This window comes from Tetrao urogallus (genome assembly GCF_951394365.1).
Source record: "Tetrao urogallus genome assembly, chromosome: 3".
Lineage (NCBI taxonomy): Eukaryota > Metazoa > Chordata > Aves > Galliformes > Phasianidae > Tetrao > Tetrao urogallus.
Window position 1 is genome coordinate 81,059,466 of NC_136815.1, and position 130,440 is coordinate 81,189,905.

Sequence of the window (130,440 nt, forward strand, 5' to 3'; positions counted from 1 at the left end):
AATTTTTCCTCCACAGTTCATCACTACTATTTCTCTTTCTCCATCACATGGGACAATTTTCATTTTAGACTGTATTGGTATTTTAAATAAACTGATTTCATAAAACAGTGAACTACCAAGAAAAAAACCCCAACCTTTCATAAATTTTAACACAATTTAGACTGGATATTTTCAAGCTGCCTATGCTCTTAGCTTTGTTACTAACAAAAACTGTCTCAATTCAGCTAAATTGCTTGAGGATATCCATGGTGTAGTTTCCTGAAATGTATCTCTGTGATATCATGACTCTGAAGGCTTGCTTTATAAGCAAGAACATAAGCCAATTCTAAAAGTAGAGATGTGGTGGGGCTGGGGTTGGGTGGGAATTAGCAAGATAATAATAATAATAATCAGCAATAAGCCTTTAGTATTGCTGTTAGTAACAGCTTGTTTCTGGTAACCACCTGTTATCTGCCATATCCAAAAAGAAGGTCTATAGCCATCATTCCTATCTATCCCCTTTTCTAATTTACAGAGAAGGCATGTCTTTTTTTTTTTTTTTTTTTTTTTTTTTTTTGCCTGCATGTACACTGAAATGTCTTAAACATGCATTTGAAGTTTTTACAGATCTTTAATGTAAAGAAACAAAACCTCCAAACCTAAAATAAGCTTTTCTCCCCAATACTTTAACTAACTGTAATACTATAATACAATGGAAAGAACGGCAATAATAGCAGTGACACAATCCAAGGCTGCAGCAAATGAGAACAAACACAAACACAGCAGCTACAAAAGCAATGAATTTATTAAAAAAAAAAAAAAAAAAAAAAAAAAAAAAAAAAAGCTGCTTACCTTTGGAAAGCCTCAGACAGGAATCTCAAGTGAGATACCCCCACCTCCGCTGCCAACCCTTAAATGAGGTCTGGGAAAGGGTGCATCCTGGCTCCACCCCTTTCAGTCACTCAGTGCATTGCTCGCACCTGAGCTCCCCTGGGTTGATCCTGCCTTCCTACCAGGTGTGCAATCACTGGTCACTTAGCATTTCTGCTACACAACCCCTTCATGGTGTGAACCAAAGATTGAGCAGGTTGAAGGTAACCCCCTTCCACTACAGTGATCCAGTATACCACAATGCTTTGTACAATTTGCCCATCACAGTGTAGACTGACAAAATATAAGATGATAGACGATTGGTTCTTGGTTGAGGTTCATGTTCCTTCGTGGGCCGGTAGTCAGTGGCTCTCTGGTGGCACATAGTTGCTATAGGGAAGGTTCAGCTTGAATTCTATCAGCCCCATATAGTGCACCACTGAGTGTCATGCTGAACTTATATTGACAGTAGAGCATCTCGATGTCATGTTGCTCCTCCTGGTGACCCTGTGGACTCAAAGTGACTCACAGGAAATAGCATAGATGTTTCAGAGGTACCAGAACAAGTAGGTCTGCCCTCCACAACAAGATTCCTTTCTTCACCAAATCTGAGACCAGAACCTAACTAGGTAACTAGGCTTTAAACAAAATTTTGACACTGCCATAGGCCCCAGCCAAACCCATCCTGAGTTACAGAGACGTCTAGTTCAGCTGGAAAGGTGCAATCGAATATACCCAGTGCCTGGGCCTGTTTATAGCAGCTAGCTTTGCTTGCTGGAAGGCCTCCTGTTCTGTTCTCACCCAGTCCCATTTTTGGCCTTTTTTTTTTGTGAGTCAAACGAAGACTTCAGCAGCTGTGCTAACTGGGGTATAAAGGAAGGCCAGTATCCCAATATACCCCAAACTTCTTGCAGATGCCTTGGCGTGGTAGGGACTGGGGAGAAGACTCTTAAGAGTCTTCTCAGCAAGCCCAGGACAAGGGTAAGCTTTCCATCCATTCTTCTTTAGTGTGATAACTTGTTTAGCCTAACTTTCTTTTGTATTTCTTAATTATAACATCCGTGTATTCATTGGTTGTACAACTGTATGTTCTTTTGGGACCAAAAAATAGTCAGCTTAACATAAGACCTCTGGTCCCATCTGGGGGCTGTAGATGCAGAAGGGCTGGCATTCCCTGTCATGCAAGCAACCTGAGCAATTGCTAATTCTTTTTTCTCAGGTAGCTAAGGTATAGTGACTGGGATCACTTGAAGAAGCTTTCTACTTTTATTGGGAACTAGGATATCTTTCAGGTTCCATGTTCTTGTTGGCATTTTTTTTTTTTCTTCAATAATTCTCACCCCTGCTTTTTTTTAGGGGTATTTTAAAACTTTTGCTTGTTCTCCCACTGTCTCCACATCTAGAGGAAGACATGATTGGGCTAGCAATCAATTTTATCAAATTGAATCCCATCTTAGATTAAATCATTCAGCATCTGCTTTTAGGATACCTGTATGGGTCCCAACTGAGGAGTGCATGGGGCAGGACTTCCCCCTCTTAATTAAGGGATGACCTCAGTCCCTTCCAATGTCAGGATACTGCACCTGTTCCAAAGGTGGTCTGTCTCCCCCAGCTCAGCCACCCATTGGGGGATTTGTTGGATGATGGCCTCCAAGGCCACTAAAGGGTTCAGTATGGACACTAGTGCCCCATACTTGTGGGTTAGAGTTTGCTGTAGTATGAGGTCCCTCATTCCTGCTGGAAACTTAACCAGGTCAGGACTCAAATGCATCATCATTAATGGCCTCCTTCATCCCTAGTTCTCTGATATAATTTTGGAGCTCTTCCGTTGAGGTCCATGAACCGGTATTTATCAGCATATCACTTGTTTAGCCATGTAATTCTACATGCTGCCATTATCTACTGAATTAAAGAATGGTTTTCTTCATTATGTATTACTATCACATTACAGCCTCTGTCTGAGGGCCAGATGTGGTAATGGATGCAGGTTTGAAAATCTTGGGCCAATTAACTACCATGCTTTCAGCCCTCACATCCCATAATCTCAAAAGCCAGGCTTGTATGCTCTCTTCAGGTCTTTGTTTAAATCTTTGCAACAAATCCAGAAGTTCAGCAGCTGTGCATGGGCATGCTGTTACATGTAGTGCATTGTGGGCAGGGTGCCACTCTTCAGGTGCCAACCCTGTTGGTCTTTTGAATTATTACTGGCCTTAATTCTAGAGGATCTGAGGTTTCCAGACCCTCTAGTTGGATGTTAGTCTGCTTGGCCTTCTTTTTGTTTTTGTATTCAGCTAGGATCCAAGGATCTTACTGATCCAAATCCTTTTCCCCTCCTAATAACGTGGATCTTAATTTCAAAGGGGAAGTTCCATTTGAGGGTGGAGAAGTTTGCCCTGTCCAAGATGCAACTTCATTTTCCAGTTGCCTAATATAGGCTTTTTTAAAAGCTCATTTTCATCTTTTAATTCTTCCTAGAAGGAATGATACGCATTAATAGTGAGTAGCAGTGGCCATGCCACAGCAGATACTGCTACCACTCTTTCCTCAGCTGTCAAAAGATTTTATCCTAGTTTATCCAAAAATTATCCAGCCACTTTTGAAGGGGATTTAATAATGGGAAATTGCCCCTTATAAGACCCCATTCTTCAATAATCAATGGAGAACTTAGCCAGGGGAACACAGGAATCCTGGAGTTTCCCCCAGGAGTTTCTCTTTCAGTGTATTAGCAGTCCTGGTGACCATCCAATGCACTTTTTATTTTTTAGATAATCCATCCTAAATAAGCACCTGGCTGGCTCACTCAAATGCAACAGCTGTGGACACAGAAATAAAGGAAAGAATCTGCTTACCTTCAGAAGGCCTCAGGTAGGCAGGGATCTCCAGCAAGATACCCTTGGCCTCCACTGCCAACCCTTAAATGAGGTCTGGGAAAGGGTGCATCCTGGCTCCACCCCTTCCAGTCACTCAGGTTCATTGCTTGCATCTGAGCTCCCCCAGGTTGGCTCTGCCTTCTCACCAGGTGCTCAATCACTGGTTCAGGCCATGACTTAGCATTTCTGCTATACTAACAATCCTTAAAAATACTTTCAAATGATGCTAGGATAAAAAGAAACAACCTGCAGTCAATGCCTGAGAACTCACACACACACAAAGTATTTTTCTTAAATACAGAATTTTGAAGTCTTCCAGAACTGAAGCCACTATATGGCAGTGAAGAAACAAAAATCCATTCTTTCCACTTTAGGTCATGCTTCAAGGAAAACACTACAGAAAAACACAAAGCCTCTTAAGATTTAACTTATTATCTGATTATTTTTGTAAAAACTATATTTTTATACAGTATCTTGGGATTATCAGAATGCTTTTTCTGTAGACAGAGCATTACGGAGGACAATCATCATTAGTTCCTAAAGCCATCTGAAGCCAGTAGTCCAGATTTCTAAAAATAACAAAGTTGTACAAGTTCTCTCCTCCTTTGTGAAAACCATGTTCATTCTCTCTCCATGAAACAGGGCTGTCTGCAAAGCCATGCACAGTTAAGGTCAGCCACTGTGCCAGCTTTGGTTCACCAAAATAGCAACTGCAAGAAAGAAAACAAGTTTATCAGTAATTACAATGGAATGAACAGGAAGTTCAAGTATACAAGGTCAAAAATTTAAGACAAGCATCTTAATGAACATTAGTAATTAACAGAGTTTAGAACACCCTGCTTTAGTACATATGTAAATCTGAAAATATTCTACCAGAATGACATTAGGAATTGAAATATGTTTGATTCTTGATTATTCCTACCATACTTGTAAACATGACCAAAAAAAAGTTACAGTTCTAAAATCAAAATTAGTTGTTCGGAACTTCCTACAGAATGCATTGCCTTTCAGAAAGTATTACATTAACTAAGAACAGACATCATTGGTGGGGGGGGAAAAAAAAGGCATAGGAGGAAGAAACAGGCTGTGCTTGACACAAATATTTTTACCATCAGAAAGGAAGTGGATTACAAATAATCAAAGCCAGGCATTATATACTGCTCCTAAGCAGAGGCCAAGGGTATTCATATGCTAACTCTGTAAGACTAGTAAGGCTTTTTGCTTCAGATCTGAAAATGCAAAAAGAGTAATGATAACCTCCCAGACAAACCAACAGCAATATTGTCTTGAGCCAGTGCTACAACCATCAGTAGCCATGCCCTTCAAAAATTTTCTTACACACAGCAAGGAAGCTCCAGAACTCGCTGTCAGTAGAGCTAATGTACATTACAGGCAGATGTTGCACTGATCCAAGATACACCAGTATCAGGTAGACTGGTAGTGCATTAGAAGCACAGCTACCCTGTTCATCACTACCCACATCATGTGAATCATGTCATAGCATAATTAAAAAAAAAAAAATCTTAATTTACTGTAATGTCATAATAACCTTGAAGTGCCTTGTGTTGCTCTTTTTGGTTTTATAAAGGGATTTCATTACTCTTTTCTATCAATAGTTAAAAATGCTAAGTCAGACATATTTCAGGGTACTTGATGTTCGCAGACATGAAATATGAAAAATACATGAGCTCAGCAGAGCCACTGTGCTTTAGAAATTAAGACATAAAAACAAAGTTGTTACTAGAATGCAGGGCAGGCATTCACATACTTGTATAGAGCAGGAAAGTATCCAAAAACAATTACTGCTTTTTCATACCAACATTAAACTTCTGCTCATTTCCCAATTGAAGTCTTCGTTTTGTATTTTATTTTCTTTCAACAGCACTACTGAATACAAGTGTTTAATTTTTGAAGTCACTTTGAGAAAGTACCAAAAAAAACCCAGTGAACTCTAAGAATGTCCTCCTGTAAGTCCTTACCACAGCTGCTCCAGTAACTGAATTATCTTCTCAGGAATTATGAAGCCTGTGATTGTGCACAAAAATGCCTGGTCCACTATTGTGTTGGGCTGAGGACAGCAATAGGTTGATAAAAAACTAGAAGATACATTATCTCTGGAAAAAATAAAAAGAATAAATAAAAGAAAAGTACTTAAAATCTTCCAAATAAAGCTTTAGTAATCAAAACTTGTACCAAAGAAGTATCTATGTATATCATCTAAATTGATACCCAAACAATTAGTTGACAACTGACACCCAAGTTGTCATGGGTATCCTCAAAATCACAGGTAAGTTAATCAGGACTTTAAACAGGAACTTAAGTGCAAAATGCACAATAGACATTCCATTGGCAGAAACGTCCTTCTTAATCATATCCTTCTTAATCCTTACTTAGCTGTTCCTTAAATAAATTGTGGCTTTTCCTACTTAAAATGTATTTTAAGATCAAACAAAATCAAATACTTACAGATTAACTTGATTCAAGACAGCACCTAGCCATTCAAACAGTTCCTCTGTACTGCAGGACTCTTCTGGCTTTCCTTCAAGTTCATTGCTTTGTAACACTGGACACTGCAAATCTCTTAATGTGCTGAATGTTACTTTTGGCTTTAGGGTCTGTATTTGGTTTTTTGGAAAGTATGACATCAGTGTTGATCCCTCTGCACCTTAACAACACAACACCACAAAGGGCTGTTACAAAGCTATTACACACAAGGCACACTGAAGTCATGAAACATTTGTATGCGCATTTAAAGGGATGCAGTGTGGTGCTGAACTACAACTAGAACGGCTCCTGCTCTCTTCTTTTGCAAAAGGCATAGAATTTTCAGTTTCCTTCTTTGAATTGAGAATTAGTGCAAAATCCAGCAACTCACTACAGGTCAGTAACATTAGTGGAAGGAAGGGCAACGGATGTCAGATACCTGGGCTTCTGCAAGGCCTCTGACACAGTCCCTAACCACATCCTTCTCTCTAAACTGGAGAGGTGTGGATTTGAAGGATGGGCTGTTCAATGGATTAGGAATTGGCTGGCTGATCACAGCCAAAGGATTTGTGATCAATGGTTCTGTGTCAGGGTGGAGGTCGGTCACAAGCGGTGTCCCTAAGGGGTTGGTCTTGGGACCAGTGCTCTTCAACATCTTTATCAATGACATCAACGATGGCATCAAGTGCACCCTCAGCAAGTTCATGGATGACACCAAGCTGAGTGGTGTGGTCAACACAGGGGAAGGCAGGGAAGCCATCCAGAGGGTACTGGAGAGGCTGGAGAAGCATGAAAGCATGAAAACCTAATGAGGGGTTCAATAAGCCCAAGTGCAGGGTGCTGCACTTGAGTAGGGGCAATCCCAGGTATTTATACAAACTGGGGGAAGAGCTCTTGGAGAGCAGCCCTGCAGAGAAGGACCTGGGGGTCCTGGCAGATGAGAAGCTGGACATGAGCCAGCAGTGTGTGCTTGCAGCCCAGAAGGCCAACCGTGTTCTGGGCTGCATTAAAAAAGGGTGGCCAGCAGGGAGAGGGAGGTGATTGTCCCTCTGTACTCAGCTCTTATGAGGCCCCATCTGCAGTATTGCATCCAGGCCTGGGGCCCCCAGTACAGGAAGGATGTGAAGCTCTTGGAGCAGGTCCAGAGAAGGGCACTAAGATAGGGCTGGAGCACCTCTCCTGTGAGGAAAGGTTGAGGGAACTGGGCTTGTTTAGCTTGGAGAAGAGAAGGCTCCAGGGAGACCTCATTGTGGCCTTTCAGTATTTGAAGGGAGCTTATAAACAGGAGGGGAAACAACTGTTTACGAGGGTGGATAGTGACAGGACAAGGGGGAATGGTTTTAAACCAGGGAGGGGAGGTTTAGGTTAGATATTAGGAGGAAGTTTTTCACTCAGAGAGTGGTGAAGCACTGGAACAGGTTGCCCAAGGAGGTTGTGGATGCCCCATCCCTGGAGGCATTCAAGGCCAGGCTGGATGTGGCTCTGGGCAGCCTGGTCTGGTGGTTGGTGACCCATGCACTGTGTCATTAGGTCACTTCCAGCTCAGCATCTCTAGAAATTTTTCAAGTATTTAAGCGTAAAGGAGAGCATACATAAGGTAAATGTAAATGGAGATACTGCATCTCTAAAGTCATTTAAGTGAAATTAAGCTCAAAAGAATTTAGGCAGTATTTCTTCCAAGAGCACAGAGCATCCAGAGAGATCCCAGAACCACTGGTTCAGCAAGAGCTGCCTCCTAGAAACAGCATGGAATCTGGAAGCAAAACCAACTCTAATGGAATGAACTCCTGCAGTTCTCAGGAACGCTTTACAAAAAGTTATAGTCTCATAAATTCTCCTGGAACACAACCTCTAAGCACCAAAAGTGTCCCTTCTCAGCTTCCTAAAAGGCACTCACGTCTTTTACTCAGCATGCCCAGGTAGTGAGGCTTTTAGTTTTCTCAGTGGAGGTCAACAAATAAGAATCATTCCAGGAGATTCGATCCCATCATTAAAGACTATATACTTGATGTTCTCAGTGTGATGGGAAACTTCATCTAGGAGCCAGGGGAGTTCAAGCGAAAAATCACTGATTCACAGCAAATTGAGAAATCATCTTCATATACAGTATACATTGAACTTAAGATCAGCCCAGTAAAAGAACAGAATTAGCCACAGTGGCAAGCAACTCTCCCATCTACTTAGCTCCATTCCAGCACACCACTTCCCCAAACAGTGAAAAAATGAGCAGCTGACTACAGGTTTGAGAACAGATTTATCAATCGTGTCAGGAGAAATCCTAGGATAGTCTGAGGGACAAACACCTTGAAGTGAGAAAGAACAGATGAAACTCAGGAATGGGACATAATTAACTGCAGAATACAATATCTGTGGCCCACTGCCAAAAATCCTGGACTGCTTAAGCTTCATCAGCCATGTCTATCCCACCGAAGGCAATCGCTTGGAGGAGGAGGGCTAAACCGACCCTTTTTAACCATCCTGCACAAAAAGCTGTCCAAGTGCAGAAGGGCCCACATGACAGATACTGAACTTCTGTTAGTTTGTATATTTACATAAATATGTGTGTATTTATGTTTGAAGTGCATTAGGACAATCCTCCTTCAGTCCATTCCTCCCTTAAGTACTTGTTACACTAACAGCCTCAAAGAACACATAATATTGCCTGAGAATTCTTGATCAAACAAAAATTGATACATTTTAAATCTCCCCTCTAAATAGAAACTTCAGCTGTAGTCCTAACTTTAGGAAATCTCCAAGGCTACAGCCAGTACTCTAACAGAGCAGCTCCTCTAGCTACAGCATAGTTTTCCATGCCCACAACAACCAGCTACATTGTTAAAGTTCTCTCGGAGTCCAGTGAATTTCAGCCAATAAATATTTAAAATTGCCATAGAAATTACAGCAGTAAAACAGAGAAGAAAAGATGGCTTTGATTCTGTCATTAAAGACATGAGACACTCCATATTCCTTCTTTCTGTTCCTCTGAGCACCAGAACGAGGAAATAGGGGGGAAAAAAAAGAAAAAAGAAAAAAAAAAAAAAAATCAGTATGAAAACTGAAAACCCCACTTTTGGAAAGCGATAGGAATGTTTACAGGCCTTCAGCAGTGCTGGCCATGGCAAGAAGCACTAGGGTTCAGCAGGAAGGCTGCAAACACAATGCTCATGGAGGACAAGGACGTCTCAAGAAAATACAGCCCTCTTTTCCCCTTCCAGCAGAATCCACACAATGCCTCAGTGCCTATAAGTAAAAATCTATGAGGGTTTTATTTTTGTCAGTACAAAGGAAGAGTCTTCCTATGTTACAAACTTGATTCTTGCACAGAACGACATTCTAATTTAACTCTGTATTTAGGAGATGATTAACCTGACTGTAGTATTTTGGCCATTAGAAGCTGAAGAAAAGGGACTGTTCTTCCTGAATGCTGCTACGCAGGCAGCAATAAATGTAAAAAGCATACTGGCCCTAACACTATTTTGCTTTCTGCCCAGAGTCAATAAATAAAGCTGAGCCTGAGGATCTGCCACCTGAGCTGGATGTATGTCACCATTTATGGTAGCAGGAGTCTTCACTGTGACTCTTTCCTGAAGATGACAAGGGAAGAAACTACAAGCCTTAAACAACTTCTGTAATAACAAACAGGGACAAATCCATGTAACACAGTTTGTATTATAAAAGGTGGGGAAACCTGAAGGACCATTAAGTGAAACACAGTGTAGAGCTGAAGGAACTTGAAAGCAGCTTTAATTTCTCACATCAGTAACACTCAGACTAGAAACAGTCCAGAATCACTAAGAATGTAAAGAGCAGATGGGAAAGCACACTCAAGAACCTCCCTGACATCTCACTAGTGTGAGACTTCTTAGTGACTTCAAGCAGCACACAAAGCTCCAGTTCTGATAAGGCATGGCTCCTGTGTTTTTTGTCAATGCAAATGCTGCAAACATTTGGACATCACGTCAGTTCCATTTTAGTTTTACATTCAGTTCTTATTACCTGAATTATACCAAGCCAGTAAGAAGTCAAATTCTAAAGGTTTCTTTTCTTTCAAGGCCCAAAGCACCCTCTTATGTTTCTTGCCATCAGGGTGAAAGTTGGAATCGGTCAAGTCAATAGTTATAACTGCAAAAATGTACAACAGCTATTTTAATTCAATAGACTAAATTTAATATCAAAGTTAAGAATTAAAACAATACAAAAAAAACCCAAAGAGCATTAAAATAGCTTTTCACATGTATAGCATGTTTACAAAGTATTTGACTATGCAAATATGACTCCCCATTACGTAAATAACCTCTTCCTGTCATCTTTATTTTGATGTAACAGGGAACTGTTTCCTAGTGATGGTAACAACAAAGTCCCAATACAGGGCTCCCTGTGTTCCAGTTTCTGACCAGTACCCCTTGTTCTATTGCTGCACACCACCAAAAAGAGTTTGCCCCCACCAACTTAACTCTCATGCTTTAGGTATTTATAAACAGCAGTAAGATGCCCTCTCAGCCTTTTCTTCCCCAGACTGAAGTGTCCCAGGACTCAGCCTTTCCTCTTACATCAGAAGGCACAGATACCTCACAAACCAAAAAATTCTACAGTTCTACATCACCCCAATATAAGCACTTAATCAAAACACCAAAAATTAGAGACTTTATAGAATACCCCTGAGAATGTTTATCTCCTTACAGTTATTTTTTCATTTCAAAAATTCAGTTTTTCTCTTCACGCAAGCTTCTTTATCTACATCTGGAAAAATACCACCTAGACAATAATAATTTTTAAGGAAAGGTAAGTTTCAGAGTTGCTGTTTTAACATCCTAACAAGGCATTTCACAAACAGATCTGAAGTAAGCACTGATAATATTAATTACACTTACTGTATCTCATTGGTTTTTTACCAGAATACCGAGAAGGGCGGCCTTGCAGTCCGAGTTCCTCATAAGTATCTTTATCTACTGACAGAATTAGTTTTCCTATAAACAAAACAAACTTTAATGTAAATAATTTTTCAATTTAGTTCCCTTGAAGTCTCCTGAGAACCACATACTTTATACGATGTTAACTTTGGATCACTTGGTATTGCTAATGTAATCCAGACTCCTTAGTTTCAGTTAAGCTGATTACCAGATCTGCTCCTGGTATTCAAATTCAATTGTTCTTTATTATCCTACAGGCCTTATGAATTTGAATGAGAAAAGTGCAAAGTTGTTACTGATTTAGACACAGGTTTTTTCGTTTGTTTTACTGTACTATGGGAGTATTTCACTCAATTCTTCCTCTGCTTGACCCCTACATTTGCTGTGTCAGTGGCTGAACACAGAGCTACACTTGGGACCTGATTCTGTAAACATTCCTTCATGCTCTGCTCAATTAAACATACAAAAGCATTACCTCCTGCTCCTATGGGACTGCTCTCACTGAGTGAAACACACTTATTAGCAATGAGCAGATAATGCTCAGAAGCATCTCCACTCCCCAGCTCACAGGTCAAATCTGGCAGCTGCCACTTGGTACACAATCGTACACAAAAGATTGCTACCACAGTATTTCAATTCTACTACAATATATTTAACAGTATAATACAGAATACAAACAAATATACTTGTGCTGAAGGTTTCAGACATTGATGTCACCAGAAACAGTAATGCTGTTCCTGCATCAATGCTGCATAGCTGGAAATAACTGCACCACACAAACTCAGTCACTACCAAGTACCTGTTTTGCTAGGACTGTGCTAATGGAGTACACAAAATAATTCCTCCTCTGAAAAATTTGAATCTTCTTATGCCCTGATAGGCACCTGCTCTGTTTTAACACATTGAGCTAGAGGGCAGATAACCCAGTTTGTGTTTCCATTACATCTGATACACTATTAAACATGAAAATATATTTGAATGTCAGAACAGTTCCATTATTTTCTTTGCATGCAAAATTCCGTAATGCTTTGTCATAAAATAATGATGGGAATGCAGGAGAGGTTTTTCACGTTAAACATTTCTCAAATAATTAACACTCACTATTTCAAAAGGTATTCCCAAACAATGTTTATTATTTCTTTTTTGGTACAAATTGTATCCTTAAGAGCACTATGAAACAAGAAGTTGGAAGGCAGCGTATTGAGAAAAATAATCATGTGTAGCTATTTCTGCCAGGTGAAGCACTGACAGCTAATACTATCAATAAGCAACATTGATTTTTTATTTTACTTTCCTTTAGATAAAATTTAACAGCGTGAATCACAGCTGAATTATTTTAGCATACTTCTAATGAAGTAGGCAAGTACAGTAGGCCCACCCCACCAGTTTATATAATTCCACATTAAAAACAAACAAACAAACAAACAAAAGAACACAAAACAACCAACAATCAATGTATGCATCTTAAAAATCAAAAGAACATACCAGTTGGTAGTAAAGCTGCTGTATTATCTTGATCAATTCTGGTGTTATAGGTAAGTGCATAGCAGGAACCTTTAATAGTAAAGCAGAAAATTCTGAGATTATACAGCCTCTGGAGAAAGACATAACAAACAGGAAACATTCACTTCAAGATAATCAAGCACGCACCAAATCTTTTGAATTATTCTTAATTCTTCTGTTTTCACTAGGTAACTTTCTTGAACAAAACACCTGTTATTAGTTTTATAAAGTCTACAATGGTACTATTGCAAAGGACTTGTAATACAGGTAACATTACCAACATGCCTTAATCCAGACACACGTTGCTTCCATGTGCAGACACAGCAAATGGAAGGAGCTGTACACAGAACTGAGTTGGAAAGGACCTTTAATGGTCACCTAGTCCAACTCCCACACAATGAACAGGGACACCTACAGCTACATAGGTTGCTCAGAGCTCTGTCCAGCCTGACCTTGAGTGTCTTCAGGGACACTGCATCCACCACCTCTCTGGGCAGCCTGTTCCAGTGCCTAACCACCCTCATTCTTCCTACGTCCAATCTAAATCTCCCCTCTTTCAGTATGAAACCATTTCCTGTTGTCCTATCAAAACAGACTCTGTTAAAGAGTCTGTACCCTTCTTTCTTATAGCCCCATTTTAGATACTGGAAGGCCACTATCAGGTCTCCCCAGAACCTTCTCTTCTCCAGGCTGAACAGCCCCAGATCTCTCAGCCTGTCATTATAGGAGAGGTGTTCCAACTGAATAATTTTTTCTGGCACTCCTCTGGAGCCAGCAGGTCCACATCTCTCCTAAACTGAGGACTTCACATCTGGATGCAGTGCTCCAGGTGAGGGCTCACAAGCACACAGTAGAGGGGCAGGATCACCTCCCTTGCCCTGCTGGTCATGCTTCTTTTGATACAGCCCAGGATACGGTTGGCTTTCTGGACAGTGAGGGCACATTGCTGGCTCATGTCCAGCTTGCCATCCACCATTACCCCCAGGTCCTTTTCAGCAGGTCCTTTCCATCCTTTCATCCCTCAGCTCGTACTGAAAGCAGGAGTTGCCATGAACCAGGAGCAGGACCTTGCACTTGAATGTGTTGAACCTCATGAGGATCTGGTCTCCCAGGCTCACTGCTCAAACCTGCCCAGATCTCTCTGGATGGCAACCCATCTCTCAGATGTGTTGATCACACCATATAGCTGCTTGTCATCTGCAAACTTGCCACTCTTAATGCCATTGATGAAGATGTTAGAGAGCACTGGTTCCAGTACTGACCACTGAAGGACACCACTCATCACTGATCTCCATCTGGACACTGAGCCATTGACCATCACCCTCCGGATACGATCTTGCAACCAGTTTCTCATCTGTTGAACAGTCCACCCATCAAATCCAGATAAAGATGTTACAGGGAGCCATACCAAAGGCCTTACAGATGAAAGCAGCATCTCTTCCTTTGTCCACTGTCAGTTACACCATAATAAAAAGTGACAAGGTCGGTCAGGAAAGACCTGCCCTTGGTGAAGGCATGCTGGTTGTCCCATATCACCTCCCTCTCTTCCTTGTGTCCCTCAGCATTGCTTCCAGGAGGATCCACTCCATGATCTTCCTCAGCGCAGAGATTAGACTGACAGGTTGATAGAAAGCATGACCCAATGAACTATGTCTTAAAGAAGAGCGTGACATTGTCTTTTTTCCAGTCAACAGGGACTTCACCTAACATCCATGGCTTTTCAAATACCTTCTGAACCATCCACTCGAGGGCTGTGTGAAGAGCAGTTGTCAGTGAAGACGGAGGCAAAAAAGTTGTCAAGTACCTCAGCCTCTTCTTTCTCCATTGTTACCAGTCTGCTTGTACTGCACCCTCTTGGATTATATACCCGTAGAAGTCTTTCTTGTTCTTCTTTTCCCCCTTGCCAATTCCAGCTCCAGCTAGGCCTTGGCCTTCCTGACCCCACCCACAGCCTAGCAGCATCCCCATACTGTTACCAGAGCTATCTCCCCCTGCTTCTTCTGCCTATGCAGTGAAATATGTTTTTTTCCTGAAATATATGGGTTACTAATTCACATAAAAGCAAGGCGGAAAATGCTGACATTATCAATATATTTTGTGGCAGATACTTTCAGAAAGTGTTTCTGTTCTTGATACGTTATTAGAAACACAAGAGCCAGATTGTGTGAACTTCTGATGATATGGACTTCTTTTCTGATATGGAAGTGGTATTACATTTTGTATATCAAGAAACTGATTTCTTACTTCCCTGTTTCTCTGACATGTTGTTTTTTCTCCTCTGTTTTGCCTTTAAAGCTTGCTTTGCTCCCTGAAAATCATCCAAAAGATGCAACATTCATCAGGAGCCAAACAAGCGGGCCCCGCTAGATGGAAACAACATACTTTGAATACACAAAACAGGTTTGCTAGGCAGAGGTAGCATCTTTCTGATCTTTCTCTGCAACTTCTCTCTTCTTACCATGTAAGGATGGGCCACAACTTCACCACCCGAAGGAAAAAAAAGCCAACAAAAAAAGCAGCAAGTCTTCTTTGCACCTAGGAAAATAGGCACAGGCTGCACTGTGTCGAAATATGAAGGGATCGGAGAGGAGAATCACAGAATTGCTCAGGTTGGAAGAGACCTTAAAGATCATCAAGTCCAACCACAACCTGAACATACTGCCCTAACTCTAACAACCCTCTATTCAGTCATGTCCTTGAGAAGGGAGGTGATATCTGCATAAGATAAGAGGTAAGAGAAGAGGTGAGACTACACATAGAAGTCCTCCTGTCAATGGCTTGCAGAATTTAGATGGAACAGGGAAAAAACAAAGAGGGATCAAGTGTAACTTTTGGCCCCATTGGTAAATGCTGGTATCACAAAGCAGGAAAATAAAAAAAACATAAAGAAACACATAAATTTTATTATCACAGCTTCTTCCCTTTCTTTACAACAGAATAAACAGCTGCAAGTTAACGTTGCTGCTTATGGAAGAAAAGTCGACCTTAGTGTGCGTGATACACCCTTACCTTTCCTCACGAAACACTCGATGAATTCGGGGGCGAGCAGCTGATGGACGGGCAAGCTCCTCACCACGTAGTACTCCCCAAGGTCTGCAACAGCGCTTTTCAGCACTTGGGGCAGCATGCCGCACTCGGGGATCAGCACAGACACCTGCCGGGAACAGATCCGTAACGCAAATCGTGCCTGAAACACGTGAGGGATGAAAGCCGAGAAACGCAGAACATGAAAGGAACGAGCAAGTCACTTCAGGCTATAGCCTTCAAAACGCCGCCATTGGAGCACGCACACACCTTTGGCTTTGTGCACACGCCGTGCAAAAAAGATGACTCCCCGCGGCCAGACTTAGCCAGCAGCTGACTGGAGAAGCGAGGTTCAAGGCAGACCCGAAGCTAACGTCCGTCCCGCTCGCTGCCTCCCGTCCCGCCCCCCCAGCTCCAGGACGCGCCTCCATTCCCCTCGCGGCGCTGCCGCCGCCCGCACTCACGCGGCAGTTGTAGGCGTGGTCCCGCACGTGCGCCGCGTGGCGGGAGCGCGCGTGCCGCGCGTGGCCCTTCTCGCACACCAGCAGGTGCCGAGGCGCTTGCTGCAGGCGCCGCAGCGGCGCCGACATTCTCCACCGCGACCTCCAACGGAACAACCACCGCAGCGCGCGCCACCCGCCGCCCGGCGGAGATGCGAGGCGTGGAGAACCCCTTGCATGACGTCACTTCCTCCTGTCCGGATTCAGCGCCGCTTTCGTGTAGAGCCGGGTCCCCGGCGCGATGTGCGCATGTGCTGCGGCGGCCCTCGGTGCGGTGGGCTGGGAGCTGCGCTTCTTCCAGCGGTGCCAGCGCACCTTCGTGTGGATTCGTGGACATACAGCAGGACCCCTCACAGACGCACTGAGTGCCTGAACACCCACTGAGCGTGTCGTGTCCCTTAGATGCTGAGCGTATTCGCAACAACAGCAATACTTCTATCAGATATAATGCAGTGTCTGCTCAGAATGCCCCCTGCGTTGAAAAGGACCACAATGATCGTTTAGTTTCAACCCCCCTGCTATGCGCAGGGTCTCCAAGCACCAGACCATGCTGCCCAGGTTAGCCAGCACCACGCTGAGTGGGGTTGGGTCTGCCCATTGCATGTCCTCTCACAGATCATTCTGAACATCACATATGTTGTATAAAGAAATTTCAAAAACTTTACAGCTCCATGCAGTTTTTTCTCTTCCTTGTCCCTGAACTTTTTACCCCCATATTTACTTTAAGATGGTAACTACTAACTTTCCTAGTATTTGTTTTGCTGCTTCTATATGCTGTACAAGGTTGCATTTCAGTCTAGGTCACTAAAATCTGGTCAGTACACATTGTAGAATCATAGAATATCCCAAGCTGGAAGGGACTCATAAGGATTATAGACTCACAGAATGGTTTGGGTTGGAAGGGACCTGTAAGATCACCTCATTTCAACCTCCTGCTACAGGCAGGGACACCTCCCTCTAGACCAGGTTGCTCACAGCCCCATCCAGCCTGGCCTTGAATGCTTCCAGGGAGGGGGCATCCACAGCCTCACTGGACAACCTGTTCCAGTGTCTCACCACCCTCACAGTAAAGAATTTCTTCCTGATATCTAGTCTAAATCTACTCTCTTCCAGTTTAAAGTCCTTTTCCTTTATGCTGTCTCTACATGCCCTTACAAAAAGTCCCTCCCCAGTTTCCAGTAGGCCCCTTCAGGTACTGGAAGGCTGCTATGAGGTCTCCTTGGAGCTTTCTCTTCTCCAGGCTGAAGAGCCCCAGCTCTCAGCCTGTCCTTGTAGGGGAGTTTCTTCAGCCCTTTGATCATCTTCATGGCCCTCCTCTGGACCTGCTCCAACAGCTCCATGTCCTTCTTGTCTTGGGAGCCCCAGATCTGGACACAGTACTCCAGGTGGAGTCTCACAGAATCACAGAATCACAGAATCACAGAATTGTAGGGGTTGGAAGGGACTTCCAGAGATCATCAAGTCCAACCCCCCTGCCAAAGCAGGCCCCCTACACCAGGTTGCACAGGTAGGCATCCAGGCAGGTCTTGAACATCTCCAGAGAAGGAGACTCCACCACCTCCCTGGGCAGCCTGTTCCAGTGCTCTGTCACCCTCACTGTAAAGAAGTTCTTGCGCATGTTTGTGCGGAACTTCCTATGCTGCAGTTTCCGGCCGTTTCCCCTTGTCCTGTCTCCACTCACCACTGAAAACAGTCTGGCCTCGCCATTCTGCCCCCCACACCTTAGATATTTATAGACCTGGATCAGGTCCCCTCTCAGTCTTCTCTTCCCAAGGCTGAACAGACCCAGTTCACTCAGCCTTTCCTCATAGGAGAGATGCTCCAGGCCCTTCACCATCTTCGTGGCCCTCCGCTGGACTCTTTCCAAGAGATCCTTGTCTTTTTTGTACTGGGGAGCCCAGAACTGGACGCAGTACTCCAGATGAGGTCTTACCAGGGCAGAGTAGAGGGGGAGGATCACCTCCCTCGACCTGCTGGACATGCTCTTTTTAATGCACCCCAGTAAGCCATTGGCCTTTTTGGCTACGAGGGCACACTGCTGGCTCATGGCCAACCTGTCATCCACCAGGACACCCAGGTCCCTTTCCGCAGAGCTCCCCTCCAGCAGGTCATCCCCCAACCTGTACCGGTGCATGCAATTATTCTTCCCCAGATGCAAGACTCTACACTTGCTTTTGTTAAACCTCATCCGGTTTTTTTCTGTCCAGCTCTCCAGCCTATCCAGGTCTTGCTGAATGGCAACACAGCCTTCAGGCGTGTCAGCCAATCCTCCCAACTTCGTATCATCAGCAAACTTGCTGAGGGTGGCCATTATCCCCTCATCAAGGTCATTGATGAAGATGTTGAACAAGACCAGACCCAGCACAGACCCCTGAGGAACACCGCTAGTTACAGGCCTCCAACCGGACTCTGCACCACCAACAACGACCCTCTGCGCTCTGCCAGTCAGCCAGTTCTCAACCCACCTCACTGTCCACTCATCTATCCCACACTTCCTCAGCTTTGTTATAAGGATGTCGTGGGGGACAGTATCAAATGCCTTGCTGAAATCAAGGTAGACTACATCCACTGCTCTCCCCCCATCCACCCAGCCAGAGACAACATCATAGAAGGCTACCAGGTTGGTCAAGCACGACCTCCCCCTTGTGAACCCGTGCTGACTACTCCTGATAACAACTGATAGTCAACTCCTGAGCTGACTCACGAGAGCAGAGTGGCAAAATCATCTCCCTCGACCTGCTGGTCAAGTTTCTCTTTCAACAACCCAGGATACAACCCAGGCCTTCTGGGTTGCAAGTGCACATTGCCAGCTCACATTGAATCTTTTATCAACCAACACCCCCCAAGTCCTTCTCCTCAGAGCTGCTCTCAAGCCATTCTCTGCCCACTCTGTATCTGTGCTTGGGATTGTCCCAGCCCAAGTGCAAGACCTTGCACTTGGCCTTCTTGAGGTTGGCATGGGCCCACCTCTCAAGTCTATCCAAATCCCTCTGGGTAGCATCTCTTCCCTCCAGCATGTCAACTGCACCACTCAGCTTAGTGTCATCTGCAAATTTGCTGAGAATGCACTTGATCCCACTGTCCATGTCACCTACAAAGATGTTGAATAACACCTGTCCCAACACCAATCCCCTGAGGAACACCACTTGTCACCGGTCTCCACTTGGACACTGAGCCATTGACCACAACTCTCTGAGTGTGACTATCTAGACAATTCCTTATCCAGCAAGTGGTCTATCCATCAAATTTATTTTTCTCCCACTTGGTGACCAGGATGTCATGCAAGATAGCATCAAACACATTGCAAAAGTTCAGGTAGACAAAATCAGTTGTTCTTCCTTTATCACTGATGCTGTAACTCCACCATAGAAGGCCACCAAGTTTGTCAGGCATGACTTGCCCTAGGTGAAGCCACGTTAGCCACTGTGCTTGAAATGGCTGGACGCCAAGAGGACAAGTTTGTTTCAGTTGTTAATGTATAGATTATGGTAAGGTCATTTGTTAACAGCCACATGGTTGCACATACATGAATCATCAAACTCCTATAATTTTACTAGTTCACTAGTTCAGCTAAACATCTTGGTAGTTTGATATCAGAATTCAAGCACTCTCATTCTCAACCTTGTCAGTTCATTGGCAGAGATAAACAGCACTTCAATATTCTAGATCTGTCTATTATGCCTGACACACAGCTCACTGAAGCTTCAGTGTTCTGCTTCGAATGGAGACTGCACTTTTCTGGTGTTCTGTCTCCATTTAGGTGTCTGTGATATTGCTGACTGTAAACAGCAGTACTGTGAGAAGGCTGACCTTTGCACAGCCTGCATTAAAAGAACTGCATTTGGCTAATGGTAAGTGGGATGCTTCTGAGAAGCTACCAGTTCAGTGCATCTGATTTGTTAGGCTGGCTCAGACCCACTTGTTTCTGGGTGCATGCCTTCCGGGTGCTTGCTAATATAGTAACTTCAGGACAGCTGCTCTGAACTCAGTGGCTTGTACACTATTATGAGGTCCCTGTCTCATTAACATTGGTTGAGGAGGTCTGAAATCTGCACTTACATTGCCTGTGTAAATTGGTTTGTTAGGAATCAAGAATGGCTATGTAATCATAGTAGTCTTCTAATTTAAAGTGTGCAAAAACTAATGGGAAAAGCAGTACCTGATGGATGTCAGTTATTACCATACCCGCAGGCAGAAGCCTCTATGAGCAGACAAGCATTACTCTCTGATGATCAGGAAGCCTGTTCTGCTAATGGGGTGAAAAGTTCAAGCCTCTGATCAATAAGCCCAGACAGCCAGAGAGGAAATTCAGCTATATTCAAGGCAGCCTGTGGAGCTGGGTTTGTTTTGATGGTTTGTTGGTTGTTTTTTTTTCTTTTTTCTTTTTTTTTGTGAGCTTCTCTCACAAAAGTAATTTATGTTTTCTGCTAGGGATACAAATGGATGAGAAAAGAAATGTGGAAAAAATACGCTGTGGAAAGAGCAAGAGAATCAAGATTCATGGCTACATATTCAAGGGAGTTCAGTCAGTATTTGGGGGATTTTGGCAGGCATGTACTTCACCGCAGTTCAGTAGGGCATCGAAGGGTTTACATCACTGTTCAATTAATTTGGTTCATATGTCAGACAATTAATTTGAACCTACGTTTACTCTTTTATGTCAGCTGTCCTGCTATAGCGCATGTCTGCTTTAGAGAACCACAAGAAGACACTGAACTACATTAAAAAAAACACATTTAGCAGTCCAGTAGTCTGTGCTGTAACATGCAGAAATTCCCTCCTTAAATACTGAGCTAGATATCTGTATGCTAATTGTTGGTAAACGCTGACATTTTTATAGTGATTATTACAGTTTTGTGAGTAATTAGGTGTATGGTTACTGCATATTGTTTTTTAAGAAAAGATATTCTAAACTTTGAATAGCTTAAATTATTTGGCCCCAGTGAAGCTACCACTGTTCTCCTAGGGATTTAAACCTGTACTGAGGTAATGCAGTTTTACTGCAATCCAGCTTCATCGTGCTCACAGAGACTAACAGCCTGTAGTCAGGAGGAGGAAAGAAGTGCCTCGGGCAACCTCTTGTAACAGCCTCGAGTAGGGAAGGGTCTCTAAGACACTTCCTGGGACTAGTGAAAAATTGATTCAATTTCTGTACGAAACAACTGAGATCAGAAAGGAAAGCCCAATAAACATTATGTACAGTATCTCTAATTGTGAAGCCCAGGTATTTCTTTCCTGTATCTTTTCAATACTGAAGGGCAGCCTTAGCTCATTCTTTCAGGTGGATATTCTGTGATTATCATGACTAAAGGACCTAGACTTTCAAAAATCGAATCTTAACAAGTATTTGTCACATTTGTATTTTTAATTTGGTTTGTGTCTTTAAGATGAATGAAGTTGTTTTTTCTTTTGAGATACTATTTTTTTTCTTTCTTAAATATTGTTGACTGCCAGAAAGAAGGAAGGAAGCTGCCTAAACCTTTTAACCTTGGCTATCATAATTAGTAATTTGTAAAACAGAAGCAATTATCTCTAGTGCCTTGTTTATCTGAAATTATGATAACGTGTGTAAGGCTGAAAATGGCACTTCACTTGACCCATGTCAGCTGCTTTTTTCATTGAGGAAAGTGGAAAGATGGTGAAGAGCTTGATAGTTAGCTTTATATCCTGTTTTTACATGCTGTGGTCCAAATGCTCAGAGCAGCGATGGGTTGTAAAAACGATCCCACTCAGCCTTGTTTTTCTAGGAGATTACAAACAAAGCTTCTGCCAAGCTACTCCCCAAAGCTGCTTTTCAAGCCAGGAAGAATAGCAAGTGCTGGCTGTGGACAGAGCTGCAGGTTTTGGTTTAAATGAAGTTAAAACAAACCAAAACAAGATACAAGCAAACAAACTCCACACAAGGGATCTGTTTCTTTTATAGTTTAAAAAAAAAAAAAATCCTCTATAATCTGGGAAACTCACTCATTCTTGTGATGCAAGGGAGGGAGAAGAAAAGAGAAGGATCATTCAACTGACAGGGCTCCAGGGATCAGGAGTGGTCTGGTCTTCAAGCAGTCACCTCTGCTTGCCTTTTAAGGGCCAGAATTTGGCTGAGCCCTGCATGGTCATGGGGAATTTTCTTGACTTTGTGTCTTCCTTTAAACAGATTCAGTACTGGTTGCATGGTGGCTATTTAGAGGCACCCTTGCAGGATGCCCTTTGTGGCAAGCTACTCCATGGTGGTCAATGAGGAATAGGAGCGTGTTTTTCTATTCACATTTCCAGCAGAGGATAATATGGCCACATTCACCCAATTGCTCAGAAATGCCCTGGAGAGTCCTTCCACACTCAGGTAAATCCTCAACCTTTCACAAGCAATAAATAGGTGTTCCTTTTCCTGTCCAGCAACAAGATAAGAAAACACCCCCGCCTTTTCCATTGCTGTTTTCCTTCCCCAACTCTATAGATAAACAGACACATTTTCCCTCAAACTGTCAACACCATCACATTAAACTCAGAGCACTTAGCCAATAATAGTAATTTTTTTCCAGTTATATCAATGGGTGTGGTAAAAGATCTTACCTGTCTTTGCAAAATTTGCCTTCATAATATCTTTAGAGCACTGTATTTCTGGTAACACTGGTACCGCTCCTGGGATTCCAGCAGATCTCTCTTTAATTCACCTTCAAACCAAAAAGAAAACAAAACCAAACATTTTTCTCCTGTACACAGTTGTGTTGTTGTTGTTTTTTTTTTAAGGCCCTGTTGAAGTTTAATTTTCAAAGCACAGTATATTTTCTGTTAGGATCAGTGCAGAGTAATTCCTTCCTGCCACAGCCAATGAAGCTTCCAGTCTGCTTCAAGGGGAGGATTTGCCATTCCCACCAAACAATCCTTATTTGCTAAGCCTGTTACTGTGCACTCCTTTGTATGTTGATGCATGCTGTTAACAAATGTTCTGATTGCGAGACCATTGGAATTTCTGCCCACTGAACTGTTTCTCTTGCATTCCCAACTCACAGAGGTCCCATGCTGCACTTCTTAGTGCTGCATGTTTGTGCAGCTCTCTGTGTTTTCACCAAGGATGGATGGGCAGCAGAGCTCAACCCTCAAAGCTTAGCATAGTAACTTCAATCATGGTTGTTTTTTTTAAAGCAACACCAAAATTATGTGGCTGCCTATTTCAAGCAAAGGGAAGCTGAAAATGGTGCCAGCAGAGGAAGAAAGCTATAGAGAGAAGAGACTGCCTTCTAGCTAGCTGGAGAGCTCTTTCTCCAAGGCTGGAAGGTGAGCTTTCCTGAGCAATCCAGCCTGTGCACAGGTATTCAGAAAGCAGTTGCAAAAGTGTCTGGACATCAATTTCTTTCCTCAATGTAAGCTATGAAGTTAAGCAACCAAAACTGTGTAATAACTTAAAATAACCTAAGATTAAAAGAAAACATCATGTTCCCAGGTAGGAGTCGTTCCCTCAGGAGGATTCAGATATCAAAGTGGTATTATCAGAAGTGAAGTTTAAATTTGAAGTTGCACTTTTTATCTATCTTAGGAAGATTCAAATTTGAGTGTAGAAATAGACAAAAATAGTAATTCTGGATACACTGATTAAGAATGGTTTTTTTTTTTTGCATGTATGCCCCTGTTTCATTACATTTATTTTAGAGTAAATCCTCTCTTTTCTCATTTCAGTCAACTTATTATTAGGATTATGGATGCCAGAGTTGTTCTGAGACTTATATTTCATTAATTTACAATTATAGACACGAAGTTCAATAGTCTACTACATTATACATTTCAAAGACAAGATGTTATTGTTTCAGATCCTTTTCACTTCAGAAGTTTTACAAGTATTATTCTCTATTAGTGGGCTGTCCTCATAATTCCATTTTAGATAATTTTTTAGCCCTCAGACTATGTGCAGACTGCTCCTGTCATGCCAAAGCCTTATTTCTACACTGGGATTTAAGTGTAAAAGCAGGACGTTTTTACAAGCTGCCCCATAGTCAGTGTGTGCATTCCTCTGTCATTTGGAAAGTACTTTTCAAAAATCTCACTGAGACTTAAATGAGGATTCAGGCTTTTATGTTTAACCCCCCATCTTTAAGTTATCTAAGTTTTTGCAAAATTCCTGACATCGTGGTTCAGATAACCCCATAAACACCTGTTAGTGATGCACATTTATTAATAGGCTTTGAAAGACTTCTCTCCAGTCACTTGGAAGCTCCACTATGAGAAATAAAGGAACCTCAAAGATTATCAAGCTCCAACCCCCCTGCTGCATGCAACATCTAATACTAGATTATATTGTCTTTTCTGGTCTTCATCATTTTTAAGATTGGAGGTCTCCCAAGCACTTTTCCATTATTTTTGTTTCCTGGATAAAGTGTTCGAGAACAAAACTAGTGAAAAGTTTTGCCTCTATAGATCAACGTTTTACCTGAGGTCTGAGAGCTTCTGAATTTTTTGCTATTCAAGCCATTCACAGCAAACCAGTTGTTATTTGCCACGATGGGAGGAAAAATTCTTTAGAGCCAGAGTCTTTATATTCTGCCTGCTAGTGGTTTATGTCTGGAAGAAGTTCTTGCCAAAACTGCTGCTCCTGCTTCTGGCCAAATGTGTGAGGAAACAGGCAAGCCTTTGTATGTCCGGCAGTTTTAGACAAAAAATCCAGCAAGAAACTGCACCATCCATTCAATCAATCAAGCAGCAAAAATCACATCAGTGTGAAGACACAGAACCTCAAATAAGCTTTTGAACTTCACCGTTTGCTTGGAGGATTATTGCTCTCTGCAGAACATACTGAAAGCTCACCACCTCACTGCTGTTATCCACTGCATTTAAATGTGAAAAACAAAGCTGCTTGCACCTTGGCACAGTTCAGTGCCAATACTTTATGGATCTTCCTGTTCTGTAACATGAGTCAAGAAATGATGACTAAATGGATTCAGTCATAAACCATAATGAAATCACACCCACTAAACACATGGCAGGAATGACAGAATGTTACATAGAGCCGTGAGTCTTCAAATTTGAAAAGAAGACAGACTTCACAGTTAAACAAAAATACTCTGCATTTGGCCAAGATGAACCTTTTGTTAGCAGACTGAGAAGAGTGGGACTTGTATTGGGAAATAGATGCATCCTTCTCGTGGGAAGAGTAAGAATTTCCATTTTTTCTTCAGTTGGAGTAATAGGTAGAAAATGGCATGCAAAATTAAGTGAAAATAACTCGAATTTTGGGACAATGGATAAAAAAGGAAAACTCAGAGAGAAAATGACTCTTGAAATAGGCTTTGAAAGAGAAACCCTAGAAGTCATTTAATTTAATCACTGAAACCCTTCAATATTCAGAAGGAAAATGAATCTATGGCTCTTCAAGTTTTACTCTGTTCATTAGTTCATTCTTCCTCCTTGGTCATTAAGCTGCTTCTCCCTGTGACTCCAGTCTGATTACTAAATCACTCCACGAGATAATTAAGAACTCCACATTTTGGTTCTCTAAGATTGACCTGGCTACTCTTGATCTTGCTGAGTTATCCTTAGATCTGCAAGTATGTTTGAAAGGATTTTGCTAGGACTGCTTACATAATTAGGAAGCAGTGGTTTGAGGGGAAGGCATTAGCTACCAGAAATCAATTAGTAATTGAGACTCTGCACTCTGTGATTTACTTAAAAGATTCTCAGTTATATTCTGCACTCTTCTACAGCAGTGTAAGCTGGGAATTACTCCCTTGATATCAGCTGAGTTACAGATGGTATGAAGCAACATTTCCAGTGTGAGTGGACATTGACCAACTGGTGTTGCAAACAGCTTTCACTTTAACTGTGCTCATGCATATCTGTTGTTTGTGTGGGTGGCAGAGCAGAGTGTGAATGGCAACACTTCCTATTCATGGCCATCCTTTTCTAAAAAGAAGTGTCTTCGTTCAAAGGAATTGCTTTTGAACTCCTTACAGTGTAGAGACTGCTTGAAATATCTTCAAACTGCAGTAACTTGAGTCCTTCTGCTTCATCAAGTAAAAAGATAAACAACTCAATTTTGGCACCATTAGGTTGCATTTACAATCTATCATCCTCACATTACAGACACTAGAAATGAGGTACTGAATCACAGAAGTAGCTGCCTTTAAATGCCTCATCAATTTGGGAGTGAAAAGAAATGAGAGACATGTGGGATTCATCTTTTTTTGTTTTACTTGGATACGGAAATGGAGGCAGAAGCTACAGCAGATTAGTAGTCCAGATACCAGGAAAGGCAGCATATTTAGCTGAATTTATTCTTAAATATTTACTGTATGATAATCTGAAGTGTCTACTACGTACAGATGGCTCATAAATGGAAACTGCCATGAATGCCAAACATGTACAGGGAACCAGGAACCCCAAGCAACTTCATTAAGGCTGCAATCTCCATATATGAAGACATGAATCGTGACAATATTTTTTGGTAAGTTTTAATCTCCCATCCTATTCTCCTTACTCCATGTAAGTACTCTGTACTATGCAGTATGTATTATGCAGAATGCACTATGGAGGACCCTATGAGGAAATCTGACTGTATCTCCAGTACGAGATCTCCAGTGTACTGTTCAATAAGTAAGGCCTGCAGCTACACACTGAGCAACGTACAGAAAAAAAATGACAAGAGCATTGAGTAGCTGTCTATCCTGTGTGCTTCATGTGACGGTCCTGAGGGGAAAATGGCATAGGAACACATCACTACAGGCTGTAACCTAAACAGTACGCCCCAAAACACTGCATTACGTTAGAAAGGCAACGTCACTTTGAGCATTTTCTAACATGTGGGTGCTCAAATCTGTTTCCTCGGCATTCTTCTAACTTAGATTCAAGAAGGTACCACTTTTATGACCTTTCAAAGTGATGAATTATAGTGGAGGCAGGGAGAAAGAAAGCAGCTTCATAAATTGTAGCCATTTTCTTACATTAAAAAGTGATCAAAGCTTGTTTTGCTTTGTTTTTCAGAATAAAATGTTCCCATCTATTCTCGATAGAACAGTTGAAATTTCCTTGACGATGGGACATGCAGTGTCTTTTCCAGTAAAATTGCTGTTCTGATTTTATAGTATTTTCTGATTTTAAAATGTTAGACAACACTAGCTTAGTTTGCAGAACAGTTGATCCTTTGCATGCTATTTGCATTTTCATTTCATTATTGGGGAAGAATGTAATTGCAAACAAATGAAATTTAGAAGTAATTATTATCAACCACACCACTAGGGGGGGTATCTTTTCTGCCTTTCCCACTGAAGGTGATGGAACTGTGGGACTGAATTCAGAGTATTTATGATCTACTGCATTATTAATCCAGGAAATATAAAGCTCTTTTTTCATCGTTATTATTTTTAATATGTCTGGCAGAGCAGGATTGAGCATGCATTCATTCACACATGGCTATGTCAGTGATTTCTATGTGCGAACTGATAACGATGGTTACTATGCCAATCCATTGCTTTTGCAGTCAGGCAGCATCACACAGTCCTGGGTTTCTTGTTCATGCACTCCAGAGTGCATGAACTTGATAGAACAGTAGAGTAATATTAAAGCAGCACATATTTCTGCTGGTTTTTCCTACTGTAATAAATAAATAAATTATATATATATTTATATATATATATGTATTTAGAAATACATATCTATTTCATTCACTGAAAGTCAACTCTGACGTTTTACAGGGTTTTTTGTTTTTGTATTTTGCTGTCTTGTAGCAGTAGTGTACTGTGTTACAGGCATCCAGTTGCTGGTAGGTACGTGCATCAATTGAAACAATCCTGTTGTAAGCCATAAGAATAAAAATGACTGTGATATAAAGTACCTCTCTTACAGGACCTCCTGTTAGATACCTGTTTTTCCATCTTCTAATGCACTTCAGCAATTCATAACAAACTCTAATTGGGGCAGTTTTGGGAAAATGCAGACTCAGTGTTGAATGTACTACTTGTGCTGCAGTTTGGAAAGCTACACATGCAAACAAACAATTTTTAACATTGGGTTTATGCAGCCCATACAGGTCTATACAGTGTCTCAAGAGAAGTGAAAGAAACAGCTGATGTACTACTTACGTATGCAGTTGCGACTGCCCAGCCAAAAAGGCTGCCCTGCATTAGCTAGGAGCATGCTGCATTGCACAACTCCAGTTCCTGAAAAACAGGGTGGCACCTGAGCTGATGACGTCAGGTTAAAGTTCGATTTTTAAAAAAACACATCCAACACAATGCAAAGACCAGCAGAGGCTTTGCCAGCTGACATCACAAAGGCCCTTCTGACCACTTGGCCAGCTCTGATGTCCTAACAGAGTCCAAACGAGTCCATGCCTCTGTTGATTTTGAGGTACAGGCCTCCTCTTTGTGACAAACACAAAAGCAAAAAACAGAAACCATCTGGGTGCAAGTTCATGTAGAACACCCTTTATATAAGACTACTCTGCATAAGATGGAGTTCCATTCATGCTGAAGCCCGATGCAATACAATGGCATATAACACGGTTGAATTTGATCCACGTCAGCAAACTTGCTGAGGATGCATGCCATCGATGCATCCAGATCACTGATAGAAATGTTGAACAGAGCTGGCCCTAGAACTGAGCTCTGGGGTCACTCCTGTGACTGGCCGCCAGACAGATATAAAGAAGGAAATTAAGTCTAATAATCTACTTCTGAATCACATCTACTCAGACTGTATAGACCCTCTGAGTCTTTCACTCAGTGTCTGATCATCCTACAAATGCACTAAACTGAAATCCTGTCCTTATTACAAAATACAAAGAAGTCCATGGGCTATGGAACTTTTTTTTTTTTAATAATTGAGACCATTAACATCCTCCTTGCCATTGTGTACAGCAAGCTCAACTGTTACAACTGGGATGAAGAAGATGACTTCTGAAGTAAGAATTGTTCAGAACCAATGGTGTTAGAATTTGGGAAAAGATGTTATTAATGTAGCGTACAAACTGATAATCCCTGCATATCTATAAATCCCTGTAAATTGTTAAATATCTCTTAATAGTTATTAGCCATTCAAGTTTTCTGATAAGCTATTGCTACAGGAGATTTTCTAGTTAAAACTTGAGTGGGAAACTGCAGAGATGTGGTGTATTTGAATTCCATATACTCCATGTAGTAGAGTGCTTTCCGTCTGGATGGATAAGAAAACCTTCTAGTTTTGGTCTTGAAGGTTTGAATCTAACATCAAAATTGCATAAAAAGAAATGATGAAAAGTGTATGAATGGCCTTTGGGATAAAATTGTGAGTTGAATCCTCCAGTTACATGATTCCGGGTGTCTGCAAACTAATATTTTTATGTTCATTTTGTGTCCAGTGATGACTATTGATCCAAGGAGCTCAGTGAATTTATTAAATTGCACATCAAACAGAGCTCCCTCCCAAAGCAGCAAACCAAAATCTCTGATCTAACAAGTCCTGAGAAACACATCAACCATGCAGTCACGGTCAGAATGAAGAAAGCGATGCTGGGAATCACTTACCACTGATTTGAGCATTCCTATTTTGCTCATGTCACTCAGTCATCATCTCAGGATGAAAATGCTCCTGGAGGATGTGTGTGTTGAATGCAGGATGGAGATTAGAGGGACAAGGGAGGAAGATGGGAAACATGGAGGGCGATGAAGAACGAAGTTGCTCAGTTGATGATTTATATCAAATGTCCTTTAATACAACTGGCAGAGTTTCAGGGATTGCAAAAAGCCTGTGAATCTGCTGTCTTCTACTAAAAATGCCCCCAGTTCTATCTTAGCTGTTTCTTGAATAACAAAAGCAGTAAATAGTAGTTGGAAGTACTCTGGGTACCCCATTCTTTTAAGAGAATCAATTCTGAAATATTTCAGACACAACAATGAATGCCTCCTAAATAATGCCTCCTCTCACCAGTGCGAGTCATAAAGGTTTATGCAATTTCACATCACACTCACTTTCAGAATATGAGCCAGTGACTAACACCAAAACTCCGGGATTCCTTATGTGCTGCTGCCTCCTTTAAATTCTTTTCATGCAGAATGAAAAGAATTTAATTCCCGTTGTCTTAACTGCCTTTTCTAAATTTCTGTGGACAGTAGTCCTTCCTGCAGGCCTGTCTCCCAGACTTGCAGAGCATATAAGGAATGCATATTAATTTCCACAGTACTGCTTAATTTTTAAACAATATTTACAGCATGTTTCTCTTTTTGCAGTCCCTTATTTTGCTTAATTCTTTCACATTGCTCTTCAATTTCTATTATTCCAGGTGGTTTTGCATTATCAGCAAACAGCACATTTTTCCCCTTTGCTGCTTAAAACTTTGGCTGATGGGGTCAGGAGCAACGGCAACTGATTTAAGCGTGCAACAGTCACTCACAAAGACCATCAGCTCCAGCACCAGCACATCCTGCAAGGTGCAGGGATGGAGGCACCAGCCTGTGCTGGTCAAATCCCAGGGGAGCAGACCTGCCAGGAGCTGGTAGTGCTCAGAGGGCATGTGATGGGACATGAGAGACCAGCAGTGATGGTGGCCATTGCCCAAATGGCCCTTGAGAGCACTGGGCCAGGGTGGGCAGTCAGAACTCCTCAGCCTAGGGACAGAGCTCTGAGAGGTGGTGGGCAGGCTGAGGGGCATGAGGACCTTGCTAACTAGAGCACTGAGCAGCCTGACGTCTGCTCTGCCCATATCCAGGGCTAAAGTTTTTATCCTTATCACTAAGGATGGACAAGGATAAGCTGGTTGATCTAGATGTATCTTTTAGTTCTTAAAGAATAATTAACTGGTGTCATTGTCCTAAGTAGCCCATGGTTGTGCCCCATAACATCCCCTTATTTGCTTGTCCTTTAATCCTTACCTAGATGCTGCCAGCTGTGCCATCACCACCTGCCAGCTCTGTACAGACCAGCGCCTCCCTCACACACAGCCAGTTCCCACCTCACCTGCCCTGCCTGTCCTTGCAGAAAGGCCCAGAATGGTCCATTGCAACACACCAGTCACAGGGCTCTGCCCACCAGGTTCCACTGATGCCAGTGATGTCGTGGCTCTGGGACTGAGCCAAGGCTTCTGGCTCCTCTCACTTGTTTCTCGGTGCATGCTGCATGCACTGATGTAGCAACATTCCAAAGGTGCTTCACCACAGCCAGCACCTGCTGGAGCAGGATCTGTCTAGCACACAGCCCTTAAACAAGCTGCTCACCTCGTCAGTCTTTGTTTCAGCTTGGTTAACCCCATGCGCCACACACGTAGAATGGGTGAGCTGTGAGTCTCACTTCCAGGCGCAGCTGACAAAGGGCTTACGTTGCGTCCTCTTTTGGTCAAAGTCAGTGTTAACAGCAGAGTGACCCAGCACAGCTGTCTGTTCTGTTTGTGGTCTTCTTGCAGCGCATTGCAGACCTCAGCTCAGTGATTCCATGGCTTACTTCCACTACAACGAGGCTGTCTAAAGATCCAAAGGGTGGCACACAAGCTTCCTGGGACTGGCTGGTTATGGGGCTGCCCTACAAACAGCCCAGCTGAGCTGAAAGCAGAGCATCAGTGATGAGCAGCTGACAGCAAACTGCTATTAGTCATGTTTTCCATTGGCACCGCTGATGCCACAGTGTCTGTCCTTTGTTCCTGTTCCTATAAAGCTCCGAAGTGAACTACGAACAAATGCTGCGTGCAATGCCAGGAGCTGGAGGAGTCATTCACTGGCAGGCCGCTACTTGGCAGCGAGGCTTCACACTCAAAATAAAACAAAGGATGTACAACAAACGAGTGTCTCTCCCCGAGAAAAAGAACAGTTGAAGAACAAAGTGTTTTTGCAGTCATCCATAGAAATCACCACAGACAATAGCGATGGTGCGTGCACAGTTTGGAAAAGGTCTCGGATACGGGTCTGAGCACAGTAATAAAAGGGTGCTGTTAGCAGGATGCTGGTGGCCATGTGTAACCCTCGGAAAATAGAACTGAAGGGAATTCAACTGGAATCTTACTAGATGTTCTGAGTGTCAGGAAAGGCTGCACCTGCAAGTGTGCTGCTAGGGCCTTTGGCCTTTATTTTTTGCGGGCACTGCTGGGACCAAATGAGGGGGAGAAAAAGCAACTGAAGAGACTGGTTTAGAAAAAAAAAAAAAAAACACTTTAAAAAAGGAAAGGATTTGTCGGTCCATTCACTCGCCTAGGGTTTTGTCCTAGCGTTCAAGTCTCAAAGCTTTCCTCGGCAGAACCCATCTGGGCACGAAAGCCGCCCTCCTCGCTCTCAGCCGCAGCCGGACGCTTTGCTGCGGTGCCCACGGGCCACGGGCTGCTCCGCGGGTGTGCCAGGCCGTCCCTCCGCTCTTGTCCAAAAGCCGTAAAACCGACCACGTTGCTAGCGGCTCGCTCTTCCTCGCTGTGGTAACCGCGGCCCCCGGCGAGACCCGGCCGCGAGGCAGCGGGGGACGACGTGCCCGGCCGCCCGTCGCACCTCCCCGTACTTCCTTATTGTTTGCTCCCGGGGAGGTCCCGCCCCGCCCGCGGCGGCCGCAGCCCTTGCGGGGTGGCTCCGGGCCCGACGGGGACGCGCCCCCCGCCCGGGGCTCTCCGCGGGGCGGCGGGATAAAGCTCTGCGCGCCCGCCCGCCGCCGCCACAGGGCCCGGCGGGGCGGCCCGCCATGGCGAGCCCCGCGCGCCCGCGGCCGGAGCCGGCGGTCCCCGGGGCGTGGGGCGGCGGCGCGGCGGGGGAAAGGCTGCTGCTGCTGGAGCTGCGCTGCGCCCGGCCGCCGTCCTCCGGCTCGGAGGAGGAGGAGGAGGAGGCGGGGGAGGAGGCGGCCGAGGGGGAGGACTGCTGCCCCAAGTGCAAGAAGCGGGTGCAGTTCGCGGACTCGCTGGGGCTGAGCCTGGCCAGCGTGAAGCACTTCAGCGACACCGAGGAGCCGAGGGTGCCGTCCGCAGCGCCGCCCGCCGAGCCGCGCGACCCGCCGGAGCCCGGCGCTGCCCCGGGGCCGCCCCGCCAGCCGCCCTCCCTGCGCCTGGAGCCCGACTTCCCCGACGGCGGCGAGCCGAGCGCCGAACGGCTGCAGCGGCAGCGCGTCTGCCTGGAGCGGCTGGGGCGACCCGCGTTGCTCTCCGACGTGCGGGGCACGGTGCGGGCGCTGCGCGGCTCCGGGCCCGGCGAGGTGACGGTGCGCTACACCTTCAACGAGTGGCTCTCCTTCATGGACGTCCCGGCCTCGCCGCTGCCCCCCGCCGCCGCGGACGGCTCCGAGCCGCCGGCCGAGCGCTTCTCGTTCGCCCTGTGCGTGCCGCCCAGCCTACGGGAGGGCTCGGCCCTTCACTTCGCCATCCGCTACCGCGGCGCGCAGGGCGAGCACTGGGACAACAACGACGGCCGCAACTACACGCTGCGCTGCCGCCGCGACCCCGAGGCGGCCGCCGCGCCCCGCGACTGAGCGACGGTCCTGCTGCCGTCGGGGGGAGGTCGGGGCGGCGGCTGAAGGGGCGCTGTGGGACGGATCCGCATCGAGAGAACGAGGAGGCTGAGTGGGACCTCGGTGCCGCTCCCTGCCCTGCCCGAGGCCCAGAAGGACGTCCGCGGCTGGGGCCCTGCCGAGCATAGGCTGCGTTTGCCGGGGCAGAGGAGCAGTTAAAAATACTGGCTGATAGCGAGTTATCTGGAGAGCTTCGATAACAGCACCCCGCAGTCACGTGCTGTGCGCTGGAAGATGGTGTCTGTCTCGTTCGGTGTGCCTGTGTTGGGGAGAGCGATGACATGGACGGCCTTGTCACAGCACAGTGACAGCGTGGTAGGGAGGGGATCTCGCTAATGAACGAAAGCAAATGCTTCGCTTCAGCTCTCCTTATGTTACGTTTTGCACCACGCTTTCAAGTGCTTTTAATTTATTCAGCTCATTTTGCAACATCTTTTCCAATATTCGTGCTTTGTTGGGTGTGGGCGCTTAACCCACAGCCTTTCACTCTTGCACTGCATTGCACTGTGGCACTGCTGTGTCCCAAGTCCTGACATTTGGCAAAAAAGTACCATTGCAAATGGCTTTGTTAGAATAAAAAGCTTTCAAAAAGCTCACCGACACAAACCTTTTTTTCTGCATCTTCTGTGCAGCAGAACGTGTGTGTTAACCCTAGCCTGTGCCCTGCAGAGGCAGCTCATGCAGAGCTGTGGTGAAAGGAAGCTTTGCTCTCACAGGGTTCTGTAGAAGATGTGATGGCTGCTCTGCAGCTTGACTTGTATTATTTTAGTGTAATTATTATTTTTTTCATGATGAAAAAACAGATAAGGATTTATCTGGGTGCAGAAAATGCTTTGGCATATATCCTATACCTGAAATGAGTCTTCAGCTAAGCTGCCTTTTCTGCAAGCTGGTGCAGGGCTGTTGTGCACTGCTAGGTTACAGGACATGGAATAACGCAGTGTGCATTAGCTACTGATAGTTGTACCAATGAAATAACATGCTCTTAAGCTGATATGTGATGCCAATCGAGATAGATGGATCGTTCTTTTCAGTACAGTGTAACATCTCAGACTTGTGCAGTGCATTCCTTATCTGTGTTTTGTTCATGAATTGCTCCAGAGAAGAAGTTTCACCAATGAAGGGTGGGCTGGGGGATGTCTCCTAAAACAGAAGGCAGCAGTAGCTCTGATGCCTGCATCTGGGCAGAGCTGTGGGGCTGCCACATAGAAGAATTGCAGCTGTAGTCTGCAGTTATGTGTAGAGGGTGAGAAACATTTTCTGCTGTTCTGTAAGCTATGGATAACGGATGTGAAACATCCAGAAAGTGTAACATTTATGTGTAGTCTGAAATTCAAAATGCAGGGGTAAAAAAATCCTGCAAATGATGATTAAAGCAGAACATTTTTATGCCTTGGCAACAAGTAAAATGCTTTAATTTCTTACACAATTCACTTCTTGTGAAAGAGGAAACTTCTCACAGACAGGACTCAAACATAATTACTTTTTAATATGCAAAATTATTTTTTCCCCCTGTATTTTAGTGTTGCAGGCTGTGGAGACACAAGGCCACACTGTTACATGGGTACATAGGATATGTATGTACCAAACGCTGGCATCCCAGAACCAACACGGCACAGGGTTGGTGTTTGTGGTCATAGCTTGAGATTCATTGCTTGTACTGTCATTATCAAGGAAATATATTCAAATTGAATTAGTTCTAATTATGTAAAATGAGAAAGTCCAGTAGAATCAAATGTTAAGTGAAACACGCTTCTTGTTTGGTTACATTACTGTTAATGTAATATTCTATAGGGATTGGGGGCATAACTTGTGCAGAACGTGCTCATAAACACATTCCCCACCCCAATGTGAGAAATAAAAAATAATACAGATTTGGTAGCACTCTTGGATAAAATCCAGCTGTAGAGACTTCCAGTTCACGCAGATTTCTTTTCTTTTTCCCATGGACTAAGGGCATAACGGAGAAATAGATGTAAAAGCTTTTTTTATAGGTGTAAATAAAACAAATAGTAAATAGTTGAATCTCTATACTGGGTTACTATGAAGGACGTCAAAGTTACATCTTAAGTGGGTGTTTTTTATTTTGCAGTTTATAACCATGTTTATATTCAGATTGAAATCAGAAAGGACTGAAGTTCAATTTGCTATGGAGCCCTGAAGCACTACAAACTTGCATGCAGGCTGCTTCTGTTTCACTTGAAGCTTTCAGTCAGAGCTTGAAAGTGAGGCGTCTGCTCCCATTGACTTCCTGGGATCTGGATCCATCCCAGGTACTGCACAAAGACAGGGGAAATGATTGAGGTTTAATTGTCTGTTACGTGGCACTGTGATGAATGTTCGTCTGTGAGAGCTCAAAACCTGCCATCTAGGCCTGGCAGTAATTAAATCACCTTAATTGTTTTTATGATTCTTTCTAAGAGAGGAAAATTACTTGCCTTGCATTAGCATATTTCCAAAGGCTGATATAAATATTTATGTGGTGCACTCTCTTAGTAGCAAGCCCCTGCATTCTTCACAGGTCTCCACAGTTCTCTTCTGAATGTAGAACAGTCGTATGAATGCACTGCTTACATCACTTCCCCACACCCCTTGTGAAGCTTCAGTAGTTAATGGGCTTAATGCTAAGAAAAAAAGGAGAGTGGTTTAGAAAGAAGCATCTCTTACATTAACGATGCTCTGTGTCACCTGCGGGGTTTTTCAGAGGTGCATATGCCTGTGAAACAGGATTGAGAGCTCCTGATTTTTAACTCTTGCAATTGTAGAAAATATACAGCATTGGAGGAATGACTGCTTTCTCTCTTTTTTTCTGCTTCCGTATGAAGGGCTCATGCGCATGCTTTACTTTCTACAATACTGAAGTAAAAATAAAAACTCATGGGAAAAAAGAACAACACACCTTCAATCTTTCTTACAGATGTCATCAATCAAAACATTCCTAAGAGTATGAAATAGTTTTGGCCGTGTTAAGAACCAGGAGCGAAGCAATGAGTATGCTCATGACTTCAATAATGCCAGGAGTTCACTGTAGATCATTACGAGATCATGGAATCCTTAGAGTTTGAAGGGACCCTTACAGGCCATGTAGTCCAACTCCCCTGCAATGAACAGGGGCATCACAGCTACATCAGGTTGCTCAGAGCCCTGTCCAGCCTGGAAAACAGTCAACGTACAGCTCCTTTCTGACTCTTTATATACATACCCTTACTGAATCTATCTAGAGAGATGCATTTCTGTTGCCTTACAGGGAGTAAGATGAGGGGGCAGAGTTTCTCCATAGAAGTATTCTTTCTTCTACCTGCTGATGTTAGAAGATAAAACTAATGCTTCTAATGCTTGGAAACATGGTGAAATTTCATGCAGAACTTTCTACAGATGTGAGTTGTAGGTTAAAATCCTTCTTGGTCTGCTTCACTACTGGATATAAAGTGTTCACGTGCTACTCCAGGTTGCTTTACTTCAGGACGGCTTTTTCTCCAACATACGTAGGCATTGTGAAACTGGGCTTTCAACTGGGGTAAAATCCAGCGAGCAGTGGGAACACAGCAGACAGGCCTTTCCTTTTGACAGTTACTCATGTCGAAGGAGTGTTCTTTCTTTTTTTTTTTTTTCTTTCAGAGAGCTGTTTCCAGGTTTATACTGTAAAATTCATCACAAATCACTTTTGGAGATAAATAGTTTGTTAAAATGATCAGGGAGAAACTTAAATTTTTTAATACAATACAAGCAAACTTGTTTTGATAAAACATTGCAGCTTTAGTAGATACTTAGCAAGCTGCCTTTTTAAATAAAATATATACCTTCTATAATAGTGGACATTGTATATACATTATGGAACCATTCCTTTGCATTTTATCACTTCCCACTACTTACACTGATTTGGCAAAATCCAGCAATACTGACAGGTGCCAAGAAAGATTTCCTGAGTACTGAACTGTAAATACTGCTGGTGGAGCACAGAAGGTGCAGCAGGAAGAAGATAGGAATTACCAGGATGGACCAAAGTGCCAGCTCCAGAATGCAGTCTCCATCAGTGACAACAAGTGCAAGCTTTGCAGAGTAAGAAGAGGGAACTTGTCCCAGCCTGCAACTATTTCTGTTCTGTACTTGCTAAGCCAGGTGGCTTCTAAGAATTTTCCTTCCATACTTCGTAGGATTTCAACAATAAAGAATTTGATAAGCTATGTTTTTATACAGAACTAAGTATACTATGAGAAAAACTTATAACAGACTTCAGGCAAGGACAGAATCGTATTTCTAGGTGTCTTCCAATCCTGTACAACTAATAGGCACATAACTGATACTAATGCAGAGTGCACTGTGTGTGTGTTGATGAGCAAAGAAGTCAAAATGGATCTGACCGAAACAGGGAACAGATATCTAAAATGTTCTAATAGTGTAGGATTTGAGGAGTAAACACTAACATCCTCACTAGCTTTGCATTCCTGTTTACAGGTTAATACAACACAGGCTTCTGGTCCTGAACAGCAGAAGTTTCTTAATAAGTGCTGTATATATACTTTACTGTAAACTCATGGTTAATATGGAGTTAAGATCTGATTTTTCCTTGACTTGAGAAAGTGAGCTGTCTTAACTTGTGCACTACAGATCAGGGAGACAGGGAAATTACAAGGCTTGAATTTAATTTATATCTTTCTAGATGGGTTTCTGTAGAATGCATCCTGAAGATAACTAGTGCACCTTTGCAAGTAATAATGGCTAGGGGACAACCTGGTTGGCAATGCTGAAACAAAAAATAAGGAACAGGTGGCACAAATTAGGAGTGTAGCAGCAATTTATCCACCACCAAAACTTAACAGAAGAATTTTCAGGCATTAAAGCATGGAAGTGATCTTCATAATGTTAAGGCAATTTTATATTGACAATTGCACTTTTATGACAAGGTGCAACATCTACAGTTGTACTCCTGGTGGAAACTGCATCCTAAAGGCCCTCACAGGACAGGCACTAATATTTTGAAAGAAATTATTATGTATTTAAAAGACTTGTCTTTGAAATTTTTTTTTTTTTAAACTGATATTTAGATAGCAAAAAGCCTACAATTGCAATCATGCCTCTTCATAAATCAGGGCGACACTGTTTACAAGGATGTTTATTTTGTTTCCTAGCATACATTCTCATACTTCGGTCCTGTAGGCTGTCCTTGTTCCAGTCCTGAAGCTGTTCTAAAGAGGAACTGGCAACGCTTCTAAGCCAGTGTTCTCTAAAAGTGTCAGATGTTACTACATTTCTTCCAGTTCACTGAAAGTTTAAATAATAACTCTTTTCTCCTCTACATTTTCATTATCAAGAAGTGTGTTTAATTACCTGGTTGGGAATATGGAGATCTTAAAATGAGAATCAACTGTATTTTACCTTTTAAAACAGTTACATTTCTTTTTAATGGTCACTAAGCACAATTGACAATGCAGTACTTATAGACCTAATACAAGGAGAATTATTACTATACTCACTTTTTTTTTAAATGAGAATGAAGGCTACCTTTGCAGTCTCAGGCCTCATATCTTGTTCTGTACACTATATTGTTAATGGTAAGCAGTACCACACATTTCAACTGTACAAAATTATACAAGACACTTTATATGGTGTGTTTTTGTTCTAAATTAGACACTTTGTCTTCTGCTTTAATAGTGTCACAACATGGACAATGCAAAACAAATAAGGCCTGGGTAACAATGAACTCTGAGAAGTAGAAGAAATGAAAGGAGGTTTTTAAAGGCCATGAACTGCTTTGGAGCTTCTGCTTCTCTTTAAGCAAAAACAACAAAACCCAGCAAAACAATCCCTTGGGGGAAAAAAAAAAGAAAAAAAAAAGCAAGCCTTTTCCATATACTATTAAAAAACCATTGCATGGATTATTTTTTCCTCTGGTTTCTAACAAACCAAAACAAGCACAGCATTGACTGGAACAGAACTTTAAACAACAAACAAACAAACGAAAATATAGTTTAAGAAATGTTGACTAATCTACAGATTTAGAGATTCAATAAAAAGCTATCCTGAGTGTTCCACTTCTGCTGGGTAAAGCTTGCTTCCGATCCATGACATATGGCACTTGAGTTATAGGCAGGTTGTTGGTCTTTTTCTCCTGGTAAAATCAGGAGCTTCATGAGAAAGGAAAGCCTTGCATGAAATGATTTGCTACTTTCTGCCAGTAGCTGTGCTTCAACACATTTAGAAAAGGAAAATATATTTAAAGCTCCCAAGCCTCAGTGATGGAAGCTTTACATTCTGCTACTGCTATCTCTTCATTGCTAAAAGTAGGGTGAGAGACTGCTTGTTGACTCTTAGAAATGGAAGAAAGAACAAATGAATTCTTTTTGTTAACTGCTCAAATGTCAAGGAATCTTGCCCTGCTCATCTTATATGGTTTTAATACTTAAAGTAAACTATTTAGAGATTAAATTTAGATGCTGTACTTTTTAAAATTTAACAGGATTAATAAGAATTTACTCTTAGTAACTAAGTGAAAGGTTTTATATCTAATATCTTTCGTGCCTGGTGAAAGAAAAGGGCAGCAGCAGAAGAATGTGTCTGGTTGCAGGTAGGTTAACAAAGTTTTTATTGATGAATAAAGCAGGTACTATTTAATCACAAGGAACACAAAAGCAAACAGACTTCAGGACTACCGTACACACTGTTGTAAATCACAGCAGTACATTTCAGAATGTGCGAACCATAAGAAAATAGTACTTTGGTTGCCAAAAAAAGAGTCTCTCAGACATTTCTTATGCTGAACAGAATAGGCCAGATGTGCAGTGACGTTATGCATCCGTATGTGGCACTGAAAGATGCTGAAGATGGTCCAGGGTTGCTTCAGGGTCAGAGCCTCCTCACAGCTATGTGTTTCCTGGACTCTCAATGACCAATTTCTGTGTGGCATACATCTGGCCTATAGTAACCTGAAATCAAACCAAAATATTAGCAAGCCAAATCCAGAAAGTAATCAGGTTATAATTTCAGCTTCACAAAGGAGATAAAAAACAAACCAAGAAATGTGTAGCCCATGTATTAACCTTTTTCATAATGACATTTTTCTTTCTATAAGCATCTTTTCTAAATAAGAACCTCACCTAAGCCCATAGCCAATAGCTGTGTACCTAAAATCTTGAAATAATGGCAGAAGGATACTGTTCAAAGGCACTCGTTAACAGTTAACGACAGAGCAAAAGCAAACAGCCTCCATATTTAGAACAAGGGAAAGATGAATATTATCAGCCTGTATTTCTGATTACACTTTTGGGTGGACAGCCAAGTTATAAACTGCATGCTAGGGTGTTACTTTCTAGTATGTGTGGAACCCCAGTTTTCCTCACAAAGGGTCAAACCACTGCCCGTACGGTTAGTTCAGCAGTAAGATTTTACACATGCTGGAGCTGACCATGAGACAGTACTCACACCTCATGCATTTGTACATTCTAGTGAGATGAGGAGATGAAAAATTGACTCCTCTTGTCCTTTTCTAGTCTGCATTGTAGCACTGCTAAATTGTGGTTGGTGACAGCAGCCACATAGATCTTCACTTAATAGCTGAGATGTGGATGGAAGTTTTGTGCAAGTAGGCTTGTGTCAGCAGGAGAAGCCAACATTTATTTTAAAAGTATGAATTTTGGAGTCAAATTTTTAATATCTATTATGCCTTTTCTCACCCTTCACTCTCTTCCCAGGGTGCTGGTACACAGCTTTGTGTCCTTTTCACTGGAAAAAAGATGGTATGATTAATTATGGAAGTAGGACAAAAAAGGCGGTGCTTAATTACATGAAACAGAATAGGTGTAGCAGAATTTAATACTGCTCAAACTAAGGCTGACAGCAAGTCAAGCTCTCAAAGCAGTGAAAAAAGTGAGGGAAATACATTTTTCAGCATTCTTCAAATACTATTTTTGATGGGAAAAATCTTGGTAGCGGTTAAATTTTTTCTTGTGTGCCCACATAAATGTAAATAACATTGCCTTTTTGGAAGTGAACTATTTAATCTTGATAAGCGGTGTGGTCTGAAACACGTAACACATTGATCTGAATCCTGAAACGTTCATTACGAGGGAGGATTGATGAGCCCTTAAAGGGAACAGCAGTTCTCCTTGCCAGCAAACACTCCACTCTTGGCACTCAGAACTAAGTCAGTAACAGCATATGAGCAACTCCGATTATTTTTGAAATTACTTATGAAGTGTGTTGCACATAGAATATTTAAAACAAAGGCCATACACAACTGAGGCATGTGTTACCAACAGAAACTTCAAGCTGTCAGCAAGTGTTACTTATCAAACAGAACTCGCTGCTCCTGAGTTATGTGGCAGACTCCATCCCTTAGTGACTGCCTTACCACCAACCATGCTGTAGTGTTTGATTTTTGTATCCTGTGTTCCAGACTCTAAATAATCATAGAATCACAGAATGATAGAATTGCTCAGTTTGGAAAAGACCTTTAAGATCCTCAAGTCCAACCACAGCCTAACCATACCACCCTATCTCTAACAACCCTCTGCTAAATCATGTCCCTGAGCACCACATCCAAAGGGTTTTTAAACACATCCAGGGATGGTGACTCAACCACTTCCCTGGAGAGCCTGTTCCAGTGCTTAACAACCCTCTCTGTCAAGAAGTGTTTCATGATATCCAACCTAAACCTCTCCTTGTGCAAGTTGGAGCCATTTCCCCTCATCCTGTCACCAGTGAGAAGAGACCAGCCCTGCTCTCGTTGCAATCACCTTTCAGGTATTCTTTAGTCCTTTTTCATACAATGCAGCAAATTTAATGGAGGCTGGGAGAGATTACAGAAAACCCTGGAACCTAAACTGTGATTTTTTTTTTCTCCATCCACTGAGAGACAGATGAGGCTGAGTACATAACTTCTCAGTCAGTCTTGGTAGGAGAGATACAAACTGTTGTTTTCTGTCCCCGTGCCAAGAGATGATATTACCTACTGCTGTACCTCTTGACTTGAACACGGTGAAGTCACAGGTGTGTGTATTAAGCTGATTCTTTACTAAAGTGCACATCTCATGAAGTGCACAGCCAATGGCACTGTGCCATTCTGTCCATGGCAGCCTGTTGCAGCTGGCATGCTCTGCTGCCTCTCTTTCAGAATCCATTCTGTGGTGTTTCAAGCTGAATTTTGAAACATAAGTATTTTTTTTCTTAACTGCTAGCCTTGAGTTTCCATCGTTATAATCAAGCTTTTCGATGTTTCCCATGCACTTCAGACAAAACAAATATATGTTCCATTTATAGCTGTTGAAAAATTCACATCTATAAACATCAACTGCATCAGCAGAAAGACTGCCACAGTACTGACACACAGACATTCGTTAACCCTCTGAACTGAAACAGCATTCCTAGTGTGCCTTCGTGGGAAATTAGGTCTAGAGGAAGCACTTGAAAAGGCAAGTGTCACTGAGGACTTTTCTCCCAAAGAGTTAAGTAGCTATCTCTTGTGTTTCCACTTTGCCATGTATGTGCATTTAGTTCATACACAGCATGCCATTTACTCTTCTGATAGATGGCTGGGAGCCAGCGTAGAGGTCAGCGTCAGCATTTTCATTAGAAACAGGAAGCTGTTGTGGAGAAAGGCTCTGCCATTTGCTCAGCAACCTCGTTAGCCATAGGGTTATTTACCTCTATGGTAATGGTGCCATTTAATTCTGCAGTAATGAGTGCACAATGAAAAAGCACTTCATCATCAGGAGAAGACTATCAATAGAAATATAGTGCTGCTTCTCAGATCTTACCGAAGTTTCAATTCTGCCTGCAAAATTCTGTACATCAAAACTAAGTATGACAAGTTCAGCCTTCAGACCTTGACAATTTATTCTTGCTCAAAGATTTAGTACCATTCTATATGGTCATTTTTTTCTTGTGATCTTGAAAAAGTCAATCTTGCCTTCCATCTGAATTCTGGTCAAATTGGGGTTTCAGAATGAGATTTATCAGTGGATGTAAGTGAGGTAACAAATGGGAAAAAGAAATTACTGAACAGTAAGCATTGATGCATCCTATAGCACAGCTCTCGCTACGCAGCTGAGTGTGTAGTAAGAAATGTATAGTAAATGAGAAGAATGAAATAGAATTAAACACAGAAAAAGTCAGTATCCCAGAGATATCAGAAGAATGTGCTACCACCCTAAAAACTCAGCCCATCCAGTTACATTGCCAGCTCTGAACTCTGTCCTCTCAAATGGCCCACAGCTGCCACTGCTGGACCCGCAGGGACACCCATGGCGATGGGCAGGTTTGGTGCAGCTGCCACTCCACACAAGTGTGGTGGGACAGCCATGGGCAGGGAGCTGGAAGCAGGGGCTTTTTTCCTGTCTGACAAAGCCAGCAGATGAGGTATTGCAGCCTCATTGTCACTGCTTGTCGAACAGCACCAGATCTTCAGCTTCTGAAGGGATGTGGCACATATTGTGGCTCTTGGCTGTGTGAAGGTTTTAGTTTGCAGCTCAGATTTGAGGGAGAAGCAACTGCTCCTCTTTCTGCAGGTCTGAAAACAAGGTGACCACGTTTCAAGAAGTTTTCTGATTTGCTTCAGTTTTTTTAGAGCGTGTGGTTCTGCTCTGAAAAGCATGAGGGCATCTTTCCCTGGCAGCTCTGCATGTATTCAAAAAGTCTGTCCATTTTATTAGCCTCTGTGTTTTTTCCTCCTTAGGACAAAGGTGGGCAGGCACCTGCTTTTCCCATGCACTGGACAGAATTGTAATTGACAGATAAGCTGTGTGCACTGACAAACCCTTTGGGGCCAGTGGAACAAGATACTGCCCCCAACTTCTCATCATTATCCTTCTGCCAAACCCAACAGTCTTCAAGCCCCATACCACCTGGTAGTGTCAGGCCTCACTGACAAATCCCAGCCAGAATTCCCTGAAGTTACTCAGGGAAATGGCTGGGGAGCAGATCTGAGTGAGAGTGACATCCAACAAGAGTGGCAGTGTACGACCAAGGAGGGCACCCACACAAATGGATCCAATGAAGGGTGTCCACAACTTCTGGAAACAAGTGCAAAGTGAAAATGACAAGAAATGTGGCTTGTGATCTCCGAGCAGGACTGACACATAAGGATGATAAATGCCAATTGGCGTTGGACTGACTGGGCTTCCCAGTGCACTGAAAATATCATCTTCCTGACTGCAATCATGGATGGTTTCATGTAAGTCAATGCAATATGACTACAAACACTCCTGGTGTCTTGACGGTATTTTTTACCATCACTTCCTAAGCAAAATCAATGCAAAATTTGTATGGGGAGCAAATGGATTGCTGAATGGAGCAAAAGATAGAAGTGCTTTCTTCTAATGATATTTTGGGCTTTACTTAATCTCTCTGCTCGCAGCATAACTAAGTCCAAACCTCTCCATGGAAACTACTAAGTCAGCTGTTGACAAGCTGATGAGACGGTGTCCACAGAAAACCCCCTGCATGCTTCCAGAGTGGCTTTCTTTCTCTGTCACTTTTACAGATCATCCCATTTGTAAAAACAACCACAAAAACAAACAAACAAACAAACAAAAACAACCCAAAAAACTGTGCTTATTTAATAATTACAATTTGTTTTAAAACAGTTTCTGAAATAATCACTTGGGCACAACTTCCCACCCACAAAAGCAAACCAACCCCAGGACTTTTACTGCCATTTGTTTTTCTGTAATAGACAAAAGCAGGAACAGCCCAACAGGAGATGGCAGTAACACTCCTACCTTATGCACAACCATCCCATGGGTGAAGAAAAGGACTAAACAAGTGAAAGAGCCACCACAGCACAGGAAAATATCCTAAGAAAGCAATTTCTTTAGCTCTCAATTATTTAAAAATTGATTTCCTGGGAGGGTCATCATGGGAACAGTAAAAAATATTTCTTGTTTCCCTTAAACAAGTGCAGATGATAACTGAGGTTGATATAGTAGAGATGGTTTCACACAGAAAACACATTTACATATATATATATATACATACTTTTTTTTATATACACACGCACAAACATACACATGAGCAACAACCTCTATGTAAACATAGCAGTCTTCTCTTTGGCTGCAGGTTTGTTTGCAGGGAAGCAAAGGTTCCTTCCTATAGCCTGGAGTCACACATGCATTTTCACAGTTTTCTTATGGAGAGAAAGGAAATGCCCTATTTATATTTATATACCTATATATACTCCTATATATATATATATATATATGCTCACATATATAGGTCTATATATTCCAAATGTAAGAAGTGGATACTACAGCTATTAACAAGCATTTTTTCCCCTCATTCCTCAACTCAGATATGGTATACACAGCACAGTTAAGTCTGTTTTCTGTGTTAACTAAAGCCATTTTAATGTTTGTTTTATATAAATACAGTCATTTTTGAAACAACTCTGTAATGCAATAATAAATACACCAATGTGGTGCAGAGTTATTAAACCCAAACAGCAAACCCAGAACTCATCAGTAACTGTTCAGTGCTCTGCCAAATCTTTGTGTTGGCATTAAATGCTGTGGCAGTGGCCTTATTTATTTTTGCTTAGGAAAGAGTGTTGAAAAACTGCATTTGGCTCCTTAGCTATATAAGTTATTTCTGTTCTTGAGCTGGAAACGGTATACAACAACGTAACATTTTGGAGACACTGCTCTTCGTTTTCAGTGCTTCCATCTGTTACACAGGAATGGGAAAGGAAGTGAAGGGAAGCACAGCAAAGAAGCTGTAGCTACTGCATACTCTGCTTTCACCCATGTTTTGCAAATGCTGTTTTCTTTGCTCCTTCGTGTCAAAGCAATTTTCTACTGCCAGTGCTACACTGAGCTTCTGAAAAGCCAGGAACAAGTAACTCACAGCTGCTGTTTTTCTGACTTCCAGTAAAGAAGAGGGCGTGAAGTAAAACAGCTAACAGTCAAGAATTCCTCTGAAAGTTATTTCCCTTCATAATGATAAGATGCAGTTTTGTTAGAAATGTATGCAGTGTATCTTGGTATAATTTTATTCAGCCGATGAGAAGTAGGATCACATAATATTTATTTAGTGCTCTTATTAATCTGTTCTGGGGGTTCCCCTGAAGAGATACTCCTCAGCAGAGAATCACATCTAATCCAACAGTGATTAACACAAAAAATACTGCAGGCATATATGCTTCTGTGTATCTGTTTATGATGAAGTACAACAGCAAAGGATTCTTCTTTTTTAAACGCTGATTATGTCTTAATAAAGAGAATATTTATTATTTTTTTAAATTACACAACCTGATGCTATCTTTACAGACAATGTGGACAAGACAGACAGCCTCTGCTCTAATGCAATGCACGTAATATAGTGTGAGATAACAAGAGAAGGTCCTAAGTAGAAGAAAGAACCATTGGACAGCCAAGTGGGCAGGATCATGTGCTCCTTCAGTCAAAGAGGGCACACTGTTTCACTTCTCTGATTTCCTGCAAGTCTTCTGTACTGCAGAAAACGGGAACGTGACAAAGTCATCTTGAAAGCGTGCAGGACAGGCTAGCCAATGGCATGGGCAGCAGCCTGCTTCTAAGGGGGAAGGGAGAGGAGAAACTTGGTGTAACCTGGATGTAGCATGCAGAGCAGGAAAATCACTTGGCTAGGATGCTGAGCATGGCAAGAAAAGCAATACAATGCATTGGTGCTTGAAAACACAGAGAGCTGGACACAGCTGGCTCATACTGTCCTGAGTGCTGTCACATACCAGGTACTCTAGTAATGCTGACACACTTGGTAAGAAATGTCCAAACCGTGCAAGGAGGATCCTGTGATTTGTAGCAACTGCATTAGCAGAATTATCCAGAGTGGGAGAGCCTGCCTTGCTCTTGTGCAGGATAATGCAGCAGCCACCTCCTCAAAATACACATTTTGCACAACATCCAAAAAAAAAAAAAAAAAACACCCCTATTTTGTTAATGGCATCCCTGCCACCAGAAGTTTTTAAAACATTTTTTAATTTTTTAATTTGCTATTGGTGCTGTATTTTGGGAGGTGAAAGACTGTGAGCTACTAAATTTTTATTGATGGTATAATAGCCAGAGTTTAATTGTTTGCTGCTTCTTATTATTTACTCTTTGTCTGCCCCAAGACTCCAGATTGTCCTCACTGAGGCTGCTAGCGCTGCTTACAGGATGGCAGCAGGTACAACTGCATTCTGTAGAGCTGCCAGATGCCTCAGTATGCTCTCAAAGCAACAAGTCTGTCAGTACTAGACAACACTAGAATACTAGAATACACTAGATACAGGATTTCAAGACATAAAGTACAGAGAAACATCTTTTCTGCCCTTCAACAAAACTAAAAGTTTCATAAAGTGAAGGGTTAAGCTCATTTTTATAACTTTAAGGTTCCAGTATGCCTCTTTCTCACACACATCTCAAACATCATATGATTACAGGCTGAACCTTCGACACGCTTACGAGCCGAGCCTATCTGTGTGCACATTCAAATTATGAAAGAGCAGAAATAAGTGAATTTCTCTTTAGAAAATTCCTATGTCAAAAATAAATTTTCTGTTGGAGAATTTTGATTCAATCTGTTTCCTCATCCAGAAAGAAGCACCTGATCTACTTAAACATTTGCATGTCGAGTCCGTATCGCTGAAGCTAATCCAGCATTTAGGTGATCTGTAACGAATTAGGAAAGGAGTAAGAGCCTTTCTTTTTCTGCATTAACAAGACTCCCTTTTTTGGCAAAGTACTAATGTATTACTAAACTACAATCAGCTGTTCCTGACAGAATCACAAAGATAATTTCCTTGTTTATCTGACTTTCTCTGATGGATGATATCCAAGATTTCTTTTTTTCCTCACTTGGCTGTCATTTGTGTTTCTCTGTCTCCAAGTCCCACACCTGAATGTGCCCTGCACTTCAAAGAGCTTTGTTCTGGGGGTGGAGAATTACAATGGGAGCTGTATAAAGCACAGAGCATCCTTGTTCTCATACTCCCAGGGGACAGGAGGTAGCCTCTCTAGCTCTTGGGAATCAAAGACTTCAGCTTTTGGAAATTCAGCTGGAAAAAACATCGCCTGCGCTGTTTACACTCTTCAGAACCTTGCATAGGGAGCAGATGGAGTATATCAACGTTTTAGAACTGAGGATGAATTAGCTGAATTTCAGCCAAGGTTTGTGACTATGTTGTCACTATGTAAGGATTGTAGCACAAACAACCTGAGATGAATTCTGTGGTTCAGCTGTGTCCAAATGACACTCAAGTAAAAAGATGCCATAAGGCAGTCTGAACCGAGGCAAGCTCACATGAGATGTGCTTGTTTAACATGCCCTGTGCACAAATGAGTTAATTTCCCAGTGCTCCTCAGCCCAGCCCTTTGCACAAACATTAAGAAGAATTAATGAGGGAGAAAATAATTATTTGCAAACCTCTCAGCTCTTGAGCAAGAGATATCTCTGTTTGTGTGGATAAAGGGTATCGCTTACATTTTACTAGTTTAATTGGTATAAACTATAGCAGCACTTTTTTCTTTCTTTTGGCACAGATAAATTACTGGGTTTAGCACAGCTGGTAAAAGCTAATTCCGCACACAGAGTTCTTTTCAGTAGTGTGGGTGGCAAAACACTTTCAGCAACTGGCTTAATTAGTCCTTCCTTCTTTGCAATAGCACAGGACAGTTAATCGGAGAGAAAAAAAAAAAAAGATTTAGTGGAAGATGCAGCATAAAGTAATCCTCTTTGCTCTCCTGCTTTTGCCAGCTCTCCCTCACTTAATGCTGTGCTAAGCAGAGGCTTGCCCTGGCATTTCTCAGCAGCGCTAAGCATCAGGAGTGAGAGGCCAGCAACTATTCCAAATATAGCCAAAAAGCAATGCGAGTGCCAAGCCCAATGGTTTTCAGCCTCGCTGCTCCCATCCCCCAGCTGCTGATAGAGCTCTGGAGATCCTCCAGCAGCACAAACATTGAGCGCCCGTGGGATGCAGCTCCTCCCTGATAAGAGCTGAGACTGGTCAGAGACACGCGGCCTCCCAAATGCCAGACAGAGGGGGTAAAGGCCAGGAAGGACAGATGCGCCTGTATTTACCTTCACTGTAGGTCAAGTGGGAAATAGCCAGGAATTTTTGTCTAATTGTATCGTGTTGAGTAATGACTCTGAAGATATATAGTGCAATGGCTAACAAACACATTTAAAAGCCAACCCAATATGCTAGGAATGCATTACGCATTTCTCCTCATCCCAACTACTCTGGGAGTATGAAGCATTTCTGCTAAGGAAACCCGTATGGAGGGGAAAAAACAAAACGGGAAGGTCTATTGCATAAGAGCAAACAAAATAATCAATTAGCGAGGAAAAAATCTTCCAAGATATCTTCAGGAAAAAAGCAAGCAGTAAAACTGCAAGTGTTTACCCACATTTGCAGTTCCTGTTTTTTTCAGGAGATTATTTTTATACTTGCCCATTCATTTCTTTTTGGCAGCCAGTGGAAGACAGGGCTATTCCCACAGATAGCATCGGGCAGACTGCTTAGGAACAAGAGCCCATGAAAATGCCTTGCAACTGCTCACTGCTTGTTTAGAGGCAGCATGATGCTGATAACTATATTTTGCTAACGCACACCTCTCTACAAAAGTTGTTTGGAAGTTTATGAAACCTTGGCCCGTGAAAGGCTACTGTTAACCTCAAGATGATCATTTAAACACACTCCAGCAAAATAGTCTAGGATTTTGTCAGCGGAAATAATTTCTAATATGACACTGCCTATTTTTTTTTTTTTTTTTGCATACTGAGTAGTTATATATTTCTTAGTTTTCATTTATCTGTATGAAAACAGTGAAACAAAAAAGGAAAGTGACTGACTACAGATAGAAAGCCATGAAGCTACTTGCACAAAAGCTACTATGAGGGATGGGAACTGCTAAATCATGGCCTGAACCTCTGATTGATCACCTGAGGCGAGCACTGAGTCAGCCAGAGGAGCACAGGTGAAGGCAATTCTCCTGTGCTGCCAGAAAGAGTGGAGCCAGGCTCCAGCCCTGCTAGACCTATTTAAGAGCTGGCTACCAGTGGGGAAGGATCTCTTCTGGAGTTTTGTAAGTGAGCCCAGGATAGGGGTAAACTTTCTATCTATTCTCTTTTTGTTATCATAGTCTGCTTTGCTAAACTCTCTTGTTTATTTTGTAATTATAACATCTTAATATTCATTGATTATACAGAGGGATCTGGACAGCAAGGTGATATCTTTTCAGTACTTTTAAGTATTCACCATCTCAGTTAACTCTAAGAAAAGAGGAACAAGATCAACTGGATGAAAGCAGAAGTGATTATTCAACGTATGTGATATGTTTTTTTCTTTAATATATATACGTCACCAAAAAGTATCTTGCCCATTCTGTGCCAGCCTATTTTAGTGTTTAAAAATGTGGTGTAAGCCTCGTATATAAGCCTGACTGTATGAAAGAAACTCCCCTTTAGGAAAAAAGCATAGGAAAGCAAGCCAGTAGATGGCATTGTGGCACTTCATAAGACACTTCAAAAAAATCCCAGTTAAAAAGAATGCAAGCCTAAGGATTGTGTTTAACCACTTACTGCTTAACCAACATAGTATCTTGTTCCTGCTCAATGCTACCCATGCAAAGCCAACCACATAAAACCACACTACTGCACGATCATATTAGCCCTGAAAGAAATTTCCTCTGTGCTGCTTCCCAAATCCAATTAGCTCTGTATGCTAGTTACAATCCCAGATTTGAAAAGATGATATCTGATGGCTCGTGTCCCATGAGCCATAGCCATCAAGGGGAGACCAGAAAGGATGCGATTATTTGAAAAGTATTTTCTAAAAAGTAATCACATACAAGATCGTACACATCAGTGCAGATGATAACGTACAAAACAAAACAAAACAAAAAACAAACAAAAAATGAAAATGCAAAAACAAAAAACACTGCAGAATAGATATTATCCAGTAAAAATAAATTTTTGGAGTATTTTATGAATACTCCCATTTTCTCCCTCTGCAGGCCCCTTCCCATCTCAGGTATTCCATGAAGCTTCCATGATGGTCTTCATGGTATTCATGTTTAAGAAAATGTCTGGTTTTACTGCAGCATTTGTCTTGTATCCATATAACAAGGAAACATCAAGACAGTGTAACCAAATTTGCACTGCGCATGGCCTTTAAGTAAATTTCAATAGCTCTCTATAAGTGACAAATTGCATACGTTCAGGCTTCCTCCATGTCACTTACATCAGAGCAAGTTAAAGCAGTCTAGTTTTCCTGACAGAGAATTTCAACTTCAGATCTGCATTTCCTGCTTAGCTATTCCATGCAATGGTAGAGTTCACATTCCTGAAGGATATGAGACAGGCAAAGAGTAAAACAAGGAAGCTTAATTTTAGGAAAGCCAACTTCTAGCTGTTTAGGGAATTAGCTAACAAAACCCCTTGGGAATCTGTCCTCAAGGACAAGGGAGCAGAGCTGGCAGATCTTTAAGGAAGTTTTCCAGATGAGCTCTCCATCCCCAGGTATATGAAGTCAAGAAAGGAAGGCAAGAAACCAGCACAGCTGAACCACGACCTGCTGATCAAACTGGAGAGCGAGAAGAAAATGCACAGGCATGGAAGCAGGGACATGTAAGCTGAGAGAAGTACAGGGATGCTGCTCAGCTGTGCAGGGACAGGGTCAGGAAGGCCAAGGCCCAACTGGAACTGGACATGGCAAGAGGTGCAAAGAGGACAAAGAAAGGCTTCTACAAGTAAGTAAACCAGAAAAGGAGAGTCCAAGAGGGCATGTCCCCTAGTAAGCAATACAGGCAGGCTGGTAACAACGGACAAGGAAAAAATGGAGGTACTCAACAACTTTTTTGCCTCAGTCTTCACTGGCAACTGCTTTTCACACAGCCCTCGAACAGATGGTTCAGAAGGTGTAAGCAAAGATCAGGTATGCCACTGCCTGAGGAACCTGAACATCATAAGTCTATGGGTCCTGATGAGATGCATCCCAGAGACCTGAGGGAATTGGCTGACATAGTCACCAGGCCACTCTTGATGACATCTAGAAAGTTATGGCAGCCAGGTGAAGTCCCCAGAAACTGGAAAAAAGACAGCATCACACCCACTTTTAAGATGAGTAGAAAGCATGACCCAGTGACCTGTCAGTCACATGTCTGTGCTGAGAAAGATCATGGAACAGATCCTCGTGGAAGGTATGCTAGGCACAAGGAAGAGAGGGAGGAGATATGGGAAACCAGCATGGCTTCACCAAGGGCAGGTCCCGCCTGACCAACCTTGTCACTTTTATTATGGTGTAACCAAGCCCATGGACAAGGGAAGAAACACTGATTTCATCTACCTGAACTTCAGTAAGACCTTTCACATGGTCCCATAACATCCTTCTCTCCAAATTAGAAATATATGAATTTGATGGGTGGACTGTTTGATGGACAAGGAACTGGTTGCGAGACTATACACAGAGTCATTGCAGTGGAGCTGGACTACGTGACCATTAAGGGTTCTTTCCAACTCATATGGTCCTATGATTCTAATACATGAATTATAAAACAAACTAGTAATGGAAATGTTCCCAAATTAAAATAATAGCTCAAATATTGTTGAAAATTTATTATGTACAAACCCATCATGCTCATTTTATCAAAGCTATTTTTGTATGTGGAAATTTCCTTTCAAATTTAAGTGTCTTCTAAAGACATGTAGGTATGAAAATATGTTTCTTCCACCCCTTTATGAAGCCTCATTACTATAAATGTTTAAATATTAGAAATGAAACCCTCCTTCCTGGAACAGAGGTGGTCAGGTTAGACCGGAGCACCAGAGAGGACAGGATAATAGTTCTTTTCTCTTACCATCACAGAAAGAAAGGATCCCATCTGTTGAGGGAGATGACACATGTCACAACCTCCAAAGCATTTCAGAGAGGAAAAAATGCCAGAGGAGAGAAGGGAATACAAGCCAGTGCTTTACTGGGTCAGTTCTAAGTTTCTTCCAGTTGCTTGTCCCCACTACTGGTCATCAATAGATCCTCAAAGAAATGCATACCAGTAAACATCAATTCTTTTTATGTAGCCAATACCTCAATAGAATCAGAGTTGGAACATGTGCAAAAGCACTCATATTCTGGTTATGACATCAGCCCATTGTTTAACACTGCACCAGAGAGGTGCCACAGCTTTTCATTGCTCTTCTAGACCAAAATTAAGAGTCAGAAGAAAAATATCTGCCCTTACTTGCACAGATGTAGGAAAGATTTGTGTCAGAATTCATGCTAGCTAACATAATCTATGCAGCTTTCCCCTGCATCTTCACCATTTGCAGAACTAAAAACTATCTGAACCATAGCCACCTACAACCACGCAACATCTGCACCAGGAGGGGGGTTCAGTCTTATAGTTCCCTAAGGCTAGAGGCTCCCTGCTGACAGCATCTGTCCAGAAGGAAAAGCAGATGGCCAACTCCTACAGAACCCTCTGTCTACTTGACCTGATACTCTACACCAGTCACTGGGGGAGATTTAAAGTAGGCTTGGAATATCTGTTGGGTAAATTCAACAGTTAATTGTGTGATGATACTTTTTGGTCCTAAATACTGGGGCTCTGTATAGAGTTTCATTAAAAGATCAGAGAACATATTACCTTCAAGATATTACATTGCTAATCTGCTGTATAATTCCAGAGTCAATTGTCAACTTCTTGCCAATTCTGGAAGCAGTTTGACAGACCTTCCAGGTGCTCCAACACTGCCTACTGCAAATCTATGCCAGGTATAATAAAGTCTACTGCCTACAAATAAAAAGCTTGATGGATATATATCTATATCTTACAAGCTGGTACACAGGATCTTCTCTATAAATCAGCATTTACAGACTAATATTTCTCACTTTGTTGCAAATCCAATCAATAGTTATATTAAAATAAATCAGTCAGAAAAAAATTATAAATAACAGTGAGGACAAGAGTTAGCTTAAACCTGAAGTGCCTTCTAACCATGAATTTCTTTTTAAACCATGAGAATCTGTTCTTAATTTTGGAGCATTTGTATTCTTCCCTCTATAAACTCATTCTTTAACTACATAGTCAATTACAGACAAATTCTTTCAAGTGATATTTAATCAATTTTCCCAAGTGTGAAAGCCTTTCTGGTTACAGTTTGCCTTTATTCTAGTTGTAACTTCTGTAGCTGCCAATTCACTTGTACAGCAAAGCGAAGATCCAGAGTTCTCACAAGTTCCTAGGGACATTAGCAACCACCTACAGAACAGTCCCAACACAATAGCCTCTCCAGAGGAAAGGCTGCAGCATAAGTACAGCTCTCCTTGGTAAGCTGCCAGAGAATTAGTTTGTGAGAGCCATTATAAATGTTTCACCTACAGGGTAGTTTCAGAGAGTAACTATGTGGAATAATAAGCTAAGTGGAGCTAAACCGGGTGTGCTAGAACTCCAATATGAACAGGAGTCAATGGTAGCTAAGTGCCACAGCTGACAACAGCCAGGTGTTTTTCTTTATCCCTCTGGCAGCAGAGTGCAGACCATGGTTTGCTTTTATGTGGAGGGATGTCCAATACACCTGGAACCAACTGCCCAGAGGCGGTAACACAGCCCTACCATTTGTCATGGACTTATTCAGACTGCACTGGCATGGGGGGAAGCTCCTGAATGCCTGCAATAATCATGTTGGGCAACACAGCAGAGGAAGCTTTTGTTAAAGGGAAGAAAATAATTTGAAGCCTTCTGAAAGCCAATTTTGCTATGAAGCAAGGTAAGTTCAAGAGATCAGCACAGGAGAATAGGCTCTTATGAATGAAATGGCAAGATGGATGTTGTCAGACCCTCATGGATGTGATCAGTAAAATAACTGCAATATCTCCACCAGCTAGCAAAAAGGAATCACAAGCTTTCTTTGGAGTTGTGGATTTCAGGAGAATGCATATTCCAGATTACAGACTGATTGTAAACTAGTGTATCCAGTGACCCAGAAGAAGAACCATTTCATATGGGGCCCTGTGCAACAAAGAGCTTTTAAACAAATAAAAGAGGAGATAGTTCATGCAGAGGCCTGTGGACCAGTCTGGACAGGGCAAGATGCAAAAAAACGTGCTCTACACTGTAGCTGGGGAGAACTGTCCTACCTGGAGTCTCTGGCAGAAAGCCCCAGGGAATACTTGAGGTTGACCCCTAGAGTTTTGGAGTTGAAGATACAGAGGATCTGGGGTCTGCTATTCTCCAACTGAGAAAGAGACAGGGTACTTAAAACTACATTCACGAGTCTCTTCATGAGATCTTAGAAGGACTCGTGAGATAATCATGATAATTGTGCCATGAGACACAGCAATATGGAAGAGCAGGTTTCCTAAATTCATACTTTCACACGCTGGCATGGTGACTGGGTAGCTCACCCCTCCATTACTGGCCCCTGCTTTCATTACCAGCTAGGACTAACTTCTGTTTGATGCAGGTAAAGATCCATAAACAATGTCCTTTAAATGAAGTCACTCATCTCCTGCAGAGTCCCTCTGTAGCTTCTCTGACAGCACAGTAAACACCCAGCTATCTCCCTAAGTTTAGATACAAACTCTTTAACTTGTGGAAGAATTGCTGAACTTGCTATGTTTGTCTCAGTTGATGTTAAGGGACATACGTTCAATTTCTATGAGTAACAGAGGAAAACTTCAAATAGTTATTTAACTATCCTAAAAGATGGACTAGAACTCACCCTAATTACTATGGTCTGCCTGAGTCAATATGGAAGTGTTAGAAAACACATGCAAAATGAGGCAGTTACTCTTACCAACAAGAATGATAAATGCTACACTTGCATCAAAAAATGCTTTTCCTTTGGACTTCCGACTAGACAATAACAATATCCATACCATTTTAGGGAGAAGCTTTCTCAAGAAATATGGTGGTAACACATTCGTTGTTTCCTCTCACTCAAATGATACCTGCCATACTTCCTTCTGTCCCTCTGCCTGCCTAAGCTCTGGTTCTACAATGATACCCAGACTCCTGTCAGCACAAAGGACATGAGGAACTGCCCAGTACCCCTTAAACCAGTGGTCTCCTTAGAAATAAAGTCTAGAGAGTAAGAGTCTGGGCAGATGCAAGGTTTGCCTTGGCCCAATAAAGTTGGAAAGGACCTCTAAGATCATCTAGTCTAATTGCCAACCCATCCCTACTGTGCCCACTAACCACGTCCCTCAGTGCCACATCCACACGGTCCTCGAGCACCTCCAAGGACACTGACTCCATTACCTCCATGGGCAGCCTGTGCCACTGCCTCACTGCTCTTTCTGAGAAGAAACTTCTCCTGGTAAAAAGATACTGTTCCCTTTTTACACTTTGTGTAAAAATATATTGGCAAAAATCGAAAATAAAATAAAATGTATTTTTATAAGTGGTAGGAATGTTCCATCTATTTCGAAGCGAAGTAAGACCCCACCACTTATTGTTATGTTAAATGCCAGAAAAGAAACTACTACAGATATTAAAACTCTGCATTTCCTTTTATATTCATAAAGGACCACCTCTCTACTATTAGAGAACTTCAATTTTTAGATAATCTGTTTTTCTTCTGATGAAAAAAAAAAAATATATATATATATATATATATATATATATATATACATATGAAGGAAACTCCCTGGCATAGAGATTTGGACTCTTTGTGCCTATAATGCCCGTCAATATTGGCACACAGGTTTTTAATGATTCACTCTACTGTTTGATTATCTGCTCCCCCAAAACACCCTAATTAGCAGAAATATTGATTTTACACTGTTCAAGCCTAACAAGCTTACGAAATATGAGCCAAAAAACCTATTACTAGATAACAAAAAATTGAACTGATACAGTAATAAAACTGTATCAAGAAGAAAACGCCCTCCTGGATCTAAACTAAGTTGCAGTAGATAGCATTTAAAATAATTCTAGTTGAATCCTGCCGAGGCAATCATTTACAGAGCGCTGCCATGCCAAGCAAGTCTCTGAGTGTTCCTTGAGGCGCTGCAGTTGTTGGCTGTCCCCATGGATTGCCTGGTTCAAGGTACTCACCCTCAAGTGTAATGCAGTCATGGCTCAAAGCAAAGGGTGCAAAAGGCTAGCGACCAAACTTTTTGTATCAAGGAGAAAAGTCACCAGCTCCAAATCCAGATTTTAAAAAGAGTGACAGAAAGTTGGCGTTCATCAGTACAGCATGCAGTTTTTTCCCCCATACATTTTTATCTAATAAAATTTCTCCTTCTCTTTAAATTTGTGAAAAATTCTGAGCGCCCTTTTCAATCTTAGAAATCATAACATATTTTAAGTAAATGGACACATATTAAAATGGAAAAAATAAATCTAGTCTTCATAATTATCTCAAATACTTTGATGTCTGAAGGGATAAGTAAGTCAGTCTCACTTTCTGTTCTAGGTATTGCCAGTGATTCCCCAGATAAGCCTGTAACTACTGAAGCTGCAAAACTCTAAAGTTCTACATTTGCACAAGTGTATCTGTAAGAAAAGTGTCCTTCTATAATAAAAGATTAAATGCTCTCATTAAAGTGCTCAGAGAGATCATCTAGTTGAGGAATCTGGTCACTTCCTCTGCTTTAGGAAAAAAATATCAACAAAAAATCCCCAACTCACTCTTTCCAACTCTATTTCTTTCAAGAGCTAACCTACATCATGAGGGCAGTACCCACAAAGGAAGGAGAAAATAGTTTTTGGTAAAAAGAACACATTTTAATTTATTCTTTCCTGACAATAAATGTATCTTTCAGAAAAGATAAAAAGCATGTCTTAGCTTTAAGTAAGTCCTTATGCAAAGAGCCAAAGTAAATAACTGAATCCTGGCTAATATTTGACAGTTGCTGCCTTATGGAAACAGAGAGGTCTGCAAGGATAACAGCAAAACGATTAAACCGTAAAGCAGTATGTCAGCTGCTGAAGAGATTTAAAAACATGTATGCACACTGTGCCTTCAAAGTTCATCTCTACGCAATGGAGTCCTTAAAGCTGCTTAAAACTCTTAAATGCACTGTTTCAAAGGATGCAATACGTTGCTTGCACTGACCTTAAGCCTTGACTTACGTACTTTAATTAGTAAAATTTATCAGTTCATTCATATGTGGGACATGTAGGTGAGAACTTAATTAATGAAGTGGCAAATGATGCAAACAGAAATGAAATATTACCTACTCAAAAATAATTAGGTAAGTAGATTCCTATGGAGAAAGCTGTTTTTAGATCATGATCAGTATAATCAATAACAACTGAAATGGAGTCGGTGCTTATTTCTACCTGTTACTACAGCTTCCAACTCTCACTCATTAGTGTTCAGTACCAGCTCCAGCCCTGCAAACTATTTGAAAAAATATATTCATTTCTGTGAAAGCACATTTCATCGCAGGTATTCAAAACGTTTTGCCAAATGGATCAGTTAAATTTCACAACTTTCCTGTGATGTAATGCAATACATCAACTTTCTGGTAGGAAACATAAATATTTGCACGTAAATAAACAAATGACCTTTCATCAGCCAAGTCCATTCAACATTGAGAAGAATGCTGTCAGCTCTTAAGCAGCTTTTAATTCCTGCTGATTGAATCCTCATTGCTCTCTGAGTCAAGATTCACAAGGCAAACTGATACAATTATGAGAAATGGAACCAGAGGACCCAAGCAGCACATGAACAAAGGTGAAACATTAGTAGTTTGTCTAAAATATTGACCATCAGTTCTAACTTTTGTCCTTATACATTTTTTTTCTGATGAAATAAGTTCCTGGTCAAAAGGGAGCAAGAGAACAAGGCAGAGGTTGATAATTTCTAATCAAGGACAGCAACCTGGTCAGCTCACTATTCCATTGTCATTGTCTTGTTATTGAGAGTTGTAAGGTATATTTAAGGAACACATTAAAAATGTCAACAAGAAGCTTCCTAAACAGTATTTTCTTGCAACCACAGAGCAACTTAGAAGTGTTCTCTTGTAGTTCAACCATGACTATAATAACAAATATAACAAATGTAAAGGTCTTGCAAAAAACAAACACCGAGTGAAAATGGCTGGTGGAGTATGCAGGAAGGAAGCAGCTTAGATGTGGACCTTCCAGGCATGCTGTTCTGTCAGATCACCTTATCTGACCACATAAAAAGTTAAAACATGCAAAACAAAACCAGCATCTTCAGACATCTCCATACTTGGAGCAGAACCTCTGAGTCACGCACCTACAGGAGGAGCTAAGACTTGCCAAATTCTGAAAGCTTCCAGTTCCCTGAGAAGACCAGAGGCTGCAGCAACATACAAACGTAACAAAGAGACAGGTGTGGAAATGAAAGGAAATCTACAATTTCTCTATCTACACTGCCTGTGAACACACCCCAGTCTGCTTGTCATGAACAGTATCCACTCTCTCTCTTCAGCAAATCATAGCTTAATATAATATTTTTAGCTGTTGTGTTCTGTATGTCAAATATATGACAAATATTGATGGGCTCAAGTCTAGCATCTAGCAGCACAAACAACAAACGATTTCACGATGAAGAACACAATGATCTTCTTAACTGTTATAAACAATATTTTTTTCACTATATGGTCTGTAAGTACCTAACATCCTTTATTTTGTTCATTGCTGAAAGGTAGGTATCCTTCTTGAACCCCACAGGGGAAAAACACACATGTTTTTTAGGCTACAGGGAAAAAAATGCAAGGGTTCTGACTCCATTGACCTTATTGGCCTTTCTCTATAGTACAAAACACTATGCATCTGAAAAAGGGGTTCTAATTCAGCCTGGAAGGAAAAGCAAGTAATAAGCAAATAATTTTTTTTTTTTTTTTTTTTTGGGGGGGGGGGGGGGGGGGGGGGGGAGGATTAAAATAAATAAATCAAATTCACAAGCTAGAGCAGAACTTGGGCAGGTAAAATGACATTTTCTGCTGCAGAAATATTGCCTAAGCTCTTTCAGAACTTGCTTGTATGCCAGAGCAAATATTTTCATTTCATTGAACTTGCTAGGCAACTCACCAACATAAAGTATACGTAAAAACACTCTCCAGTAATATCAAGCCTGGAATATTTATTAAAAACATTTGCAATCCATGAAAACAAATGCTAATACTGCACATATTCAAACTATGAACTCCACTTTGTGTATAAAACAGCACAACAGAACTTAATCTAAAACAGATTTTCATATCAGAGGAGAGGTGGTGGTGAGTGGGTGCTCTTCTACATATTACTGCTTAGATTTGACCTTCTGAGCCACCTTTGCCTAAAATTAGCAGGCTTCTTTTTGAGCTCCTTTGGATGCATGCTGTGCTACATTTCAGTGCTCTACAGAAGAATCGGCAGCAGGATTATGAATCATTCTGAGGTATTTTCTTATGAGAACATAAGGAGACTTAAGCTAGGACAGAAGTTCCCACACCATCTATGCTTTTCTCTCTGATACACATAACATCCTGTAGGCCTACATGATGCATTTCCATCTGCATCACCAAAAATTATGTTTATTTACTTCTGTAGACTCTAAATAACAGAAATCTTAGTGTAGTTTAGGGTCTATTTTAATGATCACATATATATGTATATATACCTGCCTGGATGCCTACCTGTGCGACCTGCTGTAGGGAACCTGCTTTGGCAGGGGGGTTGGACTCGATGATCTCTGGAGGTCCCTTCCAACCCCTACAATTCTGTGATTCTGTGATTCTGTGATATATATAGGACAGCTTATATAATGATAAATGACATTCAAGGCCCTACTACTTTGGAATAAGAAGTCAATTTAGTAAAAAATCTTTTTCTCTTATGATATGATTATTTAAAATTCACCCAGATCACATCCTGTTCTTTGAATCTGTGGTTGCCTCTATTCTGTTCAGAAATGGAAACAGCTAAATTTTATACAACTGAACAAAGATTATCATCCAGTTCCATATAATGATTGAATATAATGCTCAGAGGTATTTATTTAAGCAAGAAGTGCCTTTCTGAAATGAACAGAATTCATAATGACTGCTATTGCTTCAGTTTGTTGACAGGGAATTTCAACCATTCTTTAAAGAGACATACATTTAGTAAGAAGATTTCTACTACATACAAAACCAGAAGCAGAATTTATTAGCGTAACAATGGAAGACATCATTAAACATGCCTGCCCTTTAAGGCTGATTTCTAGCACCGAGTCTTTGTATTGTACACAAAGTTGATAGCAAAACGGGTGTTACTGCCTTCATGGGGAAAGCCTGGCTCTGGTGAAGACAGAACACTTCCTTACGTTGGCTGGGCTCTGATCCACATTTCAGTGGAAATGCAACTCTGTGAAAGCGCTGAGTTTCAGTCTTGTCCTTGAGCGTATTAGGCAGGAAATATACATAGACTGTTTTTTTTTTGTACACTTGACATTTCTGATCAAGTTTTAAAGCAAACAGGAAAGAAAGGACAAGATCACAGTCAGTACCTTCTTTACACTGCCTGTGAACAAAGGTTAGACAGAAAGATCAAGCACCCTGCAGCTCTAAAAGTAGTCTGCTGGAGTTTGAGGTCATCCCATATGCCTATTAGCTTTACCAAGAACAAACAAAAACAGCCATTCCTCCCACTCCCCCCAGAAAAAAAACCAAAAAAAACCCCAAACCCACACTCAAAATAACCCAAAGTAAAAAAATCCTAGCCAATCCATTGCCACTAACTCCCATTCCTTGCTTTATTTTCTACCTTCTTTTGTAACAGCACCCCATCATCAGATTTGTAAACACTGTACAAATAGAAAAATACCAATGCGTTATTTTTTTTAACTATCTTTTGGCCTTAACTGTCCTGGAACTAACCACTAACCTTAAAAAGAAAGCAACCCACTTAAGACAAACAAAAACAACAACAAGAAGAAATGGAATTCACTATTGCAATTCCTTCCTGGCTGAATTCAGCCAACTTCTGTAAATAAGACACTAAAACAGTTTGCTCATTTTGGGGTATCATAGAAAGCAGAAACTGAGTCACAGCTGTGAATTTAGCAGATGAGTATCAGAAAGTGAGGACCAGGTGATACAGGCTGGATTACAAATAGAGCAGGTGGGATACACCTTCACAGAAGGCTGTTTTCACACCATAAATGAGCAGAAGATACTAAGACAGAAGTAGAACAACGGAAGTAGAAAAATACCTGGACATAATACCAGGTATTTTAAAAAGCTTCTGACAGAGATGAAGTAGTGACATAGAGAAAGTCACAAAAAGAAGGAAGAAGAAAAATACTGCAGGAACTGTAATTTTGTCTCTGAGCGACTGAATGTTATTCACTGCTTCATCATTAATCACTGGATCCCAGGATGGCTTGGGTTGGAAAGAAATCTTAAAGATGATCCAATTCCAACCCCTCCCAGGGACAGGGCTGCCACCCACCAGCTCAGGCTGCCCAGGGCCTCAGACAACCTGGCCTTGAACATCTCCAGGGATAGGGCAACCACAGCTTCTCTGGGCAACAAGCTATTTATTTCCAGGTGGGCTGCTGCATAAAACTTCCACTTGGGAATCTGGAAAGCAGATGCTAAAGAGAGGGAGTTGAGATGAAGGTGCTTGGCAAATCCATGAGTGAATCAATATATAGACTAGAGGTACCATTTTAAGCTCTATGCTTACCATGTAAATCCCTTACCCAGAATGAAAAAAAAAAGAAATTTGCTAGACAAGGGTGCATAGAATGTTAGAATTTGACACTCCTCAGGCAGCAGTGTTCCTGTCACTGATTGCCAGAGCAGACCAGTACAATCTGGTGATGATGCTTTCCAAAACCCTCAAAAACATTAGAAGTTTGTCACTGGCTGAAATAAATGACAATAACTGAAAGAGATGACTCCTCAGGCATCACCATTTTGAAATTCTAATGTTCCTCTCTCATTACACTGATTATTTAAAATTTCAGAGAAAGCATCAATGGGCAAGGGGTCCGAAACACGAAATGCATTCATCCAAACTGAAGGAAACTACTGCTTTTCTCTCCTTGAAGGTGCACAGAGCAGTCTTGGCTTGGTTTATTTCTAGTTGCCAAGGTCTCATCACACAGCCTCTGGTTCTGAAAACTGCCAGATATTCTATATAAATGAAGCTGTGTGCTGCCAAGAATCCAAAGCACTGATCATGGACAAAAATAACAGCACTACAGTTTAGTAGGAAAAGCATGGGGGGAGACAACGTTTTATAGGACAAACAAAAACAGAGAACAGTGGTGTTTTAGTCCTGCTAAAGCCTTAATTTACGGCTCTGTATGTTCGTAATTACAAACAATGAACTTTCTAGGAACTACCTTACTCTATACACTTAATGGAGGAAAAGTTAGTTAATTCCTGTTCTCTCTGAATCCATTACCAAAATTCCCATTTGCTTTAAGTAGGATCAAATTTGTTTATGCATTAGTTTGTTACCCATTTACATGATTTTTGGATTAAATTTGAAATATAAAAGAATTTTTAAAAAACAATTCAAACTGTTTTGTCTATGCTACATTTTCTAGAAAAACAAAGGGCTGCTTCAGCTCATGACAAACTGCTCCAAAGTATCCACACAGCTAGAAAATAGATTTAATTGGAGAGATTGAATTCATGTGGAAATTTTTGCATGTACAAACTTACCTATTTGCAGTTGTTTACCTCCCTGCCATTGAAAAATGAGGAAATGCAGCTATAAAACAAACAAACAGCTAAACTGTACTAATAAAAAGGGGTTTTAAGAGCAAGATAGAGGTTTGTAAATGGAAGATGTATCAATAAGACTGCAGTGCTTCATGGAGACTAAAAATCAATAAATGACCCTGTATTATTCCAGTGATGCTTGTAAAAGGTTTTGTTGGTATTCTAGAGGAGGTGTGATTACAAGGCTGATCACTGCTGTGCAACTCTGTCACGCAATGCAATAAAGGCGTGCAGCAAAAAAGCACTGAGAGATTTTGCTTCTTGTCTCTTACATTAATGTGAGAAGCATTCAGCATCCATAATGAGACAGCATCTAATCATGTGCACTGTGCCATAAAAACAGTCCTGCTAGAAGTGTTGCAGAACACGGAGCACTCATAAGTTTTGCAGAAACTCCTTCAGGATCACCTACTGCAAAATGCCACAGTTGGCTGGTTGTGTATTGCAATGTGTTGTGCTAAGTTATCTCCTGTTTCACTACATAACAATTCTCATCTCGGCTTACTGCTAGCATCAAATCAACATACTGCCATTGTGATAATTCTCCAAGACTGATAAGACTGACAGACAGAAAACAGCAGCCATGCTACTGCTTGTTGACTGTGCAGAGTTGGGACAAGTAAAAGAGAAGGCACTGAGAGAATCTGCATCTTTGTCATTGTTGATAAATCCATTTCACGACTGCGGAGAGACACATCTGCACTTGGCAGCAGCTCCATGTAAAAACAAAAACAGTAGAACAGAAATCCTTGTTTTAGTGCACATTACAGAATCATAACTCTCCAAGTGAGTCTGATACATTAGTGACACCTCTTTAGCCACTGTCTAATACTTCAGCAGACATGAAATGGAATATTTTACTACTATTTTCAGCTACCTGTGCTGCTTTCTTTCAGCTCAGGTTTGCCAAAACCTGTGATCAAACTCTCTGTGCTTTATACCATTATGCATTTCTTAGTATCATACCAATGCACGAATCGAATATATCACTGGTGCCACACATACTGACTGCTGAACTCTCACATTGACAGAAGCACATTTTTGTTGCTTATATACCTAGCACTTTTTAGTTATTTAGCAATCCTCCTAATCTAGTTTAAGCTTTCTCTCTATTAAGGGAATGTGGAATAAAGTGCCTCCAAGTTATAACACAATGAGAGGATTCAGAAGGCCATCACTTAATTCCTTGCTCTACCACAGGGTTCTAAGACTGCAGACAAGTAATTCTGAGTGCATCTATGCTGACATTTTGACTTTTTACCAGAAGCACACTTCTGAAGTGAATTTCTTCATCTTCCATGCTTTGCTTCCCATTGTCAACCAGTGTCTCTGAATGCACGCACTGGATTCAGCTGAGACTAAGCCATCTGAGATATCTTCTGCAGAACCACATCAAATGTGCTCCAGCAGCAAGTGAGCATCAGGCTATTGGGGCTAGACAGGAAATAATCTATAGCAAAAACAGACAAATAAAATTACCCCCCAATATTAAGAAAACCCTCAAAATGAAATCCAACCCCAAAGCATACATAAAGCAGACACAAGATTCTGATGCAAAGTATTTTGCTTTACTAACTTGTTTCTAAAGATCTGTGCTAGAAGTTCGTGTGGACATTGTCTCAGTGTTTTCAACTCCTTGTATACAGATGTATCTTTTGGGGATGGAGATGTTTAGGATACAGAAACTGAGACCACATCTATATATAGTGGCTACGCTGCTTGCACTAACTTCAGTGGACCATTCCATCATCACTCTTTGTTCTTTATATATTATCATTAATGCTTTCATGGCCATAAGGAGAATGAGAAAACTTTCTAAAAAAGACCACATCTCTCTCTCTTTTTTTTTTTTTTTTTTTTTTTTTTTTTTTTTTTTTTTTTTTTTTACAGTAGAGGCTATTCTAATTACCAGCACAAAGAGAAGAGGAATGACAGACAATCTCCAAATTCAGAGTGAAAAGTAACAGTTCAACCAGTGCTGCTTTCAGAAAGATTCATAAAACCTTGTAGACACTTCTCTTTAGAACAGATCTGTGTGATTGAAAGTTATTGTTGTCTATTCATGTGTAACCTGCTGTCAACTCACGTTCTACTTAGGGATAATGCTTCTGTTCTCCTTCCTTTCCCTGCATTCCTCAGCAGTTGAGAAAAATGAGTAACATGTAAACCAAATAGGGGAAACATTAGAAAGCAAATATCTTTGTTCAGGTAATAAGTATGGGACAATGCACTCGAATTTATTTGCATGTATAACTTGAGAAAGGCTGCTGTGAATTGACAAGTCAACTCACAGGTAGCTGCAATAAGACTGTATTTACCATTTATAAAAATGTAATTGCAGTAAAATAGAATTACTTAAGATTTGAAGGTACACATAGGAAATACTTATCTTCTTCATGCTATTCCTTAGAAGAATGGCTAAACTTGAAGCAAGATCTTAAATACTCACTGCAGACTAGGTTTTACCAAACTCTTGTTATTTCAGAAGCCAACTAAATTTTCAAGATCTTCTGGTTTTGGCAACTGAGAAATATTTTCTTGCCACCAATACAGTAAGATTTTTCATGTATTATGTAGAAAAAATGCAGTGTTTATGTGATCTAAATGAAAATTACCAAGAAAGAAGAAAGGAACAACTTGCAGAGACTAAAATAAGGATGCTAGGGGCTGAAGACTAGGGAGGAAGGAAGTATAAAAAAGGAGGAAGAAAACTGGGATAAAAAATTGGTCATTACAGAAGCAAACTATACATCATCTATTAAGTGACATAAGCAATTGCAATTTTGTCTAAACTTACTCAATTAAATCAAGGCAAAAATCTATGCCCTCTGGAAGCTCTTACTCAACAGGAAGAAGTTAGACAAGTGCAATAATCTTCAGTTCAGACTACAATCAATGGTAACATCCAGCTATCAGCTTCACAAAGTATTCCTATATCTATGCTAATATCATTAACAAAAAATAAGACATTTTGTCAGCACCTACCAATAAATAAACTGAAGCTGTTGATACGTATTTAACACACAAAGATATCTTTTCCTGTGATGTGGCTTAGCTGAGAGTGTTGAGCACGAGAGGAAAGTCTGAGCGCAGCAAGAAAGGCCTCCGATGATTTAATGCATGGCATCACTTACTTCAACTCCATCCTAGCAAAATGATTTCTCCCAAAAACTGAGGACCACTCACTGCTGTTTCTGAACCCTCAGGAGTGATGGCCCAGAAGCTGTCTCCACTTGTGCAGCTTAGTTCACATTTCTGTAGAAGAACAGTCTAAACGTGGGCTCCCCTCTGTATGGGAACTGCTGAATCACAGCCTGATGCTCTGACTGACCACCTGAGGTGAGCAATGAGTCAGCCCTGGGAGCACAGATGAAGGTAATTCACCTGTGCTACTGGAAGAGATGGAGCCTGGCTCCACCCCTCCTAGATCCCATTTAAGTGCTGACTACTATTGAGGAAGGATCTCTTCCTGGAGATCACTCTTTGTAGAGAATACTGTGAGCCTACAACATTGGTAAGCATTTTCCATGTATTATCTTCCTGTTGTAATTATCTTAGCCTAACTTTCCTGGATATTTCTTAATTATAACATCTGTATATTCATTGATTGTATACCTTCTCTTATGTGTCTCTGCCATGCCCTGCTTACACCTGATTGATATGCAGCTCTGGGGGCTGCTCAGAAACCTGCACTGGAAATCAGCTCCCTGATTTTTGGAGGTGGAACTGCTTATACCAGCACTGCTAGGTTCTAACTACATCTTACAGAAGATAAAGAATGCTGTTCTCAATTTGTTAAAAATTAGTGGCTGTCACTTGATGCACATTTTATCCCATGGAAGGCTATCCCTGTCAATCAAAAGCAGCACTTGTGCCCTGTCCTGTATTTCCTCCTCCCTACCCTGCTCCTGCTGACACCAACATCTGTACACAAGAGCAGGGATCCAAAAACTACACCACCACTCTAGCTCCTGACTGCAAAGGTTGCTGTTCTAGCTGGCCTGATCCTGCTTCCCGTGTACTACACAAACTGCTTGTACCTGCACAAGTGACCAGGCAGCAGTGATCTTTTCACAGGCTGTGCTGACTTAAAAGCTTTTCTTGAACTACAGACTGACAGCTGCAGTCTGTTTCCCACTACATTCTTCTTTGGCTTAAAGTACATATCCTGTGTTTCTTCTCTTGGCTTAATCCTCCACAGGCACATCTCAGCAAGGTGTCTAATTGATGTCTTCGAAACATTCAAGTTTCTGCTCAAGTGCCAACAACTTTTTATTCAGTGCCTCAGTATCAAAGGTGCTACACAAGATCTCATTTTTAATTGGGTACAAACTGCAAGAAGAAAAATAAAAATCATAAGTAACAGTTTTAAGCTATTGAGAAGCAATTAGAGCAACAGCTATGCTAAAGAGTAAGTTGTTTCTAATAGAGAAAGGGCTTTTTTTAAGGAGACAAAAAGTGCAGCAGTTCCATACAAACTCCAGTCGGCATTTTGCAAATACTGATAAAGAGAACAAAATTTGTGCTCTTGGTGATAGCTGTTCACGTGACAGTTGCTGGAGTCTTTATTTTCCAGTATAACAAGTATTAGTTTCAATCAGATACAGCTACTGGAACAGCAGCAGCTATTCTATGTCTAACTCAAGTGAGGAAAATATGTGGAAAGCCCTATTGTGCAACAGCACTAGAATCTGGCTGTGCATCTTGTAGGGGTTTCCTCAGATCACTACAGGCCATTAACGTTTCACTTCAGGTAAGTAAAGAATGACAACTTCTCCAACAAAGGAAATCAGCTGTGTTACCAATGGCAACTCCACTTCTAAATACATGCACCAACCCCCTGTGCATGCACTTATTTTTCTTTTTTTTTAAATCAATTCTGGTCGGAAATGAGAAAGGTTCCCTTTGGTTTCACCTTGAGTTGATAATGAACAAACCCTCCATGAAGTCTGCTCCCATGGAAGTCTTCCTTAATAGCACTGATTAAAAATAAAATGAAGTTTGTACTTAGGAAGCAAGATGAATTGCTTCCTGCTCTCCTTTGCCGGGATATCTTGTAATTGGAACAGTGCTAATTGGACACTTCGACCAAACAATTTAATTTGAAAGTGGAAAAAAAAGAAACAACCCACTGTAATTTCTCTTGGTTCCACCAGAGCCAGTGTCACTGGCCAACAGCAAAACACTTGACTATGAAATCAACATAAGGCTTTAATAAAAAGAAGGGGAAAGCATATCAAAACCCTGGCAGTGTCTTCATCGTCTCACTTCTGTACAACATCAAAACCCATCTTCAAGCGGAACCACAGAAGTGTTCCTTATAGTATCTCCTCTGATTTAATAGTCTTGTATAAGTTGGGCAGAATAGGTGCATTGGTGACTTCTGCAGGTTGACACAAGGGGATAATCTGTCAGGGTAAAAGGTGACAGATTCAGGACAAAGACAGAAGAGTGACTCACACAATCAAGGAAATCATTTCTTAGGTAGACACTAACTGGGAAAGACTTCCATCTGTTTTTTGCTTAAATATAGTGGTGATCAAAGCCACATAAAAATACCACCAGCTGAAAATCTTAAGCATTAACAAGAAAAGTTATAGTATTTTCCTTTTCCACTTTGTTAATTCATTCCTAACCCCCGTGCCCTCCAGTCTTCTCTTTCCTTCATCATTTCTCCTATTAGCAGGGCTTCCTCGACTCCAAAAGCAGCAGATGTGAACTACTTCCTTATAACATCTCTTTCCAAAAACAGCTTCCTCCATGAAGCAGGCATACTGCAGGCCATCTGAGCAGAACTCAGGAGCCTGAGAAACCTTGGAGAACAAAGGAGAGAGACAGGGAAGAATCTACCTCACATCTTCTAATGCTGTCTCTGTGTTTTCTCTATGACAAACACACTATAAAGGACACACTAGAAGAACTACTTCTTCCTTCTTTTAATTCCGTACATTGGCGTCCATAATTAGATTTTATTTCTGAATATTAAGATAGGTTTTATTCCACATTGTTTAATAGGATGATATAGTTCAGTTTTCTACAAAATAGATGTAATGTTATTGAGGCAACAATGTACAGCTGCATAATGCCTTAATGTACATTGTTAAACTTTACTCGTGCTTCCTTAATATTCTGCATACAGAAACTAGAGCTGCGAAGAACTGCTGATGGGCTGCATTTCTGAATTCTGCATTGCCTCAAACACTAGCTCAGTCAAGACTTTAAAAAACAAAAAAATCATAATTTAAAGCCTCTGGAGATCAGCCTGACTGCTATTCTAATCTGTTATGGAAAAACAGATGCAGGAGAGATTTCTGATTCTTGCGAAAAAAATTCAAAGGTCCAGAACACCACTTTTCTTTTTTTTACTTCTTTTTTTTTTTCTTTTTATAGAATAAAATACATAATACCAACATAGACAGAGCTTGGCTTGTAACACATTTTCTATTTTTAGACCTTATGTCATGTGCATATAATTAATTTACCTTTAATCAATCACTTCTTTATGAACATAAAATAAACAGTTCCACACTGCACCTTTGGATTCCACATTAATCATTGCTCTAAAAGATCATTTAGTTGCAGCAAGAATTAAATGCATCACAGTATTTTCCCCAAATTGTTGTGCATCCTCCCCAGAATTTCCTGCTTTGCTCTGTGTTTGCATGAACACTCTTTCAGTCCTAATATTTAGAGATGCTCTGCTTGCAAAATAAGACAGGAGTGCAGATTTCTGCAGTTCAGACTGCCTGGTAGCCACATGCACTTAGCTGCCTCCACTCCCTCACTTCTCCAGTGTATATGCAGGAGGAGTTTAGAAGAACATGATGACATCCAAATATTTGCAAAAGCAAGATTTTGTAGATTCTTCCAATTTTCTTCTGTACATCCAATTCATCCTCTTCCAATTCAAATGATGCTGGGCTGCCCTCAACGGTAGCTGTAGCTTTCAAATGACACCATTTATCCCCAAAGATTTGAATATTGAGATGCCATGGATCCGAGCGTAAATTTTTAACAACAAAGGTCTCCACTGAGACACAAATGGTGGGTTTCAGTGTCATCTTTTCAGAAAAACAAATCTAGTGCAACAAAAATATCTGTTAATCCTGCTATTTAGCTATGTATTAAAAAAATAAACAAAAAACAACCTTTCAAGTTTTTGTATTTTAAATAAAGAAGTAATAGAAAAAAAAAGAGAAGTCACCTACATATATACCTGCATCCATAGTAGGGTTTCACATCCCACAGCATCTAGTAACTGTAAGACTAAGTCTCTTCCTTAGGCTGCCTCTCTGCCTACCAACTTGGTCCTCCTTTGTGAAACCATAAAGTAGTCACATAGCAAAGACAGAGTACTGTTAGACAAGCAGTTTCATTTGCTCAGGGTATTTTGGTTACATTGTGCAGCTCTAATTACCCCCTGATGTAATGCCGTTGTTCTTAAAAGCTACAATTCCTTGCCAGAGCAGCTGCTATGCCAACATGATGACCATTAGTCAGAGTGTTTAGTGTCCAGTGCCAGAGTAAAAAGCCATGAGCACAAACTGGAATACAGGAGGGCCTGTCTGAACACCAGGCAGTACGTCTGCGCTGTGTGGTGATGAAGTGTTGGCACAGGCTGCCAGTCTCTTTGGAAATCTCCAGCAGCTGCCCAGAAAGGGGCCTGGGCACCCTGCTCTGGAAGTGGGGTTGGGTCAGATGGACCCACAGAGCCCTGCCAGCCTCAGCCCTTCTGGGATTCCATAATTCTTGTGAAGAAATCTTTATTTATTTATTTACATTCAGAAACAACCACAGGCTTCAATGTGGAGCTTCTAACCACTGCACACCCGATCTCCAAACTTGTCCCCCTTCAAGTTGGGAGCATATTTTCAGCCTGGAGAAAAATTTCAGCATTGGCTGCTGAAAGCCTCACTGTGGCTCTCTCTCCCTTTTGCCTCTCCATTAACAGACATTTTCCCAGCTATTATTAAGTGCTAATACAACTGTAGTACAGGAGGTAAAGCTGACTTCACATCAGCATGTATGGACTCACTGGGCTATGGTGCATTCAGATTTTGTTTGTAATAATGAAGAGAATGAAGCAGGCCAGAAGCTTTAACTGAAAACTGCTGCTTCTTTCCAAGCATATCATCTAAAGAAAAAGCAATTTACTATAGAATGCAGGAGGTTCTCTAGGCAAAATGGACACCTAAAAGGAATGCTGGCCTAGTAATCTGTGAAGGAAAACTCAAGTGTTCTTTCAGTACTAAAAAAAAATAAAATATAAAAAGTGCACAGATACAACAGCCAATTGCAAAAGATAGAAATGTTTGTGTGGAGCAATCAACTCTACTTCTATCAGTGTGCCTGGGGATACAGGTGGTGCAGACAGATACTGCAGCATCAGTAGCTGTGGTTTAATAATAGCAGATAGTTCACACACCTATTAGCAGCATCAGTGATTGCTAGCCAACAGTTCAGTGTTACCAGTGGTTTTCTTGGATGCCAGCTGACAGCAGAAAGTGAAGAAGAGGCTGATAAAGGAAGACTTGGCTGTCTCTGCTTTTCAAAGCATCTTCCGCTCAAAAGGTGATGCAAGAGCCTGGGCTTCATTAGGGACACTGCCATGTGCAGACATGGCCTATGTGACAGTTTATACCACAGGTAATAAAATGCAACAATCCCTTACACAAGAACCATCACAAGATTGGCAAGTATATATCTGGAATCACTGGAAGAACTATGCCATGTAACTTATGCCATTTTCTGACTTTCTTATTCCACATCACACAGCTGTCTGAAGAGGTGTGCTGAAATAGCTCATTCTGTGCTCCGGAACAGTTAGGCTTTTTGCACTTACAAGGAACACTATTGTGCTTCTTTGCAGAAATGCAAAAATAGACTCAGACATCTTCCAGGGAATTGCCTAATGCAAAAAAGGCACCCTTCAAACACAGTTTTTAGGAAACAAAGGCATGGCTGTTATTTTCCTCGTGTAGTAAGAATTACGTACACTTTTCTTCACATTCTCCTCTATGTATTTATTTTTCATTGTGACTTCTTCTTCCTGTAATGGCTTTTTGTGTGACAAATGGTGACCTGTGGGGAAAGGTGCTTTGACAAAGCTCCCTAAGCCCTGCCTTACTGACAGCCACAGCTGACATTACTGAGTCCTGAGCACGCACAACCTGCCTCCAGAAATGTTGCTGATCCAGAATTCTTTGCCTGCTACAGCCTCTTACATCCACCTCAGGCAGCGCCCAGTGACCATGCAAGACACACAGCAAGGAAGCGGCAAATTCCTGTTACAATTTTTGTTCTGGGTTTGGGAACTGTTTTAAAAAAAAAAACAAAAACAAAACCCAAACAAACCAAGATATAAATAAAACAAAGGTGTTCCCCTATCCCTGAGAAAAGTCATGCAGCGTGATTACAAAGCATAATGCTCCGGCATGTTCTTCCCCTACTGAGACGTCACCTATACCACGCACTTTATGACTGAGCATAATGATACAGAAGAATTTTTATGCAGCATTAAGGAAAGTGTGACCAAAATTAAAAAGTGAAGTGACAAAATTCTCCCTCCGTGCTGAGCACTGGCAAAATGCTGACACATCAAGGGACATCACTCCCACACCTAAATACCAGACTGTAATATTATGAATGATGATTGATCTTCCTCAGTAGGGGATCAGCTTAAAAGACTGTAAAGCGAGGATTCAATCACAGCGTTATGTGACTGAGCAACATAGGTGACATAAAATGCTTGAAATCCCCTTGGCAAGCACTGCCTGCAGGCAGGCATGGGAGTGTATAACTGGCATCGAATGTATGGGAAGTTACAGGATCTGCTCTTCCTTCCCATCAAAAGCATCCCATCTTCTACTCCACTGCAGGTACCTACACCTAGAGAGGATTCAGGAAATTAAATGCAATTGTAGAAATGAAGCACTGACAATTATTTCCACTAGAAACATCACTCCCCTACAGAACATAAAGCAGCACAGATCTCCAGTGCTTACTGAAAACTTGGGAAACACCATCACTGAAGGACAAATGGTTACCTTAATAGCTCTTTTACCTGTTACCATTAGAATAATCAGTGTGTTATTTTACATTCAGCTCTTAAAAGAGATTAAATGCCACAAAATATTTGACTGAAAAAGATATAAATGTGTAGAAAAGAAAGCAAAACAAAACAAGGAATGAGAAGACAAAACATGGTTGAGGATGTTAAGTCTGTACTGAGCATGCAGAGTTTTAGTTTTTTACTTCTGAGGTTGAAAGTAAAGGAGTATGTTCTTTTTTCTCCTTAAACAGAGCTACCTGTGAAGTTCATTTTATGGCTTTAAAAAGTTTAAAACCAAACCAGACCCCATTCTCTCAACAAATCATACATGCACAGTTATTAATTCCACAACAGTCACACAGTGAAACATTACCTCCCTCAATTACCCACACATGTTAAATGTGTGATATGTGGGGCTTTTTTTGGATTAACTTTAAGAGATGCTAAATGATTTGTTGCACCTGGTTATAGTTTTTAAAAACATGCATAAGTAACAATACTTCATGGAGCTAACATTTCCTTCATTGACATAACTACTGAAATAACAGTGTTATGGAAATGCTAAGTCATGCCTTGAACCAGTGATTTGGTACCTGGTGGGAAGGGAGGGCCAACCCAGGGAGCTCAGGTACATGCAACCTATGGAAGTAGGAAGAGGGATCTAGGAGTCTTTAGCATCTACAGAACAGTCTGCAAACAGCACATCACCTATAGGCAGCTCTACAGTGCATCAGAGGTTTGATTCCTGGGGTATCTGGACAGGGAGCCAAGAAGTTCTGTGGACCTTTTGGCTGTTCCCAGCAAGCGGCCAGGTGATCTTCCCTGTGACAAGATACAGCAGAAAGATTCATGCTGGTGCCACAGGGAGGAGGGGAAGAAGTCATCACAGGGCACAAGTTCCAATAGCAGGGAGGGACTTCTGGAAAAAGAGTGTGTTTAGAGCACTGACAGATCTGTTAAATAAAAAACTGGGGCAAACAGCTGCAGCTATAATAGGGTAAATCAACATTTTGTGTTCTGATGGCACAGTGGGTTGGTACTAATGTAAGTCCAGCAGGACTGACTGACAAAAGTGTTGTGTCCCATCTCCTACAGAGATGACAGTTATCCATCACAGACTGGAAAGAACAAAGGGGGAGAACAGTGCTGACAAATGATAGAAAGCAAGCAGATCCAGCAGTGTTTGTGGTCCTGTCCATAAAAGCAAGCAGAAGCAAGCTAGAAGATTGCTCAGAACTCTGGGTCCTTGAGTTTCCTCATTAGAACTGACTCACCTTGGGGAAGATCTCAATTTGTCTCAAGGCTTATGAGCCTCAAACACAACTTGCAAGGCCACAGGGTCTCAAAGCAAAGTCCAGAAGGAAAAAAAAATTCAGATCAAGACTCATTCCTATAGCGTAAGAGGATACAAGGTTCACTTAAGAAACACCACACCATCATCATGTTAATCAGTGAGAACATGTCTAAGAGCAAGTCTGCGGGAGTTACTTCTGCAAGGGAGTGGTACTTGGAGCAGAGACCAAATGTCAAGTACACAGCAGGGTGAGGAGGACACAACTGATACCTGACTCCAAGAAATAGCTGAAAAGGAATAGAAACAGAATGAATACAAGAGAAAAATCAAAGGACAATGAAAATGAGAGCCCTCCTGTCCCCAAGCTCCAGCTCAGGCAATTAGGAAGAACTGCAAAGTCATAACAATTTTGCTTTACATCAACTACACCTGTTTATTATTCTAGTTATCAACAGGCCACTGATGGGGACTATCTCCCATGGATGACTGTGCTTTTAATAGTACATAGAGTATCCAGAATGCCACGTTTCACAATGAACTGTAACAAATGTTTTATGTAAAAACAAAGCAGTAAAAACAGTTGTGTAAAATGCCTATACTTCTACTAACTGTCCTGCAAATACCCACACATCACAGACAACTTGTCAGTGACCAGGCTTCAAACTTGGAATGATAGAATACTGACAGGAGAAAATAAATGGAAAAAAGGTGTCCTCTGGCTTTTCTGCTTCGGATGTACATGCTGTTAGACCTCCAAAGCTTTGTTTAGTTACTTTGTACGCGGGGATTGGAATTCTGTTCTTGTGTGCATGTAACAGTATGAACACGTGGCAAAATCCAGTAGCTACACAAAAAGGACTTTTAAACTATTGAAGCATTCCTCAGCTTCAATTGCTTCCACTCCTTGTCCTTAAAATTCAATACCAAACCATTAAGCAATTCTGTATTTGCTTCAAAGAGCATCTGACTGATGAGGAGAATGACACATGATGGTACGCCCAAGAAGCCCCTTGCAGGGTAATGTGCTTCATCCTTCCTACAGGGCAAAAATATTGCTGAAATGATAACAGCACTGTCCAGCAATAATAGATCCTCAGAGCAGAAATTCTAGGATGCCACTCCTGTATTGGTGACCTGTTTGAGGGCTGCACAAATCTGCTGTTTTTTATCTCCCCCAAGTGGTCAAGAGAGTATTAAGTCTGCCTTAGAGAAGCAGCTTCACATTTGACTCTGGAGAAGTTGTCCTAGAGACGGCTAGCGGTGGTATTGAAAAACTGCACAGCTAAACCAAATAAAAAGGTCATTAGGAAGGCAGAAAGCCCAGGAAACAGTCTCAGAAGTAAAACAGTTAATCCACATATCCCCACATAACACCTAAACTTAATTCCTGACTCGCTTTCCAATATACAACAGTCTAAAGTACAACTTGAAATAGTACCTGTGTTTGACAGTTTACAAGTGGGTTTAATCACCTTAGTACAGATTTGCTAATAATTTATAATCCAATCCATCTTTGAAATAACTAATATTTCAAGCACCTGACACCAGAAGTATCCGAACTGGTATAATCTCATTGCAATTAATAGCCTCAAACCATTCAATTGCAATCTATCACTACTTCTCAAACAGCACTGATTGCAATTACGTTCCACTTTTCCTTAATGTCTCCTGTAAATTTCAGTAAGCAAGCAACTGTCCTTCACCCTTTCAGTTACACATATTTGTTTTAAAAGGGTTTGGAAGAGTATGGAAAGAGGAGGTCTTTACTGTTATTCTAACTATACTTTAAATCTTTTACAAATGTTAATGTGGCCGTAGGCCAGCTTTGACAGGATATAAACAACTGTCCTCCAGTTTGCTCTTTCGTTCAGTCATTAGCATTGATATTCGTGAAAAATACTTTATCCTGGAAGCTAAAAGCCTCTCTTTATTCAAGGAACAATTACACCTCTGGCTGCATCATAAATTACCTGCATTCTCAGAACAACATACTTATTATGAACTTCATCTAGAGTAACAATCCTAGATATGAGAGAAGTGCCTGATAATTACTAAAAATGCTTGGCTGTTTATTTAAGCTATAAAGAGTGCTATTTATACACGGTTGTCAAAGTGACAAGGATCACTAAGAAATCTTCCAGTCACTGAAGAATTAGAAATAGTAAATTTCCACTGGTGTTTGTACTTACTACTCACACACTGAATTTCCCAAGAGAAATAAATGCAATTCTATGATTGATCTTCCCAAAGAAAGGTCTACCTGGAGGCAGCTGGCTTGGGCTGGGAAAAAGCAGTAACCAAAAAGGCATCATTCTCATTATGACAGGCAAGGGTGGCATTGAAAATGATAACAAAGCACTTTGATTGTCAAAGCTGTCCCTGCAACTAGGATGAAACACACACAGCTTTCCACAAACTAAAGTTCAAAGCTATGTCTCACCTTCTACTTCCTCTGGAAAAAAAAATAATAATAATAAAAAAAAAAGAGCACAATTTTATAGAAACAAGGTATGAATCACAACTTTGACTTTAGGTATAAGCTGATGGATCTGTTACTGTTTTATGTCCACTTTACTGTTGACTTTCTATGGTAAGTGTTGGATTCTATTATGGCTAAGACCGAGGAGTTCTTTTAGTCATTCTCACCCTGCAGAACTTTCCAGAAAAAAGCCACCGTTCCCCTTTGCCAGTTGACTGAAATTTTCTAGCATTTGATTCTATGATTCCATAAAACACATAGGCTTAAAATCTGAAAGTTCTCTGTAACTACTTCCTGTGTAAGAGAGCAGATCCCACACATGAAAGAACAAAGCCGTAAATCAAGCACTAACACTACTGTTAGGAGCAGGCTGTATTTCTGTGAACTAAATGAATGAGTTACTGTTGATGCTCGTTAATACAGTAGTGGAAATAGAATTGGCAATAGCAATTCAGGATATAATTGCTGTGGTTTCAAAAACCTATGTGATCTGTCCTTCTGGTCTTCAACCTTAAGAAAAACCATCAACGCTCAAATACAACCAAAGAGAACCATCAATGAATCTCCCTCTGTTCATACTGTGATTAACAGCTGCCCACTGTGTTTGCTGTTTTCTGCATAAGACACTTTATGCACAAAAGACCAAATTCTTAGCCAGCAACATTCCCCAGTACGCATTACACAGGGAGCCCCCATGCCCACCAAACAACAAATACTGGACCATGGAATTGGCTTGCTAACAGTAAGCTGAGTAAGTGGCTTTTCAGTATTATTATATTGCACACTTTTATCACAAAGTTTACAAGGCATCTGTACGCTGGCCATGTGCAACTGAAAATCTGGGCTATATAATAAAGAAAAATGTCTCTTACTTGACTTTCTATAATTTTGTCTACAAGAATTCAGAGGACTGAATCTCACTAGTATGCTAAACATTGGCATGTCATAGTACAGCAAAGAGTCAGTGGTTGGACAATGAAGAATGTCATGTAGCCTAAGAAAAAAAAATTACAAGAATTTTTGCTTCTCTAAAGGAAAAAGAAACCTAGACTGACAAGTGTGCGGAACATGTGTCACTTACAATGAGCTCATACAGAACTTCTGTTAAATTGTTCAGTTTTAGCTATGTTACTTTTCTCCTGTTAAGCCATTCCTCTCAAGTTTTTCTTTCAATGAATCAGAAAAAGGAGGGTTTCTGTCTCTCCACATACCACTTCTATATATTCCTTCAAAAAAGATCCACCATTTTTTTCCCAAATATTTTTCTGTTGCTAAAGATAATTCTTATATCTACACCACTGTCTAAATCTCAGTACCACATTTGGAGGACAGAATGAGAAAATAAAAAAAAATTGAGGAATTCATAGCCAGACAGAAAAAAATCTGTCAAACAGCAAAATAACTATTTTTAAAGCTGTTATTTACTGTACTTTTACAGCTCTGTTTAGGTGTACAATCAGGTTCATATAGTAAGCATAAGGCCAATAACAAGCCAAAGCCTCCTAACACGTACCTAGAAAGGCACCAGGCCTTAGGGTGCCTTGATAGATCTTGTTGAGCAAAATTAATGAAAACATACCTTACAAAGGGCAGGACAAAACACAAACAAACAAATAAAACTAAGAAGCCCTACCCAATTGCACAGAATTGAGTTGAAGTGTGCTATAAGTAAAGTTTATGCATCAAATTTACTTAAGGAAAAAAAATAATCAATCTGTATCTAGTAATCACACAAGATGCCTAACGCTCGAGTCTATGGCATTATTTCACAAAGTGTAAAGAAACCTCTGTTACAGAACATTTTAAGGAGGTAAAGTCCAGCCTCTTTATGACTGAGGTCAACTGCAAGCTAGCTTTACATAGGAAAGCACTAAGAAAATGATTACAATTTCTAGCTTGATGTTTCTGTGTACTGGTGATTGTAAGATACTGTGGATTCTTCCAAAATAACACTATGGCTAACAGTGCTCTATTTTTCTTCTTCCCAATACCTCCACATTCAAATAAACACACCTTATGATTCTATAAAGGGAAGTGGCTTTAAACTGAGATGGAGGAGGTCTAGGTTTATATTAGGAAGAAGTTTTTCCACACCGAGTGGTGATGCACTGGAGCAGGTTGCCCAAGGAGGCTGTGGATGCCCCATCCCTGAAGGCATTGAAGGCCAGGCTGGATGTGGCTCTGGGCAGCCTGGTCTGCTGGTTGGTGACCCTGCACATAGCAGGGGGTTTGAAACTAGATGAGCATTGTGGTCCTTTACAACCCAGGCCATTCTATGATTCTATGATGATTCTAAAATCTAAAATGTAAAAGCTGGACTAGTTGTTTTCTCAAGGTAGCCTGTAGCAGTACGTTCTTCCTGTGACATTACATAACAGCCAAAATCTACCTACAATAACTAGGAAATTAATCACCTATGCTCACAAGTTCTTGCAGAACAATTTGCTAGGTATCCATAGCTTCGCATAGATACACACAAGCTAACTTGGAGCAGAAAAAGGATAAAGTAAACTTGAATTTCTTCACAGATTACATAAGATACTACAGTAACCTCTTCAGGACCCTTGGGAACAAATTCAAAACAGATACGAACTTTTAATCCAACCACTGCAAGCTCTCTAATGCAAAACTGAAAAATCTGAAGATTTTTCCTGAAAGAAAAACATACAGCACCAAATATCAAAAACTGCCTTCATATTATGCAAGCCTTAAAACATCTTTGTTGTATATGCAACCGGAAATTTACCTATTTTAAAAATGGAGAATCCAAGAGAGCGGGTAAAGAGAATAAAAGTAAACAATTTTCTACATCATTGAAGTTTCTGCCAAAACCACAAGCGTGGGTAATATTCTAAATCTCTGTTTCTTGATGCTACATACTTTGTTATCTCATCCTTTTCAAGTATCTCATGGAGCATACTTGTGGTTCTTTTCTGAACACCTAAGTATGCACCTCACTCCCACTCAGCTATAGAACAGAGGGCTGATATTTACCCTTGCAAAATTTCATTAATACCATTGAAATGCCTTCTTTCTTCTCAGGAGAGACCTTCTTCCCAGCATCACACTCTTCACATTCATTCTTTAGCCATGGAATTGCTCTCCTGTTTTTAGATAGTACCATTTAATAACAGTTACTATAGAAATATACTACAGATCACTAGAATTTTCTGTCACAGTGGTGTGGCTCTCACATAAGTGTTTCAATCTTTCAAACAAAAAGCCTACGTGATACTGTTTATTAAGAGGCAAGTTACAACAGCATGTTTTCATTGCCTTACTGTAAGTGCTCAAAAACAGCTTTGAAAGAAATAGGCTCCCATCAGAAAGGACAACACAGCAAACACTGTCTGACTGTGAGACTCTCTCTCACAACACCTTTGCTTGCTGTAGAAACCAGAAGTTCATCTCCCTCTGAGTCAAGGAAGAGCTGCCGATCTGCAAAATGCATGGTGGTGCAAGCATCCTTCTGCTCGTAGGTGATACAGGATTTCTGTACCCCAAGACAGAGATCCTTATCAACTCCAAGCCTGGAGTAGCTCTGTACTCCTCTTTCACCTCCTGCTAGAGATGAACAAGGACAGGAACACAGCCTCACATAAGAAAGGGAAGCAGAGAGATAGAGGTGAGCTGAGCAGCACCATGAACTGTGCAGAGCCACTGCCTGGATGCCACTGCTCAGTGTCACATAAACTTGGGATTGGCTGGCTGCCTGTCTTGGTAGCATTACTGTCTGCTGCAGAACTGTAAATCCCTTGTCCTTTCCATCAGCAAGTAACAAATAGCAGAAATGGACCAAATAACTGTGTTGTTATCTACAAAACAAAAATGTAGTATGCTTAAAAACTAAGTGTTCCTAGAAACCACAGCTTTGGTGTATTTTTGCAAATACTACATTAGTAATGAAATGTTTGAGTCTAAATATACATTGTCGCAATACAGACAAGCTTTCAATAAAAGGATTTTTTCCATGTCCGCTTTTTTTTCTCTATGCTTTCACAATCTCAGATTGTGATAAACAATGATGGTGAATTTTCAAACAGACCATTATTCCCAAACCTGAATCTCTGCTCAAAACCCAGGAGAAATGTTTTCCAATAAACACATTTCTAAAAATGGCCCAATATATTAGCATAGCACAGCATAGATTTTAACAAAGAATGTGAGCTTTTCCTCAGTGGGACACTGAAAACAGCATCTCAGTATAATTTTAAACACGGCCTCCTAAATGTGATAATAGGGCACAGGTATATTAATGCAAGGAACATCATCAACTCATTCTCCTCTTTGCAAGCTTTCAGGCTCTTGAAGTGTCTTCTTGCCTTACTTGATTCACAACCAATACAAGTGAGACCCAGAGACAGACTGGCAAAGCAGACAGCTGGATCAAGGCAGACAGATGTGGCTTAGTATTTCAGGACCTGCAGCCCCCCACCTCTTACAGTAGCCTTCTTTTGCTCACAAGCTCTTCTACTGTTTTTTCTCCTTTAGAGATGTGACTTGAAGGACAGTAAGACTTAAATTACAGTTTAAAATAATTTGGTGGTGGATGAGCACACACAAAGCACAAAGAGAGGAGAGCACAGCACAGTGCAGAATAAGGACAGACTGACGACACAGACACAAACAGAACTGCAAGAGTAGCTCCAGTGAAAGCAGAACTCCTGTATCCATAATAATCTTACTAATGAGTGCTGAGCACAGACGCAGCACAGGAAATGTTTACTGCTTTGTTTGCATTTTACCTTCTGATGAATCCTAGGATGAATAATTACGCCATAGGTAAAAGTCCAGGTGATCACATGATAGATATCAGGTCTTGATAGTCTTCTTGCACCTATCTCAAGCTCTAGCATTTCCAAAAAGTGTCTGCACTTGATTATTTTAATTATAGGATCACATCCAGCACAGATTTTACTTAAATGGATGCCAGTGACACAGAATTTCCCCTTCAATGTGATTTCTACCAACTGTTCTACTTGTCCAATGATATTAATAAAAGCAGCAAACAAACAAACCACAAAAACAAAACAAATCAAAGAGAAATCTGAAATGCCCCCATTATTACTAAGAAGAAATAGCAAAGATGAATCACGTGTTAAATTAGGAAATCAAGCTCTCAGTTCTTCCAGAAATGATAGATGGCATGGGAAGTATTTCATGGACTTTATTGCAGCAAAACAGTGTTCTGATCTCCAGGGCTCACAGTAGCAAGCTGCTGAACACTATTCTTGTGAGACAGCCAGCATTGCAGAGAGAAAAATTTGCAAGTATGCGAAACAATATTACAAGTTAAAATGCCAGGTAGGAACACAAAGTCCTCCCTAACCACAGAGTCAAATCTACTCAGTGTTTACTGTCTGTGTAAGGAAAAGAGATGAAACTCTGCAATGACATCCTGATGAGAAATTAAAACAAGCTGAACTTCTGTCTCTGTATTTCTAAAAAACACATTAAAAAACCACCCAGAACCCCAGATGTTAACTTAAATGTGCTTCTTTACCTTCTACATTCATGGCCAATGTTCCAGAGTTGGATGTGTGGTTGTAAAATGCAAGGTAGAATTGTTATGTGAAATTGAAATTTGTTGCAAGAGCGGGTGGGGTTTTAAAATGCTGTATTTAGGCTGATAAGATAAATGCTAAATATACGCTATTTGACAGATGTAAAGACAGACTGTTTCACAAGTGCTATTACAATTTGTACAGAACCTTACAAACTTCAGGCTAATAGCAATTTATACAGGTGAACTGCCAAGAACTGGAAAGAATGCAAGCAAAAAAAATATTTTTGCTTGTTTAACCAGTGCATTGCTGAGATCCAAAGGAGAACAAAGGGAAAGGTCATTCCAAATACAGAACCTTTTCTCTAAATAGCTCAAGCCTGATTATTAGTTTAGTTGAAATAAGTCATGCTAGGTATTTGATTATTCATGTTTCTGCAGTTAGTATACAGACTAAATACAATAAATTTGGATTCTGAAAGACTTTTCCTTATGACAGAAAGTCAAGCTTGGAAAACAAGTTCCAGATCTATAATGTAATACAGATTCTGATTTCTTTAAAGCACAGCCTAACTACTATTTATAGCAGGAACTTTCACATACAAATGTTTCATTATTTAATTCATAAAGCAACAATGCGATCATGTGTCACTATGATTCAGAGCAATGTTAACCTGTCTCAGAAACCATAAGCTCAAACCACAGCAGGAACCTCAATCAAGCTTCTTGAAGTGTTTCAGGCCAACACCATGCTGCTGTGTTGCATCTCTGGTGCCAGAAAAGAGTTCCTTCAAACAGCAGCAGGAAATAGAAATTAAAATGCGTAGGTCATAAAGGAAAAGCAATGAGCGGTTATTGATCAGGAACAACCTCCACATGCATGCACGTTCAGTAGGAATCACACAATCACTGAGGTTGGAAAAGACCTGCAAGATAATCCATCCCAACCATCCACCTACCACCAATACCTCCCCACTAAACCACGTCCCTCAATACAACATCTACATGTTTCCTGAATACCTTCAGGGACAGTGACTCCACCACCTCCCCGGGCAGCCTGTTCCAGTGCCTGATTTCTCCTTCAGAAAAGAAATGTTTCCTAACGTCCGATCAGGCCATTCCCCCTAGTCTTATTGCTCAGCTGCACACACTGCAAAAGTGACAGTTTTGATCGCTCAAGTTCATGAAGCACGCTGACACTGTGACATTCATCCTTACAGCACCATATGATCCGCGGCTAAGAGCAGACCAACAATAGAACCCGAGGGAACAACGTGAAGCCGTGACAGGGGAGGGTCAGGTTGGATATAAGGAAGAGGTTCTTCACCAGAAAGGGTCAGGTGCTGGAACAGGCTCCCCAGGGCAGCGGTTGTGGCACTTGACAGAGTACAAGAAGTGTTTGGACAACGTGCTTAGATGTAAGGTTTGATTTTTGGGAGGCGCAGCGTGGAGACAGAAGTTGGACTCAATAATTCTTGTGAGTCCCTTCTAACTTGGATATACTCTATGATTTCAGACATCATCAACAATTAACAAAAAAAATCTTGACCTTCAGTGACAACATTTCATCCATTTTTTTAATTGTTCATCACCTGTTTTTCAGCTACTGACACAAACATTTCAAAATTGGAAATACTTTTGTAAAAACGCTTCTTGTTACTCCTCATTTCCAACTAATTGTCTGTGCACAACAGGACACATCCAACTGTACATACATAGTCATTTGGCTGAATATGCAAATGAGCAGCTGAATGCTAATTTTCTTCTGTTACAGTCAGAGACTGCCTTGTTTGACAGCAAGGTATGCCACGAGTAGTGAACTGTAAATGCCTCCACGTGATTGGAGGTGCACAAAATAATTCCATGTGTGATACCTGAGGTATGAAATTCTTGGTCCTGGGGAAAGACAGAGAGCAAGGGTAAGATAATGGGCCTTGAGATGAAGATGGGCAGCTGTGAAGGGTGAGAAAAGCCAGATACAGGGTACCAAGCAGGAGCATTCAGCTATGACCAGGCTGGCTGTTTCAGACTGCAAAGCCCTGAGCTATTGGTTGTAGTGAGGAAACAGAACAATCCAAGGGATGTCCACAAGGACAGCTTGAGAGATGGGGCTGTTTAGCCTGGAGAAGTGAAGGTGCCGGGATGACCTGATAGCAGCCTTTCAGGATCTAAAGGGGGCCGTAAGAAAGAAGAGGACAAAGGAGAAATGGATAGACAGGACAAGGGGAAGTGGTTTCAGAAAGGTGGAGGATACCCTGTCTCTGGAGACATCCACGATCAGAGTGGATGGGGTTCTGAGAAACCTATCTAACTATAGGTGTCCCTGCTCATTGCAGGGGAGTTGGACTAGATGGCTTTTAAGGGTCCTTCCAACTGAAATGATTCTATGATTATTATATCTACTGTCTCTCAGAGCTGCACAGGATTACACAGAGAACCATGATCACAGCACTCTATTTGCATTTATTTGTTGAGCTGATCTATTCACAATGCAGACAACAGTTTCAGATCTACCAGCAGCATGCTAAGCATAAATTTGCATTTTGTACAAGAAATAACACACAAATCATGCAGTTCTGAAAGTCATGCTGTGTAAGAAGATCCAGTACTAATTTACAAGGGCAGGACCTCAAGTACACATCTTAACTGCAATGTGTCAGTAATCTATGAAACAGAGGGTAATGGTTATTTGGTGTCTCTCCCCACATGCTCAAGATAATCTACTTTAGCTGTACACCTATTATTTCATAACTCCAAAAGCATCAAGCCCAAATGATCAGAGCACTGCATGGCAAATCTAATCACAAAAGTTGAATCAAAATTAAGGGAGAGATATACAGGCCTCTATTTCATGCTACAATTTTATTCCTTTTGCTGAAGAGGTTAAAGAAGGCATTACTATAAAAACATCTTAAAATGGGAACGAAATGGCATTTAAAACAGCTTCATTTCCTACTTAGAGTAGACTTGAGAGCAAGGAGAGCAAGCATGTAGGAAGGAGAATGCTCAAAGAAAGAAATAAAAGCACAGTAACTGGCACTTCCCTGCAATAATATTATCGGCCTGCTGAGAGCAATTACAATAGCACAGACAGCACTTGCTTTATTGTGACCTTATTGAATTAAATTACAGGAAAAAAAACACTGAGATTCAGCAGGGAATTTATTAGAAAATTTTAATGCCAACTTAAATTTGATCCAAAGGCCTCAATATTAAAGGTCATATCCATTACTGTGCTGTGGGAAACCTTGGACCTCTGTTCCTATCTACTACCCTTTCTTGGTTCTTCGGTTCTGGTTTCTTTTTTTTTTGGTAGGAGAGGGTCAGAGTCTCCTTCTTTCAGCTTCACAGCACTTTATATCAGAGGTACAAGACTGCTATTTACATTTTAAACAGCATTAGCTACTAAGTCAAATAAAGAACTCCAACTTAATTTAAATGAAAAGCAGAACACAAACCCCCAAATCAAACAGCAGTGATGAAACTAATGCAATAACTAAGTATAAAATCTACTTTTGTTACCTTATGTGGATGTATAAAACACGTAACTTGACCTTCATTGAATTATCTGCCTTACTGTACTTCCAGATCAGCTACCATCATGATGGGAGTCAGGTGTAAGCTGACAACCAACTTCCACAGAACAGATTAAAAAAAAAATAATTAAAAAAAAAACCCAAATTTTTAACTTTGAAAAACCTTTGAAATTGTTAGCACCTACAACAGAAGCCTGATCAACTGAGCCCTCACAGGTTCCTTTGTAGTCAGCAAGCACAATGGTGGCAATGCTTATATTTTTTCAAGCCCCATTGTTCCCTTACACAGTTTTCAGCTTTAGAACAGGAGATACACATGCTGAGTGTCTGTGAAAGAGAAAAGTGCACTGAAAGCTCATGAAATTCCTTTCTGAAGGAGACTGCTTTCAGATTTGTAGGATGTACAGAGTAACATGAAGTTACCCTGCTTCCTACCTAAAGTTAGGAAAGAAGTAGAAACGTATATGGCCTACACTTTATCAAAATGATGAAAAAACAAACAGGAGTTCTACTTTTACACCACGGTGCTTTCCAAATATGAACATCTATTACAGAAACAAGCACCTGTTCTTAAATGCTTATATAATTTCAGAGCTTACACTGAGAGTGACTTCCAGTGCAGCCTGAGCTCCTAAGTGCCTGATAGCATAAATGTTTAAAGACAAATCCAAATCCTTGCTGTCACTCTGCTCAGGTACCCTTTGAACCAAAGAGCCATCTGTTCTTTGCAACCTATGAATATCAATTCAGGTTCATTATGGTTCTTTCTTATTCGGTAGCCTCAGTATTCACTTGATGCAGAATGTCTGAGGAAAAGCAAAAAGTCAAAAGGCCTTCCTCTATCAGGCTCACCCAGGCTTCAGAATGATCCTGCCTACAGACATGCATCCTCACATTGGTATGCTGACCCAAGTACACCCTTCTACATTAGATGCAAACTATTCCTGGTCCAGAACCTGTGCAGCAGTGCTCCAGTAAACATGCCATACAAGCCATACACCAGAATGTCTGGTTTTGAAACTAAATAGACCACAATTAAGCAATCTACCACAAAAAACTTGATACAGAACACAAATGTACTTAATCTGCCATGTTAGAGAAAGCATCAATGATTTTGACTTCTGAATTGCTTTACCTTTCGCAAACATCTTTGCTTTAATGTGATTTGGCTTGCTGACCTCTGTAATTTTGTTCCTTAGACAGCTATATCCTACTCCAAAAAAGTGAGAGAGAAGCTTAAATAATTACTTTTAACATTTGCAGACAACAAAAATGGCTGCTACATTATAATAAAAACATTTAATAATTTACTTCACCTTCATACAAGAACAACCAGCCTTGATGTTAGAGTACAGACACCTTAGTTTCTTAGTACACTGACAGGAAAAGCTCTGGGTCTGATTTTTTTTTTCTTTTTTTTTCCCAAAGGATCTAACAGCATCTTATTTGAAATACGAAGAAATATAACATATTAGGTTACTAGAGTACAATGTGAGGGAGCATGGAACTGAGGTGAGAAAACAATGAAGGCTGGAGGACAGTGGAAAGGCTGATCTTGAATAGAGCATATGAAAGGATCTTCGCACCAAGATTTGAGCATTTAAACTGTTTCCTAGGACAGAGATCCTGGTAAATTTTTAATTCACTTATTTTTTTTTCTCCTTACCATACCAGCTAAAAGGGAAGTGTCTGTCATCATCAGATACAGAAATATCCTTTTCATGCTGTCTTCATTGATTAAAGATGTTTCTCGTATTCCTTCTCCATTTCTTCAACTGACCTGTTGTTCCTTCCTAAAAGATGCATTTATCTTTCTAATCTCTTTTTTTAACTTAAGCAAATGGAGCACCTGACTCTACATAGAATACAAATTAATTATACCGTATTTCAAATAACAGTTTAGTCAACAGATTCTTCTACAAGACAAGCAGCACTGTAAAATTCAGCACACAGTACAAAAAATAAATGAAGTACAATAACTCATTTTACATAACAACATTAATGAGTTTTACCTTAATTTTAATACATGTATACAAGTTTGTTTGAAAATCTGCAGGACACCTTTAAGACAATTAAAAAGACAAGCAAAATTACAAAAAGCACAAATAGTGGCTTCCCTGCTTCTCTCTTTCCTTACCCTGGCATTCCATCACATGGCTCTGCTTAAACTAAACAAAACAGTCTCATCTATTGAGCCTTTCTTCAGGGTTTATTAGACAAGATTTTTAATTCTCTGTTTGTCTTATTGCCCAAAAAACATGGTCAAATTGACAGCAACAATGTGGTCAGCATCCTGCCAGCTGTCTGGTCTCAATAGATTTTCCCTTCCAGTTTAATGCTATTTGGATCTAGTAGCAGAAAAGAGTGAGGTTGATGAAAGGGCTCTATCTACTGAGATAGATGATGTTGTATAGACTTAGAATATCAGGATCATGCTTTGACTCCTGCTGCCAGCGTACTCTGGCAACACAGGCAAATGATTTAGGTCCTAATGCACCAAAGTCCTCAAGCATAAGCTTAAATCTAAACAGAAGTTACCTCCTTCTCCACATCAATACACATAGCTAAAACCACGTCTTGGTCTCAGAGAAAGCACTGCTGCTTCTGTAGAACAGTAGAAGAACCAGCAATTCTCCCTGCCCTTTACATGGCTTGTGCTGCATAGAGCAGAGAAGCACTTCACCCTGACAAGTCCCTTGGAAGGCACAACAAACGTACAGCTACTGCCACACTCACAAAATTGTAACATTAGTAAAAGTAGCAGTTTGAACAGACTTTTGTTTAAGCCATGAAGGACACTTTACATTTGGTAAAAGTACTTTCCTCTTATTTCAATGGGTTTGTACTTCAGTATTACTCTACACCACATGACCTCACATATTAATTTTTTCTCCTCTTCCCCCTTAAGCATACATACGAATCATTTAAAAGCAATTTACAACGTGTCAAACTGCTTGTGGAGACTCTTAAGAATCTAATGCATGAAGTTAACCACTGGCATGATTTATTATTGAAGTTCCACTGTTATAAGTTGACAATTAAGAAATATTGATAAATGTAAACACATTATTGATGTCAATTAAAAAGCACAAGATTGATTAACCTCCCAGAGGTATACTGGCACAGGCAGTTAGAGAGTAATCATCCTCAGTAAGTATTCACTACTGACAAATGTGCACAGAAATTAGACTGCTGTGAGACAAAACGTACTTTCAATTAAAATTAAGATCATTTGAACACATAACCAAAGCATTGGGTCAACAACTACAAAAAACAACACAACTACAAACAAGATGCGTATTAATATGAAATGCTAAGCGATTAGGTCATTTGTAATGTTGTCATTAATGATGCACATTAATGCACACAAAAATACAGTTAAAAATTACCAAAGGAACAGCTCAGCTAGCAAATTACACTCATGAAAGGAAGATTAAACATTATTTAGCCACCATACTGCAGTGTTCGTAGCTGCCCTGGTGAGGGACAAAACTTTGCTTACAGGATACACAATAGGTTTCCAAGTACGTATTTATGTACATTCTAGTGGTGATCAATCTATAAAGGTGAGCTCAAAATTCTACTTAGGAATAGTTCACTTTCTACAGAGAGAAGTCCTGGAAGGACATTCAGATATACATACCTTGGAGGGCGAAGCTTACATCTGACATATCCCAGACAGGAATCAGTTTGCGATTTAAATGTGACTGAAAGAATCTGGCCTCCTTTTTGTTATTCTTTTTACTTGCTTGCAGAATTAATATACTGGCATAAAGCCTGTCACCAAGATGAAGGGCACTGCAGCTATAGCTTTCAATGACCAGAGGAAAAAAGAACATGCACAAAAAAAACAACACCTCACAACAAAACCCAAAAAAAAAACCCCAAACACCTTCACCTCAGAAAGCACAGAGCTAAAGGCAGCAGCAATGCACCAGTACACCAAGGAGACTGCGTAAACACTAGTTAAACTTCTCACTAAGCTCTCATCTAGAAAACAAACTTCTGTGCTCAGACTTCCAAGATCTGTACTGATGTTGGAATATAGCAACTTCTTTCCCAAAAGCTTGGCCTTCACAACATCCTGTATCAAAAATTCAAACATAACATGTCCTTGATTAATACGTCCATGATAGAGCTTCTTTATCTAAAAGAGCCGTGCATGAAGGCTACGCTCATGTTTATGTGCATTGCCAAAATAAAGCTAGACCACTGTGAATCTACTTGCTTGTAAAATTCACTTAAATGGTATTAGTGACAGACACCACATTCGGCACTAACCTAACACACAGAAGTTAGCCCTTGATAAGCTGTAAAGAGAAAACCTCTAACTTCTAACACCCCAAGAGACTGATAACTGAGCATGTCTGGAGAAAACACCATTAAAAAAAAGACGCTGTATCCAGGTCTACATGTCTAGGTGACTTGTAGGACAATGGGGGCATCAACACCAACACCACCATCTTAAACTGCAGACTCAAGTTCAAGAGCAGCAGACACTGTCCTGGGGTCCTATGGCACCAAATATGTCAAAATGCCTTCTGGAGGGAAGCATATTTGCTCAGTTACAATGCTGCTGGACCTGACATCATATCCTTTCAATAAGCAGTACAAAACCAGGAAATAAAGTTCTCAGAAAAGAAAGATAAATGAATAACAATTTAGTAGAAAGCAAAAACCGTGGAAAATCAAAATCAAGATCACCTTTGTCATAATTCTGTAATGTCTTGCTTTTTTCAGAAGTCCTCAAAACAGCAATACCTTTCCTTGGTGTCTTGGTATACTTAAAACTGGTTTACCCTGTTATACCACCACAGATCTCCAGAGAGATCTATCATCTGAAATGAATGCAAGCTACAGTCTGTATGCAAGGGTTCTACAAGATAGCATGTTTGAAAAATAACACACAAAACACAGCCATACTTCTCTTTCTCCTATCTGGATTTTCCACAAATGTTCTTCTTTGCAGCAGACCGGCACCTCCATGAAGCCACAAAGCAAGCAAAAGAAAACTGCTCCAAGCTGAGCATACTTTCAATGCTAGGAAATCTCCCTCAGCCATCACTGCTACCAGTCGGAACAGCAGACATTTCAGCATCACAATCAGGTCATGAGTGTGGCAGAGGTCCTCTGAGCTTTGATCAAAATGGGTAGCACTTATTTTACCTTCCCTCTCTTGGTAATGCTTAGGATTTACAGTAAGACATGCATGTGTTTGCAATTACTCACCTTGTTTGGAAAAGGCCCACTTGATGTTTAGTGGCAAAAGCCATCCTTGTGAGCTGCATTCATTATCTACCAAGCAGAAGCCCTAAAACTCAACTCAAGAAAAAACACGAAAAGCTAAGGGTAAATGAATACATCTCACTGAAAATGAGATTTTTGCTTTTTTCTGGGGCTTTTTTCAGCACATAAATTTAATCAATGCTGCGACCTCATTCAGGAAGCTACCAACCAGCCAGGATGGTGAAGTTTTTCTATGGGGATGTTTGCACCTGGCACTGATTTGATCAGATGCAACGTACTGCCAAGCCAAATTGCCCACTAGAAAGTAAGTCCTCCTCCTGTCCTTCAGACAGCCTCCTCTGTGTTTAAGATCAGATAATCAGAGCTCTGGATACATTACACAACTACTTATTGTTTATGATAAGGCCCCAATTTCTCCCGATTAGCAGCTAACTATAAGTTACAAAACTAATAACAGCTTTTTCTGAAAGATAAATTTTAAAAGCTGCTTGCTCCTAACAGTCTTGCATTGGTGTTTTTTTATTTTTTATTTTATTTTATTTTTTTTTAAAAGGTTGCTGTGTGTGTCAAATGCTGTGCAGTAAGCACTTCTGTTATAGCTCTTACATCCAAGACGCAAAACTGCACACTTACTTCTGAATGGCCTCTGCCTGCAGCCTGAAGGGCGCTTCCAATGCAGGGCTTACCTCTGTATTTGACATGACAGGCAGAAGCCACCACTTGCAATTTAGTCAGAGGCGCAAACAACAGAAAATAATTTGTGAAAATTCAGTCTTATTCTCCATCAAGAGAGATGAATGAGAGCCTGAGGAGTAACACTGCCCTGGACATTCACACAGGTGTAACCTAGAGAGCAACAGCACCTGAAGGTGGGCAAGATATCTGCTACACTTCCTGCACATCAAGGTGTCAGAAGTTAAGCTGGTCTGACAGCTCCAGGCTTATGGCAGCTGTTAAAGTATTGCATGTCCTCAAAACTACCCAACATACCAAGAGAAAAAGCTATTTGGAAAGAACATTTGAAGGAGATCTCACTACTAGCACGTCCTGTGCAGGGCCGAACTCCAAGTCACCTGTGCTCCAATTCAAATTTACCAAACCTTTTTTCCAAGTGACTCCTACTTCAGTTTTCTCCTTGTTGCTTCTCACCCTTTCTTCCCTCCAAAACCTTAATGGACCCCCTCTCCTCCCCCCCCCAAAAAAAGCATTCCTCCTTACCCTGGAATACAAAAGTGATGTGAATTTGATGCCTCCCCACTTCAGTTTTAAAATCACAGCATTGTTTGAGTTAGAAGGGATCTTTAAAGGCCATCTAGTCCAACTCCTCTGCAATGAACAGGGACATCTACAGCTACATCAGGTTGCACAGTCCTGTCCAGCCTGACCTTGAGTGTCTCCTGGGACAAAGCATTCACCTCTCCGGGCAGCCTGTTCCAATGCCTCACTGCACTTAGCTTCAGGCTCTTATGTATCATTTACTAAAAGCTAGATATCATCAATCCCTGTCTTAGAATGACTAGATGACTATGAGAAGTGTTAAAAAAAAAAAAAAAAAAAAAAAAAAAAATCAACCAAAAGATCTTTGGAATTAAATCCAAAATCAGCCCACAGAACAATTCCCCTGATGCCTCTACTATCCTAAGTCAGCTGACTAATTCCAGCATAAGTTTGGAACCAATCAAGTGGGAACTCATTAGGTGCTAAAGCAATTAGAAATTGACTACTTGTATTACACCAGACTAGGAGTAAGAACAGTAAAAGAAGTTCAGACCAACCATTTTGAATATAGCTAAATGCTAAACGTCACTGCCAGCATTTCGATCCACCTCACTGCCCACTCATCTATCCCACATTTTCTAAGTTCCATAACAAGAATGTTGTGAAAGACTGTGCTAAATGCCTTACTGTAGGCAAGGTACAGAAGATCCACTGCTCTCCCCATATCTACCCAGCCGATGACATCATCACAGAAGGCTATCAGGTTGGTCAAGCATAATGCAGAGAGTTCAAAACAAAACCATACCAACCATATTTACTGGAGATGCCAAATATGAAGAAGTAAAAGAATATGAAACCTAAATCTTACACTAACTATGACATGGACTTTCATCAAGACATAGTCACGAAGGATTTCATTACACAGAGATAAAGTTACTATAATAAAATAATATTGCGAGGATTAGAAATGAACTTACAACATCCAAAAGGCTGCTAGCACTTAACATTTATTATCATTAGTGAAGCCTTTTTAATAAAGTTTTCATACTTTGAAACCATGTTCCTTCAATCTTCTACACATCTGAAGGAAGCCATAAGAGAAGTCAAGCCTGAGGAAGGACAACTTATGCCAATGAGGACGTTTGTCCGTCTCTCCCCTTAGAACACAGCCATGAACAGCTGCAAAGGAAGGAGATCCTTGTGTCTTGACTGGCTAACACTTCTGTGCCAAAGATTTGTGAAAAGTGATTTGCATCTCTCATTTGCAGTTACGTGGTATCAAAAATGGTACAACTGATAACATTTCAGGGCAAATTCTCTCGCCTCTCACATTTCAACTGTGACAGAAATTCACAAACGACTCCATACTAGCATGGCTAGGAATGGCTGTTGCAATAATACTCATTCTTAAGGACACCAAAGAATTGTCCCGAAACCTTAAAAAAAAACTTTCTACTTGTGACTGTGTATTTCAGACACAGTCACCTCCCTTCTTGAAAGGGAGGATGCCATAAATGTTGCTGTTTACACAGTTAAACACACGAGCACATGATCTTCATATACTACATTAAGAATCAGAGTTGTTCCTTTAGCAAACCTATTTTTAAATCAAAACATGCAGAGGAGGGCTATGGTGGAGATTAATGTTCCTCCATGCTTTTCAGTTTTATAAAGCTACTTTTATAACATTCAAGTAAATTGAACAGTGACTGACACGAAGAAAATGACAGTCATCTGTCACTATTTCACATTTCCCACTAGGCTGATTCAAACAGTTATTTATGAACCTTACACTTCAGTGGTCACTCTGATGACTAAACCATAAATTAGAATGTAAAGTGAATATAAATTTGATTTTAGAGTAACAACAAATTGTCAACTAGGTGAGATATTATTTAATTTCTATTGATATGCAATGAAAAGTCAGCAATAACAAAATGTGCTACATCATAATAAATCCCAAATCTAGCAAAAAATGCTCACTAGATCTTATTCTTGCTTGTGCCTTTAAAAACACACTATGTTATGCTCAGTTTCAAATATAAACTCTTAATAATGTCAGATGACATCATTACTTATATTTTCAATTAAACAAAGCACAAGAATGATTCTTCTGCCCCCACATTTAATCTGCATGATTAAATGCTCTGCAAGCACATATTAATATGAAATTTGATTCTAAGTATACTATAGTTCTGATGAAAAGTTTACTTTTAAGAGACACTCATGGGTCCCTTCCAACTCAGAATATTGTACAACTCTGATTCACTATAGAAATTCTGCAACGAACAACAGTTCTCTATGTATTAGAAAAACCTTTCTTTGGGAACACTGCTGGGTGAAGGAATGACTGAGCAAAACCAAAATGTTGTAACCAAAGCTTCAGGAAGTCTTGAAGGAACTCATGGCTCAAAATTTATCTTGATGAACTCATTTTCCTTTATAAGATCATTTTTTGCAAAACGTTCCTCTGCCTTACATTGCTGTTTTGACTCCAACAAATACATACATTATAGAAGCACGTTTGTTGCTTTGAAATTGGAAATCTTCTAGTAGTGCAACACATGAAATAATTTAATGTAAGTTTCAATTTTAGCAGTGTTAAAATGTGAAAGTTGTGCTGAAGTCTCTATCATTCCTCATCTTTCAAGTGCATTTTTGCTACAATCATTACATGGAATGATACAAAAATGTGATCCAATTTGAAACTTCTTCTTCAGCAGATACATATTGCACATGGGAGAAACCCCTTCAATTACTGAATTCAATTAGAAAAACTTCTGGCTTTAGTAATAACCGAAGCCCTTTTGCATTATTCTGGTTACGTCATAGTGACAAAGACATCCTTCAAGGAACAACCACATTCATAAAGGTAGGTATTCAATGCCATTTGCTTGACAACAGTTTATAATGTATTTAATATATTCACACTAAGCACAAGTTTTATATGTTTGTAAAGATAAAATACATACATGGAGATTTTCACATTCAGAAAACCCCAGTGGAACTTGAATCAAAAGCATACTAGAAGCCCACATGCCTTTACTGTTTCTGATTATCTTCCTGGCTGAAAGATTCACACCTACACATAAAGCATTTTAAAGCAAGAATTATATGTTACACTGTAAACTGAAATATGGCTCTTCAAGATTTCTCTAATGTGATCTGAGAAACATTTATTACAGTATGTACTATAATGTTTATTTGATTAAGTAGCAAAGCGGAAGAAAAAAGTAGCACGTTAGACAGAGAATCAAATTCTACCTGTATGAAGTTGTGGTACCCCAAAAGTTAATATGCTATGAACCATTCCCACATCCAAGTTAGCTACATAGGACTGGTACTTTCACCTGTTTGTAGTGTTCTGATATCTTGACATTGGACTCTTTTTAGAAAGCGCTTGTTCTTACGAAAAAGTTGTGCCAGTAGGTCCTAGTAACAACATTTAAAACCATAAATAAAATGTATTACCACATCAGTCACCCATTTCACAGCAATACAGTTACCATAGCAGCCTCACTAACATTTTTCCAACTTATCAAAGTTATGTTTATATTTTTACTCACAGCCAGAAAAATTTTCTGACACGTTGACATTTTATTAATTAAAATTCCAAACGAACCTTATCTATAGCATTTCATTATGGGAGATCCCATCTCCACAAACTGTTACTACTATGATGCAAAGTTCTGCAAGTGGCAGAATTGGTCTCTCTACATTCTTATCTTTCACTACTTGTTTATGATTTTCTCCTGTCTGCTTACTTTTCTGCATAACAGATCTGCATATATTGCCTATTCAAGTTCCTATCTAAATATGGTACCTAGTGGAAGGGACAGAGATACTACTAGAGCTACTCAGACAATGCCAGAGAAAAGTACTGCCAGTGACTCAACTTTTTTCCAGGAAAAACGTATCACCCTGTTTGGAAATACATTTAGTCAGCATTTACTTAATTCGCTTTATGATTTTCATGTTCTGATGTTGCACAAACAGTGTATCTGGAGCTGGGGAAAAGCAGCCAGAGAAGGCAAGACTACGTGGAGAGGTTGTCACAGCCACACTTATAAAACTGTGATGCAAGGAATAAGGAATGGAAATCTGTGAAAGTATGCTCTGAAAGTAAATATCTCCTATATTTCATTATGTCAGCCCAAGCCATCAAAGGCAGATGTTGGTGGTATGGCAGGAGAAGTTGAACCTTCCTATCAATATTCCATTACATTTTGTTGCTGTGGGACAGATGGCAGCAGAGGTAGTCTGACAAAATGACATCTGACACAGAAGTGTGGAAGAAGCAAAGGTGTGGAATCAAATTCCTCCAAGTGGAAAAAAATGGCACTTGTTGACATTTAATGAATGCTTGCTGAATGCTTCTGGAGACCAACCAGTAGAGGTGAGCACAGTGAGACGGTGGGTGGTGCATCTCAGCAGTGACAACAGTGACAGTGGGCCACCTCCACAGATGCAGATTTTTACTAGTGGGGCATGCAGGCTCTCTTTTATCACTGGTGAAAATATGTAGCTAATGGTGGTGATCAGTGAGGAAAGGTATTTTGTGTCTGAAAATTTGCTCTATCAAATAGCCTTATTGTGCTCTTTGTATCTGTTGCAGTTTCTGTGGAAATAAACAGGAGGCAGTGCTTTTGAAGTGACCTACATAATATACGTGAGCTAGAGGAAAGAGATTCAAAGGAAATTGAGGGCAGAACAGAGGAACAGAGTGAAGAGGAACACAAAGATAGTAAGATAAACAGCTGAAAAAAATAACACATGACATACAAATTTTTATCTTCAGGCTACTGGAATAAGCATCCCTAAATTCCCCATTGCAACCACAGTGGATAAATGAATCCTTTCCATCCTCACAAACCCAGACATACAAAAACTATGGTTTATCCAGGGATGTTTTGCACAAGGACCTATTTTTTCCACCTATAATAGCATGAGCCAGTTCAATAAGATGTATACAACTCTTAGATAAAATAACAGAAGTAAATGTACCTGCCGATGAATAATCTCCAGGTTTTCTTTCGCTTTATTCACTAGTTCTTCTATTTTTGCAGAATCCTTTATACTCTTGTTTTCTCTGAAGGCGTCTCTTATCCTTCTGATGGCGTATGTCCTAAATATAAACAAGACAACATGTTTATAAACGTGCCACAGTTTTATGACATTTCAACACGCCATAAAACATACTGAATTAGTTCAATAAATGTACACATGTGCTTTTTTCAAAATATATATTTGTATTTAGAATTTTGTTGGAGTAGAAATAGTGACCACATTAAAAAAAAAAAAGTAATTTTACTGAAAGCTGTAGGAAATCCTCACACTTTCCATATCAGTCAAGTCACAGAATGATAGAATGTATTGGGCTGAAGGTGACTTTAAAGATCATCTCGTTCCAAATCCCCATTAAATCAGTCCCTACAGCTCTGCTTGTTTCTGCCATAAACATACTATTGCATCCCCAGTCTGGTTAACGCAAAGCTCAAGAATATTAAAAACAAACAAAACCCCAAAAAGCAACGGCAAGAAAACAAGAATAAAAAAAGTCATATCCCAAGTGATTTTTCATCAGTGTGATTACTTTTATTCCTAGAGCTCTGGAGCTCTCAGTGCTAACTGCTGCATGCATTATACATTATTACCAGTTCTGACTTTCCAATCTGGCAGTCACAGCTAGAATCATGGACTGACCATACCAAAAAGGGCTCCTTTTTTGTTATTCCTTCCTTCTCCTGACAAAGCATATTTCAACTTGCAGTCCAATACCTCCTCAACCACTTCATCACTCACAAGCAGTAACACACATGATCTCTGCAAGCAGGGAGAGCTTTTGATTTCTCCTTTCAGAGAGGAAGATCCAAACGTGTAGTCATCTCTGAAATTGTCCTGTTTCATCTGAAGCCAGTAAGAACCTTTATGCAGTTTGCAGAGTATTGCTTAACAAAAAACAGTGCCCATTTCAATAATAAAACAAAATTTTCAGACTCAGCAGTACATACTTTTTGTTACACATTTGTTAGAAGGAGAACTGGCCTTTTGCTCAGCTATCTTGCTAACATTCTACTTCTCTACTACCTGGTCAGTACTACTTTTAATACAGAAAGTAAAACCCTGTGTGGGGCACTAGAAGTAAAAAAAGGTGCTGACAACACCAACTATTTGAGCAATGTTTCAACAACTGTTTTCAATCCTGTGTACAAGTAAAACACGAGATGCAAAATTGCTTTGAACACAATCATGAAAAACCCCACACACTATACTGAAAAATTAAATAAAAATTGGCGGAGGCTACAGAGAAGGGGAAAGGAAGAAAATGAAGGATCACCAGATAGTGTCACTCCATGCCATTAGATGGTGCTCTCCAGCTCCTAATGCAGGCACCATCAGCCAAAAGGCATATTTTCTCTTTGAGCTCATAAATAATACATTTCAATCACAAGAACCAGGATGGTTATGGAGTCCCACCCTGCTGCCACACACCGGCAGATGGTGTGCGCTTTTAATTAGGGCCTGTTCACCTATAATGTGACACTGGGGTGTGCGAGTGAGCGAGCGTTTGTATGTGTGAAGCTAATAGAATGTATTAAAAATGGAAGCTCATTCTCAACTGCAGCTGGTGTCCTAGAAAGATTTGAAGGGGAAGCTGCTTTCTCCTAGGAATAAAAAAAACCCAACAAACGAAACAACAAAAACCAAACCCCAAACAACTCCAAGTCATTAAGAGGCAGCGTAATTTTGTTGCTTGATAATGGATGGATTTCAAATCATCCCACATATCTATGTAGGGTTTAACTGTGCAGAAACATAATATTTTCTGCAAGAAAGGAAGGACTGACAAAAGATACAAGGTCTTAACATAATTTGTTTTCTTAGCTTAAAAGAAAAGGAAAAGAACAGCAATCAACAATAAAACAGCAAGTATCCATTATTGGGAGCAAGTCTTCCAAAATGCAATACAAATGGGTATGCTATCTTAAGAAAAAAGAAAAATAGATGGAACTCAAGTAAATTCTTATTCAGCACACACCTACAGACTGTATTTTCCAATTTGTACATATGGTGTGTTAATTGTTCTGTTTTCTCCCTCTTTCTGTCACTACACCCAACAGCCACTGAGAAAGAAAATAAATGTAATAAAAAACTGGTCTGATAGTTTCTGACCATAGATAGGAAACATGTTGCTTTGTTTTTCCTCTGAATATCTTTAAATCTTTATAATGTAAACACTCAAATGAAGCTGTTTCACAGACACTTAAACACAGTTCTCCAGCTTAATCGTTACACTTCCAGTATATTCTAAATGTGCTCCAAAGAACAGCTCTATATCACAGTACTACTCTTCACTAAGGTTAGATTCAAAGTGCCACTGAACATAAGGAAAAGCTGAACTCAGAGCTCCAACCAGATACTATACTTGACTGTACAGTAAAGTACCCATTTTTCCCCACATTCTATAAGCTTGAGTTGGGAAGCAGCATCAGTTTGAAGTACCAGTGCCCTCCACAGTTCAAGAATAGAGTATATATCAAAACCTAGTACTAATGTGGCTTCAAGTCCATGAACAACCAATTTCTTTTGTAAACACAGTAATGCATGTGGCAACATGCTGCAAGCACATATGTGGTATGAACGAACCTAATTCTTCAGACATATCTGTCTTGTTAAGAGCACTACTCTCCCAGATTTCTGGGTGATGAAGAGAGACTGGTCAGCTGATCAACTCCCCTTATGATGGGTATTTTCAGTTTGGTAAACATAAACACCAAAAAACAATTGTGCACCATTTGAAGGCACAGCCAGTGGTGAACAATGCATGTCTATCTTCATAGAATCTAACAAAAATCAAACTTAAAACAGCACTTCTTGAAGACAGGGAAAAATGAATAAAAAGCGTACTATAAAGTTAGACAGTTGCAGAACTCATGGATGCCAGCCCAGTGTCTGATCCAGGTCTGACCCAGTCCTACTTGACACTCTGACAGAAGCTGAAGGTATAGTGAGTAAGAAACATACATTTATTACTATTTTCCTATACAGTTGGTTCTGCATGAGACTAGGTAAGCATTAGCAATGAGAAAGAGGACAGCATAAAGCGGTGCTGATTCAGCTGGGTGCAGTGCATGACAGATCCCTCTGTTAGAGAAGCTAAGCAAAGCAGATAATTAACTGCACTCTTCAGGGAGAAGTGAGTGAGAGAGCTCCCTAGAGAACTAGAATGGGAAAGCAATCCTGCCTACACCAGACACAAGCAGATTCTCTATCTTTGGGAAAGGTCCTAGAAATGCAAGAGTGCTCATTAAGAAACATTGTTACAAATGAAAACTCAAAGTACACTTCACAATTCTCATCATTCTCTGGAAACAGATACTAAAGAACAGCTAAAAGATGCAGTAAGATTCTACAATTCTACCTATGATTCTAAACCCCTTCCTTTTTGTCATCAAGCCAACTGAGGTCTTAATAGAATCACAGAATCACCAAGGTTGGAAAAGACCTTCAAGATCATCCAGTCCAACCATCCACCTATCGCCAATAGTTCTCACTAAACCATGTCCCTCAACACAAAATCCAAACGTTCCTTGAACACCTCCAAGGCCAGTGACTCCACCACCTCCTTGGCAGCCCATTCCACTGCCTGACCACTCAGAAAAGCAGTATTTTCTAATGTCCAGCCTAAATCTCCCCGGTGCAACTTGAAGCCATTCCCTCTAGATCTATCATTAGTTAGACAAGAGAAGAGACCAATCCCCAGCTCACTACCACCTCCCTTCAGGTAGTTACAGAGAGCAATGAGGTCTCCCCTGAGCCTCCTCTTCTCCAGACTGAACAATCCCAGCTCCTTCAGCCACTCCTCATAAGCCCTGTGTTCCAGACCCCTCACCAACTTTGTCACCCTTCTTTGAACCCGCTCCAGGGCCTCAATGTCTTTCTTGCAGTGAGGGGCCAAAAACTGGACACAGTACTCAAGGTGTGGCCTCACCAGAGCTGAGTGCAGGGGGACAATCACTGCCCTGTTCCTGCTGGCAACACCGTTCCTGATGCGAGCACTTTTGATTGTATCCTATGTGAAGACTTCCCAGCTAACTAGTGATAACAGCATGCAAGCAAGAATGTACAGTTCAATATATTCACTTCAGCAGTTCTTATGTACACACATGCAAAGAGTTTTTACAATCCCTACTTACATGTATCCACCGCACAATTAACTCCCAATTAATTCAAAGTAATGTAATCAACGTGTAACAGATTCACTACAGTGGCTTCAGACCAAAGCTGCTGCAGGTGGATGGCTACACAAGGTAATGAATTTGCACAAGTAGAGCTTGCTCTGAAAGTAACACCTCCTATATTTTATGATGTTGGCCCACAACATCAGAGGCAGGTGTTGGAGGTATGGCAGTAGTGCTTGTACCTTCCCATCAGTATTCTGTTACATTCTGTTGCTGTGGGACAGATGGCAGCAGAGGGCAGTCTGACAAATTGGCATCTGATATGGAAGTGCATATGAAGCAAAGGTGTGGAATTAAATTTCTCCATGTGGAAAAAATGGCACCCAGTGACATAAAATCAATGCTTCTGGAGACCAACCATGGATGTGAGCACAGTGAGGTGGTAAGTAGTGCATTTGTGCAGCAGCAGTAATGACAGCGGGTCATCTCCACAGGTGCAGATTTTTATGAGTGTGGCATAAAGGCTCTTGTTCATCACTGGCAAAAATGCATAAATAATGATGGTGATTGTTGAAAAGAGATGTTTTGTGGCTGAGAATCTGCTCTACCAAATTGCATTATTGTCTTCTTTGTACTCCCCCTGAAATAAATAGGAGGCATTACTTTTGGAGCAACTTAGAAAAGAATATAGATGGGGCTTAATGTGAGAACAATGTTAAGGCATTAAGACAGATTCTAAAGGAATGAGCACTATCTGCTAATGTTAAGAGACAACAATGTCCCTGAAATAACAGCAAAACCCACAAAACTATGATTAGGAAAGTCTTTTTCCTAATGCTCCAAGAGCCCCTTTTTCTTTTCCTGAAGCACAATTGAAAGCCTAACATCAGGCCCCATAAAAACAAAGCCTACAAGAAATGAAGTCTGAAACAATGATTATTAAATAAAAAAATCACAACAGAGTTACTTCAGAAAATAAATGCTGCTTGGGAATTTAGGCACTTTATTTCCGAAGTGTTCGCTTATCTAATCTGATGTCTAACTAGAAAATAAATTATAAAAAAACCCAACAGTTTCCTTTCCAAGTCCTCACTCTTGTACCTTTGTGCTCTACTAAACTGGAATGTAAGAAAAAAGGTCGAGAACTGTGCAGTTGCACTTTTAAGCATTATAACTTCAAAATAAATCTGGCCCAATAATGTTAAAACTCAGCAGCACTTCGCATTTACCAGTATCACAACCTACTTAAGTTTTAAGCCCTATTTCAAAGACAGCTTTACATACGTTGATATTTCCTCTTGGCAACAGCATACAAATCAACCTATTAATTGATCACATCACAGTTAAAGTTGTTAAAGACAACACACAGCTAAACACTATGGCTATTAAGATTTGTTAGTCAGTGAGTACTCACACAAAGACAGAAGAGGAGGGAGGATTGTGATACACAACCTGAGCAAATAAAGCAGACATCATTGGGGAAGCTGCTGTCACTCAAGATTTTCAAAATAGGAATAAATTAAAATGCATTTTTCCTTTCTGGCTTAAGTTGCATTTAACAAAAAAGGTGAGTGATCAGCACCTAATCTCTAGCAAGTCCACAGTGGTTAAATATTCTGAAACAAAAGTATACTGTGCTTTTACTTAACTAGATAATGTGCAGAAGGGAGAGAACGATATACAATAAAAAATATCATAGTGAGGGATTCTTCCTGTAAAAGGCAATTGTTTCCTTTCATTAACTGTATTTTCTTATTACCTCCTCCCTTTCAATCTATTGGATTGAAACATGTATTAATTTATGGCAAGAGTGATATGAATTTTCAGACTTTGCCACTGTTACTAACAAATTAGCACCTTAAATTTTTGTTAGTATTAGTAGTAAACGGGAACTACTACTATTACTAATAATCAGTGGTACAGGCTGCCCAGTGAGGTTGTGAATGTCCCCTTCCTGGAAGCATTCAAGGCCAGGCTGGATGGGAATCTGAGCAACCCGGTCTAGAGGGAGATGTCATAGCACCATTTCGGTCAGAAGGGAGCTGGAGAGACCTCCAGCCCCACCTTCTGGTGAAGCCAGCAATGGCATCAGACCATGTCCCTCGGGGCTTCGTCTTTTCAGGGCTTCAAAACCAGGATGGTGATCCGACCACTCCTCTAGGTAACATGATGGCTTGCTTACACATCCTTGCGTAAGGCATCCTTACACATCAGCCAGCCTGATAAATTCTTTTTATTTTATACTTTATGTCTCATGTTCTCCTGCCCAGCACCTGTAGGTTCTCTGGTAGGCTGCTACTAGTTGCCTTCAAAGTTGTCTCTTCTTCAGGATGAAGAACAAGCCCAGTTCCTTCAGCCTCTCCTAACTGAGGCAGGTGCTTCAGCTCTCAATCATCCCTTGGTGGTTTCTGCTGGACTTGTTTCACATTATCCATGTCCCCATCTCACAAGAAAGACAAGACTAGATATGGCTTAGTAAGCACTGAGTAAAAGGGGATGATCACTTCCCTCCATTCACTGGCTGTGAAATTGTTGATGCAGCCCAGGTTATTCTTGGTCTTTCTTGCTGCTCAGGCCCAGTTTGCTGGGAACCCTGCCCCTTCACAGCACAGCTGCTCTCCAGCTGCTCTGCCCTCACACTGTTCTATTGCCATTTTTTTCACACTTGCCCTCACTGAATTTTGCTGCTGGTCTATCCTTCAGACTTCCCAGGTGCCTCTGGATGGCAGCCCTACTCATCTGCATTAATTCATTCCCCAGCGCAGAGTCACCTGCAAAATTTATGAATATGCACTATTTACCTCCTCCAGGTCATCAATAAAGATGACCCAAACATCTTTATGTCCCCAGAATACTACACTGCTATTCATAGTTCCTACGACTATTTCTGCAGTTCTTTGAAACATTCACTTTTGTTGCTATACTTCTAAAAATAAAAGTAGTTACTGGCTTGTAAAGTAAGTGTAAAGAATCTCTGCAGAAGGGAGTGCTTTTCATAAGGTTGGGGTTAAAAGAAAAAAGGGAAGATGTCCAAATGAAAGAGATCTTTTAATCTTAACTGGAGTTGTAACTGCAATGTTATACTGCAGCAGCAGTTCAAAAAGGGGGGTTACCACTGAAGGACCAAATCAAATAAGTTGTTCAGTTAACAAGGCACAAGGCGGGGATGTGCTACAGGAACTAGAAGCAGAATTTGCTACAGATGAAAAGCATCCTGATGGCCTCAAATGACAAATATTTCTCTGCTGAGCCTTCACCACCCAAGATCCTGGCAACTCTTCATAAGGATATCAGGGCAGCTGAGCAGTCCAATTACCAAGCAAGAAATGCCTGGAAATGCAAACTCAAATCCTGACAAAGCTGATTTCTCTCCTTCTTGGGATAGATATATACTACTCCATTTGTTATACTATTTATAAGCAGCTCTTAATAAAAGTCTAGCCTGCTGTGAACTGCCATTAGAAATTCCATTGTATTTTTCCAGAAACACTAGAGTTTCAGTCTAACACTGTTGCCAGAATTTCTCTCTTTACTGCTGTCTAGGGATTGCTTTTCATTCAAAAGAGAAATCATCTGGTTAGTGACATAGATAACCAAGAAATGGTCAGCCATACTGCAGTTCTTGGCAGCGCTAACCATTCCTTTAGAAACCAAGAAGGTACTGAGCAGCCTCACTGGCTGGAAGCATTTCCCACTTGTCAGCATTTCTGAAATTAAGACTTAGATTTAACAAATACAGTTACAGTAGTCAATATTATTCCTTTAATACAGAAGTGACAAAAATGCCAATTCCTTGAGGGGACAAAAAAAGAAAAAAAAAAAAAAAAAAAAAAAAGGAGAGGGAAGAAATCAAGTACCTGAAATATGTTGATAGCATACAGGTTTAAAGTTACAACCAACCGAGATACCTTGAATTATGACAGACTTAAAGACAGTTTTCTGAAGGTTTTCTGAGGAGTTGATTGACTGGTTCTTTTGACAAACTAATAATTGTGAGTACAAAACAGACACTCAGAAGATTTACTTGGCAAAGGCAATCCTCAAATTCTATTAACTGTTTAAATATCATAGATTCACTATGAATCTAGTAATGGAAATCATACTGAAATTAGACAATCCAATGATCTCATGACAAAGAAAACAATAAACCAAGATTATCCCTTACCAATCAGAACCCTTAACAATCCATACAAAATAACAAACTCCCCTGTTCTGTCTGCTTACAGATAATTCACTATAAGCTACATGATTCAAAAGACTGTCATTCCTCTCCATATTTTATCCTCTCATCCATGTCTTTGATGTTTACAGCTTATCTGAAGGTCTTTGTTTCTTAAAGCACAGTCAGTAGTGACAAAGATTCCCCACTGGACCTCCCATCACCATATGGCTCACTGACCTTCCCTAATTTACAGCAAAGCATTGCACGTTTAGCTTAACAAATTTGCAACACGGTTTTGACAATAATGATGGATATTTGAAATTACAATGTAATACTAAGCAGCACAGAAAATTCTAATATATGCAGAGCTCATTAGTCAAATCTAAAGTCTAAAAAAAAAAAAAAAAAATCAATTTGGGATGCATAACAAGATCACCATTCTACTTTTTGCTTACAGAATATTGAATATTATTATTAGAAATTTGGGATTGCAAATATAGTGCCTTTGAACAATACATAAAACATTTCAGGGAGCTCAGGAACAAACTATTGTGATGATGGTATCAGGGGCTCTGTAGAAAAACAAGAAACAAACGCAGATTTTTATTTTTTTTTTTTAACACCAAGAATGCAGTAATTGAAAAGCTATGTTTTGTCTTTCTGTATTTTCTTCTATTTAATCTGTTAAACCTAACCACATAAAGTCCAGATGTTAAAAGCTAAAGCTGAAGATAAAGCTAAGGGAAAGGCCAGTAATTTTTAAAGAGTTTTCCAATCAGCCTCTTAATATTTTCTCTTAGTCTTATGCTATTTGGAGAGGGGAAAAAAAAAAAAAAAAACAAAAAAAAAAACAACAAACCCACCACCTTTTTCTATTGAGTAAGTTTAGACCGGTACATTAACGTATCACAGAACATTCTGCATTTCAAGCCAATAATGTCCCCCCCCCCAAAAAGCTAGATAGTACTTAAGAGCTAATTAAAAATGACAAGAAAATACAGATTCATTAGCATGAGTGATGGCAGCACTTTTTGCCCTCTATTTATGAAAAAGAAACCACATAGCTTCACTCCTTCCAGCCACGTGCTTATGGGAGAAGTTCCTCCCAGATAACAATTACTTTAAAAAGTGGAATTAACCTCAGGCTTAAAACCCAGTAACTCATATGAGTACAGGCTAAGGTTACCACATGAGATATTAGGAAGGCAAAAGACGTATGACGAGTGGTCTATTTATCATAATAATGTTTTCACTATAACAGCTTCTGACTAGGGCAGATTACCTTCCCTTTGACACGTGCCAAGACCTTCCATTTCCTAGGGCAGCAGAAAGATTTCCAATCTCAGAACAAATTATCGACAGAAGCCACAGAAGCACTAGGTCACTACTTAATGGCAGCAATAACTTGTGCTGATAGATAGTTTCTCCTTCAAGAATTTCAACAAATTGTTGGAAAAAAACAAAACCAGCAAAAATTAAGTCTCAAAAATCCATTTAAGTTAGTATCGCCACTTGTTCACAGAATAAAGAATTACAATAGAGAGTATTTACTTGCCAAACAATACAAAAGTACTATCAGAAATACATTAACAAATTTGGGAAGAAATGTACTCAGTAGCTCTGGAAATCAGGAAATTGTTTAGATGTCATTTTCTGTACTACACCAAATGCACTTCTTACTGTTTTGTAAACAGAACTTCTAAACCTTTCCATGTTGTAAGTTAGAGGAGAAAAAAAACATTATTAGTGAGACATTTAATTTATTTTGGGTAGTATATTAAAATAAATTATTACTTATTTAAATGAATCAATTACTTATAATTATTTAAATCAATCAAATGTTAATCCCTTCAAAACTGGTTTAAGTACAAAGACCATTCATTTAAGGACCTGTTTGATAATTGTTTGGACTAGAAAAATGCTGTTATATTTTAAGTGGAGAAATGTTTTCTGGAAGTTTATATTAGGTTATTATCAAGACAACAAAACACATTTCTATCAGAATTCCACAACATGATTCAAGCTATTATCTTCTACAGTGCAGCAGGTACTGCCTCTTCTGAAACACAGCTCTCATTTGAGCTGTACTGATTTAAAAACTTTTTCCTAAGAAGAAAGCAGTCTAACGCGTGTAGAGTTCTGCACCTGAGGAAGAATAACTGCGTGCACCAGCACGGGTTAGAGGCTGACCTGCAGGAAAAGAGCTCTGCAGAGAAAGACCTGGGTGTCCCAGTGGACAACAGGTTGGCCATGAGCCAGCAGTGGTGCCCTTGTGGTCAAGAAAGTCAGTGGGATCCTGAGATGCATTAAAAAGATGGAGGCAATTCTCCTCCTCTACTGTGCCCTGGTGAGGCCCCATTTGGAGTATTGTTCCAGTTCTGAGCTTCTCAGTTCAAGAAAGACAGGGAGCTACTGGAGAGAGCCCAGCAGAAGGTCATAAAGATGATGCAGGGCCTGGTGCATCTCTCTTATGAAGAAAAGATAAGACTTGGGGCTGATTAGTCTGCAGAACACTGAGAGGAGATTTTATTAGTGCTTATAAATACGTAATAGGTCCCATCCTCTTGACACCTGCCAAGCTCTTCTCAGTGATTACCAGTGACAGAACAAGGGGCAATGGGCACAAACTGGAACATAAGAAGTTCCATATGAACACAAGGAAAAATCTGCCTTGAGGGTGACAGAGCACAGGAACAGGCTGCCCAGAGAGGTTGTAGAGTCCCCTTCTCAGGAGATATTCAAGACCCACCTGAAGAATTTCCTATGCAACCTACAAGGGAACTTGCTTTAGCAGGGGGTTGGACTCTATGATCTCCAGAGGTCCCTTCTAATCCCTACGACTGCAAAAAGCACTGACTACAAAGAGGACGCACACAGTAATGTATGTACAGATTATTGTTTTTCAAATAATACCATTAATGATTCAAACCAAAATCTTACAAAATTTGATAGTTTGCAGCTAGACATTTCTACTCTCAGATCCATTGCTCCTAACTGTGATAAAGAATGCCAATAAAGGACGGTTTTAGCATTTCATTGTACTGCTATTCCAACACGGGCTTCAGAAAAGCTGCACTCACATTCACTGAACATTGAGCTGTCACAAATAAACAAAAGCAAATAAAACCCTAAACTACCTGCACAGTCCATGTCAATGGGGATGATGAGTACTAATTCACTCTAATTACGGGGATGATTACTTTCTTCACTGTTACTTAGCCTTTTCAACTACTTATGTAATGTTTACATACTTAAAATAGTAGTTTATGTACAATACATGTGTTATTTCCTATAGTAAATAAAAACTCAGACATATTTACACGCACATCCTTTCTGTATTCATGTTGACTGTATCCACATGCTGACTGATAAACTGATTGTCTCCTTTGTTGCTCACATAAGGGACAAAGCTCAGACCATCCTTTCTACAATAAAGTAATATGAAACACCACAAGTGCATCAATTTCCTAAAGAAGATACTTTCAAACCTAAATATTTGTTAGTTATGGTGATGGTCGTGCTGATAATCTGCATAATTTATCCAGCAAATTATTGTCATTTATGTTTTTTATTATTTTATTTTATTTTTAAATGGGAGCGATGTGAATTTCTTTACCAAAAACCTGGCAGAGTCCCAGGGAGAAATCCCTACCATATGCACTACCTCATCTTGTTATTCTCCCCATAGTCTGTAGGCAACATCAGGATGCATTTTTCATTTTCCTTTTTCAGTTCCTTTACAGCAGAGCTTGTTTATCACTATTTTTATTTTCTAGTACTCACCCCTTCCATTTCCTCCAGGAGCTACAGAAGTTGTCTTCTGCTCCAAGTCAACCTCTCTTTTGAGATGTTATACCAAAACAAAAATCAAAATGCTTCTATTTCATTTCCCCCACTCTTTTCTCTGTACTGTCAACTTCAGCTAGAAATGAATGTTTTCCCCCATTCCCACAGAAGAGACCTGTGTATTACAGAATCATAGAATCACTAAGGTTGGAAAAGACCGCTATGACCATCAAGTCCAATTGTGACTCCACCACCATTATACCCACTAAACAACGTCCCTAAGTGCCACATCTACTCTTTCCTTGAAAACCTGCAGGGTCAGCGGCTCTACCACCTGCCTGGGCAGCCTGTATTACAGAAGTCATTTGTTTGACACACTGAAAAGAGAAAACTGCTAAGCGAGGCACAAAAATACAACCAAAAAAAGTATAAGTTTGTAAAAGATATTTCAACTCCCTGGTCCATAGCACTACTCAATTCAGTTTATTGCAGCTGACCTTTACTGTGCCTCAAAGTTCGTATCAGGTGAAACTGTAACAGAATGCTATTGAAGTAACAGGAATAGCACTACTTGCCCCTCAGCAAATGTATTCATATTTAAGACATTTGCAAAATGCTGGTTTGGAGGAAAGAGATGAGATCTGAATGCAGAATATGGACCAGACACTAGAGATCCAGAGGGTAGAGAATACAGAATCAAAACAGGAAGCAGTCTGAAGCTGGACATGAACAAGATATACCTAAAATAAAAACACATGGACACATTCTTAAAGACATCTGCTGAAAATCTTCTGGGGAAAGCAACAGCTTAGTTCTGTGATGAAAAAAGAAAATCAAGTTAGAATGACAGATGCCTTGTAAGAGAGAAATTCCCTGGGAAATGCCTTTTGTATTCATAACCTGTGCAAGACGGTTTATTAAAGCTCTCTCTCAACATGATAAATGCATCCAGCTCTCACTGAGCAAAGACTGTCAACATTCTGAAGAAATCTTATCATGTAATCTTACCAAGATAAAATTTGAAAAATAGCAGGGCACCAACATGCTGATGAGTGACAAATGTCTCCATACCACAATTATAAGTGAGCATCTACGATATTTGTTCTTCTTTTGAATAAGGACCAAATCTAGCAGACCGTTTAACCAAGTTCAGTGCTGAACAATGGCTTGCAGGCAAGCAATACCAAGGCTCTTAAGAGATCTGGATCCACATTCCTCCTACTTAAATATGTGATGAACAGGTGTTTACACTTGCCTGTGACTGCAACTCAGCACAGTGACATCCTGTGTATTTGGAGTAATAAATAGTAAAGGTGAAGAAATACTGCCATGAAACAACAACATGTGCCCTGCAAGCGAATACTCAGGAGGAGGAATCACATGGTGTGCACAGAAAGATGAAGACAACTCTACAACTTCAGAAGAAAGAGGGAATTCTTCTCATAGGTATTTAAGGGCAAAATAAAGCCGAACGAATAAGATATTGACAATAATCACTGATAAGTGATTACCTCGTGTGGAAAGGTTGTTTGCTTTTTAAAAGAGAAATGCTTTCCTTTGGCAGCTAATATGATACTACCTTAATGTTATACTTGCTAACAATCTGGAAATAGGTTGTGAATGGATTCAGATCAGGACACACCACACAAACAGACTCAGGAGTGTCAAGACTTGGCAGTGAAGTTTGTAGAGACTGACTGTTGTCAGATTCAGAATCTGAATGAATGTTTTGAAACTCCAGCTGATTTGACGTAAAAATTTCATGGAGCTGTATTTATTTAAATACTATTATGTTGAATTGTATACAAAAATACAGCTAATTCTGCTGATTTATATAAATCAGCATTCTCACAATTTAAGCGAAACCTTTCTCCAATCATAAGGTCAAGATAGAAGAACACTGCAATTCAAAGGAAATAATTTGTAGTAAGACTGAACGTTCAGTAAGACTGGAATGTTCAGCCTGGAGAAGAGGAGGCTCAGGGGAGACCTCATTGCTCTCTATAACTTCCTGAAGGGAGGTTGTAGTGAGCTGGGGGTCGGCCTCTTCTCTCGTGTCATTAGTGATAGGACCAGAGGGAATGGCTTCAAGCTACGGCAGGGGAGATTCAGGCTGGACATTAGGAAGTATTACTTTTCAGAAAGGGTGGTCAGGCACTGGAATGGACTGCCAAGGGAGGTGGTGGAGTCACCGAGCCTGGGGGTGTTCAAGGAAAGGCTGGATGTTGTGCTGAGGGACATGGTTTAGTGGGAGCTATTGGGAATAGGTGAACGGTTGGACTGGATGATCTTGAAGGTCTTTTCCAACCTTGGTGATTATATGAAAATGATCTATGATTCTATGATTCTACGAACAAAATATTACGGTTTTGCGATTTTTTTTTCCTTATTGGTCTTCCACATCATGACATCCACACACAATCCAGGGTGGCACTACTTCCATCATCAGCAAACTCAGAAACCTCAGGAATGGCTTTAACAGAAGGGTAGTTCAGGCAGCTTCCTCGTTACGAGTTGCTAGAGCAGTGGTTCTGATCACCTGCAGTTTCTTTTTTTTTGGCAGAAGTACTTTTATTTATTTATTTATTTTTAATTCAGAGCTCTGATCTTCTACAGAATGCTTGAAATAACAGCTTGTGCCTAGTGTGCCTTGAGTAAGTCTTTAAGTTACAAAGTCAGAATCTTTTCACTGTGGGCAGTATACAGCAAGATACAGCCAGGAGCTAAACGTTATAGCCACATCCAAGAACAAGGAAGGGAGATGAGCTAGGAAAGTATTTCAATACTTAAGTATTACTACATGAAGTTTTTTTTTCCTTTACCAGTAATCATACGCACACATCTATCAGCACAAATCATTGCCTGAAGCACCAATTTTTCCATTAGTTTCATTAGTTCTCAAACAAATTCTAGTGGTAATTAAGTCCTACAGAAGAAGAAAAAATGTCCTGTTCTACTGCGCTATATAAAGATTGCAAATATCCAAGACATTAACAACCACATCTGATTTACTCAATTTGAGTGTCTTTACTAAAATTACAAAGTCCACTAATCAGCCTTTGAAGGAAGTCTCCACTGACTCTACTTATCTTTTTTCCATAAAAGCTTTTCTCCCCCCCCAGAACTCTGGATGCCACATCCATGCTTCACATTTTTCCTTGTAAGTTACTAGCACTTAAAACTCTCCTGTGGGAAACTAGTAAATAAAAATTGGAATCAATGAAGTTACATCAGAATTGATCCACAAATATCCCTTAGCATTTAGAAGGGCATAATTTTACAGGGATAAAGCGAATGCATTTGCAAAATGACAAATCCAGGAAAGCAACTCCTAACGAACACATTCTACAGCTCTGACAAAACTGCTTTATACTGGGAAAGTTACCATCAAAATCAAAACATTTCGCAGAATTGTTTCCATTTGGTTTACAATCTCATTTCAAAGAATGTTCTGATGGCATCCAGTGGTTATGTTTTGCCATATTTGCCTACAAAGTGTTTAGTTGACTTTCCAAAATATTTTTTCATATAGAATACTGAAGTCAAATGGAATAGTCAGACCCAAAGTCTTATAATCCAAATCATGTTTATTTTTCTATTTTTTTTTCTCCTAGAAAGTGCATACATTTCCATGCTTTACTACAATTCAGAGTGTAGTAATTTTAGTCCTTCTCACAGCTCCAATCCTAAAAGTACCACCTCACACTATTGACACCTCTATTCAAAGATGGATTGATTCTCACTGAATTAGATACAAAAGATGCCCTGATACCATCTGCTTGGTATGCAGCCACTGCAGTAATATCCACAATTTAACTCTCTGGGAAAGAGCTCTATTAATAACGCCAACCCCAAACACATCTGAATGCTCTACAAAACCAACTCACAGATGCGCAGCTCCTGTTAGTCCACAATTTTGGGTCATACAGCTGCCAACTCAGAACAAGTGTCTGGAACAGCGCGTGACAGAAATACCACCGTGTTCTTGGCTCACAAACACCACAGCTGCTTTACTTTTTATTTATTTATTTTTTTTAATACGTTTCAGGGATAGCCACGTACTCATTATGCAGGAAACCAACTAAAAAACCCTGAAGTTCATTATCACCTGGAGCATAGCCAACAATTACACAGCGAGAAGGGGAAAAAGTTCTTCACTATCCTTGGGCAGCCAAGAAAAAAAAAAAAAAAAAAAACAGATCCTACAGATCTGCACATCTGTCATCTCATTCTTACAAAGGAGTCAGACAGTTCTGCTGGACAGAATTGACTATTCTAATTTCTGTGCTTCCTATCTCAGTCACAGACGACCACTTAAGACAGAACACAATACTTCCTACAGCACGGCATGTTTCTATTTCCTCATTATTGATTGGATCTACACTTACATATTTTTAATAACATCATGATCCAGCTTTCACACCCCTCCTCCTCTCCCTCTAATACACTGTAGTGTCTCACCAAGAGTTGACAATCTGCTGGTGGATTCCATCAGTCACAAGCATTATCAGGAGAACCAATTAGAAAAAAGCTTGTCCAGCTTGGAGAACTATCACACACAAAATCTTAACACAGCTGTTAAGTGAGCTGAGTGACAAAAATACTAAACAACCAATGACCAGATTCCATACAATAGGAATAAAATCATAGAAAGTTTTCAATTAAAGTGACCAAAATAAGGTATGAGAGGAAGAGAAATAATCCCATTTTCCAGAAAAAATTAGAGGAAAAAGCAGAGGAAAAAAATCAGAGGAAAAAATCAGAGGAAAAAATCAGAGAAATGCATATTTTCTTGAATTTTCATTGATATGAGTCATGCTGCCAAAACAGTTACTGGAATCTGAAAATGCCTCCTTGAAGGCCAGAGCTTGCCATGCAACAGCAGGTCAGGCTAACCTGTACTTGTGCGCAAATCCAGTGGCTCTGCCCAATGCTGAACTAAGGCACATGTGTATCTGAGCATCCCACAGCTACTCCTTCCCAGCAACAACTTTACCTCATATAACCTCATACAAGGTTATAAATCATAAATCAGGCGCTCTGCAATAGGGCCTACAAAACCCTACATGTTTAACTACATTGTATAATGTAAGAAAGCTTCCAGATCTTACAAGAATGAAATCAAGGAACTGCAATGCACTGATTATGCATTTAACCTCCACTGAGAAGTCCCTTTTATTCTAACTGAGCCAAAGCACTAAGAAGTTGAATGGCACATCTGGGCCCACCTGGCAAAGGAGGAAGAAGAAAAGGTTGCATTAATTCTCAAGCAACTGGTAACTCTCAAGGAACTCCTGACACCATAGACAGCAACATAATGAGCTTATAAGAAAAATAAACACCTGGAGGATAGATAAAAATAAGGTAGAAAGCAGAGATAAGATTTAATACAGACATGACACAGCTTTTAATGATGATTCTGATAAATAAAAAATTCGAATTCTGTTTAGGAAGTAACAAGATAGATACATTTAGGGTTGTTTTGAATGTAAAATTTATGGTCAAGCTCTCTAAAGCAAAAGTTTCACATCTTTCTTCATTGCAGAAAAGCACAGAGCAGTGCACTGACATAGAAAAGTCAAAACAATTTATTATATGTCTCTGTTCCTCACCTCAGCCTAAGAAGTTGATTAGCACATTTGGTATCTGAGTGATAATTTAACTGGGGTAGCAGTTACGCCTCAAAATGTAACAAGACCAACGTTAGTGGAACAGCAACAGAAAGGGCAAGAAATGGTGCATCAGTGAACCAGACCATTTGTCCAAATGTCCAAGGACAGCTCTTGGTATTTTCGTTAATCACAAGTCCAGATTGATCTTTACCTAACAACAGCTGGCATCCAGTATTGTTTATTTTTCTATTTTCCTGTTTGCAAAGGACAGATTACTTCTTGCATACACTAAAATTTGTGTCAGCTGAAATCTTTTGCTAAACACAGATCAGCATATATATATTTATTGTAGGTCACTAAGAGTTTTTAGACCTTACGATACAGAACACCTGGATGTCCACGCCAATCACAACAGTACTGACCACAAGGGACATTTCGCTACCCAACGGGATTTATGGGATGACTAGCTCACTGCCACTAACTAAAAGAAATAAAAACACATTGTTTACATTTAGTTCAGATATTGAGCCTACCGCAAAACCACAGAAATCAAACTTATGTTTCAGAAGAGCAGCTTTAATACCTAAAAACATTTTAAGAGCGTGCTCTGCGCAACATAGCAAAAGCCCCAAATGCTTACTTACTGCGTTTTTATTCAAAATAAGGACAAGCAAGCAAACCAACCATATTTATTACAAACAACTTCTGGAATTTTTAAAATGAAGGTTTTTTTTTTTTTTTTTTTTAAACATATTGATAAGATCTGCTGTAAAAACATAGTTTCCTTTTAAAAACAAATCTATTTAAAATTCTGAAGTTACAATCTTGCATTAAAAACCTCAGCTTACAACAGTCTATTTTTAAAGTAAATAAAGTGGCCTTCAGATGTCCCAGTCACATTGCCAATTATGTAATTCAATGCAGGAGAAAGAGTTGATGCAAAAAACCAAAAACCCAGCCTACCTAATTATGCTTATTCATGTCCTCATAGTGGCAGAGGCTTAGAAAAGTCAGATTTACTAATTGCAAAATCCTGAATGCACCCAATTCCATTTGAGCAATGTCCATTAATGAATGCTTTCCACACAAACATTGCTTTGACCTATTTCTTTCCCCAGTTCTTCTATATTAGGGGTAGTTTTATCAATCATTGCACGTAACATTGCACATTCTAACTAGAAAATCAAATCCATTAAAATGCAACTTACATAGACAAGAAAATAGAAATCTGCAACATTCATCAACTATTAGAACAGAATGGATAACTGAAATAAATATTTGATAAACCACAAGGTGTTAGACAAAGAAATAATTTGAAGCCTGTGACGTTGCTCATAAACTTAAAAAATTAAAAAAAAAAAAAAAAATTAGAAGGGTGACCAGCAGAAAGAAAGTAATAAGATGTTCCCAAAAGTTAGTAGTCAGCAGCAGTCCAAGACTGGAAACCAGAAAAATCATAGTGGTGGTGTTTAACTGAAATTTTTTGAAGGCAAAGTCAGGTCAGCCACAGTATGGTTTGGTTAAACCTGTTGCAAAAACCTTAAAAAGGAAGAGTCAAACTGTCTCTGCGTGACCTGATTCAATCCTTAACTGCCCTTCTGCACAATTCCAGTGAGTTCTGACCACTGAGCATCAGTCACATTAAACAAACAACTTTAAAATTCAGATTACCTTCATTTGCAACCAGCTGTTTTAACAGTTGTGACACTGTAATGTGATGAAAAGCACAGCAATGACAGCAGAGTAGCAAAGTCCTAGGTCGCAGCAAGTGAGGACCTGCTCAAATGCAACAGCTCTGGACACAGAAATAAAGGAAAGAATCTGCTTACCTTTGGAAGGCCTTAGGTGTACAGGGATCTCCAGCAAGATACCCTCACCTCCACTGCCAACCCTTAAACAAGATCTGCCAGGGGCTGGAGCCAGGATCAGCTTGTACCTGAGCTCCCCTGGGTTGGCCCTGCCTTCCCACCAGTACTCGGTCATTGGTTCAAGCTGTGACTTGGCATTTTCACTAAAAACATTTTTCACAAGTTTTAAAATTCTTTTGTTTGGCATTAAAAAAAAGATACAACAAACCTAAACAGAATTTCATTTGTCATTTAAATAGCAGAAGTCACCTCCTCAAATCAATTGAGATTGTAATGTGTTATGCTACAATCAGAGGATCTCCTTTTTGTCAACCATACAGAAAAAAAGAAAAAAGAACAACCTCTCTTGACTGGAAACTTGACACATTCCCTCTTGACATACTGATTTTCCAGCAGTACAAATCACATTTCTTTCTTCAGATAGATTGTTGGCTAGGTGATAGAACAGAATAGCAGACATGAAATTACTGTCTGCTAAGTTCTCCCCTGATGTTAAAACCTGGCAGCACACGTGGGCTGCAGAAGTCTCCATAACACTTAGTGCAGGACTCCAAAGACGATCCCGTGTGCTGTTGCTCTAAGACAGTCAGTGGTGACCTCTGTTACTGAAAGGTTTTAATGCTGCTCTTCACAGTTACAGCACTAAAAGTACTGCTGGGCTATAGAATAAAATGTATTACATAGTGAGTAGAAACTTACAGAATGAAAATACTCAATTTTACATCACAATCGTGGTCACATCACACTTAAGAGAAAAAGCACAGAAGGCAAATGTGGAGACAACAACCAGCAGACCATCCTTCAGGCACACACTTATGCACTGTCTGCAACAGCATTCTGAAATTCTGCAGCTGAAAACGTGAATCAATATGATTCATCTTTTATATTTTTTCATTACAAGTCAGTTCTATACAAAGTCATTGCCGTGTCCTGGAAGAAATTTAATATCACATTACAGCAGCCACACGGACGCAGCAGAACTGCTTATCAGGGCAGGGAAGAAGCTCGCATGGAGCCCATGTTAGCTGTGCACGCAGCATAAACAAACAGCAAAGCACGATAGTTGTGGTCCTGACAGATCACTAAGCGTAACAGCTGCCAACTGCTTCTTGCTATTGCATTTGGTGTTCACAAACTCTCTCAGAAGGGCATCTTTTTGGCACAGAGTAGCAAATGCCCTCTAACAGAAACCACTGCTGCCCCTGAGCCAGAGGCAGGCACTTGTCCCAGCTGTCCCTGGGCTCTCTCTGTGCCTGCCCAGCTCAGTCCGGCCCTCAGCCCTGGGCTGCAGCTCCCAGGCTAGGCTCTCCCCGAACTATTAAAGAACATCCAAAGGAGGGCTACAAATGTGAGGAAGGGTGCAGAGGGCAAGATGTACGTGGAACAGCTGAGGTCCCTGGGTTTGTTCAGCCCAGAGGAGCCCAGAGGGGAAGCCTCACAGTCGCTGAGCTGCTCATGAGGGAGCAGAGGGCAGTTCTGAGCTCTGCTGTCTGTGACAGCAACAAGCTCGAGGGAATGGCATGGAGCTGTGTCAGGGGAGGGGCAGGTGGGGGCTAGGAAAGGGTTCTTCATCAAAGGGTGATGGGCATGGAATAGGCTGCCCAGGGCAGTGGGCATGGCCCCAGTGCTGGAGTTCAAGGAGTGTTTGGACAGTGCTCTCAGCCATAGGGTTTGAATTTGTATGGTCCTGTGTGGAGCCAGGAGCAGGACTGAATGACAGTTGTAGGCTCCTTCCAACTCAGGATATTCTGTAATTCTACACATTCTCTGGATTTATTGTATCTAAGGACAGGTCTATATACAAAACTGAGATCTTCTAAGGAAAGTAAAATCACACGCTGCAACATGGCACTAAGAAATAGCAAATACCCAAGGTAAACCTGTATCCTATGATTTCCAAGCTGCAAAATTTGTCAGCACAAAAACACTCACCAGTCCACCTGTTGCTGTGTGACAGCCAGCTTTGAACTGTAAGCCAAAGTGTCCACACAGTTTAGACCCCTCAGGAACATATCTCATTGTGAGGAGAATCTGAGCCCGGTACGGCTTACAGAAGAAGAGAGAACCTAACAGTTCCCTAAGTCCCCAACTTCTCCACTGATAACCCCAGCCAGAAACACTGCAGCTCAGATCAGGGGTTGCATACTATCGCTCAGCCTCAAGCCATCCTTGTTGCTCAAAATACCAGCAAGTACTCAGGGCAGCAAACAGCAGGAGGAAGCCTCAATAGCAGGGGAACTAAGGGAGGAAAATGGGAACTTGAGGAGTTAGCAGTAAGGGCTTACAAGCTCCAGCCCTTTAGGCTTCCTCTCTTGCACAGCAAATAACGCTTATTCCTTAAGGGTCACAGAGCTTGCTGTGGTTATGCCAGTTCAAAGCTTTCTGTTTCCAGCTCAGCAGTTCTTGCAGGCCTGGAGATGATTCACAGCGAAGGTAGCTCACGTGTCTCTGCGGTTCCACAGAGTGCTAAAGTGAACACAGCCATACCAGGGGGAAACACAGCAGGGACCCGAACACAGCTAGGCCTGTGCCTGCAGCACTCAGCTACCCTATAGTGAGAGCATCGCTCAGTGACACCCAGAGCAGACAGACAGACAAGCAGCCAAGCTGCACGGCACTTTATGCAGCCCTGCTCCCTCACGCAGCACCCAGCACAGCCAAGCCGGGAACTCCTCCAGCCCGGTCTCAGCCTGCAGCATTCAGTCAGCCAGCAGAGCAGCGCAGCACGCCGCATTCAGCCCCAGCCCTCCGCAAGGTGCCCGGGGCCGCCGGTGTCCTCCAGCCTCAAACACGAGCACGGGGCAAAAAAAGAAGGCTGTGCTGGGCTGGGCTCTCTTGTCCTGTCCCCACCCCGAGGCTCCCCGTTATTCCCCCTTCCCGACTTCCGCGAGGAGCAGCACCTGTAATTGTAGCTGCTGAAGCGCTGGCTCTCTCGTAGCAGAGCGCGGTACAGCCGCAGCACCTGGGCCCGGCTGGACGCTGCCATGTTGCCGGCGCAAAGCGGCTCCTCCCTCCCGGGCGCTTTTCCCCGCCCGCGGCGCTCGGGGCCGCCTTTCGAACCCGGCTCTCTCTGCGCGGCACGCGGCTACGCGACGCGGGAGAAGGAGGGGGGTTGAAGCTGGGCCCGCCCCGTGCTGCTGGGCGGGGTAGATGCCGACGGCCTAGGCCCGGCCGAGGCGGCCCGGAGCTGGGCAGCGGGCTGTTTTTGTGCGGGTGTCTGTGTGTCGGTGAGCGCAGCGTGGAACTCGGTTGTACGTGCGTCTGTTGTGTGTGCGCGTTTGCGGCCTTCTTAAAGGTGCGTGGAGGAAGCGGGCGCTGACTGTAATTAACGGGAGGAGGAGGGGGGTGGGAAACGGTGTGCGAAGTTGGGTAGTGTGAGGTCGGGATTGGGGTCTTTCCAGGCCTGGAAGTTAAGCAGCCGGTGAATAACGTGATTGCTAAGCAGCTTGGCGTGCCTGAGCCTGCTGCACTGTGGGCTTTGCCTGCTGCTGCCTTAATGGGAGGCCGTGGGCACGGGCTGAGGCTCCCTCTGAACACTTGGCAGCACTTATGTGCTGTGTGGAGACGAGCACTGGCACAGGCTGCACAGAGGCGGTGGGATCTCCTCCTTGGACAGGATAGGAGCCTGAGTACCCTGCTCTGGGCTCCCTGCTGCAGCTGGGGTTGGGTCAGATGGACCACAGGGTCCTGCCAGCCTCAGCCCTTCTGTGATTCTGTGCTTTGTGAACCATTCCTCCTTCAACACCCCATCTGGAGTTGAATTCTGTTATTAAAACCATACGTGTTCCGCAAGCTCCTGACTGTACCTCATATGCTTTTGAATTAAGCAGTGAGAACTTCTGAGGGAGATTAACAAGTTCTTCCTGCCTCGGCTCTTTTATTTGCAAGAGGAAACCCCTGGTAGCATTTTTCCTACTTTCCCTACAGCTATGAGAAATGACCACAGAGGTGCTATTGGTGAATTTAATGCACAGGCCTACATGTGTTAGAACAGGCCTTGGAGAGGGCAGTACCCAGACAACAGTCTGTATACACAGTGCCTTGGTATCGCACAGTCCAGAGAACAACAGGTACCTGAACAGTTTTAAAGAAGCTCTGCTTGTTTATTTGTATTTTACTCTCTGCAGTGAGGCTGAGACTCAGATTCTGCTTAATCACCTCTTATATTGTTTATGTCTGAGGCATTTCAGTACTTTTCCTGCTGGAAGCACATAGCATCCCCTCCTACTGAAAGTTTTGCCACTACAGAATAAATTTGGTCTTGTAGCTTACACATATGTTGCCCCACCTATGATGATAATATTATTGTAATATGAATTCTTTATATTCTTACCTGCATCACAGCACATTTTGTAAATAGGATATATTTATATGTATTCTAAACGTGTCTCTGACAAAAGTATTTCAGTTTTTGCTAATTATAAACTCAGGACAAGGGGAAATGGTTTTAAGTTGAGGGAGGGAAGATTTAGGTGGATTTAGGTTGGATGTCAGGGGGAAGTTCTTTACAGAGAGAGTGGTGAGGTGCTGGAACAGCTGCCAGAGAGGTGAGGATGCACCATCCCTAGAGGTGTTCAAGGTCAGACTGGATGGGGCCCTGGGCAGCCTGGTCAGATATTAAATGGGGAGGTTGGTGGCCCTGCATGTGGTAGGGTGGTTGGAGATTCATGATCCTTGAGGTCCCTTCCAACCCTGGCCATTCTGTGATTCTGTGGAACTCATTATATATGTATGCTTGAGTATTGTTTTTCGCGCCAGTTGTACATCTGATGTAATTACTGCATAAAACTAAAGTAGTTCCTAGTATAAATAATATCAGTGACACGTCTTAAATTTTTGTGTGCCTGCTCATATGGTCTTTGTATTAGAGCAGCTCTTTTAGGCTTCTCCAAACTGACATTTTCCATACATGCCAGATTTCTTGGGTATTCTTTTTATCAAAACCCAAACTAGAAATGTTAGAGGAAATGCCTTTTTAAAAATTATTTTATTATTTTTTAATTTTTAGAAAAACACAAGCAATGGAGACATCGCAATGAGCATCATGTTGTCAAGGCCTTCCTTTTAAAATCACAAAACAATGTGTTTTGTTCTAGCTTTTGGCCTTCAGGAAACACAAACAGAAAACTTTGTTGAACACATGGTTCAGAAACCTCTGTGTTTAAAGAATCTAAAGAACTGCCTGGAGGACTGAATCCTTTTAGCCCAAGCTATATTGCTCGCCCAGGCTGCCATGCCAAGAGTGGAGTCTACATGAATTGCCAGTATTCCCCTATCCTGGTAGTTTTCAGCAGTTGCGGTGCTTAATATGTGTTAAAGCAGAACAGCTTTAATCCAGAGATTTATCATCTTCGCTGAACACAGCAGCAACAACCCCATCCTTTGTTTGGGTCATGGGCTTCAGACAGCTTAAAAGATGTCATGTACAGAACAAAACCTAGCTTTGAGAGTTCAGCAAAATTTAGTGGAGTTATTCTGTAGGTGAGCATGACAATGGCTCTATCAAATTTTAGAATAAGCTTTATTATTTTCAATGAGTAGAACATTGTTATTACAGTCGTCAACTATAGAAGATGTGAGAATAATTAGGAAAAAAGCAAGAGGCATTAGGTAAATCTTGGTTACAAGAGCACTTGGTTTAATATTTGTATGGTAATTAGAGGTGGTTTAGAAATGGCTTTGGGTGTTAATCCTGTTTCTGAATCTCCTTGACAATGATTGAGGTTGTTTATTTATTTACTCATTTGTTTAATAACCATGTTTCTTTTAAAGAAGTATCAGAACTTACTATGTTTAAAATGAGCAATAAGCATGTGTACTATCAAATGCAAAGGAAGCACACCAAAGCAAAAGAAGTCTTCTCGTCTCCCCTTCCTGTCTTAACCTTTATTTGACTTCGGAAGGGAAGAACAATTTTTAAGCAGAAAAACTGGAAAAAAATATTATTTTCTTAAATATTTTACTAATGCTTTTTCTTAGAAGCTTTTCTGAAGCCATGGATTATGGTCTCTGCTGATCTGCAGTCAGAGAGAATTACTTCTGCTGTGACTAAAGTTTGTAATTTTAAGTAGGGTGGGTTGGATATTTCTGCTGGCCTTCTGTTCAGGTGCATCACTGCAGGCCTACAGAGTATTTCAAGGACAGACACAGCCCAAATGATTGGTATGACCTCTGTTATGTCCTATGTGACCCCAAAGCCTGTATTTTGGGAAGCAGAGATGACTTCTTTAACCTGTTTCTTCACTCCCTGAGTTTAGTCTAGATGCCAAACCTGGACCAGTCAAGACACAAGATCCAAACAATCCGGATGGGTGGATATTTTTCTTCCTTTCTTTTTTTTAAGTTATTTTTAAAAAAATATTTTATTTTTCAGAACAACTCTTGTTTAAAACTCAGTGCTATTTTATTACTTTTTATGATGGTGGGAGTAGAGAGATGTTGCTCTTAATTGCAGAGGCACATGTATTTGAAGGGGGTTGACCAGTGTACGTTTGTACAAAAATTTTTGCCTCTGGCATTTGGTCTGTCAGAGGAAAATGCCTTTCCTTTTTTGCATTTCGTGATAAATGAGCAATTTGAGAATAATACAGTAATATGGGTATCTGGAATAGTTACTAGTATTTGGAATATGTAGCTGCTCAAAAGGAGGGGGAAAAAAAAAAGAAAAAGGAATTTGGATGACGTACCTGAAAAGATGTTGGACTGCTGTCAAAGGAAACAGCTGTTATATTCTCCACTACACGTTGGATGTTTTGTTGTTCGTTGCCAAATTGTTCCTTATGGTGCAGTATTTCAGCTTTATGACATGGCACTCAACACTTTAAGAGAACATGTGCTTTCCTGTTATGCTGCTGCTCGTGTTGATTATTTTCCTTTTGGGGTCAGAATGATAATTGATTGCTGTGATATTATCATCTCTCAATTATTATTTGCCAGTTTGTGAAAACTTTCTCACTTTTCCCTGCTGCTGTGGCTCTCTTTCTGTCTCTTCTTTCCAGCTGTTAGTTGCTGATGGACAGTGTCATGCACAGCAAGATCCAGTCTGGGTTATTTTAGATCCTTTACAATAAGGACTATAAGTCAAGGGAAATCTTTGTCAGAGTTGTAATGAATTGTATGATTCAGCCATTCCCTGTTGTGAGCAAAATTTAGACAGTATCTAAAGAAGGCACTGAATAACTCTGCTTCTTACAGCTCTTTTCTCTTTTTTTTTTTTTTTTTTTTTTAATTGCCTTTTTGGACAAGATATTAAAGGTAGCTTTTAATCAGGAGAAGAAACTTTTGTGTTTCAAATTCATCTGTGCTCCTAAATTATTTGCACATCTTAGAAAATTTGAGATAAGTGTTCAGAAGGAAAAAGAAGCAATAGGAAACTTTGTCCCTTTTTGTGCATTACTCCATTTCTTTCTGAATTGACACACAAGATGTTTGAAGGCTCTAGGAACAGTAATAATAATTAAAACAAAGAAACCAAAACTAGCTGTTGGTCTTCTGTTGTAATAGTTGGCCTTGTAAGGAATTCCTGTCTTATCACTGCTCCTAAGACTTTGCTGGTTTGTGATCTCTAGTGTTGCGGTAGGACTGGAAGAAATGCTCACTTTTTTCCTTTTTGGCCTCAATTTTAGGTTTTCAATTTCCTGTGGCCATGTGCAACTCCGGAGGATTTAATGGGCATTGCATCTGCTTATGAATTATATAGCATGTTAAGCAGCTAGGTAGTTCAGCAGCGTGGGATAACATCTGGATCAGCGTTGTGCTATATTGATATATTTCATATTGATTGTAAAGGACGTTTGTAGTGGACGTACCTGTAAAGTACTTTGACATTCATGTATGAAAAATGTTTTAAGAGTCTGGAATTATCATTTTCCAAATATCAGAAAGACTAGAAGTGTCTTCTTCCTATCGGTTAGAGTCGAGCTGATGTGGGAATATTTGCTGCCTGAGGTAAAATAATTGCTGGAGTTTAAGGCATACCTTACTTTTGCCTCATTGTGACATCTTTGGTCTTCTATCTTTTGTCTGTGTCAGTTTTTGTTCCTGGAGGTCTGACCATAATAATTAAGGACACGTTTATAACTATCTTATGCTTCTGATGTATTTATAGGATAATTGTCACTATCTTCTATATGTCTTCATACTTTTTAATTCTGCTTTTCATATTTAGACTGACTGTGCCAAAATTTGCTTTCCAGCCCGTCCCCAGAGTGAAGGTAGAACACACCAAATCTAACAGGCAAATGAAGTGGGGCTGAGAAGGTATCTCTGCTTGCTGGTAAGTAGTTACAAATGCATTTAACATTCTAAATCTGTGCTTGATGCTCACATTGCCACAATTTTTAGGCAGTAACAGGTTTTCAGTCCTTGCCCATTTTAAATAGTAACAATAAAAATATTTCTCATCTTTACAGTCAACAACTGTTAAAGACCTTGCTGTACATCTAATTTTACTTTCCACATAGATTTAATGGGTTTCCTTGCTACCAATTCCAAGAGAAAGAAAGCAGTGAGACCCAAGGTATAAAGACAGGTGATAATGATATTCTGAAGGACAAATTATATCACCTGTGTATTAGAGCATGTGTTTCTTTGAATGTAGTTCCTTTGAATGCTGTCCATGTAAGCAACAAGTTACTGCTTGGTGCAAGCACAGGCAGCAGAATCCTTATTTTGCAAGCCATTTATAGCTTAATAGCATAATATAGTCAATCCAGTGCAGGATGCCCTGGTGAATGGTAATAATTATGCACTTAGAAACCTCACCATTAACTTTCCAATGTTATGTTTCTGTTTCAGACACAGAGTAGGCTAAAGAGAATGTGTGTTTGTGTCCCTTCATAACTCTTTTGTTTTAGTTCAAATTGAGGTTGAGGATGCTTTTCAGCAGGGATGCTGACCGGTGAAATAGAGCTAGGGAACAGTGTACAATTCTGCAGAGGGGAAAGGAGAGTTGATGGGAAAATCAGTAGTTTGAAATACTGTTTTGGCAAGACTTGTGGAGAATTTATCTATGAATTTAAATGTCTGCTTGTTCTTGATGTTCTGCAGTCAGCTTTTTTGAGTGTGCTTCATGACCTGGGATCTGTTTGGCTCTTTTTTTTTTTTTTTTTTCTTTGTTTTTCTTTCCTGGCACTACACATTCTCTGTTTCTTTATTTTTATGCAGGTTAATTGTATATTTATTGAACTTTTGCCTTTTTTGAAAACACATTCTGATGAAATGTTTGTTCACTTTAGAGGGGGGGGTGGAAGCAGAAGCAGAACAATTTATCAGAGTTCTTGCAGAATTTCAACTGTAATTTCTTTTAAAGTGTAGGATTTATAAATTGGTTTGACAATCATTGCTTTGTATTCTCAGTTATTTTTTGCTTTAAATGTACATTTTCTTGTTTGACGTGGGTTTCAACTTTGATTTTATTATACTAATTGATTTCAAGGTGGACAAACTATATATTGCATTGCTCCATCCCTTATGTTCTAAAATGGACACGCACGTATATAAAATCATGAGATGTTCAGGAGGTGATTAAATACCAGCTCTCTACATAGTGTCCTTGAAATGTGAAAAGCCAGTTGTTTTTATGTTGGCATCCCAGCTTGATCGAGTTTGGTGGAAGAAAGTTCTCAATGGAGAGATGCTGAGTGATAAAATAAATGACTGAGTGGGAGTTTACGTAGATTACTGCAGCTTGTGTTTTATGTAGTATAATTGCTTGGCCTTTTATTGGGTAGCATTTTTTTGTCTGTCTCCCTCCCTGCACAGGTTGTTTTTTCTTCACTCACCCTGCAATGTTTCTTACTGTGGTACTGCTGGTTTTTTCCACTGTTTTCTTGTGGTAGTTTTTATTTAATGTTTGTTCTACGAACAGAAATTCTACTGGATGCATGAAGACTTGAACTAAGTACGTGGAAAAAATCTATTCTGTTTTTATGTAAGACTGTTATTTTAAAATAAAGTAATTTTTAAAAATAAACACTGGTTAAAAGACCTTGCATGTTTTAACAACTCCTGTATTGTCACCTGTTTTAAGAGTTCATTTGACTGATTCTCCTTTCAGACCCTTGGTAGAGCTCACTAGGTTTGTGTGAAAATTGATCTTTTAGGACACTAATTGCAACTGGTTTTAAAGAAAACCTAAGACAATGACTATATTTTAATTTTAATTCTCTTAGTTAATGCCACATCCATTACGTACTTACGATTCTTTTGTTGTGTGTCCATGACCTAAAATAACACCTTGTTCTTCATTACTAGTAAATATTTGATTCTTTCATGTTTTCTATTTCTGCCCAGCTTGTATAGCTTTGTCCATCCATTCAGTGTGTGTACCATGGGTCAATAATGCAAGATGAGGGGTGTTTTCTGTAGAGTAGAACGGGGAATGCTTCCATGTACCAGAGTTTGAGATATGTATACTGAGCTCTGTGTTTACTTTTCACTAAGACTTGCTTTAAAGGCTATTATTTTCAAGTATCTGGTGTGACAGAAGGGCTCTCTGGCACAATCAAAACATATGGCTTCCTTGAGGCAAAGGTTTTTTTTATTCTCTGTACTGTGCTTTATCTGGCTTAAGGCTTGCTAATGTTTATACACTTATAGCATTTGTTACCTGATAACATTAAAGATAATAAAGCACAAAGCTGTTTGAGTGCCCGTCGTGCTAGAGTGGTGCATGCTATAGGCCCAATATATTCTCTTTTCTAGCTTAGTGACAAAGAAGTTAGTAATGCTAGTCATGTTCTTTCTACTGTAGAACTGTCACACTTTCTTCTATCCTCTGGTAGCAGGACTGGATAGAGATACGAGCAAGTGTATAGTCTTGCACCTGGATAGGAATAACTATACGAATCAGTACACGTTAAGGGCTGACCTGCTGGAAAGGGGCCCTGCAGAGAAGGACCTGGGTGTCCTGGTGGATGACAGCAAGGTTGACCACAAGCCAGCTATGTGCCCTTGTGGCCAAGAAGGCCAATGGTATCCTGGGTGCATTAAAAAGAGTATGGTCAGTAGGTCAGGGGAGGTGATCCCCTCATCTCTGCCCTGTTGACTCATCTGGAGTACTGTGCCTAGTTCTGGGCTTCTCAGTTTAAGAAAGCCAGGGATCTAGAGGGAGTCCAGCTGGAGCACGGCGGGGATGGTGAGTGGCTATGAGCATCTTCCTTATGAGGAAAGACTGAGTGAGAGACCTGGAACTCTGGAGAAGAGAGGACTGAGAGGGGTTCTTGTAACTGTTTATAAGAATCTGAAGCACAGGAGTAGAGTCGATGGGGGTGGGCTCTTGTTAATGGCTAACAGCAGTAGAACAAGAGGCAACGAGTAGAAAACTAGAACGCAGGAAGTGCCATACTAACACAAGAAAGAGCTTTGGTCAGGGTGATGGAACACTGGAACAGGCTGCCCAGAGAGGTTGTGGAATCCCCTTCTCTGGAGTTATTCAAGATGCCTACCCGTGTGACCTACTGTAGGGATCCTGCTTTAGTGGGGAGATGGACTCAATGATCTCTATAGATTCCTTCCAACCTTTACAATTCTGTGATTCTTTAATTTAAACTAGTGTTTAAATTTACATTCTCCTTGCTTTGTTTGCTACAGAATACTTAGTTCTCCTTTAACAAGTTACAGGCGATAACACCTTTTTTGAGCACTGTAAAGTCCATAGTATTCTAACATGGTCAATTGTAGTGTTAGAAGGTAGGTATGCTTAAATAACTATGAAGTGTAATTGGCTAAATCAATCCTAGCTGTAAACTTCAACAGAACCAGAGCACGATTCTATCAGGAAATAAGAACGGGATTAAGCAAATTCATTTTAAAACTAGACTGATATTTATTTGAGTAGGCAGAATTTTAAATTGAAGAGTTTTTTTTTTAAACTTTCTAATGAATATTTCTTAGCATCACTGCCTATAAGTCAGTATCACTTGTTGCAGTTAAAGTAATTTTAAGAAAAAAGACTACGCTTTTTACCCTAAGGCTTTAAACATAGTTAATAGGCTTCTTTAGCTGCAGATACAGAAAGTATTTCACAGTATAAGCACAGTATTTTCAAATTGTGTTTTCTGTCTTTTGGTAATGCTTGTGCATTCGTAATGTAGGATAAACAGAGTGAAATTTTAAAGCTTGTTAATGAAGGTTGGCTAGGCAGTTAATTCATGTGAGTCTTCTTGAATATGCTTGTTTTCTAAAAGAGCAAAGTCAGTCATATTGCAGGCCAGCAATGTGTTGGAAGACTGATGAGGCAGCACAGAGATGTGATAAATTCATGTGGGATTTTGAAGAGAAGGTTGTCCATCCACATGTATTTTATTGCTGGGAT

General features: G+C 40.6%; 3 protein-coding genes across 3 annotated transcripts; 1 reads left to right on the forward strand and 2 right to left on the reverse strand.

The window, feature by feature from the left end:
• Nucleotides 1-4,230: 4,230 nt before the first annotated feature.
• On the reverse strand, nucleotides 4,231-16,230 carry RPP40 (ribonuclease P/MRP subunit p40; the record flags this gene model as incomplete). Its single annotated transcript, XM_079534034.1, has 8 exons — nucleotides 4,231-4,429; nucleotides 5,699-5,833; nucleotides 6,186-6,384; nucleotides 10,200-10,325; nucleotides 11,075-11,170; nucleotides 12,599-12,667; nucleotides 15,626-15,770; nucleotides 16,105-16,230. The coding sequence occupies 8 exons, from the start codon at nucleotides 16,228-16,230 to the stop codon at nucleotides 4,231-4,233; spliced, it is 1,095 nt and encodes a 364-aa protein (XP_079390160.1).
• A 16,515-nt stretch (nucleotides 16,231-32,745) lies between these two features.
• On the forward strand, nucleotides 32,746-33,522 carry PPP1R3G (protein phosphatase 1 regulatory subunit 3G; the record flags this gene model as incomplete). Its single annotated transcript, XM_079533911.1, has 1 exon — nucleotides 32,746-33,522. The coding sequence occupies one exon, from the start codon at nucleotides 32,746-32,748 to the stop codon at nucleotides 33,520-33,522; it is 777 nt and encodes a 258-aa protein (XP_079390037.1).
• Nucleotides 33,523-40,421: 6,899 nt separating this feature from the next.
• LYRM4 (LYR motif containing 4) lies at nucleotides 40,422-121,110 on the reverse strand (the record flags this gene model as incomplete). The annotated part of the gene is made up of 3 exons (XM_079533055.1): nucleotides 40,422-40,484; nucleotides 98,519-98,639; nucleotides 121,025-121,110. 3 exons carry the CDS (start codon nucleotides 121,108-121,110, stop codon nucleotides 40,422-40,424), a joined length of 270 nt encoding a protein of 89 aa, XP_079389181.1.
• Between the last annotated feature and the right edge of the window lie 9,330 nt (nucleotides 121,111-130,440).